The sequence below is a fragment of the Aricia agestis genome, chromosome 5, assembly GCF_905147365.1.
Source record: "Aricia agestis chromosome 5, ilAriAges1.1, whole genome shotgun sequence".
NCBI classification, from domain to species: Eukaryota; Metazoa; Arthropoda; class Insecta; order Lepidoptera; family Lycaenidae; genus Aricia; species Aricia agestis.
This window is the reverse complement of record NC_056410.1, coordinates 6,249,752-6,371,647: the sequence shown is the minus strand read 5'-3', so window position 1 is coordinate 6,371,647 and position 121,896 is coordinate 6,249,752. Positions and strand designations below refer to the sequence as shown.

The 121,896-nt window shown below is 35.0% G+C and overlaps 3 protein-coding genes, 3 long non-coding RNA genes and 1 other non-coding gene across 7 annotated transcripts; 4 read left to right on the top strand and 3 right to left on the bottom strand.

Moving 5' to 3' along the window:
- Positions 1–837: 837 nt before the first annotated feature.
- LOC121727060 (sodium channel protein Nach-like) lies at positions 838–8,566 on the top strand. The gene is made up of 11 exons (XM_042114736.1): positions 838–1,021; positions 3,942–4,167; positions 4,370–4,567; positions 4,949–5,215; positions 5,344–5,461; positions 5,694–5,818; positions 6,076–6,227; positions 6,315–6,368; positions 6,564–6,658; positions 7,702–7,807; positions 8,348–8,566. Exons 1-11 carry the CDS (start codon positions 838–840, stop codon positions 8,470–8,472), a joined length of 1,650 nt encoding a protein of 549 aa, XP_041970670.1. The 3' UTR covers positions 8,473–8,566.
- Positions 6,826–7,273, bottom strand: LOC121726919. Its single transcript, XR_006035590.1, has 2 exons — positions 7,182–7,273; positions 6,826–7,003 (listed from the first exon to the last, which is right to left on the bottom strand). It is a non-coding gene; the product is annotated as an uncharacterized LOC121726919 (long non-coding RNA).
- Positions 8,567–8,904: 338 nt separating the features above from the next.
- Positions 8,905–14,277, top strand: LOC121726918 (sodium channel protein Nach-like). Its single transcript, XM_042114565.1, has 10 exons — positions 8,905–9,315; positions 10,057–10,254; positions 10,735–11,001; positions 11,324–11,438; positions 11,661–11,785; positions 12,073–12,224; positions 12,456–12,509; positions 12,601–12,695; positions 13,092–13,197; positions 14,028–14,277. The coding sequence occupies exons 1-10, from the start codon at positions 9,107–9,109 to the stop codon at positions 14,141–14,143; spliced, it is 1,437 nt and encodes a 478-aa protein (XP_041970499.1). The 5' UTR covers positions 8,905–9,106; the 3' UTR covers positions 14,144–14,277.
- Positions 14,278–18,798: 4,521 nt separating this feature from the next.
- Positions 18,799–39,364, bottom strand: LOC121726944. The gene is made up of 3 exons (XR_006035597.1): positions 39,288–39,364; positions 29,786–29,791; positions 18,799–18,809 (listed from the first exon to the last, which is right to left on the bottom strand). It is a non-coding gene; the product is annotated as an uncharacterized LOC121726944 (long non-coding RNA).
- LOC121726943 lies at positions 20,658–21,529 on the top strand. The gene is made up of 2 exons (XR_006035596.1): positions 20,658–20,833; positions 21,394–21,529. It is a non-coding gene; the product is annotated as an uncharacterized LOC121726943 (long non-coding RNA).
- Positions 39,365–71,099: 31,735 nt separating the features above from the next.
- Trnar-ccu lies at positions 71,100–71,172 on the bottom strand. Its single transcript has one exon. It is a non-coding gene; the product is annotated as a tRNA-Arg (tRNA).
- Positions 71,173–110,543: 39,371 nt separating this feature from the next.
- Positions 110,544–111,196, top strand: LOC121727298. The gene has a single exon (XM_042115035.1). The coding sequence runs from the start codon at positions 110,652–110,654 to the stop codon at positions 111,057–111,059; it is 408 nt and encodes a 135-aa protein (XP_041970969.1). The 5' UTR covers positions 110,544–110,651; the 3' UTR covers positions 111,060–111,196.
- Positions 111,197–121,896: the final 10,700 nt, after the last annotated feature.

Below are 121,896 nucleotides of genomic sequence, written 5' to 3'. Positions count from 1 at the left end.
AAAGATCGGAACGGTATCTTCAGTTTATCTCCACAGTTTTTCTACACTATCGCATTTCTACTGTGGCCATACTGCGCTGCAGGTTATATTATTTTATCATAACTTGTAATTATTATAATGACTGATGATAGTTAACAATGTCTGTTCTCGTATTTTTAAAAACCATGTATGCCATAATTATTCTATGTATTCCTAAAGAATAAAAATTCCAAAGTAGTTTCAAGTTTAAGTTAAACTAGTTATTGATTGGAATATTTATATTTACAATATTTCTACCAATTTACTTTGCAAGAAAAAAAAAAAAAACAAATAACTAAATCACAAAAAATACAAAAAGATCTTACTTATAAGTTATACCAGTTTAAACCTGTTTAGAAATTAAAAGCGCACTCCATACAACCACACCTTCCAAGATTTCCACGTAGCGTTCCCGCTCGCAATATTTACCCGTTACTTTCTGTAAATATTCGCGGAACATCTCGAATATAACTCGTACAAGAAAATTAAAGCCAGCGTAATTGCGTACCTCGTGTGTACACACCCTAGATGCGATTTTACTTACCTTGTTTCACTTTGTTTGGTCCCGCCTTTATAATACATCCCTGCGACTTCGTTCGAAAGAAGAACCGTGTATTTTGCCTCAATTAAAAATGGTTTATGGACTTAGTACTTACCCATGGCCATTGTTATAATTATGTTTCAGTTAAATTGTTCTTCAGTGTCTAGTAATTGCTAGTAAAGAAATTATAGAGGCAACAGCTAATCATGATGCAGTCAGGTGGATAGTCAAAAATAGACAGACACAGACACAGCCTCACCTCTTTCATACTCAAAACGATGGAGAAGGTGGTCAACCTACACATAAGGGACACCTATCTCACTAAAAAGCCTCAGCATGAAAGACAACATGCCTACCAAAAAGGCAAATCTACTGAAACGGCACTAATGGACCTAGTAGATCGCATTGATAGAGCTATTGAAGATAAAGAGATTGCGCTCTGTGTCTTCCTAGACATTGAAGGTGCATTCGACAACACTTTAACATCAAAATATAAAGGCTTACGATTACAACAATCGAATACATAATTACGGGCAAGCAGTAAGTAATTTGTTTGTATTATTGTGTAATAAATAATACTTACTTATATAAGAACGAAACAAACTTGAAATCGTCTGCTAACTACTAAAAGATGGTAATGAGGCGCCACTCACCTTATTCCTTCCGTCTCTGTCGCTCATATGAAGTTTCGCATACAATTATCTCCCTCCCTCCCTGTCAGGAGCAGGGCCGATCCAGACGGTGACAAGAAATTAATTAGGGGAAGCTCAGGAAAATAATGGTTTGCTGTGATTTTTAAATGAAATTTATTTTCTTCACTTCATTTAATTCTTGGCGACATGACACTTTGGAAATTATTAGACTTTGTTGAGGCTTACGGGGTTTCGTGTTTATTTTTAGATAAAAAAAAACGTAAAACCAATTTAATTTTTTTCTCCTTAACATTAATTCGAAGTTGATATTGAATGTGATTCGTTTTCCGTTTGAATTGGGACTGCCTTGCTTTGTTGATTTGCATTTATTTTCAGGTAAACATTCACGCTACAGATTGAAATTATATTCTTTTGATTGCCAAGGCTCAAGAAGAAAACGATATTTATGTTTAATTATCGAGTTTCATACAGTTTCTCCTTACAGCTCGGCAAGGCTTTAAATGAACGTGGCGAAAAGGAACTAACGCTGCCATCGTACAAAAACGTCATTTTTGACAGTTCAGAGTTCTCCTTTACCAGCAGCGCTCCCGCCCACGTTCATTTAAAGCCTTCACGCACTGTAACCGCGTTACAGCATGACGACCATATTAAAATCGAGTTTAGTTACGCAAGTTTATTTTGAGTAATTTAATTAAATTAAAAACTAATGCATGTATAACATGTTGAACATAAACAAACCTAAAATGTTTAAAAAACCCAACCACTTAATAATAAAAAGTTATGGAAAATATAGCCTTAGCTAGGTACCACCGGCTAGGTACCACCGGCGGTATCATTACTAATTTATTGACACCATATTTTGTTAAAACTGACTAACAAAGCCGCTACGAGGTTACATAGATACATACATGGCGGCCAAAATCGTTAAAGCCCTAGCCTCATAGTATAAGAACTTACTTATCTACTCTTTATTTGCTAAAAATACACGCTTGTCAAAGGACAATAGCTACCTATATAAAATATCGTAAAGTTTGTCTATTTAGGGTCGTGTTATTAATCATAATGACTTGTTTGAACGTTCAAAGTGATCTGAAAAACTGAAAGTGTTGGTAGACCGTCACAACACTGACATGGATCATTTTTTCTCGCGCCACAAAGTTACAGCTAGATATCTTGTGACCTTTATTACAATGGATTTAGGTTAACTTTTTCTAAATACACGTTTGACGCATGGTTGTTTTTTAAATTATTTTCGTAATAGTGTTTGTGTTGGATTTATTTTGAACGATATTTTAAGGATAATGTTCCGAGTTGTTAATAGTGATAAATGTTCCGTAGGTACCATATCAGAGAAGATCTTTTTTTTTTTAAATAAGGGGGCAAACGAGCAAACGGGTCACCTGATAGAAAGCAACTTCCGTCGCCCATGGACACTCGCAGCATCAGAAGAGCTGCAGGTGCGTTGCCGGCCTTTTAAGAGGGAAATAGTGGAGGGTAGGGATGGGAAGGGAATAGGGGAGGGTAGGGAAGGGAATAAGGTTGGGGATTGGGCCTCCGGTAAACTCACTCACTCGGTGAAATACAGCGCAAGCGCTGTTTCACGCCGGTTTTCTGTGAGAACGTGGTATTTCTCCGGTCGAACCAGCCCATTCGTGCCGAAGCATGACTCTCCCACGTCTAAAAGTGGGAGTCCTTATAAGTTTTCAGTAGATATAAAAGGTATGTTTAAAGGTATGCCTATCGGATTGTCTCTTACATTTGGATGGAGACCTTCCAAATGTAATAATGAAGTTATAGGAAGCTTGACACAGGTATGACATAATTTGAGGCAAGCAATCGTTTCCTATGTACGTGACTCATTACAAAACGTTTATAAAAAACTAACAAAAAGAAATAATGAACTTAAATGAAAGTGGAAATTATAACAATCGAAATAATTTTAGTGCCTGAAAGATTTAATCTGTAACACATTGGTGGACACTCAATTATTGATAAACATGACAGAATGAAATAATTATAGCTATAAACATTGATGTATTGTAATAGATCCTACCAAAAACATAAATGTAAAAAAGGAGAGTCAAGTTCAATATAAAAGTTATGCCTGGCTGTGGGCTTTGGCTACCGCGCGTCTAGATCCGTTGGACATGAAACTAAAATTGGGAATAATTTTGGATTATTACCGACGTTCCGGGATAACTAAGTCTCCCTAGGTGATACATACTCCTATTATAGCTGAGGCAACGAAGTAAAATAGATTTTTTTTATTTGTTGTGTTCCGAAAATAATTCTTGAAATTTTTGAAAGTAGCTGCTTTACCGTATAATGCTTTTAAGTTAATTAAACTTTTAACTATTACTATAGTGTGAGAGTAAAATCATGAGAGGTCGCTATAATACTTTAATCATAACGAAATAAAACCAAGTTATAATTATTCATAATTTATTAATTTCTCATAGAAATTATCTTCATGTAAAATAAAAAAAAATTAAAAAAATATTTCATGTCGACTTATATTATGTAACGGCGTAATGAGCTAATATCACGACACACTATCATTACGTACTTTTTGTTTCAAAGTGGAAAAATATAGTTTGAAAACTGTTTCGTGTTGAAAGTTATAAGTGTTGATAATTACCAGAAAAAATGTTTGAGGGTATGTTTGAAGAAAAAAACTTCAATTTTTTAAATACATAAACATCTGATAAAATCACATATATTTTTTACAGGAGTAAAAACTAGAAAGTTTCTTCAGTTTGACCAAAAATCTTACCCAGTAAAAAATTTAAAAGATTTTCGTCGAACATCAAAACTGAAACTTATATCTGCTCAGAAAAGGCAGTCGAAAGATTCATTCTTCAAAAGAGCTAAAGATTATTTTGTGCTGTTTCTGGAAACCTCATCTATTCATGGACTTAATCATTTGGTGGCTGTTGGAAGACATCCATTTGAAGTGTAAGTTTAATCAATGAATGATGTATAATTACATCTCCAAACGAGAATAATGGTTTAAAAAAGTAGTTAGCACATTATACATAATAATAATTTCAAGAGGAATGAATGACTCAACGCACATCACAAATGTTAACAAGTGCAATCCAAAACCAAGAATTTTTGTCATTTCATACTTATCTTAATTCTCCTAAATCATTTTCAGTTTACTATGGTTAGTGACGGTGGCAGTATCGCTGTTTGGCACCATCTACCTCTCCCGTGCGACGTGGATCAGGTACCAGAACTCACCAACCGTCATCTCGATGGACCGAGACATGTTCGCGTGGAACACGTCCTTCCCTGCCGTGACCTTGTGTCTGGACATGAAGGTGGATTCAGACAAACTGAACCAGATGTTACGGTAAGAAAGAAATGACAGGTGAAAACTATTTTGAAGTCTCACTGTCGCTTAAACTTAGCTTTAGTAATTAGGAAACGAGGAGTAATTTTATAGTAGATAAGAAAATGTGTCCGTAGTGCACATAAGCCAACGTTTTTTCTTTCTCTTTTTTAAGATAACCTGGCAAATAATAGAATAAGCTGGAATGAATGAAAGAGAGACGCAATTTTTTGACATACCCAAACCATAGACGTAAAAACATTGTCACCAAACTAGGAAACAACATTTTCCCAACGCGCTGAATCGAACCCACGAGCTCAATGTAACTGGACCTTTTCATCTTACTTCATCTTTAGTTATTATTATTATAAAATGAGTTTTTAAAGCAGATTTCGATTTCAGAACCACCAACGAAACAGACAAGGACTTGCTTAGTAACTTCGTAAGAAGCCTAGCCAATGCAACATTTGAAAATTTTAACCAAATACCTGAATATGAGGGGATACCACCAGAGAAGTACATCGACGTTTTACTAAGCCTGACGCCGAATTTCAAACCTGTACTGACAATAGGAGCTTCGGGCATTAACTTACAAGTGATACCGACAGTCACGGAAATGGGAATATGTTACGCAATCAATTCTAAAGTCGCTATTTATAGTTCACCTGAGTAAGTATTGCTGAATTTTTAAAAAGTGAATTAATAGTGCAAGTGTGCGGAAAAATAGTTGACCGTTATATTAAGATAATGTTAATTGAGTTTACCAAGTATTTTAAATAAGACCTACCATTATTTAGATATATAAAAGCCGACAGATGGGATCCCGTGCATATCACAGATGAAGACATATTTTACGTTCATCCGTTAGACGGGGAAGTCTTTGCTCAAGTTATCAAAATCCCAAGTGCATACGACGTAAGTTCCTCTACAGTCCTATTTTATTATCACTATTACTAATATCTCTTATTACTAATATTTTATAACCACAACATACTACTAATATTTTATAATATTTTATTTTTTTAATTATATTTTAACCGATTTCCAAAAAGGAGGAGATTAATATTATGTTCGGCTGTGTTTTTTTATTATTTTATTTTGTATGTTTAACGATTACTCCGCCGTTTGTAAACCTATTTTCATACAGGCTTACATTCATGGACCCCTAGAAGTTCCCGACATCTCAACAAGATTTCAGTATTCAGAAGAAGAATTTTATTTAAAGCTCTATGTCACAGCAGTGGCAGTTTATACAACGCCAGAGGCAGCAAGGTACTATGGTGCTCTTTTACATTGTTTGCTTTAAGTAATGAAGTTTAATCTGTCCACTAACCATCTCTTCATTGCAAATTTCGCGATCTCTTTACTTATCTTTTAACTATTTTTTTAGACTAGTTCTATAATCTGAAACTATAATTCTTCTATTTAGAAATCTTTCGTGATCAAACTTGCATATCTAACAAGGAAAGGATTGAAACATGTTATCACAAGATTCAGGAATTTTCGCACTTAACGCTATAAGTTTGTAGGTTAACAGTTGGTCAGCGTCGCTGCCGCTTCATCCACGAGAACAACCTGCCGCACTTCTCCGTGTACACCTACACCATGTGCCGCATGGAGTGCAGGATCCGACTGTGTTTGCAGTACTGTCAGTGCATACCCTTCTTCTATAGAAAGAGAGGTAGAATCATATCCTATGTTATCTTATACGATCTCCTCCTCTCTCTTCCACGCATTTTTTTAACATTCTTTGGATATTTTTTTGCAGAGGATGAAAAAACTTGCGATGTGAAAGGCATGCATTGCTTAGCAAAATACAAAGGTTATCTTATTTGTTAATAGATACATAATAGCAATTATTGAATCCCTCTTAAAGAGTTAAGTTTGGAATCTTGGAATTTGTAAATTTATGAATCTCCATGTTTTGTTTAAGTATGTTCTGGGTCATACAATATACTAGTACCATGAAAATTTGACTGACTAAATAATTATTTCCTTCTTGATTACGTGTTTTTAGATGAGCTAAAAAATTTGAGGGATAATGCTGGAAAAAAGTTAGATTGTGACTGCTTTCCAATATGTGATGATGTAAACTACGTTATTCAATTAAATGTAAGTAACTTTGAATATAGTGCTTTAGATAATCTCTTCAGCATAAAAATTAAACATCATACAAATCCAACAAAAAAGGAAAGATTATTCTGCTTGATCAGATGAAATGTTTAAAAATAATAAAAATTTAAAGATAAGATACTTACGTAAAATAGAAAAAGATTATAAGGTTTAAACAGACCTTTTATTACTTCATATTATTGTTATATTAACCCGGCATACACCAGCATTTTTCGTAAAAGCAAAGAACATTGATTATGTTAGTTGTTGTACGTAGACATACCGCATTGCAATCAGGGCTGTCAACACAGGGGTATCCGCCTGCTTTCACGTTAGTATAGAATGCTGAAATAAAATATAAATGTAGTATTAATAAATATCCACAATAATTCATACTTTAATTTTGTAAGACTGCTATTCTAGCACTAAATTAAAAAGTTAGAGAAAAATTCAAATGCAAATAACTCGAAAAGAACTACAAATGTCTAGGAACAGTAATACAGAAAATCCTAAAGTGACTTACCAGACACACTGCATGTTATGGACATTATTGCAACCAGTAATAAAATCGAAGTGAACCGCTTCATTTTGGTTGTGAAATAATATACTAAAATTTATTTTTTTGCCTATTTATAGGAAAATAAAATATGAATCATTAGTAATGGTAGAAATCAATTTACCATCATCGCTAATTGAATGATCATTATTGCAGAACAAATTGTATTTATATTTTCTCACATTAGTAATTTAATTACTTTTCCAATAACATTAATATTTAAATTAATATACATAAGCTGGCAAATATAAAATAATTACAAATGCTCACGCACAAAGTGGTGGTTTTTGGAGTCATGTTGTTTTCAAAAACAAAATGTGTTATATTTTAAACAATAGCATTAACATTAATGAAAGTGACATTTGGTCACATTCTTGAAGTAATTAAATAATAAGAATAGTTAAAACATTAGTTCGTCTAGATTTGCGTTAGTAAGTCTAGCGGTCTTTTCATGAACCCTATTTTATTACATATACTGTCTTTGCAGCCTTTGCAAGAGTGGTTCATGGGTACTAACTTCCAGTGGGGAATGTCAACGTACCCTAGATTACGATATCGACGAGACATCATTTTTGGATTCACTGATGTATTAGGTAAGAGTTTTTTTTTTCTATCAACCACGCAAACTGTACCCAATAGAAATTTCAAATTTGATAAGATATAAAATTGCATATTAGGTCGTGTTGATGAACAAAATTTTTATGATAGGTATCTCCTATTTAGAATGATGACTAGAATCCATTCTTTTTGAACCAACCCGCTTCGATCACTGGTCTACTCTTCTTCTACTTCGCTTATACTAAGAAGGCATGTATGTAAAGCATGCTACATGTGTGTCTGTCTGTCTGTCTATCTTTCTGTTACCTCTTCACGCCCAAACCGCGGAACCGATTTTGCTAAAATTTAGCATAGATATACTTTGAGTCCCGGGAAAGGACATAGGATATTTTTGTCCCGGAAAAATGTACGGTTCCCGCGAAATAAACGAATTTTGGCGCAACGGAGTTGCAGGCGTAAAATATTTTATACTTACAGTAGACTGTATTAAATATTTTATTGTTTTATGATAATATTGTTATTTTACCTACTACCTTAACCACAGAATACCCTTATCTAAACAATTTTGTTTGCAGTTGCTGTTGGTGGAATGGCGGGCCTGTTTCTTGGTTGCAGTGTTCTTAGTTTCTTGGAGATTGTCTACTTTTTGACTCTACATTTATTTTTTCATTCTTTTACAAAGTATAAAGGTCGTAATTAAGACGAACACTTATTAGATTTTATAAGCAAGTGTGTTTTAACTGCACAAAATGAAGTATTTAAAATCATAATAATAGTCCATGCATTAATATGTCTTTTAGTGTTTACTTATTTTATTACCTTTACTATTTTCTCATTTTCTATAAAAAATTATTACTCTATCACATCTGTATAGCTCATAAGTAAATAATAAGGTACATAATGAATTTTGATTATGGCCTAGAATTAGATATACCTAATTATGTGGTTGTCGGGGAAATCCATTAAATTAAACAATATTATTTATTTCCCATGTTTGCAATAAACTATTGTAAATGTTTTCAAGACAAACTTAGAACAAATATTTGTATCAATATAATTTTCTACATATTGCTACGTATTGCTGTTGCTATTATATTTTTTCAGGCGTTAATAACAATGAGTGCCATAATATCAGATTTTAAACGATAGAGTAGTTTTGAACTGTTGTTCTAAGTATCTTTTAATGATATTATAATTACAAGCTATGTCAGTTTATAAAATTCCAATAGAACATTAGAAGTGTGACCACATAGAGCTCTACATTTAGGCGGTAAGCTGCAATATTTCTGTAAGTGGGTATAAATATAAATCTTGTTTTAAATAAAAATAAAAAAATGTCTCACGATAATGATTACGGATTAAAAAATTACCTTCAAGAAAATAATGTAAAGAAAAATAAAAGAAAAGTGCGTAAATGGAATCTGAGACTTTCGCCGAAATATTTCGCTGAAAGAGCAAAGAGTTACCTCTTACTGTTTCTAAATACATCCACAATTCATGGCCTCAAACATCTCGTAGTTGCTGGAAGACATCCATTGGAAGTGTACGTAAAGATAATTATTTTAAAAGCATACTAAGTGAATATTATAATTTTAAATGATTATAATTATAATTTTAAATGAATACGTGGGAGAGCCATGCTATACGTGGGAGAGCCACGCTTCGGCACGAATGGGTCGGCTCGACCGGAGAAATAAGTACCACGTTCTCACGGAAATCCAGCGTGAAACAGCGCTTGCGCTGTGTTTCGCCGAGTGAGTGAGTTTACCGGAGGCCCAATCCCCTACCCTATTCCCTTCCCTACCATCCCCTATTCCCTTCCCTACCCTCCCCTATTACCCTATTCCCTCTTAAAAGGCCGGCAACGCACTTGTAGCTCTACTGATGCTGCGAGTGTCCATGGGCGACGGAAGTTACTTTCCATCAGGTGACCCGTTTGCTCGTTTACCCCCTTATTTCATAAAAAAAAATAAAAAAAATGAGCTGACGTAGCACTTCGTAGGTAGCTGCCCATAGGCACATTCAACTCGTTTTGTTCAACAGAAGAATTGCAAGTACTTTCCCTTTCTGACATTTTTAGAGTTTAGATTTTTACTAAAAAAACATTTAAGGACAATAGGAAAATCTGTTATTTTTTAATTTAATTGTTTCCTGCTTCACATTTATACATAATATTCTTATTTGACCAACTTCAAAATTGTGTGTTATAAATTAAACACCTTTTTTGTTTTCTTTTTTTTCGTTTTCTGTTTCCTTTCCAGTTTATCTCATAATTTATTTGCAGCATACTCTGGCTGTTGATAGTGGCGATATCTTTATTCGGCAGCGTGTTCCTTGCGTGGACGACATGGATCAGATACCAGAACTCCCCTACTGTCATATCAATGGATCGCGACATGTTCTCTTGGAACACATCATTCCCTGCTGTTACTATTTGCTTGGAGACGAAATTAGACATGGATAAGTTGAATAATTATATAGGGTAATTATTTATCATTGTAATGAACTACCAACAAGATTCAATCTTGGAAAAAGTGATTACGCGTAATATTATGTACCATAGCATCCAACACAATCCTGATTTTTTTAATGTCTATTGCATACTTAGACATTATTTTACAGATCACTCCTTAAATACCAACTAGCACACTCACTCACGCACACCTAAACACACACACACACACACACACACACACACAAAAGATTTTGTTACTGCCAGAATAATGCAATTGGTTTTTGGAAAAGTATATGTTAAGTATGTAATTAAAATTGTGAGGATGAGGAGCCTGGTGACCTGAAACACAGGCCTTGCCTAGCTTGGGCATCAGCCTTGTACAATATAATATTTAGGAATAAGAATGTACTTAATTACTAAGGACAAGAATGTACTGTTAAACAGCTCTATATTGTATTGTACTGGGAAATAAATATTTATATTATCTTATCTTAATGTTTTTTCCAGGAAAAGCAACGAAACTGACAAAGATTTACTAGAACGATTCCTTAGAACCTTATCAAATGCTACTTTCAATAACTTTGACCAAATACCTGAGTACCAGGGTATACCTCCAGAGAAGTATTTAGATGTTCTAGTTGCCCTCATGACGAAGTTCAACCCCATGATATCTATAGGGGTTACTGGAGTCAGCCTACAAGTTGTAACAACTGTCACAGAAATGGGAATATGCAACGCCATTAACTCTAACGTAGCCGTTTACAGTTCACCGAAGTAAGTGAATTTAATTTTATTTATTGCTTTTTTATACAAAAAAACAATAAATATTTAAAAATTGTAATTTCATAATCACAACAACATAATATGCGATCTCTCCAAGTTAATCTAAGACAATTTAAGACAAGGGAATCAACGTCCATGATTGCCATGGGTAGAATAGATTCTGCATGCTATGAACAAAATTACAGTCTTGGTGGCAGTAATTATGGTTAGACACATAAAGTTAATATTAACTTTATGGTTAGACATCAAGGCCTCACGTAGCAGGAACTCTCATATAAAAGGTAAGTATCGCTTTTTAAATTATTGGTTTTAGGTATATAGCTGCCAAAAGATGGGACATAGTTGATTCAAAAGATAAAGTTTTTTACATTCATCCTTTAGACGGAGAGGTTTTAGCTCAGGTTGTTAAAATAAATGGAGCTTATAATGTAAGTAGGCATTTAACTTAATTTACCAAGTATGTTAACATAATATTATACAGCAGTGCGGTCCAAAGTAAGATATATAAATTGAACTGAAAATGCTTCATAATTTTTGAGCTATCAATATTAAGTTATCAAGACGTATCCACATTGCATGTTTTCATAGATATATTCATTATTCATTGGACACCATAGATATAGATATTGGACACCTTCTATTTTTGGCAGGCTTATGTCCATGGGACGTTTGAGGTGCCGGATATCTCAAAGAAGTTCTACCATGCGGAAGAAAATTATTACTGCAAAGTGCATGTGACTGCAACTTCTATCTACACCTCACCAGAAGCTGCGAAGTGAGTATCCTGAAAACCTTAAGATTAAAGTCATACAGATGTATATTATACACCTTATGACTGAAATATGATTTTAAGTTAAAGATACAAACCAAAAAAAAGTGTATATGACTTGAACACCTTACTTTGAAAGTATGACAGCTAAACTGAAACACTATATAAAGTCTTTGATATAAGGATGGATCATGGAAGTACTCCAACGTGATATACGTTGGTAACCTAAAACGACAACGTTATGTGACAGCTATTATTACTAAGTCCTACAGTACTACTCATTTTTTGTGCAGACTGACAGTTGGTCAGCGTCGCTGCCGCTTCATCCACGAGAACAACCTGCCGCACTTCTCCGTGTACACCTACACCATGTGCCGCATGGAGTGCAGGATCCGCCTGTGTCTGCACTACTGTCAGTGCATACCCTTCTTCTATAGACCAATAGGTATCGTCAGAAAAAATGTTACATAGCGAATCTACGGTATTTGGACGGGCTATGACAAGTGATGAATCATTGTTGATCAGGATGCCTACTAGTTTTTATTATTCGTAGCTGCCTACGAATCAATTTTCTCTCTACTATATTAATATTGTTACATTGTTCATTTATTACGATTATATCAAATTTTCACATCGGTACAATACAACGTTATTAAGAATTTCCTTTATTTTTCAGGCAACGAAAAAATATGCGACGTAAAGGGGATGCATTGCTTAGCCAAATATAAGGGTAAGAACTAAAGAATTACAGAATGTTTTGCGCCTTCTAACATTATTATTTCACTATTTTAATATTATGCTTTTTTCTTTTTGTTATTTAGATGAGCTCTATGATTTGCGAGATAGCAAAGGAAAGAAGATCGCCTGCGATTGCTACCCGCTCTGCGACGACGTGAATTATGTTATGCAATTTAATGTAAGAAATAATATGTATTTTATGAGATAACTCAGAACACGTGCAGATCACCTGTCAGTATGCGGTAGCTGCTGCCCTAGGAGACTCACAACAGAAAAAGAATATCGCGTGTTACTCACGTAGTTTTGCAAGTAGGCATGTGCCTAGTTAATTTAAAATTATTACCTCTATAATTATACCTCCCTCACAAGTTACAACATAATGTTGCCCACTCAAGCCACAAGCGTTGTTTCACGCTGGTTTTCTGGTTGGCCGTGGAAGTAAAATTTAACATACGTCTTGTGCTTAAGGAAGGCAATAATTTGTAGTGAGTTTTCTACTAAGCTTTAAACGTTATCACTTAATTCATTAAATAATTAATAAATTAATCAGCAGTAACTCTATTATTCTTTGCAGTCATTGCAAAAATGGACTATCGACACAAATTTCCAGTGGGGCATGGTGACCTTCCCGAGGCTACGGTACAGACGAGACATCATTTTCCGATTCACTGATGTTTTAGGTGAGCAAAATATTACGTGTACGATAAAAGTACGTACGATAAAGGGCTACAAATTAGTCTGGCTTCTTTAGTACGATACGTTTAATATTAACCGGTTTTACCGATACGTTTAAAATTAACCGGTGGTAGGCGTCAGGTAGACATTCTGAAAAAATTTGATTCAAATTTACTCAGAAATAAAACATTTTTTATTTTTTTATTTATTTTTTTATTAAGGAATTTTTTTTATAATGTTGGGCCATCATGGCCAAATACAGGCGATTTCGAACGTGTGTAGAGTTCATTCGTCAAATACATTTTTAAGATATTTGGATTGCAATAGCAAACTATACTAATACATATTAATTATTATAAATACGAAAGTGTGTATGTCGGTTACCCCTTCACGCCCAAACCGTTGAAACGATTTGGTGGGTATGAAAATACTTTGAGACTCAGAAATGGACAAAGGATACTTTTGCTTGAGAAATGCATGGTTCCCACGCTGTAAATTATTTTTTGCGCAACGAAGTATGTCTTGAGAATCTTGGATCTCGAGAATATTAATGAGAGCTAGCCCTAAATGATCCAGGGCGAATGTGCATACTGTAGCTGCATGTATATATAGCTTTTTACCATGGCGCAACCTGAATATTAGATACGTAACATTAATTTCGTTGCGGGTCCCAAGACAGATTTAGCATGTCCCTCGGGCATCCCTGAGATCATATCAAAGGGTTTTCGTTACCACTGTTGATCCTGGCGACACAGGAGTTGCAGTGGTGGGAATGTGTGGTGGGCCTTGCCCGTCTTGTATAAGTAACATGGGATACTTATTTCATATTTTTCAGTGGCAATTGGAGGGATGGGAGGTTTGTTCCTTGGCTGCAGTGTTCTTAGTTTCCTGGAGATTTTGTACTTTCTGATACTGTGGATATTCAAAGTTACAACTCGAGTCAACCCGTAATAGGAAATAGATTATAATTATTCACGAAATTAAATCTTTGCACTGAAAGCATTAATTAATATAATCAAAGTATCGTCAAAGGCTTGGTAGATATCATAAAGTTAATATACCTAGCGGAATAGAGAAACAAAGGCCTGAGCAAGAGAGATGTCACTATCAGTAACACTGCGTGGTAGAAAGAGACGTGTGATACATGACAGCAGCACTCTTTTTTTGACGTCCAGTCGGCACGTGCCGCACGTTGACAATTTAATCTCATAGAAATCATGTTCAATCATGTTTGTGTAAGTGTATACGTACACATATTTTTCACACAGATGAAAACCAATTTTGGTTACGTTTGTCAGCTCGAGATTGTTGCTCTATTCCGCTAGGTATATTAACTTTATGGTAGATATAGGTCTACCAGAATCTGATGGCAAAAACTGAGACAGTAAATTGACTCTAGCAATACCGGGGTAATTGGAATAAAACATTTTGATTCTTTTTTTTCTATATAGCGGCTGATTCTGTGTGTGAAACATGCAAATATACAGGGTGTAACAAAAATAAGTGATAATACTTTAGGGTGTGTACGTGTTCCTTGTAGAGAGTTCACTATGAAAGTAGCAGCGCTGAAAGACCAAATTTTTTTTTCACTTTTGTATGGGGAAACTCGTGACGCTCGGGCCCTTGCCCATACAAAAGCGAAAAAAATTTTTCGTCTTTCAGCGCTGCTACTTTCACAGTGAACTCTCTACAAGGAACACGTACACACCCTAAAGTATTATCACTTATTTTTGTTACACACTGTATATCCAATGATCAAGGATATTTTTTGAAAATCTGCTGTCAAAATTTGCCATCAGATTCTGGTAGACCTATACTTTAATAATAATAAAGTACGAAATGTGATGTTTGTCTATTGTCTGTGTTACCATGTTATGTTACCCCTTTACGCTTAAACTAATACGCTAATTAAGTATGGAGATATTTTGACTACCAGGAAAAGACATTCCTAATAATATTATAAGTTTTGCCTTGGAAAAATGTACATTTCTCGCAAAAAGGTTCGGTGCAACGATATTGCGGGCAATCTAATTATCTAGTGAGTAGATAATTAAATGTAAATGTAATATCAGCTAGTAATATCCATCAAAACTCGTATTAACATCAATAATCTATTGTTAACAATGCTTATTCAGCTAATTTACAGCATCTGAAACCATTACGATATTGTAATTCCGGACCAATTTCGGTCGAACGGTTCCAACCCGCAGGTAAATTTAACTTAGGTTAGGGTAATTGTCACCATCGGCCCATATTAACACATCGTAAATTCAACCCGTAAGCACCTTGCTAATAATTAAGATCTTCGGACCCTTGGGATTGTTTAGGCAATTACCCCGTTCGCTGCGGCGGGTTATCAGCTCGGGTTCAATTGCTAAATAGCCAACATATTCAATTGGATTGAATTTACATTTGTATCAAATGGATTTTGTTATTAGGTATGGACTATGGAGTATTTGGGTTCTATGGATTATAATTATTACCATGAACAACGAACATGTTCAGACTAAATTTTAGAATTTCTGAAAATGAATAAAATAATGAAACCATAAGAAAATAATTTTCTTACTTACTCTATTCACACGAGTGACCCAAAAACTTTTGCATACGCCTTGGTAATCAACGTTCTTGTAAATCGTTAATTTCGTTATCAGTACAATACACCTCTGCGAAGAATCTCGTTATGTCTTATCTCTAGTAGGCAAGACAACTTATATGGCGGCAACAGCTTTAGTAAATTAAGCGAGTACCACGGACACAAGCGGAGCGTTTAAGCGTTTTTAAAATTGTCATAAGTTCTTTTTTGGCTGTTGTCCTTTTTTTCACATGTAAACTTAATTTTAGAACACTGTCTTAGGGTAGGTTGCGCCAACTAACTTTAACTATAACTTTAATTTTAACTACAGTGCAAAATGTCAAATCTTTGGTTAAAGTTAAAAATGGACGCCATCAAGACGCCATATTTAACCATAAACATAGCGCTCGATAAGGCTTTAAATGCACGTGGCGAAAAAAGGAACTAACGCTGTCATCATACAAAAACGCCATTTGTGACAGTTCTCCTTTACCAGCAGCGCCCCCGCCCACGTTCTTATAAAGCCTTGTCGGACCAGCAACGTCTTCTGTCAAATTCTGTGGTCAAAGTTAAGGTTAAAGTTAAATTGGCCTTAACTATAACCATAACCTTGACCATAACTTTAACTTTAATCACGCCTCTGGTGCAACCCAACCTTAATTTTTTTTTGTTAAATTGAAAGAAGATAAAAAACTGTGATTAATTTTTGTTACACGTTTTAAATACTGGCTAAACAAAATACCCTATCAAAGTTACAAAATGTACTTTTTATTTCTTAAAAATCAAAGACTAGAAAATGACAAAGATCATTAATCTTGATAAAGTAATTAATCGAAATTAAAATATTATTACAACAAAATATTTACAGAGTTTGTTATTGTAAGAAAGCCTACAGATTTTAATATGGCACAGCCCTAAACTAACCCTTAGGATTCGACAGTATAAGTGGCAGGGTTAAAGGAAGTGTTAAAGATTATTGTTTGGAGTTAGCGAGGTGTAATTTAATTCAAAGATATTCTACCTCTCATAACGATTCTGGGACTAGGGATGTACCGGAGACACATCGTATTAATATCGAAATAAAAGAAACAGTTTATAATAATTAATTCAACGTTCTGAAAATATTTGATTCAAATTTATTCAGAAATAAAACAATTTTTATTTTATTATATTTTTTTAATAATTATGGATTTTCTTAAATATCCTTATAGGAACTTTTTAATGTTACACCGGAGCCTTTGTTTGTCCAAAATATTATAAGTACATTACCTAAGTCTTCACATAAGACATCAGTCGACGTTACATAAGACTTCACTAACATCCAATTTTCATCACATTAATAATAAAATGTCCTAAAACAACAGGCACTGCACTTTTCTCTGTAGTTGAATCGACTATTTTAATCAGATTCTATCAAACAGCAAAAATGTATTCTCATAATATTATACGTAAAGCAAACGTCTAGCGATAGTTTTTTTTTATTTTGACTAATCAGACGTCTTGAATAATTATGGTTTCACACTACACCAAGACTGCATGGACAGTGGACACCAATATTAAAGCTTTATTAAGACGATTTAGCGGAAACAACTTATCGATATCTGAGCATATTTAATATTTATCGATACTACTCCCATACATCACTACAAGGTGGTGTTTATGAAGTGTATATGTTAAGATTTTAATTGCGGGCATCAAGTGGCTTGAACGAGGGGTTGTCTTTGTTTTATCTGCGCGTGTGGTAATGAGTGGAGTGGGGACTTTCGTATGGAAATTTTGAGACATTAATTAATATGCTGGAGGCTAGTGGACTATTTGTAAGACTTGGGTTTTAAGGTCGGTTTATATAGCTACTACTAAATTAAACTATATAATATTTGTAATACAGCTTCACTTTTAGTTCCACGGATTTTATCAATAGGTAAGTGTAATCGACACAAATCAAAATATTTTCGGAGAAAACCATGAAAAACTTGGCGCGTAAAACTATCAAGAGATTTAATGGCTCCCTATCAACACCCTATAAACCATTAATAAAGGAAGCCATAAAAACCTCCCAGCACCGATACACCTTGGAACCCTATTTACCCAGCTCACCTTAAAGATTGCCAGATAAAAAATAAAATGATTTATGGGCTATTTTTCCCCTGATAAATAGTTGTCTTAGAGGCCTAAAGGGCGGTCTCCACTCATTTTTTCGAAGGCACCTTTTTGCTGATAAAGAAATGACGAATGGAGAGGTGCTGTTATTTTATGGTACGTGAGCGGATTTGTTTGATTTATCCCCTGTTTTTCTGTATTGATGTGAAAATGACTTAATAAAAAAGATTTAGATGGTTTCCAATAGTACTGTGTCATTAACGTAAAATATCGCTTCCAGTGTGAATTTGAAATGTCGGTGTGGTTGGTTGGTCTGTGAACGCCTTATTAAGAAAAATACGCTGTGAATACAGACGTTATAGTTATTTAGTAGTTATTTAGTAGTTTATACAGATTTTTGAAGCTATGAATATAATAAAATATAAAAATACAAAAGTGACTTATAATACGTGATAACATTAATTAGTGTACTTAGACAAAACATTTTAGTCAGTCTTTGAAGACTTAGATAATAAAAAAGATTTAAAAAGAAGGAAACGAAAAGTCATAGATAAATTATTTTAACTTAACTCCCCCTAAAAAGCATGTATAGTGTAAAAATTATTCCTTAATAAACCTTTGTTAATTTTGCCTACATTACATTATAATCAGCTCTAAATATAACAGTAAGTATAATTACAGCCCTTCAGTCGTTTGATGAAGCACGTGACAGGGGGGGAGCGAACAATGATTCGGAGACAAAACACGCTTACTTTGGCTTACCTAGTCATGTACAGGGTGTATCGTACTAATAATATAAAAGCTATAGTGTGTCTGTCTGTCTGGGCTGGGAAAGGACATAATAATGCAAATTTTTCATTTATTTCATTTTTAGGGTTCCGTACCCAAAGGATGAAAACGGGACCCTATTCATGAGACTTCGATGTCTGTCTGTCCGTCTGTCTGTCCATCTGTCTGTCTCCAGGCTGTATCTCAAGAACCGCTATAGTTAGAGTTCTGAAATTTTCACAGATTGTGTATATCTGTTGCCGCTATAACAACAAAATACTAAAAATAAAATTAATATTTAAAGGGGCTCCCATACAACAAACGCGATTTTTTTGGCCTTTTTTGCTCGATATCAATAATGGCAATTATAGGTAGGCATTTGATATTTTCACAAAGGCCTTAATTATAATATTATGTCTACTTCAATATTTAAGAATAATATTAAAATAAAATAAAAAATTAAGGGGGTCCCATACAAAAACACAATTTTTCGCCTATTTTTCCTCTATAACGGTACGGAACCCTTCGTGCGCGAGTCCAACTCGCACTTGGCCGATTATTATTTTTTTCCTACATTCTTCAAGTTGGGCCTGGATGGATAACCATTGCACAATCTTCGTTCATCATGGGCGATATTATTAGACCAACGTGTGCCCCTCTACATGTTTGTGATTGCGATCACAAACATGTAGGGGCACTTGCGTTTGTCATTGCCAACGTGAATACGTCGCATTGTATGATCGTCTACATTTGAATGCAAATAGATACTAATACAAATAAAAATTCTCAATCATCATACATTTAAACGTATGACAATAAAAGAAAACAAACAAGTTTTAAACTGTTATTGCCAATCTTATAACTGAAAATCATTGACAATTGCTAAAATAGTAAATTATTTTACTAAACAAATAATTATATTTGTGTGTGATTAGTGATTACACCCTGTACAGAAGAGGTGTACCTTCGCATTGTGTCAGTCTCTCACAGACGTCGGAGCCGCATAACTTTTTAACGAGCACCCTTTACACCGCTATTGAAATTTGCTTTATAATCGTTGTCATATTTGGCTTAAGGCAAGATACAATTATTTAATTGTAACCGTAAGAAAATATTAAAAAAGTGTTAGTTTAGATTTAATTTTTTAATAATTTAGTAACGTAGTCTGACAACACAAAATATCTACAAAACCCTCTAAAGTCTAAACTGTGTCCTGTAGGCTAGCATGGCCACAGTAGAAATACGAAAGTATAAATAAACTGTGGAGATAAACTGAAGGTGCCGTTCCGATCTTTACGCGGCTAACCGCGACCGACAAAAAATCAAATATAATGCCACTTTATGACATAGACTATATAATATATTCCTAAAAATTCAAATAAAATACTATTTTATGACATATAATTGAATTTTTGTCGATCGCGACCAGCCGCGGTAAAATCTCAAACGGAACCTTCTGTTTATCTCCACTGTTTATCTACACTTTTGTATTTATATTGAGGCCATGCTAGGGCTACTGATACGCTCTCGGTTAAACTGTGTTTACCTCATCAGTAGCTTAGTTAGCAGGCAATGTAGATGGCGCTTTATGTAGCCGTAGGTAATTACGACTAAATACACTAAAATAAAAATATAACTACATTGCAGATGCAACAACTGGTACTAAATATACACATTAAAGGCTCCCAAAACAAATAATGATTTTTTTACTGTTTATGTTTGATGTACAACAATATTCACAAAGTGTTTACTTGAGGCTCCGTGTGAGAGTCCTAGCACTTACCCGAAATTGTATGTGTAACTATGGGAAAATTTTGACCATAATATGCTAAGAAACGAAAAGAAAGGTATTCACAAACTCTACCCCCGTTTGATTGAGAAAACGGACTTATTCATGGTAGATGGTAGCAATGACTACAAATTAACCATGAATTTAGTAGTGTAAGTAAATCAAACAAAGTAAAATACGCAATAATTAAATACATACGTGTTACACAAGCTGTATTTAATATCAATCTCATTATGGACGGGTGGAAAATCGATTTCCATTAATCGAATTCATGTGATATAAATATGAGGTTTCATGTTATGTTCTACATAAGAGCCATTCACCATGAAGTTTGTGTTCTTCCTGATTTCGTTGTTGGTGGCCGCAGTCTTCAGCGTTGGCTATGCCAGCCCACAGGACCATGACCATGGTAAGTTTTTTTTGAACACGCTTTTTGGGCTGTGTGTATGTTACGGGATCTTTGCGCACGATTTTTACCTATCTCCAGTCGTCTAATTATTTCGAAACTTTGTATACGTATTAGGAGCCAATGATAATGCAATAATTTGTAAAAATAAAAAAAAATGAATTCGAAAAAAAACGTGTTTTTTTTAGTTTTTTACAACTATTGTAAAAGCCATCTGCACAAGCCATGCAAGGCTTTCAATACGTTGACAACATAAAAACCATAATAAATTGATACTTAATAAAAAAATACCTACTTAAATCCGTAGGTATAATTTTTTTTTAATAAACTGAATATAATTAAACGCAGATTAAAGCTTACAGTATAACAAATCTATAAATAATAATTTTCCACCTTTTAGCAAGTCAATTCTTACGCCGGTTTTCCTCGCCAGGTTAGTTCCCGAACCGGTGGCAGCCGGTAACATAGTAAACTTGACGTTAATTTTTTTTATTTATAGTGTATTATTTTATGGCAACTTTAAGTAAAAAGTATTGAGTATTGAATAGTCTGATCATCCCCAGATAACGTACCAATACCACACGGGCGTTCGAACCCGCTGGATGGCGATGGTGTGAAGGGCAAGCGTCACGCGCACTGCCCCAACTGCCGCGGCTGAACCGACACTACGACCAACCCATGAATAAACTCTATGAGTAACGATTTTTTTATTTATCAGGGCGATTGAAGCGAGCCCTAGTATAGTACATCCCACAACCTGTACATTTTGTGGTACACCTTACGGAAAAACTATGACGCCTATTGATTTGTGCTTTAACATATTAATTTGTATTTATATATAGATGTGTTATCACCAGTCAGTTAAGGTTTTTTATGTGTAGATGTGTCATCATCAGACAGTCAAAGTGTGACGATGCGAGCCCTCACAAAGCTCGGCTTTTAGCTAGTTTATTTGTGTGTTCCTCATAGTAATTAGTAAAGTGTACATTTTATTCTACTGTGCGCCACTACGCAAATGTGGCCTAATAAGACAGAACCATATTTTAGTATACCCGAATTATACAATTTTAATCTAACATTAGTATAGCTTCAAACCAACATAAAACAGCCATAAGACAACTTTAGACAGGTTTGACGTTTATTCTACCCATAGACTTAATATATACTGAGGTTTATGATTCTACCGGTGCTGCACCGGAACTATACTAATTAAATTAAATAAGTTGGATCAAAATTGTAGAATCAGGGTACTCACTACTTACGTAGTCACTTTTAATTTGGAGATGGCTCTTCAAATTCCTGAGAAATAGGATGCATACTACTGTGTTCGAAAAATCCAACATTAAAAGTTTTAATAATTAAGGCCTCGTGCGTTTACAATTAAAAAGACACGCGGTTTTAATACCGTTTTCTTTCATCCGGCCTCCGATCGAATGGAACCGCAAATATCCGCGAGATCCGGGAATCGCTCACGGTCCGGTGCCCCCGTACAAATAAACGCTTGATTTGATCACTCGCTTTTGTACCGAAAAAGTGCAATGAATCCGTTGCGGCTGAAACGGAGGTTAATGCTATTAAAAATTGCTTGTGAAATCGCGTGCGAAATAAGGAAAAGGAATTTACAGCAGCGTTTTATTGGATTTTTTGGAAACATGTAAATTCGTTGTTAAAGCTGCTGGAAGCATTGTATCTGTACTGAGGGGGGCTAAAGAAATCAGATTAACCATTAATGGCTATTACTTTGATATTAAATACTACTTTTGAGATTGTAACCAATTTTAGAAAATGCACAATCATCCAAAACATAAGAGTCGACTAGATTTAGAATAACACATAATAGTGATAATTGTAAGATAACCATGACGTCATGATGCTTTAGAAATTACTGTGTATGATAGTATAATTCATACTTTATCCCTGCACATCGTAGAGTGTCCAGACGAATGTCAACTTTTCCTAGAATCATTGGTTTCGTAACCTTCGTAATCACGTCATGCAATTATTATAAGCCAGGTTTAACCAATAGCTTTAGTAATCCACTTGTTAACCGTAATCTCAGGTGATGAGGTCGCGTCAATAGTGTAGCCGGCGAACCCGCGGTATTGACAAAGCGGTGTTTGTACGCAATGAGCTCAGTAATTAGCGGCGAATGGGAGCTCGCCCACTGCCAATCTATCTGAACGTGCTATCGTCACAGGGTACATGAAGTGGTAGGGCAAATTTTTAATTAATTTGTTGGGGAGTCTTATAGAGCAAGGCTGGGAAGGATTTATATTTTATAGAAATCTTTTCTATGTACACCGAGACAGTTCTCTCACTTCTCGTTATTCTTCGTCAAGGCATTCCACGGGAAATCAGGAGCTCCCACCGTGGTTATCTAGGACTCGCTGCGTCAGAATCGATGCAGTACTGCTAAGCGCGCGTTCAGATGTGCGAGTTTTCTGCGCGTTTTCTGCTCGCGCGGATTCATCATTCAGCGCGCGTCGCGTGTTTTTCCAAACGCTATAGCAATTTCATATGTGCTGAATTCGCGAGCAAAAAACGCGCAGAAAACGCGCACGTCTGGACGCGTGCTAAGGCCGCAAAGTTTTAAGGATACCTCTGGTACCTCTAAAACTTGGCGGTACTCCATCAGTGCTGACCTTGCAGAAGGATTTTTGGAAATCATATTTTCACCGTGATAAGCGGGCTACGCCAAGTAAGAATGAAATAATTAACGCAACTAAAAGTAGAAAAGTAAAAAAAAAAAAAAAATATTAATTTTTTTTTTTGCAATAAATTATTTGTCATATATTGAAAGTTAGTATTAAATCCATACTTGAAGAAAACAACAAATAAAACTGGCACCAGTTTTTAATCACTACAAAAAAACTAATGGCAAAAAATTCAAATGACCTACTGCAAATTTCACCTACGTTCCCAGTCAGTTTGTTAAATCGCAACGCAATCAAATTGGTAGCACATGTATTTTGTATCAACGCTAGTGTTAATCCCATCTCATTTATTTGATAGGTGTTGAATTTTATTCGACCCCACCAGTATACAATTTAAACGTGTTTGCCAATTTAAATTCGCATTTAAAATGCCTAAAATACATTGCCAGTTTTCAGCTACATAATGTAAAATTACTGAAGGTTGTACGCATTTAAAATGATGTTAACAGCTGTAGTCTGTAGGCTCTTTATTAACATTAATTAATTTTTATTATATAAATAAAAACGAATCTTGAATTTTGTTAGTCTCGCTAAAACTCGACAATGGCTGAACCGATTCGGCTAATTTCAGTTTTAAAATATTCGTCCAGAGTCATAAGTCCAGAAAGTATGTTAGGAGGAAAATGTTACGAAGTTCACCGGATCAAATAGTAAATAAGTAAGTATTATATATTACATAATTTTGTTTTAGCTAGATTTTAGATTTTAGACCAAATCCATAAGAAGTAAGAACACTATAAATTATAGTATTATCATTAACTAGAGTAAAGAGTTAAAAAAGCGTATAGAAGCATTAACGTATTCGCTAACATTTTGCGTAATACCTAGGTTTTATTCAAAAAAATATGCCAAGGTGACTTGATCGATAAAGTTTGTTATATTAAACATTTGATTGATTATTTTATTGATATCGGAAACGAAAGGTAAACTAAACTGTGTACATAATATCCGCAAACATAAATCTTTCAATTTTATTATTCTGTAAAAAATACGTTGGAAATGTATTATATATTCGTGGCCAGCACGGTGGAAAATGCAAGAGAAACACTGACAGATTTAGGGAAAGCTAGTCAAATTTCCTTTGCTAATTTATCATTAAGTCTTTTCTACTGCGCTATTAAAATTCATAATCCCGTAATGTTATTTCGTATTAGCTCTATGGTAATTTAACTAAATTCTAAGTCTCCAAAACAAAGCTTGCAAAATAAAAACAAACTTTACACGTCTCCAACCCCTGAAAATCGTCTTGGCTCGGACGAGTGTCCGAAAAGTTCATTTCTTAAGTGTTTCATATTTTATACCTGTTCATACTTTAAACGGTCCTTTTCACCTCCATTATTTCTCGTAAGCGGTGCAATTTCTAACATTTTATGGACTGGGCCGTAATGATCAGTGAGTGGTTTCGCATGTACCACCTCGTGAGGGGGTCTTAAGCCCCTTTCTTTAGTTTTTTACGTCGACTGCTAGGTGAGAGTACATTGTATTGCTTTCATTGTAGTCGGCTTAACTTGCAATTCCCAGTTACTTCTGAAAATTTATTTTCAGTTGTCTTGTCCTTTTATTTATATTTTTAATCTTAACGAATATGAATATCAGACGAATTTGAAAAATGTTATATTTTTATATTTCCTATTGAAAACAGATAAGTATGTAAAGTATTGAAAGAAAAAACCGACCTGAATATTAATCGGCCATATTTTATTAATACTACCAAATTATATCGTGAAAATACTGTTAAAAAGTGGTCAGTGGTGAACCAATACTTGTGTAGTATTGTGGTCAAATGAAAAGAGTTCCAACAGTATTTAAGCGGTGCGGTCAGTGGTTAGTCAGTGGTCGTGTAGTTATTACAACGGACATAATCTTAACAGTTAACCATAATAACTACTTACTTAACTCAAGATTAGGGAAAAATCAAAATGAAAAAAATATAGGATAATAATATTTCAATTTACCAACATAATGTACGCGTACCTACTTGATTCCGTATTTATATGTTTAAACTTTTATAAGCACATTACCTAAGAAACATTTGAAGTACGTAAATGATTTCTCAGCATATTTCTTTAGGACAGTAATTAGTAATTGTCCAAAAAATGATGTTCTAAATGTTCTTGCATACCTGAACGAAAGTCCTCTATCAAACACTCTACGTGGCTAATCACGACACAAGATGAAAGCTGAAATGTGTGACGAATGGCGTCATAAAAGAAACCAGGTTAACGTTTTTGATATGTAGTTTTAGATTTTTATTGTAATTAGGCAACTTTTAATAAAGAGAGTTCTAAAATTTACTTAGATCTACCCACTTAGTCATTATTTTTGTCGTCCTAGATTCTAAATATGTGACATGAAAATATAGTCGTCTTAATTATTATTATTGCTTAAGTCAAGATTCAAGAACTAAAATATTTTATTCGAATGTTTGCAGCAGATAATTTTGTGTTAATTTTTTATTTATTTAAATATTTCTAACGAAACAATGAATTACATTAACAAACCTAGCCTTATTCTGTTATTCAGAGTCTACATTTTTAAGTTCTTAAAATTACAATGTAGAGTCTGAGACTTTGACACAAAAATCTCTTGGGGTTTTTAGTAAAACTAGAGATCGCCCAATGGTCGAAATTCGACCTAACTTGCAACGACATCAGGACTTTATACCCATAGACATAATATATACTAGCATTATATTATGTCTATGTTTATACCTATATTTTGTAAAAAAATATTGACTTCATCATGGTTTTTTTTTCAATTCTTGTCTTTGGGACTCAGCTGATCTCAGACTGGCCGTTTAAGCATTGTCTAACAGTAAATATCTAAAATCAATAGGTAATCCATTTTCAATTTGTCAACTTGTTGTCAAGAGACTTCAACCATAAATAAAAGAGTATAATTCGTATGTATAGGCTTGTCACTCAAAAACGTGCGTGTAACGGTGTAACGTTTTATTTGTTAAAAATATATATGATAAAGCATAATTTTAAAATGATATTGTCTCGATGCACTCCTTCACCATATAAACTATAACCGTGCGAAATTTCATGCACCTACGTTTTCCCATTTTTCGTAAAAAGGGTTACAATTTTTTTGGCTCACGTATTAACATGGGCGTACCGAGGGCTGGGGGGGGGTGCAGCTGAAAATTATTCCTAGCTAGATCGATTTATCGCCCCCGAAACCCCCTATATACTATAAATCGTTGGAGCCGATTCCGAGATTCCAATTAATATAAGATATTTGAACATCTCAACTAACTGCCAATTTAAATATGCGTTATGCGCCAGTATGTTATGTTTTTGACCATAAACTACATTTAAAGCAATGATGAAGTATGTAATATTCTTCTCCGTCCGAAAAGTCCGTATCGTAGTCCACATGGGAACAATTTTGTTTACATGCCTTGGTGATTTAGAAGTTGGTTATAAATATTATGTACATAGTATTTAAGAAGTACATAGTATTATAATATTTTAAGAGTTAAGTAAGAATGGATAATATAGTTAAATATGAACAATTTTTTTCTGTTGCGGGCGATTCATGTTTTAAAAATTTTATAGAGGCATAGAAAAAAATATTCTAGCTAACATTGAATAGCTCACTAGTTTAAAAAGTTGCTTCAGGTGGCTTCAGCAGTTTCCCGAACACAAGACAAGACAGTCGATACACCATTAACTTTTATTTGATCTTCCAACGTTAACGGTAAAAATAAATTCTGCAATTTGTTTGTCTAATGAGCCGGCCATCACAATATTATGGGACAGCAATATATCAGTTTTATACGGGGCGATATAAAAAATAGATCAAATACACACATTAGTGTAATTTATAGTATTGTAGACGTATTTTAATAGGGACTGAATAAATACATAATTGCCTTTTCTTAAAATCTTTGCCTTCACCTTGTTATAGTCTAATCGACAAGTACCTAATTATTGTGTTTTTTTCATAAACCTATAATGCTATTTTTTTACTTCTAATTGACAGTATAATATAGTGTATTGTCCTAGAGGATAGAATTAATTTTAAATGAGAATGAATATAATGCCAGTCTACTAAGCTAGCTTGTTGTAAAAGTTCTTTGCAACTTTCGAATGTTCAGGTTTTGAGATCTTGTCATCCTGCCAGTTTTATATCCATGAGATATTATGTAAGAACCTACTAGTACTAGATGACGCCTGCAACTCCGTTGCGCCAAAATTCGTTTATCGCGGGAGAACCGTACATTTTTCCGAGATAAAAAGTACATATCCCATGTCCTTTCCCGAGACTCGAAAGTATTTCCATACCAAATTTCAACAAAATCGTTTCACCAGTCGTGAAACGATTTTGTTGAAAAGGCATGAAGAGGTGACGGATGGTTTCGCATTTAAAATATTATATTAGTATAGTATAATAATAATAATACTCCCCACACCGATTTCGGTGACGGTGGCCAGTTTCATTGAAACCAGGCCAGGTACGCAGGAGTAATTTTATAGTGCTCAAGTGTGTGCGCAGTACACAAGAGCACTCTCTATTCATTCACTCTCATAACCCAGTGGGACGGAAGACCGACACGACTGGCGAGAGATCAGGCGCAGGACCGACTTTTTACATGCCCATCTGACGCATGGATCATCTTACTTGTCAGACAATCAGTTGACCAGCCTGCATTGTCCTAACCAAACTTGGAAATAACATGTTTCCAACGCGGGAATCGAACCTACGACCTCCGAGTCGAGAGCCACGCTCTTAACCACTAGGCCACGGAGGCGTTCAAATTCATCTATAGCAGTCTATAGTATGGATGGTATAGTAAGGTACGGATGTTGTAAGATGTAGTCAAAGTCACGTCCAAGACACGGAAAAACATTAGATTTTTGTTTTCCCGCATCTCAAAGTAATTCATACAATACGAGTATTAAAACAATATTAGGGATGTATGTTTGTGGGTAACGGGGAACCCATCCGCATTGCGTTTATTGTTGCAGGCTGTTATTACGTGCGAATGCTCATAATGGTAGACGGAAGGTACACACTTTATGTCACTCGTTTCTACGAGCTACATATAAGTAAACTAATATGTATTCTGTGATAAGAGTAAATTAGATAGGTAGAGGTTAAATACTTCTTATGTTTACGCGATTTTTTTATCGCTGACGAATTTGGTCGCGAGTCCTACTACTGTGACCACGCTGCTGGTAAGTTAAGCTGTAAGTAGCTGGTTCCTCCGGGATCCAATATATTCTATGTACTTTTCTAAAAATTAAAGTAAGTATCTCCTAGCTAAGAGGGCATCGTGTAAACTCTAAAGCGTTAAGAGGGCAATAGGCAGACCACGCTATAAGTTATAACACTTTCGAATTTTAAAATATTCTATAAGTACCGCGCACTGTAAAACTCTGGAACGAAGTGTCACCAGCAGTATTTCCGGACCTATACGACCTGCAAGCCTTCAAGAAGAGAGCGTATTCCCTCTTAAAAGGCCGGCCGGCAGCTCTTCTGATGTTGCGAGTGTCCATGGGCGACGGTAATTGTTTACCATCAAGTGACCCGTTTGCTCGTTTGCCCCCTTATTTAATAAAAAAAGTACGGATTATTTATGATACCACGTTAGTAGTCAATTTTCCTTCAGTTTATTTCAGATTCTGTACCTGTTAGTTCGTTTCTCATTCTAATTCACACAAATAATGGCCCAACTTAAACCACACTAAATATAACCGTACATTAGCACCTGCTTCGCATCTCAGTCGGAAAACGTGTTAATTCGATACAGTAATTTGTATCGTGACAAGCACTAAGCCGTAGCATCACTATTAGTAACTATTAGTGCGGAGCCGATCTAAGCTCGCCTAATGAAGACTAATCGACAATTAATTTAACAGGTTATATTGCGTCGATATTTAAATCGCGGTGACGTCATGCGGAATCAAACAAAGATATCAACCGAGGGAATATTCTTTAGGGCCTGTTTACCACTTAAACTCAAACTCAAATTTTTTTATTTAGAATAAATTTTTGCAAATGTTCTCTGAACGTCGGGTCTACACTGGTGCCTACCACCGGTTCGGGAACTAACCCGGCGAGAAGAACCGGCGTAAGAAACTCGCATAGGCTTTGGCACACAAACGTTCTTTGACTACATTTTTAAATTTATTAATGGAAAGATTTTGAACGATTTCTGGGATTTTATTGTAAGCCTTTAAAAGATTTAATAACTTTACTAAGTCTGATCACCGGTATTCCTAGTTTGTACTTATTTCTATAGTGTTTCTTCCGTGAATGTCACTTTTGGTTGTAAATTTACTAAGATTCTTTCTAACATATAATACATTATCCAAAATGTATTGAGAAGCAACAGTTTCACAACTTTTTTGACAGATTCTCCATACTTGAACTGTCAAGTTGATTGGTGGATAGCCCTTTCGTCACTAAAAAATAAGATACTTATCATACTGTAATGATAAATAAGAGTTACAGAGTAATATTAAACAGGCTTAATTCATTATCTATGTTCCAAAGCATATAATTTTTCGAGCTGTGTATATGAAAACATTGTTTGCGGAAGTTTGAAGGAAATCTCATAAGTCTTTCATGTTCTTAAGAAACCTCGTACACTTAGCGGGAAATTACAAACATACCTCAGAAATAATAAACCGAAGCTTGTCACCTCAAGATAAAAGGGATTAACTCAGTCGTGAGATTGTCTGCTACATTCCCATGTTATATGATTCTGAATCTTATGTGTGAAAAGCTAAGGTTTAAATCGTTGTGCTACGCGAAGATAATGCGTTTGTAAAGAAAATTAACAGTGTGTTATTGCAAGTGTGAAGGTGGATCTTTGTATAATTTTACTTTGTAATGAGCTTAGTGATGTTCTAAAGGATGTCGATAAAATTTGGTAGAATTCATTAATATTTACATTCCTTTACTAACATTAGCTGAAGGAAGAAATATAAAAGCTTAAAAATATCGATTAGTGCAGAAAATCGCACGTATAAAGACATCCAAATGAAAAATTAAACCAAACAAAAGATTATGACGCTTAGGGCGTATTAATATATAGAATATATTAATACGTGAGCCAAAAACTTTGTATCCCTTTTGACGAAAAATGAGGAAAGGTAGGCGAATGAAATTTTGCACAGTTATAGTTTATACGTTGAAGGAGTGCATCGAGCTAATATTATTTTGAAAGTATGCTTTTATCATACATTTTTTTAACATGTAAAACATTACACACACTACAAGATACACACTAGGAAAAATTACATATTTTTGAGTGACAAGAATACGAATTTTACACTTTTATTTATGGTTGAAGTCTGTACTCTGTTGACAACAAGGTGACAAATTGAAAACGGATTATATTTTTTTTTATTGAATTTGAGATACTATTACTGCTTATGCTTATTATGCTTTCACGGCCAGTCTGAGATCAGCTGAGTCCCAGAGACAAGAGTTGAAAAAAATATGATAAAGTCAATATTTTTTTACAAAATATAGGTAGTATGGCATCCTAATGGCGTTGAAACTAAGGTCGAATTTCGACCATTGGGCGATCTCTAGTTCTTATGATTACTTAACTAATCATTTAATTTCCTTCAAATGATAACTTTGACAGAAAATGATAACTTTTAAATACCTGCACTATGAATGTCGCGAAGTGCAAGAGCTCTCTCTCATTTTTATGATGATTTCCAAAAGCCTATGTACAAATCTGTATTTAACTATGACGCTGAGCCAGCTGTAATGTAGGTGAGTGCGTAATAAAATGTAAAACGTCGGTAATACCCGAGTAATCTAAACAGTATAAGCGTTAAACGTTTTTAAAATGGAATAAAAATACCTCCACAGGTAATGGCGATTGCGGCGCGCGCGCACCGACACGAAACACATGGCTCCTTGTTTATACAGGGACTTACTAGTCTTGATGATAATATGCTAATTTAAATTAAATGTTAAATTTTTCATTTGATGCCTTACTATAAAAGTTCTAGAGCATTTTCATGGCTTTATAGAGCACGACATTATAATATTATGGGACCGGCATACACCTTTGTGATAACCAAACTTAATTTTTATAGGGAATAAAATATAACGGTACTTGCTCGTGAAATAGTAAAATAATCTAAGTTATAATACTTAAAATTTACCCGTCATATTATTTCAACACTATCAGGCGGCAGGCCAGTGCACAGTGGAACTGTGGATGAGTAGCAAGCTTTGAAGGTAAATGAAAATTATGTCATGTCTGCATCAAGTGTGAATCAAGAAAAAAAATCAATGAACTCTTTTCTGTTGAAAAGTTACTGTGATTACTGGTCCCCTGGATAATAGCTAATGTAAATAAAATATCATCTATCACTATTATAAAAAAAATACTTTTCTGTGGCACGTCCCATTATTTTTAGAAATATAGCATTGTGTATTAGGCTAACACAAAGCTGCCCAGCCCAGCCCAGGGCCACCATATTGTGGTCTTTTATTTTTTTCTTGAAATTTATATTATGTTATTAATGCGCTTGTTCTGAGAGTAACTGAAGTAGGAATTTTAAGTGGCCCATCGGTAATGACCAAATCTACACTTTGGACCGACTCTTCAAAAGGTTTGGCAACATTGAAGCCGCCTTCAATTGAACTTTTTTTTTCAATTGACACATGAAAATATCTATCTGCTTAGATTGTAACAAATAACTTTAGATTTTTCAGAAAGCACCAAGTATCTAAATTAGCTTTACCATGTACATGATGTCGATCGAGCGCAAACGCATCAAACATCTCGGTAAAACCAACAGGTAATTCCCCGCGCCGGACGTGCCACGTTTATTTTTATTCTAAATCTATTTGTTTTACTTTCCGTTGGGAATGGGAGCACTGATTAGATTTTATTATTTAAGGCCTCGCACAGACTATGCGGTAATGGAATTTGCTTTTGGTAACAAGGTTATACTTTGGTTATAACTTATGATACAAATTATTACCATATTTCAAGATTTAACGAGAACTTTTGTTATTTGTGTGTATTTTTTACAAAGCCGTTGTACATTTTTTTCAACTAAACTTTTCTAACTAAAACTTTTTTACGTCAACCTTTAATGCACCAAAGATTATTTTAATAAAATAGGCATTATTTCGTAATAGAAGCACACATCATTATGAAACTCATTCCCAAGTAGATTGTGTGTGCGGACCCTTAGCATGTTTGTTTAATTTTCTGACGGGAATGGTTGCGTTGATCACTTTTTATTTCACCGATGAGGTTTTATTTATTTCTCGAGGTTTTTCCACCTGTGTTTAAAAATGTTTATACGAGCACGAGCTAAAGAAAACAAATTGTTTTGTCAGAACACTTATCGACACCATTCCTGTTGATTTAAGAATTTAAGCACTTTTAGACGAGAGAAATAATTTTATCAGATTCTTCTCACTTATGAAAGAAGTAGTCTGTGTGTAATTATTTAAAATATTTCATTCAGAGAATGTCAAAGTAATAAGTACAAAATATATTATTGATTTACAATTAAGATTTTAAACACAATAAGATGAAAGAAATCATTGGGTTCTTGATTAAATTGTAGCAGTAAGTCGTAGTAAGTAATAATATGCTTGATATATTTTTAATATTTCGTAGACATTACGAACGTTGTAATTATCTACTCAATGAGCGATCTAATTCAGTGTTCACCTTTATAAAACTATTGCTAATAAATCGTTTGCATGTCGCTGTCGTCAATGGCTCCCGACTGGGCTATCAAAATTCCCATTGCGTACCATTTGCGTACCGATTGCGTACCGATTGCGTACCGGTGCGTACCGTTTGCGTGCTTGGTGCGTGCGAGGTGCGTTCACGTCGCGTTCCGGTCGCGTAATCGTCGCGGCGCCGAGCTTGGCATGCCAGAGTCCCAGACTTCATATAACGAGCTGTTAATGATTGCCGTCTAATTGCACTTTATATTCGTAGACAAATAGCTGGTCGCAAATACTAATAATATTATGTATGACAATATGAAAGAGCTATGAAAATTTTTGCTATTGATATCGGGGCTTACTGAAATCTAATTTGGTCTCCTCGAGTTCACCCATGATTTTCCTTACAAGCGATTACAAATGAAAAGCCTCATCGGTAGCTATTGAAAATTACGAAACTATTATAGTTTCTAACCAACTTGCAAATAAAACATTTTTTATAACCTTTCATTTCTCTGAGAGCTTTTCAGAAGAGCGGAAATGAACATTCATTTTGAAATGCGTCAGTAGTATAAACGTATTAACAGCGCAAATCGTAGTAATAGTATGAATCTGTTTGCACCTCTCCTATCACACCGAACACCGCTACGCCGCGGTATCAACAGCTGCACGATATAATTTCCAAATTATTGTGTTTACGATTCGCGATATTTTTGCATGGGGTTTGAAATTATGCTTTAATATCGCTCAAACCGTGTATAGGGTAATCGAATCTTATATGTTTTGTCAGCATATCCGAATAAGAAACGTAAAGATGTTTTTAATCACTCGATTAAGCTTGAGCTTCAAAATACATACATAAATATAAAAACATTTCAAACAAAATTGTATGAAAATCAAATGGAAAATAATCACTTTAAAATTAAAAACATCACGTACAAAGCTGAAGAGAAAGTGAAGTTACAAAATTATAATTACGTGCCCCCAGTGGCCCGATGCAATTACAGCGGGCTCGCTCTTATCTCAGGACTTTAACCGCACCTAACTTCACGTTTATCAGGTAAAACTTTTCCAAGAGCAAATTGAAAATTTTACGAGGCGAATCTCTCGGAATTAATTGTGTTATCAAATATTAATGTGCTATCTTTGCCTCACTTAATTGCCGTGGAGTTTTGTGAATTTGTGAGTTACGCTCCTGTGACCGGTGTATCGAAATTTAAATTATTATTCCCTGATAATTGAGAAAAGTTTTCGTTTAATCTTGGAAGCAAGATTGTGATAATGTTTGTTTACTAATCTACTTATAGGCTGCGTAGGCATAAAAATCAAAACAAAGCTGTAAGAAAGTGTTAATTGAAGATCTAACTATCATTACTTATATTATATCATAGCTTTACAACTAATTTAATTAAAAAAAATAACTTCTCAGAATCTTTTAGGATCAATTTCTTGAAAACCAAATGTTGTAACCCTTACCGGATGAAACAATATGTAGGTCCAAGTTAACAAGCGTGCTAAAAATTTCCAAGTATATTTTTAAAGGCACATTTCCGCTCGTGGGCCAGGTGTAACCGACTCCGGGAACCCATAACCTCTTAAAACAATATTGTACATAAATAAGTCGTGTTATTTTAAAATTTGCCAATTAGGGGAGTTCGCAAACGCACAATCGCACACACAAATAAAGATGTTAAATTTAGTGTGCGGTTCGCACACCTGGCGTGTGCTGGCGTTCTGTTATCGACTGTACCTAAATATTTGCGGAGTTGGCAATTTCGTATTATTGTTATGAAGCGAATTATTTGTTTAATAATTGTCTATGTTGTGCTTACTTCACACATTTCAGATCTTCAGAATAAATACGGGATGTCTCTACCATGCATATTGTCTTGATTATTATTAGGGATTGATTATTGTTTTTGAATGATCTTTGTTTTTATATTAGATTCTTTTTTGTTTTTTATCTCAATGGAAAATAAAAAAATTGGTTCGTAGTCTCAGATGTTCTTTAGTTTTGAGTCTTATGCTCTTAAAAATGTATCAATAGATGGTAATTAATATTGTCGTCTTATTTTAGCTTATTTACACCTCGTTGATAGAGCTTTAAATCACGAGTTATCTCTTCCATAAAATTCTCGGAAATTCAATAAATTCGGTAAGTTTATTCGACGTCTTTTATCTAAAAATACACGAGTAGTAAACACTAATTAATGTGTGAATTAGATATTATAGTTTATGAGTGAGTGGACGGATTTCATTGCGGGTAGTTTATAGTCGAGTGTTATAGTTTAATCGTAAAATGTACCTATATCTTATCATGAAGATTTGATCAAAGGTGGTTTATTTTTAGAGGGCATCAAATCTATCAGAAAATATTATGGTTCTTCTATCAAAAATATTCTAGGGAAGCGACTCAACTTTTTATAACGTTAGTTTTTATAAAAAAGTCCGTAAAATATAGCTTATTTAATGTACTTAAACTATAATACTCATTTTGAGCTGTATAATTTTTATTTAGCTCAAATCTAGGCTAGGTACAAAATCTAAAATTTAAAATAATATTACGAAATTTTTTGGCTCACCTCGTAGTTTGTACAGCTCTAAGGTAGAGTGGCCAACATTTTGTTCAATCTTTTAATGTCAGTAAAAAGTAAGCAAAAGAATTGTATGAAATAATGTTTAAAATAAAGTAATATCTAACAAAAAACAATAAATTTTAAGGCAATGCACAGATGCAGTGATATCTGTATACCTGGGCAGCGCTGGCGTGCGGCCAAAGCCTAATAAAACCAGATATTGCATATAAATAGGTGCTAAATCACACGATATGGAACATACGAGGAGATTTAGATTATCATATTAAAAAAACTCAATTTTGTATTTTTGGTGGGTTGAAGCTTTATTTGCTTGTGCTTAAAAGTAAGATTTCCTTAGACCTTGATGCTTTGATGGTCAAGAGTCATCGTATGCACGAACGATTCAGTTCCAAAGAGTCACAGGCATAATTTAGCCTCTTACTTAGTTTCTGACTGACTCTTAACAGGAATTGTAAATTATAGATACAATGAAAACCTTTGCAGACTGAGCTATCTATTTTAGTCCTTGAGATCCGTTACGATCTATACAACATATTTCTTATTTTCATCGAAGTAGTCTGCAAAAATCTAAGCTTAGTGAAGTCAATTTTATATCTCCATTCTCAGCCACACAATATAATCTGACTCACCTAATCTGACTGACTTGTAAGTTGTAACACGAGTGACATTAGATTTCCATTTTACGGTGCACATGTGTATTCAATATCTCACCTCCTCGCAGAATCCAATCAGCATAAATTGTGAGCGGCCACGGGCGACAGATGCCGTGTAATTGTTCCTGTGACAATTTTTTCAGTTCAACCCCCTAATGTTATAGCACAGTGATCGAATCTGTTTAAAACCGGCTCGCGCAATGTGGAGAAGGAGTTTTATTTTTCATTCCAGTATTATAATTTTTTTGGTAATCATTATGCCATTGGTCTTTTTGTTTGGTGCAATGTAATTGTATCAGCTAACTTAAATAGTTAATGTAACTGTATCTAGTTATAAGTATTCTCAAACGTATAGGTTATAGTAGGAAACGTTCCATTTAAAATAAAATATAATATATGTATTTATATTAACAATTTAAAATTAGTGAGCATGACCAACAGGCTCTACAGAATGTAAAAAATCAAAATGATAATACTTTAGGGTGTGTATGTGTCTATTTTGTAGAGTTGGTTCCCTGTAGAAGTAGCAGCGCTGAAAAACCTACTTTTTGTGATTTATATGGGCAAGTGCAGTAGCGCGCGTTTGATTTTTCCCATACAAGAGTATTTCTATATGGGTATTGGGTATAACACCTACCAATATATACACACCCTAAAGTATTATCACTCTGTTTTGATACATCCTGTGTATTGTACAGATGCTATGGATTTTCCATACAGTAATGCCTAGATTTTTTTTTTATGAAATAAGGGGGCAAACGAGCAAACGGGTCACCGAGTCGAGTAATAGAGGAGGGTAGGGAAGGGAAGGGAATAGGGGAGGGTAGGAAAGGGAATAGGGTAGGGGATTGGGCCTCCGGTAAACTCACTCACTCGGCGAAACACAGCGCAAGCGCTGTTTCACGCCGGTTTTCTGTTAGAACGTGGTATTTATCCGGTCGAGCCGGCCCATTCGTGCCGAAGCATGGCTCTCTCACGTATAAAAAGATCTATGTAATTTAAGTATAATGACAGAAATGTTTTCCATACTTCCTTATCATTCGCCCTCACGCACGCTGTCAGGGGTGCAGTGTACTCAGGTGTCGAATCGCGATCCTGCGTACCTACGTTATGCACCGGCCCTTCTATTATACGTACGGCAGAGTAGGGTGCATTGCTTGATCGTTTTAGAGCTGTTTCATGGTAAACATCTATGTTTCTTAATCTGACAAAAATCACGTCTAGACTTACCGAACAGTTCGGGCAAGTAGAGTAAAGTTCGGCTTTAGGAGTCTATAAATTTTTATAGTGAAATCTCAACCAAAGCCAGTAATAATAATAATATGATCTCGCCGAGTATCGCTGGTATCACTTTGAATACATGAACAAGATAATATATTTATTATGACGGTGGTAGGCACCAGTGTAGCCCTGACGTTCAGAGAATATTTGAAAAAAATATTCTGAATAAAAAAAATTGAGTTTGAGTTTTGAGTTTGATTGGTCATACCTGCGCGCAGGTGCGCGTGCGATGTATTTAATCAGTATGTAAGCGTTCACTTACATTAATACTGTAACGATATAAGCAATAAAATAGTGAAAATAAAAGCAGTTACACTTGTCATATCATTATTTTCATTTTCTACTAATTCAGCAACGCCAAAATGCGCCTCATCTACTATGGTTTCCGCGAACTCCCCTTGGACAACCTTGACTATTCCGTGCACCCATATCCATCGTATACCCTATAGCATTACGAAGGGGACTGTCCGAGAGGGGATGCACCCTCAGCCCCCGAACTCTTTGATGTGGCCGGTCGCCGCGACCGTGAATGTGCCGCGTCGAGTCGCGCGCGATGCAATTATCGCATTTGTAATTACGATCGCATTTATCTCTTTTTAGAGCACGCGAGACGGAAAATTACTTTTATTGGCGCAAGTCAACAGGTCCGTGACGATTTCCTGGGATTGAAATTGACCGCAATACGTGAAGTCAAATAAAAAAGTTTCGGGAACACGATAGTAGAGAGAAGAAAGTATTTTTTAACAGCCTTCAATTTAATAGTAAAGGAGAAGTTAGTTTCATATTAGAATTATTGTAATTTGTAATTCCACTGAACTGATTTCATAAAAAGAATAATACCATATCTGTTACAGATTAAAGACCATACCTGCTTTCTCATGCATTATACAGTGTGTTAGTGTAAACACCGTTATCCTTGAAACCATCAAATGAGCCCGTCAAAATGAACAACTTTTTCTATGAGAACAATGCTGGAAACTAAAAAAATGCCGTCTTCATACCCATACGGATGCCCGGATCGGCAATTTGTATGGGTATGAAAACGGATTTTTTTGATACACTAACATCTTGTATGCCAAGATCTAACAATCAATTTTCAAAATTATCTGCGATAGCGTTTGCTCTGTAGACATGTTTTTAATATTATGATCCTAAACCCTTGACACAAAAAAGCAGCCACAGTTATATTCTCACGGCAGCATCGATTCTTCGGATAACGTACCCCAACAACACATAAGTCACGAGTATGCGATTTTATTGCAAGATTAGTGAACACCGAAAAAAATATTATTTATAATGTAAGTTTCCGTAACAAAACAAGTGTTTTTCCTTAATTTTACTGCGCTTTAATAGGTAAGTAATAGATACATGAAATTGTTACTATTTTCTAAATAACAAAACGTGTCTTAATGAAAAAACAAATGCAAAAGAGAAAAGTAAGCTGTAGGGGATAAAGAGAATAATATAATAATTTGATAGGGGAATAAAATAAGAGTTTAAACTCTAATTTGCTACTGCTAACTGCCTAAGCAAGTACATTAAGGGGCCGGGTACTATCGAAATTCTCATACATACGTAATACCAAAATCATTTTCTCATACGAAAATATTTAACATGTTTGAGTTATTTTTCAGCTTAAAATAGTAACTACCTAGTTTCCTGCGTAAAAATTTACTACAAACTATTCAAACTTTAAAAAATATTTTTAGTACGTAAATATTTAAAGTTTAAATAGTTTGTAGTAAATTTTTACACAGGAATCTAGGTAGTTACTATTTTAAGCTGGAAAATAACTCAAACATGTTAAACATTTTCGTATACAAAAATGACTTTGGTATTACGTATGTATGAGAATAATTTCGATGGTACCCGGCCTCTTAAAGGCCGATGAACAAAAGACACCCAGTTAGAACTGGTTCAGAGCGATAAATTATAACTTAAACACTTAGCTGCGATAAATCATCTGATGACATAACGCACACGACGACCACGATTAAAACAATAGCGGAATGCACAGTAACTAATCGGCCGAGCCCGTATTGTACTAATTATCCTAACAGATCTCGTCTTAAATTAATAGCACTAGCAACAATACCTAGGCATCCCTTCCAAGAAATCCCCGTTTGAAGATATTCTAATATTTGCATGACGCAGTGTCGCATATCGGGTGCATAACTGAGTCAAATGTCCACTATGTTACTCTAGTGACGACATTACTCATACATTATTGGAAGCTTTTGATAATTCAGGGCATGTTTCACCACTTCCTGATAAGTGCCGAATAGGCTATTCACCACTTAACTTGACAGATCAAGTACCGTATTGAGAATTTGTCAAAAAAGTCGTGAATAGCCTATTCGGCACTTTATCAGAAAGTGGTGAAACAGGCCCTTAGTTATTGACTTTTATCTGCCACATAATTTTAGAACTAGGAATTTCAAAACGTAACTTTGACTTTAACTGTAACGTCATTAGCTCATTAAAAATTAAAAAAAAAACTGTCAACCAGAAAAAAACATTCCATCCGCCAATATTTTCTACCGTTCCATCTAAATATTTGAATTTGGAAACACTTTTCAAGATGGCGGATCGCTAACAAATTAACCAAAAGTGGCGTAATTCTTGTGAGACGCGTGGACTCGTAGATTACCGCGACACATTCCTCCAGGGCCTAATTAACGTCCAGCACTTGCGCTTGATTAATGTGCCACTAATTACAACATATATGTGGTCAACACATCTGCGGTTTTGCATGCACTTTTCTACAATGTAACTGAAATGCCTAAGCTAAGCCTAAACTTTGTTATATATTATTATCTTTTGACTTTTATTGATATTATTGTCTTCTGGTTTACGCAATATGAGGATAGAGTAAGGCCAAAGTCTAAAGAAGATAATATTTTTAATTTTTTTAGATTTTTTTTTTGGAAAATTCTATTAACTTTTTCTTTAAAATCACCAAAGTTACTTTATTATTCTAGATGACCTGGTGAACTTTGTATCACTTCCCTGATCCCTCCTTATATAAACTCTTCCTGAACTTTCAGAAATCTTGAAATATTCAAGGCTAGAAATCGCCAAATAAAAAAAGCCAAATCGGTTTAGCCGTTCTCGAGTTTTATCGAGACTAAGAAAATTGAAAATTAATATTAATTTATAATATAGTTATTAGTTATAGATAAATAAACAAACCATTAATGATTAATATAAGGTCGAGAATCGCACGTTTTTTATCTGTCCCATTTGGTTCTCATCAATCAAGTTGGACTTTGATGGAGGCGGTGTAATCCAGTTTGCCGACGTGTCCATACCTTCTAACACCTACTAATTCGAGATCAGGTGCTCCGAAGCGTGATTAATGAGGAAATTTGTAGGAAAGTAATATGAACAAGTTGAATGAGTAATTTATGAATAGGTGTTTTGAGCCGTTAGGAGATATTTTGGATTATCAACGTGATAATAGACGAAATCAAAATAGACGAAACTATAACTAGGGTTGTACTTACATTGTCATTATTGTTACACGGCTTTAGTTACACGGCTACACGCGCTAACGCACACAACATGCCTTACAACTACGCCATTTATCTGAGTGGCCGTGTTTTAAAACCTTGTTTTTATTCACAGGCAATGAAAGTCCTGCCTCACTTTGTTGTTTAAAGAAATCTGCCTATACTTTTTATTTGTTCCGAGTATTAGATTTAGGTGAAAATGTAGCATCTAGATACTACACCTACTTGTTAAATTCTATGTGTGTACAGTACACACATAGAATTTAACAAGTAGGTGTAGTATCTAGATCCGGATCCGGATCGGAATCCGATCATAAAAAAATCTAGAGTGCGAACACCTAAGTGTTCCCTAAGTTTCGCCTAAGCTACAAAATATTTATTGATTTTTTTATATTTTCTCAAATTGCTAAATGTAGTAAGTATGTATGTACTATAACATATTTACCTACTAACGTTCTGCCTTGATAAACATCTGCCATTACAATTAAAATACGAGTCGTTCCCGAATCGGATAATTAAAAATTCAAGTGGCCAAATAATATGCGATTTCCAAACAAAAAACTATTATAAAGGTCCTAGTACATCTGTCGGTCAGACTTTGCCCCGCGGCAGAGATTGCCCCTGCGCCCGGGGCAATCATATCGAGTACCATTGTTGGAGATAAAAAGGTAAAAAATGGGGCGCTATAATATTGCCTTTCACTTTTTGGATGTGGCATTTTAACGCAGTAAGTAGACGTTTTAGTTATATCTTAAATTTAATATACTATAATTATTTACATTAGGACCGTGCTGCTTAAGTACTTCAACAATCGTCATATTTCTTAAATTTTTAACCGCCTTCCAAAAAGTAGGAGGTTTCTCTGTTTAATCGCATATGTTATGTTATTTTATTATGTATAAAAAATAATAAATATTAAATTCAATTAAGCGCTGAATTTTGTTTTTACCACGGTTAAAATGCTTAGGAGGAATTGCCGATTTACGCTACCATATACCGTAATAAGCTGTAGTTAGAGATTGCAACATGCCGAATTATCGGCCAAGTGCGAGTCGGACTCGCGCACGAAGGGTTCCGTATCGTTAAGCGGTACGGAACCCTAAAAATGATAATAATCGGATTATACTAAGTTCAACAAAAGTAGCATCAATAATTTAATAATTTTAAAACGCTGAACGTAAAACTCGAAATGCTACATTTTCGTAGCTCAATGTTCATGGTATAAATACACTTCCCCAGGCTTTTGAACACGAGTAGCACACTTGGAGTAGGTGTGCTGATGCCGGTATTGTAATAGATCTTTTAGGAATTTCATCTCTATTCTCCGTTTAAAAAAATAGGAATTCTATGTTTTTTTTAGTTTGGAGAGTAGAAATGGTCCTTAATTTATTTATTTTATGAAATAAGGGGGCAATCGAGCAAACGGGTCACCTGATGGAAAGCAACTTCTGTCGCCCATGGACACTCGCAGCATCAGAAGAAGGAATAGGGTAATAAAGGAGGGTAGGGATGGAAGGGAAGGGAAGGGAAGGGAAGGGAATAGGGGAGGGTAGGGAAGGGAATAGGGTAGTGGATTGGGCCTCCGGTAAACTCACTCACTCGGCGAAACACAGCGCAGGCGCTGTTTCACACCGGTTTTCTGTGAGAACGTGGTATTTCTCCGGTCGAGCCGGCCCATTCGTGCCGAAGCATGACTCTCCCACGTATAAAATGTTTTTTCCATAAGATAATGTTGTAATAAGAGAAAATGTATCAATTTATTCATTTTAAATGATGTTATTATTAATCGCAGATGCTATATATGCGTTAATAATAACATCATAATAACATTAATAATAACATTAATTATTTAACATGATGTCTATCTCTACAAATCGTTACTTTGACATAAGGTAAATGACTAGTAGATTGGACAGTACCAGTCATTGGAAAAAGCACAAAAACACCATATTTATTAATATTGCTTTAAAAATTTCCTGTTTTTAAAGCAAGTTGTCAGTTTTCAAGGCAACAGTAATAAATATGGTGTTTTTGTGCTTTTTCCAATGACTAGTACTGCCCAATCTACTAGTCATTTACTCTAGTAAATTGTACATAAAACCTCTATTCCACTTCAATGACACAAAACAAAAATAATTGAAATTATAATTAAATACATTCGACTTTTCCAAAAATTAAATCAAGTAGAGGTGAAAGGTTGGATTTAAGCGTGTCACAGACAGAGCAGGTAATGTATATTAATGTACATTACATCCCGGGATGTATATCTTTACCTTATATTAATCTATCACACACACAACAGGTAATGTAATGTATCTTTCGCTACATTTCAATGGTAGCCGCCCCGCTTGACGCACATTTCAGCTTCTAAAGTGTTATACAGACTGTTCTTATTTTTAATGTTGTAATACTATGGCCTTTCGAGTTACTTGCTATAAGATTCACTAGATAGTTCATTAGAAGATGATTCGGATTATAATTTTGATGCGCGCATTGTTACATATTGTTTCAAAAACAGAACGATGTGGTGTGAAGATATTTGATTGAAAATATAGGCTCTGGGGAACAGACTGCCTGCAGTACCTGCTGTGAAGTGCTGTGCTAAGGTGGCAAGTGGCAACACTGTGTGTATATGTCTATCACACACATATAATATAATCACAGAAATTTTTGAACACCCTATGAAGAGAAGAGATATATCGTAATATACAGAAATATATTGAGATGTATTGAGATGTATTTAGATGTATCAAAATATAAATGTATATTTTCATATAGCTCGGTATCTTAAGATACGAAGATGTAAAATATACATTATAGCTGCTGTGTGTGGTCTCCTGACGATTTCTATAGAAAGATGTATTGAGATGTATCGAGATGTATCGTGCTATAATATACATCTTTACATTACCTGCTCTGTGTGTGACAAGCTTTAATTGGAAAACGATCACAAAGGTTTGTCCAACGAAATACAAAATTACTAAACCTGACTCAGTCCTTGTCGACGGCTTGACTTTTACGTGTATTTGTAATTGAATATGGTTAATGGAACTTTCTGTAATTTTAAATAATATTATCAATGGACTTCATGAAATGGCCACAATATGGTCACACATACTTGCTTAGTATTTTTCGAGTATTCTATATTGAAAATTTGTTAGAAGTATCAAAACTAATGCATGTATTAGATTTCATTTTTTTAGAAATAGTTCTATCATATAAATGCCTGCACACCTGCGTCCTGCACGTAGGCAGTAAGAATTTAACGATTATGCTAGCAATAATTCGTTTGAGCTTTGAGCAAGGTCAAAGACAAGTTGGCACTTAAGGACTCACAAACGTTTAATGCTCTCGCTCCCTGGAGTTTCCCCGAAATGCATTAATTTCGCCACCAGCACCTTATCTTAGAGCGCAACTACGTCCAAGTGCATTTAAATTTAAATCTGAGGCCACCTTCGTACCAACTTTCGAGTAATTTACGACTGAATATTAAGCATCACCTACCAGGGGAGCAGAACACGCCGGGGGTGGAGTTTTGTGTGTTTTACTAATTACTAAAAGATGGTAATCAGGTACAGGAGTGTTTCCGTCTCGCTCTGATGCAAACAAAAACGTATCTTCCGTCGCACCGGCTGTCTAGTCCGTAGATAACTCAAATGCCGAAGCAAAAACCATGACAAGGAATTAATTAGACTCAAGGTAAATAATGAAGATTGTCGCTCGTTCTAATGAGTTTTCAGCGAAAGTCGTTTCCTAAAATAATTATGAAGCAGGTAATTAAGAAGTTAGGAGGTAGCTGTGATTGAGCGCCATTCCGCGGGATTGATAAACTTTGCCCCATCTCTGGCCGTTGTATTTTTATTGTATCTGCCTCAAACTTTAGAAATTTTCATTGATCTATTCTAAAGTGGAGCAGAACCTTCTTTTTATACGTTGCAGCAGAAATTCTCTGGTATTTTAGGATGCCTGATACTTAGCTATTATTTATGACAGTCGTACAATATGGTCAAACTGATTGCTGACCTATCTGATTAGACAGATTTGGTGTATGAATCCGTTTCCTAGATTTTCAACCGTTCAAATAAATCGATATAAAGTTTTTATAACAGTTTGATGGAATCTACATTAGATTTTAAATCTATTAAAACCACATAAATAGCCAATAAAACAACAAGCACGAGCCTAAATGCATCAAAAATCTAAATGCACACAAAGTTAATATTATGTACCAGCACACAGTCCGCACTTTTCCACGTGTTTATTCCTTCCGCGTCCTTTGATGACGTTATTATGCGAGATATGCCCTTGTTTATAAAAAACAAATTACAAGTGAAAATGTTTGAATAAGTGTGTGATTGCGGCCAGGGGCGACGCAGAATAAAACCAAGTGGACGGACCGTGGCTTTTCATTTGAACAACTCCTCGTGGTTACAAAGGATTCAAATAAAATGAAGGGTACACGAAAATGAAACGTGCCGTACTGTATTAAAAAGTATCGCAGCTTTGATATAGCATGCTCCAAACACGAAATTAGGGGTTAGTTTTGGTAGAAAATAACATTTAATAAGATTACTAGGACTATTCCATATTATGCAAAGTATTAGCAGCGGCGAAGTCTAGTCTTCGAAGTCCATCTTGAGAGGGAAGTGTAAGTGAGGAAGAAAAAGAGAAGTTGCACGTGTACGTAATTAGAATGATAGGCAATATTTAGGAATAAATATGAAACAAAAGAAGATACAGTTAAATGACCTTTCAGAAAGTAAGTTCCACGTGCTTTGTAAAAACCGCTATAATATACTCCGTTAGTGGGCTACGAACTAACCTTAGAAGTACCTACCAGCTGGGTGGACACATAAAAATATCAACAATCCATAAATAAAGAGAAGCGAAACTATCAAAGTTTTCACATTGGCTCATTTTGAGTGGGTCGGGTATTTTTCATTGGAAACTGCTTGTAACAAACAGGCCTGGGTTATGACGCGTGTCGGCCGATCGTTCTGTTGCTGCCCGCTTCCTTGGTCATCCCTTGCCATTACGTATCAGAACAGAGAAGGCGTGGAGTGTCTTTATTATTTTATATTTTTTGAATATAATGTCTCATCCTTGAATCCTCATGTCTCATCCTCAAATAACTTTAATGCGACGAGTAAAATGATATATAATTAATAGTTTAATTAAAAATAGTATAAACTTACGTAACTTAATAGGGTGTTCATTTATGTTACTTTTCAAAACAATTACTTACAATAGTGGTAAAAGTACCTATACAATAGTAAACACAATATTATGTGACCTGATTTTTTCTTCTTATCACAAACAATGTACCTTCTAATATGCATTTCAAAAGAAAATAGAGTAAATAATATATAAAATACTTGAAGACATAGTGTGCAAAATATTTGAACATCAATACAGGAATAAATATGAGTTTCTGTTTGTGCATTTCAGTGTCCAGTCGGGGCCGGGGGACAGGATATTATTATGTAAGAACATGGCCGTCCTTTATGATCACCTAGCCTTTCACGGTGGCCGCACAGCCTCGCGAACTCTAGGGCTGATAGTTTGCATACATTATTAAAGTATATTCGTGTATAAAATACGCATATTTTGTTTATGTCATTGTCAAAGATGATTCTTAGAACATCGGTATTCTCTACAATTTACGGGCTAAGAAAATAATGGCTGAATGTAAGTATACGCAAAATCTTTCGGAAGTCTTGAGTCTAGTGGAAGACAAGTATCCTATAAAAAGATACTTAATAGGTAATATCTAGCTCCGTATAATTACGCCCTATGCTTTACCTTAAGGTTATTGAAAGATATTGATGTTAATGTTATTGCACGAAGGAAAGTGTAAGTATGTTTATTAAATTATTTTAATAAGTTACACGGTATACCATTTGTACACACGTAGATTGAATACAATAAATAATTGTTTATTACATTTATTACCCTATCCTCTTAAAAGGTCGGCAACGCACCTGCAGCTCTTCTGATGCTGCGAGTGTCCATGGGCGACGGAAGTTGCTTTCCATCAGGTGACCCGTTTGCTCGTTTGCCCCCTTTATTTCATAAAAAAATACAAAATAATTAATAATGTAAATCTTTCAATTCCTTTTATTTCTTTAATACAAGTAAAAATTTACAATTTTTTTTTACCCTAGTGACAACCCTATATGCACGGAAGTTAGTCTGCGGATTCTTTATATTTATATCCACCTTGTCGCTCGTCCGGCAGATTTATTCACTTCTTTAGAGCGCGCGCACTGACCGTGCCGGCCCGACCCTACGCTCCACCTTACAATTATTCACACACGACACACAAAAACGCAGGGAAACGCGGCGTTTTTGATGTCGCACCGGTGAAAAATGCGTGGGTCCATTTCTGTTTGTCGCTTCAGTGCTGGAGACTGAATAATATTTCTGGATCACGTTTGAAATATTATCAAACATTTTAAAATCTCTACTCAAAATATGTTGCTTAAAGACTTTCCAACTTATCTGAGCCCAGGAAAGAGCCTACGGAATACCTTACAAGAATTCTAATTTTTCATTATTTTCAGTCTACTTTTCAGTATAAAAAACAGTAGCGCATTTGGTATCTTTAACTATAATATTTAATTTCTTGTATCAAAACAATTGAAAGGAAAATTTGTTGCGTTTTATTCCGTTGTGTGTAGACTGTAGAATAACCTCCTTTCTATGATATGTGTTGCGGAAAATTTTGTTTTTCAACCCTAGTCCAGGGTACTGACAAATGTTGCCAGTTTATTACGTTCAGGATATAGGAGTACAACTTTGATACTGTGTTTATGTGTAAACAAATACATTTTATTTTATGAACGTATACAATAATTTTTGCATACCTTCCTTAGCAGCTGCTCATGCTACGAGTTTTTAAACGTATGTACGTATATGTGTTTTATTTTAATTTTTATGTTATGATGTTAAGAGGAACGGTTAGTTGGATGCTCAGGTTCAATGGGAGTTTATTTTTAAAACTGAAATATTAAGCGACAAACTAATACTTATGTTTTATTCAATCTTTGGGCTGGTGTGACTTTCCAAGTTTGCATCATTTTGCGCTATTAAATATTTTTTATTCACTACTAACGACCCGCACCGGGGTCGCACGGGTATAAAATATATAGCCACTGAAAAATGATTAAAATCGATAGCCTCTGATCCTTCACGTAGTCTACTTCTTATCTGTGCCAAATAATATAAAAATTGCTGCAGTAGTTCGCGAGATAAGCCCTTTCAAATAATTTCCCCCGTTTTTTCCACATTCTCCTATTAGTCTTAGCGTGATAAAATATAGCTTAAAGCTTTTCTCAATAAATGGGCTATCTAACACTGAAATAATTTTTCAAATCGGACCAGTAGTTCCTGAGATTAGCGCGTTCAAGTTAGCCCTTTCAAATAATTTTCCCCGTTTTTTCAACATTTTCCTCTATTTCTTCGCTCCCATTAGTCTTAGTGTGATAAAATATAGCCTATAACCTTCCTCAATAAATTGGCCATCTAACACTGAAAGAATCATCAAAATCCGTTGCGTAGTTTTAAAGATTAAAGGGAACAAAGTGACATGAGGGAAAAAAGCGACTTTGTTTTATAATATGTATAGATATAGAAGATTCACTAAGCTATAAAGCTCAATCAAATTGGCAATCGTCTGAATGAAGTCATATAGGGTCGCTGTTAAGCATTAGTGTCCTAACCCACAATTTTTTTTGTTGATAAATTTTGAATGCAGTCTTGTTCTAAATCATCTAAAGAACATAATTGCATTCATAACTCAATATGTAATTTTTATGTGGGTTAGTACACAAATGCTTAATAGCGACCAATTATAAGCCGGCTAAACCAGGTAGGTACCTACTTCATAATCAATAGTTTGGGCAGCAGCAGTGTGTTGGGGACTATAAGACATAATATTATATTAAGTCTTAGTCCCATTGCCATTCGCAATAATTTTACTTCTACTTTCTTCATTATTTCCTCCTCAATCCTCTTGTAGATTCTGTTCAAGGTAGAACAACAATGAGATAGCTGTAGCAGTTGGACAAAATGTTATGATAAAATGGTCTCAGCCGTATCCATGAAATTGGTTTCATGGACACGACTGAGTTTAGACCAGCACTACATAGATACAAGTTTCTATATAAAATTAAATAACAAATAAGCAAACGACTCACCCGATGGAAAACAATCATCGTCGTCCATGGGCACTCGCAACATCAGAAGAGATGCGCGTTGCCGGATTTTAATTTTTATATAAATACGTACTGTATCGATCTGATACATAAAGTCAGAAATTACTATCCGATATAATATGATGACAATAATAACTCCCACACCAATCTCGGTGACGGTGGCCGGTTTTATTGAAACCAGGCCAGTTACGCAGGAGTTATTTTATAGTGCCCAAGTGTGTGCGCAGTACACAAGAGCACTCTCTATTTCTTTACTCTCATAACCCAGTGGGATGGAAGACCGACACGACTGGCGAGAGATCAGGCACAGGACCGACATTTTTTACATGCACATCCAACGTATGGATCGTCTTACTTGTCAGACAATCAGCATGCATTGTCCTAACCAAACTTGGAAATAACATGTCTCCAACGCGGGAATCGAACCCTCGACCTCCGAGTCAATCTCTACTATAATCCACTGGACCACGGAGGCGTTATGACGACAATGAAGGTCTACTGTATGCTACTTATATTGTGGCAGTACCGGGCAGTGTGCGGGGCAAGCGCGCGTGCAAATCCCGTTAGTGCCCAAACGCACAAATGCCCAGGTATTCACGGAGGATTACAACGATGCGGGCAGATTACTATAATGGCGTTTGTACTATCAATAGCGTTTTTGTGTGGATGGATTGTGGTTTTAATATGATGGCATGTGGAAAGGGTAAGTAAAACTTTTTATAGTGGTTTTAAAGTCTGCTTTAAGTTACTGCACTTGAAATGCAAGGAGCAAGTCTGCATGCTGCTGTCGATCTAGTTAAATTGTATTTTTTCTGCATCTAACAAACTGTAGGTATCTTTAAGGCGCTGTGGTTGTTGCAATTACGTAAAATGAGTATTTTAAATAATGTTTTTGTAAAGAAAATGTCATTATTTAAGTATAAAAAAGTACCGTTTTAAAATTGAGAAAATTTCCTATACTTACGCAAAGGTATATCAGTACACAATTTGAAAAATTTTGCTCGATACAAAAAAATCTCAAAGATGACTGATATAACGCTGTTTTTCATAATTAAATCATTTTATGGCTAAATTACACACTTTCTAGTAAAAAATGTAGTACATTTGTCGTAACCTAACCTAAACGATTTGATATATTTGATTTGTGTAATACTAAAAACAAAAGGTTTTTTTCTCCTATTTCCATATCAAGGCACGCGGCGAGCGCGTAACCGCCATTGTACAAAGCGCGCTGATATGAATGTTATTTTAATGTCCTTTACGTCGATATTAGTACTGACAGACATCGACCTGCTTATTTTAGGGACCACTGCCCCCGTAGACAAGTGGCAAAACGCTAACGCTAGCGCTACAAAATGTATGCATTTGACATTAGTATTCGCTAGCGAAGCGATGACTTATATCAAATCGCATACATTTTGTAGCGCCTTGCGTTAACGTTAGCGTTAGCGCTTTGCCACTTGTCTACATGCCCTGGTCCTTAAACAAGCTACATATTATTACTAGATGACGTCCACAACGACGTTGCACCAAAACGATCATTTTTCCGGGACAAAATCCTATGTATCTTCCTGACGCTCAAAGTATCTCCATGCCAAATTTCAGCAAAATCGGTTCAGCGGTTTGGACGTGAATAGGTAACAGACAGACAGACAGACACACTTTCGCATTTATAATAATAAATTAGTATGGATAGTATGTAACTCGTACATTTAAATTTAACCCTCAAGTAAGCCGACGCTCATCAAACCCTCAAGTGATTAAAAATCAAACTAAGGCCAGGTATTCATTAGATCGCACGTCAAATATTTGTGCACATGGCCTGATTATCTGCACCCTCCGCGCCCCGGGCTGCCCCACTTCAACTTTTCATTACCCACCTTCACATATTTATATTGGGCACAAATACTATTGAATTAAAATGCCCCCGGGACGTAACGGTCATTGAAATAGGTATTATTCTGTTTAGGGAGTGTAATACATAGGTGCGTGTATGGGAAGATCATTTTAAAAAGTAATGGAAAATAGAATAGTTATGTAAAGTGATTTTTATGTACAGGTGAAACTGGTAATTATAAATTTTAGGATGAAATTGCAGATAATATATTAATATTGCGACCATCCTACTAAATTAATCGGTTTTGCTCCATTTTTTCCCTCATTTTATAAAAATAAGATTAATGCCGAGAACCACATCATCATCACATTATTATTATTTAATTAAGGATGTACACGCGACAATAAGAATATTATTAAAACCGTATTCTTATAGCCCGTCACAGACTTAGCTATAATATATATTAACATATTTATAGCTCGGCATATTAATATATATTTTCTATACTAATTTCGCGTGACCACACACTCAGCTATAATATATATTTCTGTGGCATGTGGATTTAGTATAGAAAACATGTCTAGCTATAAATATATTAATTAGCTTAAGTCTGTGACGGGCTTAATGATACCACAAATGATTTCTCCTTCACCACGTGTTTTCACGTCAACCGAGCTTCCAGTATTACGTCAGTGTTGATACTATGGTGTCGTAAAAATGTTTTTCGTCCCCAACCTAGATATGAACCACAAAGTTGCCGCTACTCGCCGCAGCGCGCGCTTGTGTCGCCGCCCCCGCCGCCCGCACACTGAATGAAAATGCGCTATTGGCCGACTTCCATCAACGTAACTTCCTACTACATTATTCAGAAATTAATGCTAAATGCATACGTCAAAAATATTATGTGCGCATTAAGCGCGCTTTACACAGTTTTTAGTGATTTTCGCAATATTTTCCAGCAGTAGATACTTAAATCAATATTCAAGCAACAGTAATAATTATAGTTAGGCCAAGCCTTAAAATATTACCTATATTATAAAGGTTTTCGTGAATAAGCTTATAGTTTCAAGTGTGTAAAAAAAAGTATAAAATCATTATTATAGTGTACTCGTATTAAATAATGTAATATCCTGTAATATCATAATTACTGCAAAACTTTACCATTATGAAGAATTACCTTTAATTTTGACTTGCAAACTATTTAATACAGAAACAAGTTACTCTACGAGATGATTTCTCGATTTCGTCGCGTCAACCCTCTGTTTATTTTAATAAAGACCATAATAGCTTGACGGTGTTCAAAATCATTATTTTACAATGTTGTCAGAAATTACAGCGGGCGGCGATATATTGGTCATATTTCACGGCGTTTCCGGGCTATTATGTGCCTAGCCGCTTTGTGAATATGGGTGTTTTTCGCGTGCAATATTTAAGCTGTGTGGACGTCCACAGGCAGTCGTTAGTTGACACAGATAATCAATTAATTCGCTCAGTCTCGGTAATTAGTAGCTCGTCTCACCTCGCTGGGAATGATTAAGATGAATCTTCAGGAGTTGATTATGGTGGAGTGAAGGATTCTATTATCGTTATTAGATCCAAATGTACTATGAATGTTACGTCTTAGCGTGTGGAGAATTGAGATCCATCCCGCGGAACTCTCCATATTCTTAACTCAAATATTTTTTTGTCATAGTGTAAAAACCAATTATTGATTATTACGTTTTTGCGCCCATGTAACCTTTTTGTACTCATTATTCATATTGCATTTTGTTAATTAAGTATGTGACGAGCACATAATATCATTTAATTTATAATGTTTTAATATGCGCCGAATAGGTAAATACAATACTCGTAATTATGATAAATGGTAAAAAAAAAAACAATGTTTAAGTGATCTAAGAAAATTATAATAGAGTACGGTATAACAATATTAATTAATTATTATTATCCCTCTACTTTCATAGAACTAGAAATTTGAGTTGCGTCTTATATCAATGTAGAAAATACCCCCTTAAATATTTAATTTATTTTGTTTTAGTATTGGTTCTTATAGCGGCAACAGATATAAAAAATTAAAACTTCAGAAATCTAGCTAAAGCAGTTCTTGAGATACAGCCTAGAGACAGACAGACGGACAGACAGACATCAAAGCCTCAGTAATAGGCTCCCGTTTTTACCCTTTGGGTACAGAACACTAAAAATAGTAATTTTGTTCGGCATAATAAATAGATTTAGTACCTATTTATTAAGTCTTTGAAATTAAATTATAACAGTTTTTATGACACTAATATTATAGAAAATCAAAGCCGAGGGGTAAAAAGTTACGCGTAGAGTCACGTAAACCCGATGATGACTACAACGTGATGTAACAGAGTATTCAGTCTCGTTACGGTGGGGAACTGAGAATCCCACAAAGGGAACTTGTTTACCTCTAATTAATATCCGTAGTAGGTATGAGACGAATGGAGTTGCTATTTTATGTTCTCGATTTTTTTTATTTCTGTTATTAGAAAAACAGTTTTGATTACAATCCTGTAAATACTTTGTTTTTTGGTTTTACATTTTCTTACATACTAGGGAGTATGCAAGAAAATGTAGGGAGTAGTAGTTTTTAAATGAAAAAAAAGGTTAATTCTAGTGTTAAAAAGATTAATTTTATTATGTACTTGATTTATTCTAATAATTCTAATACAGTAAAGCATGTTAATGAAACTGTTCATGTTGTTGTGGTAATTAGTTATTTTCTAATGTTAACGCACGTATCCATTTAAAACAATAAAGTAAAAAAAAAAAAAACAGATGAATACTCGAAGTACTCTAAATAAGCATTGGTCAGCAAAAATATTGCATAAAAACACATGAACATACACCTGTTTCCTTTTTTTAATTTAAAAAAAATACAAATAGCGACTCTATGTATCTCAAACTCTACATAACACAGAACGACATCCAAGCCATTAGCGGCGGAGCGCCCTTGGTGCAGGCGCCATCTCACGATTGTCTCTACACTATCATCTCTATTTTTAAGCATCCCAGATTAGGCGCATGTAGAGTTTGTTTTCTTCACAAATAATCGATCTCGCGAGCGCTTTACACAACTGTACAGAAATAGATTAACTTCGACTTCTTGAATCGTTTCAGATTTGCAAGTTTATATTAATAAAGAAGTAAATTATTGTTCAGGTTACCCATGGAGTCTGTTGAAAATACATTTGTATATAAATTGTAAATATTATAATTTAAAAATTGTGTATTGAAAATAATCGTTACTTCCTTACTAATATAAAAAATGCGAAAGTCTGTATGTCTGTCTATTACCTCTATATTCTTAGGCTGATTTAGATCATGTTATGTTGTATTTAATTTGAATTTATTATATTTAATTACCTCATGTAAAGTGATAATTTAAAATCAATCAAGGATATCATCGATAAATCCCGGGCCCCGCGGAATCCCCAAAAATCCCGACACGGACCGTTTATTAAGATCCCGGGGAGTAAAATATTCATTAATTGATTCCGCCCTGAGATACCCCTCATTACTTTAGGGTTGATTGAGTAACACAACCTGAACCCAGCCTTAATAATCTCAATATCGGCGGTTTAGTGAACTTTTATTGACTATTTTATTATCGCGCTTTTCGCATTTTAAGTTCGGTCTTTGGGGGTTTTTCCGGTTTGATCCGCGCGAACAAGCGGTTTGGCCGCTACACCCCGAGATCACAAGTAAAATATGTATCATGTATGTAACGATTTATTTAAATAACGGCACAGCGGCGCTGTCATTTAGGGCTTCACTTTGATTAGTGCGAGTGCCGGTGATCAGTGCAGGTGATTAATAATTAGGAGAAAATAAAGAACTTGCACTAATCGGTCGATGTCCACACTTGCTTTCTCCTGATTACTAGTCACCTGCACTTATCACCAATTAAAGTGAATACAGGCCTTAACATACATTTAACAACGACAACAACAAACGCGCGTTCAGGCGGATTTATATAAATCCAGCCTTGGATTGAACCTTATTGTTAATTTGAAAAGTGACGTATGACTGCTTTCGTAAAGACGTAGAATATTCTAGGAATTCAACTTTATTATTAAAATTCTAAAATTGTAATTAAAGTTTACTGCAATATTTCAAATTGAATATCTTATTTATGATTTCACTTTTTGCAATAATAGATACCTCTCAAGTAAATAAAGATTTTTTCTAAATACTTTTTAAATTCTTAATTACTGTGGTGCAAGAATCAGAGGTATCGGGGTCGGCTGGAAGGCTTATAATAAGTCTAAAGTTAAGGCCATTTTAATGAACAACCTAAGCGGACGGTTCGGCGGTAATCTTTATAAATTGCTTTCATTTTCCAGCTTTAAGCTTTTCTTGAGGTTAAACTTTCCTTTTGTTTTGACCTGGCATATTTGGTATCGAGAAGCATAATTATATAATATATGTTATAAATCAACAGTTTAATAACTTAAATGACCTTTTTTTATTAATTTCAATTACTATTTAAAGATTTTTATCGATTTCAGTGATATTAAGTTTGCAAATTGTAGATATGCACGCCATAACTCATGAATCATTCTAAAAGGAGTGTCTAAAGAATATTAGATTCTTAAATCGACATACGATATAATATTATCATTTTCTTACTTTTAGACAGGCCGAATCGGGCGCGTGCTCTTGAAGTAACCAAGCAATACAGGATAACGCTGTTAGCTGTAGGTCTCATGGGCGTAGCCAGGCTTGGGCTCAGGGTGGGGCAGCAGTCAACCTACCAAAGCGGCGGGAGAGCTGCTGGTAAAGGAGGTCTTTAAAAGATGACGTTTTTGTATGATGGCAGCGTTAATTCCCTTTTTTCGTCACGTTCATTTAAAGCCTTGTCGAGCTGTACGGATATTATGATTGTAGTTAGTAGAAAACATTTTTTTTTTTGTTTAGTTAGGCACCTTATAGGTCAGAGCCAGGGTGGGGCAAGCGCCCCAGCTTGCCCCAGTGTGGCTACGCCCATGGTAGGTCCAAAACTTATCTCTGTAGTAATGGCGAGTTTGAGTTTCAGACTAGACACACAAAAAGTGTTCTCTAAAATTCAATTTTTAAATAAAAACATTTTGATATTCGTTTTGCTCATTACATAAAGCAAGCACGAGTTTAAAAGCTTCAAGCTAATATTATTTGGTGCGCCTATTATGCATTTTACTGAGGCAATCAAATTTTTTATAGCAATTATGTGATGGATATACAATTATTGGCCTCCCCCTGACCACATGAGTCCACTGACCACCTGCTAAGCCTTTCTATTCCAACTTCAATCCTTTTAGCTAAGCTTTATTGTATAATCTTCCATTATTGTATTGTTTTTTAAAATACTAATTAAGTTAAGTTGAAAAACAATAGATTTTTTTTAATTTTAAGGCATAACGTTGTAAGAAAGCAGCCGGATTGGAAAGGTGTTCGACGATAAATCCGTAAGTGTAATAATATTATTTTTATTATAACAAACGCCTTAGCCTAATAAATCATTAGATCATCTATTTATGCCTATTATCTAAACTATTTTAACAAATTATAAGGATGAGCATAGTACAAGTTTTTGATTAAATTCGAACAAAGCATAACCAAATTTTAATACCAAAACGTATGCAAACGTATAATATATTTTAAAAACTATAATTTCAAGCAACAACGTCCGGTATACTTTCATGTGTGTCCATATTTCTGGCCGCAGGGGGTAGTAAAGTCCGCTTGGCTAACTGCCCTGCCAGTATTTTATTAACCTCATCTTAGTTATCATACGATTTTATTATTTAATATTGTATTCACTGATATTAATACGTTTATTTTACGACTTTGGTACGGTAAACCTATTTTGCTAATGCGTTTAAAATTACGTTTTGGTAAGGCCATGGGAAGTTTGAATGAAAATATGTATAAAAATATTATGTATAATGCTGTAAAACATGAATTTTCACTAAAAAGTTCCAGTATATTCAATATCACACAAGCTGGTCAATATAAGTGGTAGACCGTGGATAGACCAAAACCGACAGCCTAAATTTTTGGCTTCATAATTGTCAAATTAAAATAATGATTGATCATGAATAGCAAAATTGTTCACGTGTACGACGAAATAAATGAAAAATTCTATTGGATTTTTAAATCAAGTATGATTAAAAGAAATTGGCATGTATTGTGTTAGGGCCAGGCCACAACACTGCGTTGCGGCGTCGCATCGTAAAAATCTACGACGCCGCAGAACGCATCGTGGAAATTTCCGATGCGACATACAGTGACTATTTCCAATGAAATTTTGCGCTCTGACATCGCATTGCATTTCTGTGCGATGTTGTTTTTGCGATACGACGCCGCAACGCAATGTTGTAGCCTAGCCCAATAGTCCGTCCTAGTTTTGTTTGTTTAACAATTTTGTGGTTTTCCATACTATCAACGCAACTCATTCGAAGCTATTTTGCATCTGGAAGACTTTTATGCCGATGACATAAGGATCATTATAAAATAAACTGAGGTATAAATTAACACTTAACGGACTGTAAAACCACTAGAGATAAAAAGCCCATGGTCAAGGTAAGTTTAGGCAATAAAACATCTTACGATCATCAAAATAACTGTAGTTTAGTTTGATTATAATCGAATTATAAGGAATAATTATAGATTAAAATTCAACATTCAATGAAATTCATTTCATTGAATCAAATAAAATCAACGAAAACCATCTGCTAAATTAATGACTAAAGTTTGGATGTAATTTATTATTGATTTTGGTATTTTTAACCCTCGACAAAAAAGAGGGGTGTTATAAGTTTGACGTGTCTGTCTGTCGGTCTGTCTGTCTGTCTGTCTGTGGCATCGTAGCATCCAAACGGGTAGACCGATTTTGATCTAGTTTTTTTTGTTTGAAAGCTGACTTAATTGAGAGTGTTCTTAGCTATAGTTCATCATAATCAGCCTGCTCCGTGCTGAAAAATCGCGGTTCATCTGGTTCGTGAAGGGCCGATAAGCAACTTGCAATCGTTTGGTGGGCTTTATTGCATTCTAGTTTGTGACTTTTTGTTTTTGTTTCGTGACGTGTTCGTGACGTGTGATTAATGGAAAGTTGACCTGGTGCTGCAGCATCACCTGGTAATCAATAGGATACCCAACTCCTCACCAACTTAGAGCAATGGTTTCGTGTTTGGGCTCATTTTAATTGCGACAACTAGTAAGACGTAGATAACCAATAAATTTTTGCATGCTGCTGCTGCAGCATCACCTGGATTCTATAGGAGCCGAGCTCTGTATGAACCCAAAGTGGAGGTTTCATGTTTGGACTCATATTGACGGACTCATCCAAAAGGACATTCCTAGATGGTGTTCATTGGGATATAATATTATGATCCTGTTGATAGAAATTATTATAACCAACACAAGTTTAAAAAGCATGAAATAAAATAAAATTAAGAAATTTAAAAAACCCCGCCAAGCAACTTTAAAAAGTAATGAAATAATATATTTTACTGACTTTAAGTTTAAATAATTCCTGAGTGTAAAGTGATATTTTAGTCCATAATTGTTGTCAAGGTGTGTCGGGGGACCGCTAATGTAGATGTTTGATTTAACATAACATTATAGTTTAGAGGTCAGTTTTCAGCGAACCAAATCGAGACAATCAGTGACATGGCGATACAAAATGCAAAAGACACTGTTGGCGGTCCCCCGACACACTGTGACAACAATTATGGACTAAAATATCACTTTACACTTAGGAATTATTTAAACTTAAAGTCAGTAAAATATATTATTTCATTACTTTTTAAAGTTGTTTGGCGGGGGTTTTTTTTAATTTCTTAATTTAATTTTGTTAATTCAGTATATTTAATCAGATTCAAAAATGTTAATTAGGAGTATATAAAAAAATCAAACGTTATAGAATATGAACGAATACGCCGAAGACTTGTTCTTCTTAAAGGGTATCCTTATTATATTATCAGTATTATTATTTAAGCCCGTTTTAATTTTTTTTAATAGCTTAGGATTCGAATTAGAATCAACAATTAGTAGTATAAGAGCTTTTAGAAATCTAAAGCACCCAAGGATTTGGACTCTGCAAGACTCCAACGAAGTCCCATACTACTAATATGAATAGTATACTATATAGTACCTACATAAATTATTAATTGTATAACAAAGTTTATATTATAGATTTTATTATAAACACAACTACCGGTCTAAATAAACATTACAATGTACAGGCAGGTGTTGATATTCGTCAACAATGTAATGAGTCCAGATTTATGCTTTACCTATTAATACCTAGTTACATTGATTGATGCGTGACCTGCATTGTTATTACTGGGTTAGACTTTGAGACAGCATCGACGTAATAATATGGTAAAGAGAAGTATGCTTTCTTCTTCTTTTTTATATGTTTTAACCGACTACGCTAAAGGGAGAGTTTTTTTTTAGTAGGTAAAACAAGCAGTTCTCGTATATTATATATGTATATAATTAGAACCTCGGAATCGGCTCCAACGATTTTCAAGCAATTTAGTATATAGGGGGTTTCGGAGGCAATAAATCGATCTAGCTAGGAATCATTTTTAGAAAATGTCATTTTATTCGTGTTTTATCGAATGCCGAGCAAAGCTCGGTCAAATAGCTAGTGTATATTTACTTATCACACTCACGGCTAAACAGCTTGAATTTGTGCTTGAGAGATACTATTACAATCATCTTGGTTACGGCACACATAAGACTTTTCTTATCCAAAAAATATGACTGTTATTTTTTTGTATTTGAAGGCCTGAAAGAAATTTAAGTCGGTTTCTTAGATGTTTCGCTTCATAAATATTGATAGTAAATTGAACTTCGCGCATATTTCAGGTAAATATTTCAAAAAGCTTTTATTATGTTTACGTTGCTTTATTCACACCTAACTAATCCACTTTCAGTATACAACATCAAACGCATCCATCAGTGGTCGATGTTTCCTCACCTCAGTCGGCGCCGACGCAGGCCAAACAATGAGCACTTACAAGTTATAGCTTATGTTTGGTGATCCTTGGTATTAATAACAAACAATTTGTATCTATGGAGATCTAATAAAGACAAGGCAAATCTATAGCAGACGCGAACTTAACAACTAAGTATTTCTTCGAGTTTCTTAGGAGAAACTTATAGAAGGAAAATAGTTGTCATTTTTACTAGCACGTGATTGCTTTGTCGTTACCACGATTTCGTGTAAATGGGGAAACAAATAGGGATAATGGACGAATTTCTTCCTATTCTTTTTTTAAATTTAATTTGGGACCGTCTATGGGCTATTTCTACATATTCGGTGACCGATAAGCAATCGTCGTTGAAGTTCTAACACCACGTAAGTCAAAAATAGCAACTTTTCAGGACAGAGAAAAATTGTTTGAATTTTTTATAGACATCATACTTTAGTGTAGATTTACTATTTACTTTTGTAATAGTTTTTGTTGGCCGGCACGTGTTCCTTTGGCTAAAATGATGCGATTTTCTAGCGAATTGCATCAAAATGTCGAAATAGGCATAGTGACACGTGGTGTTAGGAATTCAATGACGCAATGCTACCAATGATTATAATTTATTGCTTGTATTATAGTATTTGGGATTTGGGAATACCAAAGCCAAATCCAAGTAACACGTGCCCAGTCACTAATTACTAAACAAAAAAATATATACTTACCTATCTTTTCATAAGTCTAAATAACATAGCTGCAAACGCTACCAAAATATTTTATGATACTTGTTTGACCATTATAAACAATACGACTATATTGTAAAATCATAAAACTTTCAAACTGCCTATAAATAAGAAATCCACGCGATATGTGGAGCGTTATGTAAATTTTATTAGTTCAAATGCTCATGTTTTCAACCTGTGCCGTCCAAAACCAACATCGTGAAAAAATGCAAACAAGCGTGGGCGAAAAGATTAGGCATCGTTGCGAATACGCTATGGAAGGCTTATGATATTGCTATAAGCGAAACCCTTTGGATTCGGAAACTTTATTATAAGTACTTAAGGCCTGATTTTTAATAGAAGTTACGCCTTATAATATTATTATCGCGCGGACGCCGGACGCATATTATAGGTATTATGCGCAAATGAGCGGTTTAGCCGCTTGGAGAAAAGCTGTCAGAATTTAGAGTTTCACTATATTGTAGAATGTAGATTTTCCAAACATCAAGTAATTTTAAAAATAAAAATGAGAAAAGTTCTATTCATTAAGGCCATCCCCTGAGCAAACGACCTTGACCGTACTTTTGCCGCGTTGCATTGCATTGCAAAATCCTATTTTTTTTACTTATCTTTTTTTGATTTGACCTAAAAAAAATTCAGACGGCGAATATCTAGTTAATGAAATTGTCGATCTATTGGCGTGTGTTTTAATGCGTAATTTGTAAATACTAGGAAGATACTGAATGTATGCTTGAATTTAAATAAATTGGTATTTCTTTGGAAGGAGATATCATGAGTACCTATAATAAACAAAAATACGAAATTAATAACAGTGAAACGAACCGTAAAATTTTCGGAATAAAAAGTAACCTTCGTCCCGGGACCCAAAGTATAGCCATACAATTGTTTTCAATTAATTTCTTTTCTCCAGCTATGCAACATTGTGTAAGCGTAAAATAGTGCCAATTTCCAGGTGGCGTGGTGCAAATATTTGTAATAGCTGTGCGGTATATTTATTGCTTTCCAAATCTCCCGTACGTGCGTTGGACCGAGAGGGACTGGATTTAATAAATAGCTGCGGCTTATACTGACATGATTATGATGAGACTTTGAACTATAATAGTTAGGAATTTAGCACAATTAATGCACAACCTGCTGTTTTATAAATCACCTAGAATCAACACTTTGTTTGAAGATAATTGCTAATAACAGAACACGTTTAAAGATTCAAAGAGATCTTAATTTCAAATGCTTCACATCAGAATCTATCTGGCCTCGTGGTTTATCCAATTCAAAATCAAACATTTTAATTCTGAGATCCGAAAATAACCAAGTCAGCTGGGCACGGAATACACCAAAGTACAAAAATACCCATTTTTTATGATGAAATGTGTATAATGTAAGTCGCGCTGAAAGGCGGAAACAGCGGAAGTCAGTCAGGTGTCGGTCGGACCGGCGCGCGGCGCGGTAAACAGTCCGGTAATGCGAATACGGCAATGGTTACGTGGGCACGTTCATTATGAACGTTACTGAAACGTTGTTTTTTTTTTCTCTTTTGGAAAGGTAAAGGCGGTTAATTAATCAACATCCGGCTTCGTATTTGCGTTACCGAAGTTTTCTGAATTTGAAGTATGAGGTCTTCCTTTGCTGCTCTACAATATTTTTTTCTTTTCCGGAAAGGTAATGGCGGATTTATCAGCTGTACGCTTCGGGATTGCGCGAAGTTTTCTGAATTTGAAGATTTGAAGTTTGCATGGCTCTTTGGGTGTATTTTTATTGCTTTACCGAGGAAACTCTTCTCTTAAGAATTTTTGTCTGTGTATAGTCCAGCTACGACAGTTTTACTTATTCTGAAGTAATTGGGAATTAATTATGTCTAAGATCCACCTTTAATGCTATTAAAGCCACAATCGAAAACAAATATTTTTTTCTCGTAAATCAAGCGACGCGACATTTGCATGCGTTTCGCTAAGCAGTCATAACCTGGATCAAATCTATAAATATTCCAGTGTGTACGCGTCCGAACATCCGGACATTAAAAACTCCGGACAGCTGAGTGACGTGACAGCTGTTTACCTCCGCTACCGGGCCTTTTGTGCCGGGATATTAATTAGCACATATCGTTTTCTCTTTTTAATGATTTCGATTTTCGAATGTGAAAATTCTACATTTGAAATGATTTTCATTTTGCATCGTAGAATGAGTTACCTTGTAAAATGTGATTTTGTGATGCCATTATACACGCGATTTCTAGAAAGTAAAATCGTCTTTATTAATGCCATGTTGCACGCGATTTCTTCAAAGTAAAATCATCTTTATTTTATGGGATGAATCTAAATATTGATCGTGTCAGAATATGTGACGATCCAAAATTAGTAAGATGCGGCGTAGGAGAGTCTGTTATACCCCGCTGTAAAAATAATAGAATATGCTTGTTCTTATGATTTCTTTTAATTTCACTCCCTTCTGACGCTAGGTACTTCCGTAGTGCAAGCCGTTATTTTTGTGTTAGGTCTTATGAGCGGTGGAGGTGTCTGCTAAGAGTGCTAAGACATTTGTAAAAATCTAATTACAATCGTCTTTCTGAAACTCAGGGTACCCTTTATGTCTGCATTAAAATGTAACTAATATCTTGAAAGATGTAGAATGTAGAGTGTAGATCCATAAAAAGTGTCGCAACAGCTCAATTCTGAGAATCATAAGCCCGCGATAAATTGAACAGTTTTGAAGACATAAACCAGATAAGCGGGTACGTGAAGTCGGTTTACGAGACAGGTGTCGCTGAGGTGAGCCGTAAAAGCTCGCACATAAACATGGAATTGGCAACTGACACTATCGAGCCGGGGTTTCGTAATTTAAAGTTGGCTGAACATGTCTTTTTCATAAACGCTACGGATAGAAATGAACGCGTATCGTATATTTCTTAATTTATATTTATAGGGTTTTAGGAGGAAAATAAATAATTTCTTAACGCTATTTTTCAATGGTAAATAATGATTTTAAAATATTTCTTGGTAAACAGTCTAACAAACGTAATTTTTTTTTAAATGTTGTATTTAAAATATGTTCTATTGTACTTTCGTTTGCTAGTTCTCACTTCTCTTTCCAGACTTTGATTTTATCTCAATATTTATCTACTTGATAATAGATGGCGTAGCAAGTATTTTTTTTTCCTATTGACAATCAACTAGAATATTAGAATGTTGTGCGAAATTTCGTATGTTTTGTGGCTGTTGTAAACTATTAAATTATTAATATTTTATATTATGTTATTGTATTGTATATTGTAGAAAAATAAATACAATTTTCTGAAATGTTGAAATACTTTAAGCAGGTTGTTAATTTTTGCAACTTGCAGCTTGATCCCGCATGAAGCTTGTAAGATTCAACAACTTTTCTATCACTTTCACACCCCTTTCATGACCAGTAAAAATATGTTTAGTAAAAAAGTTATAAAATTAGCGTTAAATTGTCAAAAAATCTTGATACACCTATTTATAAGTATGTACCTCAATAAAATTGTCAAGTTGACGTTTATAGTCCGAGAGCCGATTATAGTCGGGGAGGCGGTAAATAATAATCGGCGGGTAAACGGCAGTCGGCGCGTGCATTGTTACAGGAATAGAAGTCAGGTGGTGATAAATCCTGCGCGGACGTGTCTCACCGCCGCGTATATATAGCGTACAAAAAATAAAACCACTTCTTTGTAACTGAGTGGGGACTGGGGATTGGCGAGTCACAGAGTTGTGGCTAAGAAGAAAAGTAAAATTGAGCCACTAGCGCAGCGGTACTCAGCCTTCTTATTATACGGGCCGCAAACATGTTTTAGTGTTGATGTCGCAAACAGCAACTATAAGTAGGTATTTAGGTGTTATTCAAAGTGATCAATTCATGCGGGCAGCGGGCCACTGACAAAGTCCCGGCAAGCCGCAGTTTAAGAGGATATTATACCAAAGGTTAGAGAAATAAAAAAAAGTACTTGTAATATCTATTGCTTTCTCCCTTACCTCCAGCCTCCCCTCGCAGAGCGCAATAGAGACAACTGCAGAATATCAACGATTGGTTGTCCCCTGGTTTCTTCTCCAAAACTTAACCGATTTAAGTACTTTTTCATTTAAAAATTAAAACAAGGCTTGAGCTGTGTTCCTATGTTTGATTTTTTTTGTATAATGTAACCAAATTTGTTTCTGGATGTTTGAACAATCACCTGTCCTGCCTCAATCTCCCCATCTATCTGAGCAATATTCAAGCATAAACAGTTACAAACATAACGGAATACACAAAATATAATTCAGCGTTAATTTGGCAATATTAGAAGTTGGTGGTTTTTGACAAAGTTTTTCGAATTTCTCTAAAGTTCATGACGTTGGGGGCACCTCTAAATTTATTATGATGTAAATAAAATTTTGTACGTATATTTGTGAACAGTAACAACAACTTTTTATAGGCCGTATATATATGCCGAAACGAATATCAAAAAAAAAAAATTCGCTCCACCCTATTTTATAATCAGGTTTGACCATTGAGTAAGAGAAAGGGAGTTAAAACTCCTATGCATGTACCCACAACACAAAATCGGCGAAATTAATAAGTTTTGGGAAAACACAACCGGTAATAATAAAGTACATTGAAATAGTGAGGAGGAGGAGCATAAATTTCGTCATCGCGGTAGATTTACGATGCGATATTTAGAGCTGCACGATATTTAGTTTAGGTACGTACAGTGTACACCAATAACATAATATTTTATACGTACAATTGCCAAAATTTTAAGTTTCTAGCTCTAAGGGCCTAATTACACCTACCGAGTAAAGTGGCGAGTGCCCTCGGCCGAGCACATTCATACAAAAAATACCGCGGGCGGCGCAGTACTGGGCCGAGAGCATAGTCTCACTACTCTACTTGACAAGTATGATCAAGGTAGGTATAATATTAGGGTTTACCCAGTCCGTTAATTTATCAGTTTTGCCTTTTATAGCTGATATAGATTTAGGAACATCATGCCTCCCAACAAATCATATTATTATTGAGGCCATCCCTTGAGCTAACGACTTTGACCATAGTATATTTGCCGCGTTGCCGAGATCGCACCAAAATCCTATTTTAGGGTTCCGTACCCAAAGGGTAAAATCGGGAACCTATTACTGAGACTTCGATGTCTGTCCGTCTGTCTCCAGCCTGTAACTCAAGAACGGTAATAGCTAGAGAGTTTAAATTTTCACAGATTATGTATTTCTGTTGCCGCTATAACAAAAAATACTAAAAACAAAATAAATTAAATATTTAGGGGGGCTCCCATACAAGAAACGTGATTTTTTAAATATTTTTTGCTTGCTATTAATGATGACAACAGATAGGCACCTGAAATTTTCACAAAATACTTAGCTATATTTATACTTTAATAATTATTAATTAATAATAAAACTTAAATAAAATAAATGATGAAGGCCGTTGATTCCCATACAAAAAATACATTTTTTTTACTATTTTTGCCCTATAACGGTACGGAACCAGCCAATTTTTTTTTTACTTATCTTAGCTTACGTAAACAATTCAAACGGCAAATATTATGTAGTTAATGAAATTGTCGATCTATTGAAGTGTGTTTCAAATAAACGTAATTTGTAAATACTAAGGAGATACTGAATGTATGCTTGAATTTAAATAGTTTGGTAATACTTTGCAAGCTGATAATATCATGAGTATAATAAACAAAAATAGAAAAATTAATAACGGAGAAAGGAATTTTCATAATACGTAAGTTTTGTAGCTTTCAAATTATGCGTTAATAAGTCTCTAAAAATCGGCCAAGTGCGAGTTAAACTCGCGCACGAAGGGTTCCGTACCTCAATCGAGCAAAAATAGGCTGAAAATTGTGTTTTTTTTTTGTATGGGAGCCCCCCTTCATTATTTACTTTATTTAAATTTTATTATTGATTATTAAAGTACTGAGTATTTAGTCAATATTTCAAGTGCCTATGTGTTGCAGTTATTGATATTGAGCAAAAAATAGCAAAAAAATCACGTTTGTTGTATGGGAGCCCCCGTTAAATATTAATTTTATTTTGTTTTTAGTATTTGTTGTTATAGCAGCAACAGATATACACAATCTGTGAAATTTTCAGATATCTAGCTATAGCGGTTCTTGAGTTACAGCCTGGAGACACACATACAGACAGACGGAAAGACGGACAGACATTGAAGTCTTAGTAATAGGGTCCCGTTTTTACCCTTTGGGTACGGAACCCTGAAAATGGTAAATTACGGCATCTCCGTAGGGGAACGTCAAGTGCATTTGTCTGCTCTTTACGCTTACCTTGCTGAACTGATTTTTTTGTGGTTTAGTTAAAGTTAATCACATAAAAATTAGACATATCTGGGTATCCCCAAAATACCCCTATGCAAGTAAATTAAATTCTATTCAACAAAAGATTGTTCAAAATTTCTTCAAATCTGGACTTTTAGATGTCCGACCTATCTAAGCCTAACATAAGTACCTACCTAAAAAGAATACGATTTTATAACCTTGAATTAAGCTGATATATGTAATACCTGATAAGAACTTTACTAGAATTAGTTCACTTCACGAACAGAAACTGATAGCAGGTTGATGGACAAAGATCTTGTTAAGATGGCGGGCTAAGATTGGGCCTTGTGTTACACCGAAGAAGAACTCGGTTTGAAATATACGCATTTGGAAGAAAAATCTTTTTCTGGACAAAGATATTTTTTTTTCGTATTGGCATTTGGCTGTAAATCGTAAAATCTCTAATAAGATAACAATTAAGATCTATAATAAAATTGCCATAAAACTTTTTACGCCATAGCTTAGAATTCTCATCTATAGATTTATTATGAGTTAAAAGTACTATAAAGGTAGAAAATATTTAACAAACGGTTTTAAAATACATTGTTTACACTTGAACTTTTTGTAAGAAACCTGCGGTAGAGCTGCGAAAATTTCATCTCATCACTAACACTTACTCTTCCAATAGATCCCTAAAATTTTGGCAAATGTTCAATATTTAGTATTTACTAACACATCTGTTACACAAAAATGCTTATAAAATAAACAGATTATATATCTACATAATATTGTGTTTCCAAGTGTTTATTATAACTATAATATTATAATTTGTACTATAAGTAATATGAAGCAAATAATTAGTAGAGTAGGGAACTATCATTTTTATAGATTGTACCTATTAAACTTTCAAAATAAATATAGGTAGCACTCAAAGTTATACTTTAATTTAATAAAAATACAACCAAGTTATCTAATCTCAGTAGTTAAATAAGTCAAAATTAGTATATCTTAATATGCCCGGTTTTTGAGTTCCTTTGTCACACGTTTACTCTACCTTATTATTATTTTGATTGTTTATCAATTACTAGATGAATTTTGGTGTAACGGAGCGAGAACTGTACATTTTTCCGGGATAAAAAGTATCCTATGTCCTTTCTCGGGTCTCAAAGTATTCCCATACCAAATTTCATGTAAATCGGTTCAGCGGTTTGGGCGTGAAGAGGTAGGACAGACATACTTTCGAATGTATAATATCAGTATGGATTATCATCAAACACTTGCCAATGTCAACTAAAAATGACTACAACGACAATATAGTAATATGCGAAAGTGTGTCTGTCTGTCTATTACCTCTTCAATAAACAGCATAACTGATTTTGCTATTTGGTATAGACTATTATATAGTATCCTATGTCCTATATACATACTTTGAGACCCGGGAAAGGAGATACGTGGGAGAGCCATGCTTCGGCACGAATGGGCTTGCTCGACTGGAGAAATACCACGTTCTCACAGAAAACCGGCGCGAAACAGCACTTGCGCTGTGTTTCGCCGAGTGAGTGAGTTTACCGGAGGCCCAATTCCCTACCCTATTCCCTTCCCTACCCTCCCCCATTACCTTCCCTTCCCATCCCTATCCTCCTATATTACCCTATTCCCTCTTAAAAGGCCGGCAACGCACCTGCAGTTCTTCTGATGCTGCGAGTGTCCATGGGCGACGGAAGTTGCTTTCCATCAGGTGACCCGTTTGTTCGTTTGCCCCCTTATTTCATAAAAAAAAAAAATCTTTTTATCCGAACGAATTTTGGCGCAATTGAGTTGTGGGCGTCATCTATTAAGTAAACTACTAAAAGCATAAACTAGCAAATTGTTGAAACTGTTTTTGAACCGGTTTTTGAGGGTAAACAGAAGTTCAACCTCTAAAGCCATGCTACTGATGATAGACCACATCTACAAACAAAAACCTAAGGGATAGATCTATTTCGGCGCTCACACCTCCGCGAGCTATATCCGGCGCATCTCCACCTGTCGGGCCGCGCAATTAACAATACGTTTAACTGCCGTTTTCAAGCCGTACGGCAGTTAGATTTCACTTGACCGTCTCGGTAATGGACGTTAGATGCAAATAGTACTTACAAAGCTGTAGTAATAATTATTATTTACTAATGTTCTTTCTAATCAGAAAGGATATTAATATGTTTTTGTTATTAAGTTTTTGTGACTACCCGACTAAAATAGATGACCCGATATTCGGTAAACGTCGTGTCAATTCCCTCCTTATATAAATCTCCCCAGGACTTCCAAATATTTCAAGACTACGCCGTTGGTTCAGCAGTAGTTCTCGAGTTTTTTAGAGAGACTAACAAAATACTTTTGTACCTACTTTTGCGAATAATTTAGTTATTACAAGTAAGCAATGATTCGCTAAAGTAAAATACAATTACTTATAGTATGTTTCACTAAAAGTGTTTTCTACGCACAGCACGCCATCAAAAGAAACGCTACAGTGACCATTGACCACGAAAATCACGGAAAGGTTCCGCAATTTAAAGCCGATATGTTTTAATGAGCCATAATGTCATACAGGAGCTAAACATGGCGTGACAGTCTGTGCCCGGCCTAAATTGCAATTGTGCGTGAATTACAGCAGTGATTACAACGTTTATGAGGGAAATAGTCAGACGCACGTGTGCTAGCATATTGATTCCGAATTATAAGCAAATAGCGAGAGAACTTGGCCGCGCGCCAGCGTTCTTGCCAAGCGTATGAGCACCATCATTTCGATTGGATAATGTTTATAATTAATTACTGTCATTTTTATAAAACTCATAATTAGAAAAAAATATGCGTTGTGTATGCAGATTATAGGTATACTATTCTTGTACGTACTGTAGTCTAGTAATGGTACCATATTATGGTCAAGAGTAAAACGTCTGTACCTCTATATTATGGTAAAACCTTTTTTAGTAGCAAAAAGCTTCATCCAAAAAATTACTTTTTAAATGGCATGACATAAGTAAAAACAGATAACTAGCTGTGTGGAAGATTTCGAAAAATACTATTGTAAGTAGAAACATCCATTAATTGGTTCGGTGTACATTGTACGTTATATATTTACAGTAGTATTTTTCTACTTAAAATAGCCACAATTAAATACCTATGATTAGGTATCCAATTTCATTCCTCAAATAACCCTGCTTATTAAACATAATATTTTAATAAGCGTTTATTTATCTTCTAAAATAGCAACCATGGTCACCCTAGCGAAACGTAAAGCGGTACAGTTTGGTGGAGGCCATAATTCACAGGTAATATTATGATTGTTGTATATTATGCCCCGTTTAACATACACTCCCGTATTAACTCCTAAACTGTGGTTATCCATCATAACTAATACTGACTTTATCTCTGATTTCCGATGTTTTTGTTCAAAAGTTTTGGGAATACCATTTTAAGCTCTTCTAGTACATTTAAAATGATTGTAAGGTGCAGTGTTATGAAAATTATAAGCAGGAAACATTTTTGCTTTTACAGTAGGCTGTGGCCTGTGCCTTACCTTGGATATTAAGAGATTTAATTTGGAAATTTAAGTACATAATATTTACTTTTCATGTAACTCATTTATCGTGTACTTTATCACAAATCTTTTATTTGATTATTTTTTTCTGTATACAACATCATAAAACACTATAAAAAAATTACTTGTATTGCACAAAATAATATTCATTCACAATTATAATTAACATGCTACCAAAAATTGAGCATCCAATGTACCCCTGGTGGGACTCGAACCCACAATCCCCGGCTTAGGAGGCCGATGCCTTATCCATTAGGCCACAGGGGCTCCGGTGACAGTGTCAAAATTAAGTAACAAGTATAAAATACGTCCTTCAGAGTACATGCAATATGAAAAAAGTTAAAGAAATAAAACAACTGTTATTATTCAACTTCACAGTGTAGAAAAATTACCACATGTTTGTACTATACTAATATAATATATTCTGTGCCACAAGGCACAAAGTAATAAAAAAACTAACGCTGTTTCATTGTTATGGTTGGTTAGCTGATTTAGCTATAACCATTGCTGTAATAAAATTATTTAAAAAAATGTTTTTTTGGAAAAGGCAGTACAAAACTAAGAAAGACTGTTTCGAATATTAGCTTTGACCACACTGTGCCTTTTTCTGTTCGTCAAGGGCATGCGTTATAGCGCAGTCAACAGCGAATGTGAGGCATGCCCGCGACGCATGTCGTCTGACCGTATCCAAAAAACAAAAATGACAATGTTGTCGTTGCTTTCGTTGACGTACTCAATTATTGAATGCGCCAAAACGAAAGTTGAATGAAAGAAGATGACAAAAATTGAAGACGAAAGCGCATAGTGTGGACTGGTGTGGACATAGCTTGTGTTGTTATATTATTGACATTTGTCAGGCAAGCGCTTAGTCTGAAATATTATTATGATGACACATATTAATATCTACTAGGTACAATCTACAAGTTTGCCTGTGTACACCTATCCGACGACAATATTTGTTCACATGATCGTTACGCCGTACTTACAGTTTTACGACCAAAGCCTCGATTTGTTCCCGATGTGTTGACATTGAATGTTTGGGGTTATACAAGGTAATCATGTATCACCACAGAATATGCCTTGTAGATTTTATACATGAGGAAATTAATTGCTGGTTCGTATAGTATTGAAAGTTCAAAATCACAAAAAGTTGTGATGAAGGAGAACTATAGGAGGAGGAGTAGAGCGATATACTCTCTAGGTCCAGTCTACCCACTAAAAGCCTTGATAATTTGGCTGCAGCAATATCGATTTTTCTCAACAATGACTAAAGCTAAGAAATTAAAGTTCAATCAAAGGCAAATCTCCCAGGTTCTGGGCCAGAGGGGGGCAAATCAGATTTTTCATAAGCTATGTGTTCATAAAGAATAAAAAATTTATAATTTTTAGTTGTAAAAATATTGTATTGCAAACAAATGGCAAAAATTCGTTCTTAATTTTTATAGATAAAAGTACTAGATAATATACTTAGTAGGAATGTCAACATGATCCAGGGGGGGCAGCTGCCCCCCCTGCCCCCCCCTCGGTACTCCCATGGTTTAGCCTAATGGTAATGCAGTAGACTTAGCACCATAGTAAAGTATGTCTGCCTCTGCTCATTCGTATTTACTTTTGCTGGCACTTTCAGAGTGCAACCAGTTGTTTTAATTTACTTGTTGCTGTATATTGTTTTTATGTTAATAAATATTACCTGTTTAACACTTTCATTCATTTCTTTTCCTGCCTTCCTTGTATTTATTACTGTCATTTGACAGTATCTAGTCACCACAGGGCACAGATTAAGCCATTGATTTATGCAATAAGCAAAAAGACAGGAGCTGTAAGACATAAATGAGGGTGATTCATAAGCGTTGGTGGTCCGGTTTTACAACCAATTAATGGTAGTAAAGTTTAGTGCGCAGGCGCAGGCGATGTATTGATACAATTTGTTACGACCATGCCGATTGCGTGCATTTACATCCTTATAGACATGTACGTAATGGCGTCTTAGCCAAATTGCATTCCATATTTTCGACGGTAAAGTTGCAAATAAAAAATGTATTGTTATTGGATATGGGAAGCGTCTTCTTCTTGTGAGACTCAGCGACGCATTATGTCAAATCCTACGCATTTTTAATTTATTATACTGTAATAATCGAATGAAAGTTGTCTAAATATCAAGTACTTCCCTAGACACTGCAGTCTGCAATACTTAGCCAGGAATAATAAAACCTGCCAGCGATCATGACAAAATTGTGTACATATTAAGAACTCCACCTACTGAGAAGCCCCTAATAAATTTTTCAGAGGATGAGTATACCTTCACTGAAGTCATGCATATTGCATAGTGCAAAAACAAAACAGTATTGCAAATAAAGCATTCCGATGTCACAGTATAAATTAAACAATTTAACTTCAAATATTTTGATCTTGCGGATGACTTTCAGTGAATCACTGCTAAGAGATCCAAACCTGAAGACTCGTTTCTTTGTCTTGGCTCCTTTGTGATTATTTCTGATGGCAGGTACTGAATGTGACACGTTTAGGCGTCTGGGTACAACATGCTTTGTATGCAAACTCCACCTGGTGATGTAGGCGATCGAAAGTGAACTTTATCTCAGCTTTTTACAGTCCTAATTCGTTCACAATTAATAAATCACTGTATTATACAAATGAATTACAACGGAATATGGTGAAACGAAATGCAACTTTGGCTCTATTGGATTAAAGTTGCAATTCGGGTATCGCTCAATGATCTTCTGATTCATGGGATATTTTAAACAAGTTGCCGAGTTAGGTGTGAAATTTCTTTGTCTTTTTAATGTTTGTCAATTTGGAGTCAGCTGATTTCTTTGTGTTAGTTAACTGTGACAGATTTGTGGCGCTCGTAGTAGATAGGAATCTGCTCTGGATGAGGTGTTCGTTCTATAATATGCATAGATGGATTGAACATTTCAAATATCTTGAGATCTTGAACTATATTCCTGTAGACATAAATATTAATAGCTTTAGTTTTGCATCGGTTATTTTAATTATATACAATTAGTGATGCTAATGAAATAATATATTATGTATTTTATATCTGTAAATAATCTTTATACCTGTGTATAAATAAATACATACTTATTTCAATCACTATAATATCACAAACGAGAGGATGTGCGACACATAAAATCTCAAAAGTTAAATATTTTTTTCCGAAAATTAGTATTTTTGAAGATGTTACATACAAGAACATTGCTTCAAGTGCGCTTGAATTTATTACGTGCATATTAACACTTTAAATAATTGGATTATTCATTTGATCTTGTCTCACGCCATCTTGTGTGACGGGTACAGCACAGGTCCATTTAATTGTCACAATAAATCCTTCTTTAAAATTTGTGTGAACGCGAATAAAAGTTGCAACAAGTTAAGAGTTTCAGCACGAAGACATTTTGGAGTGTGAAGTAATTAAGTATGAATAAATAGTTTTTTTAGAAAGGAAAGGGGACATGGGAACAGGGACAGGGACGGACACGGACATAACTACGGACACGGACATGACTACGGACACGGACATGACTACGGACCCGGCTTTTTGTTTTAGGAGAACACTTGCAATGGTGCAAACGTGGTGCAAACAGATATAATTATATTTAGCGTGACAGTTATTATTAATAACTTTACTTAATAACTTACTTTCCGGCTTTTGTTTTATAATAATACTAGCTGTTGCCCGCGACTTCGTCTGCGTGGACTTTAGTTTATAGCGCGCGGTGTCAACAAAATTTGTCAAATTTAAAAACTTTTTAAAACCCTGGCAAGTGGTACCCCTCTTAGGGCCGCGCTACACCGGAATGGCAGCGCTGAAAGTGCTCGCCTCGCCGCTGCTATTCCGGTGTAGCGCGGCCCTTAATTAATCAAAATACCCAAAAACAGCTGTGCAGTGTGCACATAATCTATACTAATATTATAAATGCGAACGTATCTCTGTCTGTCTGTCAGTCTCGCTTTCACGCCAAACGCCAAAAGTATCTCTGTCTGTCTGTCTGTCAGTCTCGCTTTCACGCCAAACGCCAAAACTTCCGAACCGATTGTAATGAAATTTTGTATACAGATAGTCTAAAGCCTGAGAAAGGACATAGGCTACTTTTTTTACTGGAAAAAAGGGTTGTAAGGGGGTGAAAATGCGTAAATTTGTTCAAATTAAGTTAGTTCCAAAAATTCATAATAGATGGCGCCGTGAGTCTTCTACATCGCGCTGACGCTTGCTCAAAAGTCTTTCTATAAGACGTGGTATCATCTTACATTTAAGTTTCGATTTTTTTCGATTGTTATATCTATTCTACGGTATTAAATAACTCAGTACTTTATCTGTGTGTGACGTAACCTTAAATCTATCAATGATAAATAGTTTATGGGTAAAATTGTGTAATTGGAGGGCTAAATAAGCTTTAAAATTTGGCATAAAATATAAAGTTTAATATAAAAAAATGAAATACTTATTGTGTGCACACTGCACAGCTCTATTGATTTAAGGGGTACCAGGGTTTTTTTATAAAAGCTTTTGACACCAATTTTGTTGACATCGCGCGCTATAAACTGAAGTCCACGCGGACGAAGTCGCGGGCAACAGCTAGTAATATTATACATAAAATATGTTTAAGATTTTGAAATTTTATTTTAATACACATCCAAGACCCAGGAACATTGAAAACTTTTTGTTCCGCCTGCGGGACTCGAACCCAGGACCCCCGGGATGAGCGCTGGCCACGCGCAATGCGAATTCATTTTCATCGATATTTTCATGGAAATAAGATATTTTCCCACATCAAAATGTAGCCTATGTCCTTTCTCAGACTCTAGAATAACTGTGTACAAAATTTCATTGCAATCGGTTCAGTAGTTTTGGCGTGAAAGCAAGACAGACAGACAGACAGACAGAGATACTTTCGCATTTATAATATTAGTATGGATAAGAAAAGACGCATATTTTAAATTACTGATTATAATTAATAATTATTATAATATATTATAAGCAACGTCTGAATGAAACACATTATCATAACGGTAGCGTTGGGAGCGGCGTGGATTTAAACCACATTACTTACTCCTCCCCTGAGGAACCAAACAAAAATAATGACGTTGATACAAAATCCTCAAGCGTGTCTAGCCTTAATGGCATTTAAATGAGGTTTTTAACTTTACCTTAAGAACGGTGCCTTATTGCTTCGTTATGTTGCGTTGGGTCGCCGCAGCGTCAACGCATGATTTCTTTTGACCCTAGTTGATGGCCACAACTCCGTTACGCGGAAATGCATTTATCGCTCGGGAACCTATATTTTTTTAAATATTATATTAAGTATCCTATGCCCTTTTCCGGAACTTAAAGTATCTCCATAACAAAGATTAAAATTGGCTCAGCGGTTTAAGCGTGAAGAGGTAACAGACACATTTTCGCATTTAAAATATTAGTACGGAAATTAGGTACGTTGCATTTACGTTGGACGAGATATTTTGACGGACGAGAATAAAATAAATTTTGAGGGTAAAAGACACGCTGTCACCTTCTTGTATTGTTGCGTCGTCGCAACACAGATGTAAACAATGCTTACGTTGCGGCGACACAACGCATTACGCAATGGAGCAGTGTGGCTTGAGGCTTCGCTCTCATTTTAGACTTAAGGTAAGACCGCACTAGGCGTAACTGAACTGCAGCGGAACTGCGCGACACGACGCGTCAAAATATTCTTTGTGTGAAATTATATGACACAACACGCACTACGCGGCAACTGAACTGCACTGCAACTGAACTGCGCGGCAAAGTTGATCAACTGACCAAAAGTGTCGCGACTTGTCGCGACGTGTAGTTCCGTTGCCGCGCAGTGCGGTTTGACAAACTTCATTTTCATAGTCAGTCAGCTGGTTGGAAGCGCTATAATCAGTTAAAATGTCCATGGACGAGGAAAAATTAATTGTAATAGGCTACTTGACCTATATTCAATTTCATTGAACAAATACATATTTCTAGTAGAACTTGGCCTAGGAAACCGTATTTCACCCTTATCATGAAATAAAAGCTTATGATTGATAAATAAAGTCGATTTGAAAATATGATTTTATGAAAATAGGATTTGTACTGACTAAAACGCTTTTGCGGTACTTCCGATGTGGATGTGACGTCATCGTACTCGTAATTTAATATCTTTTATTTATCGCGCTCGTTATATGTAAGTTTATTTGTACATAAATAATAAGAATAAGCCTAGAAAGATTTGTAAAATATATTTTCTTGAATAATTAAAATAAAATATCAGTTTTATTTATTATCTCCATTTATTGTAGACGGGAAATGAAATGGCCAAAACTTTTCTCCAAAAATTTTTCAACATTACAAATGATTTCTAATTTCTCAGATTGCTCAGAGCAGAGGTTGCCTAGATACTGAATATATCTTTGTAGCGCCGCTGCAGTTCAATTGCGGTATACCCAAAAATGACGCGTCGTGTCGCGCAGTTCCGCTGCAGTTCAGTTACGCCTAGTGCGGTCTTACCTTTAAGCCGCAACTCGCTTCTGTCGCAACAAACCATGCTTCAATTTAGAAAACTATTAATAAGACTATTCTAATTTTGGCAATTGTTTACTAAAAGTTAATATTGCTTTAGTAATTACCACGAATTCTCTTACGAAAGAGACTCAGTTTCAACTTTATCGATGTTTCTAAAATTGTCAATTGTCAATTTGTTACTAAGATTGAAGATGTCTTATTAAAGGAAACCGCTTTCTCCAATGATTAGGCTTAACGTATATTGTGGTCGGACCGTTAGTAGAAAATATATCACCTCAGCCATCAGCATAAAATATATAAAATATCGACGGACCGCCGAGTTAAATTTAGATGCCAAAGAGTTGAGATACAGAGGTGTTCGTAACTATGTATTTTCACTATTTTAATATAATAATAGATAATATAGCTATTGTTTATATTATTATGATTATTTGACTTACTGTACCTGTTTGACGCAAATAAATTGCGTAAACGGAAACTCATCTATTGTAATTTGTTTATATTTTACTAGCTGTCCCGGCATGCGTTGTTTTGCCATATAAAGTATTTCGCCCATAATATTATTTTATTGTTGTGACATGTAAGTGACTAAATAAGTACCTATACGACACCATGGCAACGTTCATCGCTATCTCGTCGCACAAACAATAGACGCCGTCAGTCTCGAGTTGTAATAATTTACTATTTTTATTCAACAAAGGCACTTATCAAAAAATAAATAACACTTGTTAAAGCACAAAGGAACGCAAAAGCACGAAAAGCTAAGAAATCTGTGCTTCTTAAAAATGTATTTAAAAACTCATGTTTCACATCAAATTCTGTTATTTACAGTGTCTCATAGATGCAACCCAGTTTTAGGCATAAAACCATCGCTCACGTTTCCGGCGCAGTCTCAGCCACACGCGGGCGGAAGTGTTACATTTCAAAGCATTCTTGTTACCTGTGCACCAAATATAACGCTGTGATTAGACACGCCCTGCCCGTCGGCTTTGATGTGAGAGGTGTTCCCGGTGTTTCACGTGAAACGGTTTGTTGCTCTTTGACGGTTTTACCGAGAAAACTTTTTGCTTGATTCTGGAGGTAACCCAATTAACCGTTTGTAAATTAGACGCAGCTTTGCGGTATTTAGGTTTATCTCAAATTATCTAAACTAGTTGTTTATTGTGAATTGTTGATCTGTGGTGGTTGGTTTATGATTCATGATATAATTTGAAAAAGCGTAAGACACTACTAGTACTTGAGTAAAGTGTACTTATATGAAATTGTAATTTTACTTAGCAGTCAATTATACAATTTACAGTCATAGTCAGTAATGTTTTTTTGTGGTAACACGTTGTATTTACGTTCCATTTACATAATGTGAAACAAAACAACCGAAATTTGCGTATAAGCATGAGGTGTGCGGGCGTCAGGAGCGGAAATATTGCGCCCAAGGCGGCCACTTCCGGTGGATAAGTGGCCCTCTGACCCAATTTCCGGCCGCCATATTTCATAGATCTCAATGATAGCCAGAGGTGTGAGTTTCGATTACGTAGATAAAGTGGCATTTGACGGTTTAACTGCTGATGGTGTGAGGGAACTGTTTTATATTCGTCCTCGTCGACTTCTTGTGGTTTTTGCTATAAGCCTTTTTTATACACATAATATTATACTGTACAATGTATATTTATATATGTAATGGGTAATACAAAACGGATTGTTTGTTATAGGTACATCTCGCTAAAAGTTGAGGACGGCTGGACCAATTTTGCTAATTATAGTTTTAAGAAACTGGTTTAGAAAAAACTTAACGCTATAATTTTTTTTTAAAATTCGAGAGAAAATATTATAAATTAATTTTATTATAGATGCACCAGAACAAGGTATTTTAGTGTTAATTACATGGACATGAACGCGGAAAATTGCAAATCATTTTTAGTAAATATCAATTTTCCTAACATAGTACATATACTATGTATTATAATATCAATTTTCCTAACATAGTACATATACTATGTCAGGAAAATTGATATTTACTAAAAATGTTTTGCAATTTTCCGCGTTCATGTCCATGTAGTTAACACTAAAATACCTTCGCAATCAATTCGTGCAGAACATACAGAGTGTAAACAGCTCATGCTTCCGGGAGATCGCTCTTAGCGGTCATAAACACAGCATCTGCTGTATAGAGGATATAGAGTATAGACCATTATAGAGTACAGAGGATGTTGCTAAAAGTTGCATGGAACTTTGATTCTATGCAATAAATTACCAAAGTCAATGAAAAATGTGAATTCAAATGATTCGGAATCATTAGGGAGAACAGAGACAGTTGATGGCTTATATTGTGGTTAAAAATAACTTGCCTTTAAGTATTTTGTCATTTCAATGTTTATAGATTAGATTATTTAAAATTTTATCACTGAAATAAAATAACGACACTGGAAAGGAAAAGTCGCTAACCTCCATATAGGGAACTTTAGGAGAGAGCGTTTTAAAGTTTTAATTTTTGGAAAAAAATTCATATCTTTACAATCTATTGACCGATTTTGGAAATTCCAAAACCTATTGGATGGATGATTTTGTGTTCATTTTTTGAAGCTAATACCCAATGTAATATCGCATTAGTTTGGAAGATAAGTGGCGCTTCAGCGAATATCAGTACTAACTTTAAAAATTTAGAGCCTGGAAAAGTCGCTAACCTCCAAAAAAGAAAAGTTCATTTTTGCTGAACTACCATCAATTCATATATTTTTAACAATGATTTTTGCTTACCATCCATTATTGTCTCTTATCAGCTGGTACTTTATTCTTAACGTCCAAAATGAACCAACATGACCTGGTTAAATTAGCTAAAGTGTTTTAAGATATTTTAAAATGTAGTAATCGAATACTTAAGTACAAGCAATTGAATTAAATGACTGTTTCTTTTCTTAGCGACCTGATAACAAATGAAATTTTTGACGTATAATATATATGTATATTAAACGTCAAATGATTCGTTAACAGTGTTTTTCGTAATATGCTTAGGTGGCGATGGTTTTGAAGGGGTAAATGATTTATTAACAGATGTTTCCGGTGACACAAATCTCGTCAATTGACTCTTCATAGGCAGGTAGACATTTACTTATCCTTGTAGGTAAAGATGGTTTAGAAGAAGTACTTGATTCCTTCTCTGTTATCTCCAAGATCGTATTTTCTTTTGGTACATGTCTCTGTCATTTGGTAACTTTTCTCTTAAAAAAGTAAAAATAATCGGCCAAGTGCGAGTCGGACTCGCGCACGAAGGGTTGTAGTAAAAAATATACCAAAAATTGTGTTATTTGTATGGGAGCCCCCCTTAAATTTTTATTTTATTTAAATATTAGTATAAATTATTAAAGTACACATATGTGTACTTTAATAATTTATACTAATATTTAAGGGGGGCTCCCATACAATAAACGTGATTTTTCAAACATTTTTTGCTCGGTATCAATGATGACAACAGTAGTCTGTTAAAATTTTCACAAAAGCCTTAATTATATAATTAGCCCCCCTTAAATATTCAATTTATTATTTTTTTAGTATTTGTTGGTATAAAGGCAACAGAAATACATAATCTGTGAAAATTTCAACTCTCTAGCTATTACTTTTCTTGAGTTACAGCCTGGATACAGACGGACAGACATCGAAGTCTCAGTAATAGGGTCCCGTTTTTACCCTTTGGGTACGGAACCCTAAAAACACGTGGTTATACCTTATATATTTATTAAGTCATATTATACTTTTAAAGTCAAAGAAAAATTATAGTCAAAGAAATTTTTTAATTGAAAGTTAACTGCATAATTATTAAATAAATCTTAAACTTTAATTATTTTTGTTTCTTTGACTTAGCTTTATTTTGTTGAACATGTTTATAATTTTACCTATGAGGTATGAGTGGAACCTTCTGAAACAAAGCTTGCGAGAAGGCTCCAGTTGTAATAGTTTAGAAAACTTTTATATTTAGTTAATAAAATTAGTTTAATTTTTTATCTATCATTTTACATATACTCGTATTAAGATATTTAATTAACCATTTTTAAGCAATTTATTAAAAAAACTAACCTTCAGTCGCAGTGTCACCCGCAAAAGATAAATTTTCCCTTAGGAAAAGCTATTTTCTGGCGGTAAAAAGTAGTCTTTGTTACTCAGGGATAATGAAGCAATCTAATAGTGAAATAACTTTAAAGTCGTTTTTGTAATTTTTGAGTTTATTCGTTAACAAAAATAAAGACACAAAAATACAAAGGCTTCCTCTATTTTTTATGTTATTTGTATAGAGTATATACTAGAGGATGCCCGCAACTCCGTTGCGCCAAAATTTGTTTATCGTGCCGGAACCGTACATTTTTCCAGGATAAAAACTATACTATGTTCTTTCCTGGGACTCAAGGTAGATACCTGAACCGATTTTGCTAAAATTTGGCATGGAGATCCATGCCAAATTTTAGCAAAATCGGTTCAGAGGCTTAAGCGTGAAGAGGTAACAGACAGACACATTTATGAAATGTATTAACAAGTTAGTAAGTTTAACAATATTTGTAAAAAAATCTCTTTTGATCCTTATACATTGCGGAAAAAGAATGCGAGAGATAAACTCAACCTTGACTTCTTGATTTGTAAATCTTATATTTTCATAAGCATCATGCGCTTTGTTTTAACCTTAACTTCCTCGAAAAATTTGGTTTATATCGATAGTTAAGTTTTAAATTACACAGATTTTTGTTTGTAAGTGTTAAAAAAATCACGTTTGCTTGTTAGACCTATCATTGGCTTTTTGTTTTTTGTATTCTTTAGCAATTTAAGCAAAATACTAAGCTGTTGGTTTTTTTAATATTAAATCAATAAATAAATAAAAAGTATTTCGCACGTCATATTATACGTGCATACATGTTTGAACGGCAAACGCGTAATTATTTCCGGTGAAGTAGGTATATTGTGTTTTACATCTCAATTTTTGTTCGCCCATTGAAGACGTTGTATTTACTTAGTTGTGTTTAAAAATTATAGTAGTCCTAACAGCATTTAAAATGGTCGTGAAGGTGCGATAATTTTTTCAAAGCTTCACGAAGAATACTTTGGACACTTATAGTTTTCAAGAAACCTTTATATAGAAATTAAGACTATAACAGCTTTCGAGTGCCCACAATAATACCAATTAGTACACTTACTCTGGGAAAAAACCATTGATTAGAACTAATTCACTTATAATTGGCACATATTAAGATGACTTATACACCACTATAAGTTCAAGTAACAAGGTAAAATGGTACTAAGTGCATTTCGTTCTATACAATACTATTACTGGTGTATGACCTTATAGCGGATTTATAATTACTCCTTGTAGTCTATTACAAGTGTAACTTACTGGAGCAAGTTCTTTCAAGTATATTTACACATTTAAAACACTTGTATAGGCCATCTTAGCCTATACTGCGCCTATAATCTCGTTCTATACACGACCATAAGTCAACTTATAAGAACGTCTTAGTAGACGTCAAACCCAAACGAACTTCGTGTAACGTGTAAGCTTGGTAGTAAAACCTGGAACCACTAAGAGAGAGTTACTAGTGCTCCAAGCCTATAAAATGTGCATGTGTGTGTGTTTTATGACATAAAGGGGTAAACGAGCCAACGGGTCACCTGATGGAAAGCAACTTCCATCGCCCATGGACACTCGCAGTCCATGGACGTCGGAAGAAAATTGCCGACTATCTTTTTTATGAAAGGCAAGGGTAAGGATGGGAAGGGAAGGGTATAGGGGAGGATAGGGAAGAGAAGAGGGTAGGGGCTACGGCCTCTGATAAACTCACTCACTCGGCGAAACACAGCGCAAGCGCTGTTTCACGCCGGTTTTCTGTGAGAACGTGGTATTTCTCCGATTAGTTCCTGAACCGGTGGTAGGCCTCATATAGACGCGACGTTCTAAAAGTGTTAACTTTGTTAACCTACTTAGAAATCAATATTTTTCATTTCATTTCATCGAGCCGGCTCATTCGTGCCGAAACATGGCTCTCCACGTCAAAGGAATATAGGAGAACTTTGTTACTTGGGTGATACAGTAATCAATGTCTGAAGTCCATTTATATTTTCGCTATTGTCACTTCGCTATTGTTGACATTTTCGCTATTGTCACTTCGATTAATGCTATCTATATTCGATTAAAATATCTGACATCACAGAAGCTAAAAAAATATACAGGTAAAAATGATTAAAACGCAGCATTTTTCTCTTATCAGTAGACACTTTTGACTTAACAATATCTTTATTGAAATAACCAGAGGACCTTTTCGCTTAACCGCCATAGCTTAACTTTTGAGAGAAAGCAAAAATTGCTGATGCGCCATAGTAAGCAATACGAGCTAGTGGAATAATCGCTTAAGTGTTATTCATGCTCCAAATAAGTAATGGAAAAATAACTTAAGCTACATAGGTGTAAAAAAGACCGTTTTGAGCGTCGTTCAGTGAAAAGATTTATAAAATAATGCCAATTTTCATTTTGCTAACTGACCACAAAATTACTGTGATTGCTTTGAAACCCCGACCATTCGACGCAGAAAAATCTGCTGATTCCAAATATATATATATAACTCTATATGACCAAAATGGCGCTTCAGCGACTTTTCCTTTCCAGTGTCGATAAAGTTTTGAGCTAACTATATTTCATAATAGTAGAAGACATGAGTTGAAGAACACGATAACTAACATTTTGTAACATACGGACATTTACTTACTCATTTTTCCCTTATAGTTTGAACAAACTTTGTAAGTTGTAACTTATACACTTCATCACCTGGCTAATATATCTGGCTACACAAAAAATGCAGTTTTTTTATTTAAAATAATTTTTCCGCCGCCAAAGCCTCAATCATCCAAAAAAAGGCAATAATTTTTATGTTACTTATTGTGATCTTCCACTCACGTCTTCAATAATATTCTATCGTCATAAAAACAGAGCTATTTTAACAAAACGTCTCAAAAAATATTATTAAAGCGGTTTCAGACCGTTTTAAACTATCCACTTAGACTGGCATCGGTATGAGCATAGTTTACATAACTATGTACTTGGGTTTTACTGCGTTTCCCACCAGATCAGAGGTTGTGTAAACAAATTAAACGCCGTTTGATCTGACCGGATATTGTGACAAACATGTCCACTACCGCCCTGTTTACATCATAAATTGTAAATATTGCTATTACGTCAATATCTGGATTAAAATTTGAGGTGTCTTTAGAAGATTCACAACGTTATTTGGAACCTTATAAATATTTTTTGGTAGAGTTTAGCCGCGAATTGAAAACGCAGCATTTTTTTTAATTTTATTGAACTTTAGTCATAAGTACTAGAAAAAAAGGCTTAGTATTAAAAGTAAAGGCAACTGGGAGTATATACCTAGTAGCCGTGATTGTAATAAAACAATAACTTTGTCCACACTGTGCCTTTTTCTGTTCGTCAAGAGCATGCGTTATAGCGCAGTCAACAGCGAACGTGAGGCATTCCCGCGACGCATGCCATCTGATCGTATCCAAAACTTTCGCTATGTTATTAAAAATGACAGTTGGCGTTGCGTTCGCTAAGGCATTCAACTATTGAATGCGCCAAAACGAAAGTTGAATGAAAGAAGATGACTAAAATTGAAGACGAAAGCGCATAGTGTGGACATAGTTATTAAATATTAAGACTTGAAATAACAAAGCGCTAGAAACGTAAAATACCAAAATTATGACTCGAGAAGCACCTTCCTTAGACATAAATTATAGTGAACATCAGAACAATATTAATACGGCACAGTAATCAATATTAAGGGGCAATTACATGGAGCGCGACACATATTTATGCGGAACACAAATATTACCAAGTGGCAACTTGAAATATAATTAGTCGTTAACTCCGAGATAATTAACAGACGAACGTACGCGGTTTTCAAATGGACGTCACGTAGAAATACACGCAAATTATTTACAAATATCCTAACGATGCTCGTTAAACATTCAGGTGTATTAACCTTCTGCAGATGTATTTTCGAATATAGATTCGTAGACTGAAATTTCACAATATTATGTTATATTCTCATAATGTAGTAGAGCCATGCTTCAGCACGAATGGGCTGGCTCGACCGGAGAAATGCCACGGCTCACAGAAAACCGGCGTGAAACAGCGCTTGCACTGTATTTCGCCGAGTGAGTTTACCGGAGGCCCAATCACCTACCCTATTCCCTTCCCTACCCTTCCCTATTCCCTTCCTTACCCTTTCCTATTCCCTCTTAAAAGGCCGGCAACGCACCTGCAGCTCTTTTGATGTTGAAAGTGTCCATGGGCGACGGAAGTTGCTTTCCATCAGGTGACCCGTTTGCTCGTTTGTCCCCTTATTACATAAAAAATCGTATCATTAACACTTAGCTAGATTAAAAATACTTCGAATGAAAGTATCCTACAATAATATGGGTACCTCATATTTACTCTTAGCACAGAATATAATATATTAGTAGTACCAACTCTTAGTTTGCTCCAAACATGAAAAAAGCAGACCAATGATTATAAAGGAGGTGCAAACAAAAGAAAGTATTTTCACGCCGTAATCATTTTTTAGAAGCCCAACAAAAGATTACAGAGAGCCCCTACAAAGAGGAAAGGTGATTTTTTGCCACTCAGAACCCTAAAATGAAAAGACCAGCGTGATTAAAAAATGAAAAAGGTGTTAAAACAATAGGTGTCCGCGGGCGCTTGACACCTCAATCTGTCATGGCCGCCGGGCTGTCATCTGTCAGTTGTCACGGCGCGGGGAGCGTGACAGGTGGCAGGTGACACTTTACCTGGTCGGAATTAAAACACGCTGTAGATTTTTTTGCGCCATGTATATTTAGATACTTTTATTTACGTATGTTTCAGTTTTTAAACACTAGTATCTTCTTTACTTATATTATATGACAGGTTTAAAACCTTATTGAAAACAATTTGATCCATTTTATTTGTGATTATTATAATAATGACTATACACCTAATTATTTTGTTAAATATATAAAATTCTCGTGTCAGAATGTTTGTTACCGTACTCCTCTGAAACGGCTTTACTAATTTCTACCAAATTTTATATGCATAATATTCAGTAGGTCTGAGAATCGGCCACTGACTACTTTTTATATTGATAAGTGCATTTGTTCAATAAATACTAGTAAATTATTACAACTCGAGACTGACGGCGACCATTGTTTGTGCGACGGGATAGCGATGGACGTTGCAAAGGTGTCATACTTATTACTTATTTAGTCACTTCAATAAAATAATATGGGCGAAAAACTTTATTTACTTTTTTTTTTTTTAATAATTTTATGGCAAAACAACATTTGCCGGGACAGCTGGTATTTTATAAATTTTCGAATAAGAACTACTCTACTTTTGCAATAGTAAAGCTTTTGTTGTTATTTTTTAAAACATTATAACTGTTTTTGTTATTAATTGCAGAAAATGCTTGAACAATAATATAGGAACACTGTGATGCATGGTGTAAAAAGCTTATTTTAATACCGGAAAATAGTTTTAATTCATAATGTCTGTTTATTTCTTTCATTGTGATTTGTGACACGCTTTGTAGGTCGGATGCAGGTAGGGTTATTACTTACGTTTCTTTTATTATCACTTATCAAAATGTTTTAAACATTTTGTTATTACTTATAAGTTTTAATTTAGAATGTACATACCTGACCCATTTTGTCAGATATGTACATTCTAAATTAAAATTTTGAACTAAGATAAGTAAAAAAATAGGATTATTGTGCGATCTCGGCAACGCGTCAAATGTATGATCAAGGTAGTTTGCTCGGGGGATGGCCTTAAATATTTTGTAAGCAAGTGATAAACTCTTTAGGTCAAAAATCTAATGATAAAGTTTAATGTCCAAAATACAGCTATAAAAAATTCCATTCAATTAAAAGCTTTCAAAAATAACTGTGACTCTAAACTGTTTGCGTGTAAATAAAATATAACAAAAGTATAATATTGTGAGTGTCACGCGAAGTGGCAGCCCTGTTTTATCATCATCTTTTGACGCACGGCGCACTCTATTTGTGTGAATGAACTATATACACCTTGGTCTTCCTTGCCAGACATTTTTTGGCAAGCTGCCCCATTTTCACTTTTTTCAGTTCGGAACAAGCAATATTTCTCAGGTAATCTGTCGTTCTTGACGAGAAAGAAGGCAGCTGTTTAACATTTGAGAATTTATATGTGACGTTTTTATAATGCAACGCTAGAGTCGGATGGAGTCTGTTTAAATCACCTGTTCTTTAATCTTCCTGCCTAATTATATCTGGATGTTTGTATCAAAGGAGTATATCAAACTAATTAATGATTGCAATTAGACAAATTAAAAATAAAGACACATATTAATTAATGGTGATATTATATCCTTTATTTTCTGCATTGAGTTTTTTTTCATGAAATAAGGGGGCAAACGAGCAAACGGGTCACCTGATGAAAAGCAACTTCCGTCGCCCATGAACACTCGCAGCATCAGAAGAGCTGCAGGTGCGTTGCTGGCCTTTTAAGAGGGAATAGGGTAATAGGGATGGGAAGGGAATAGAAGGGAACAGGGGAGGGTAGAGAAGGGAATAGGGTAGGGGATAGGGCGTCCGGTAAACTTACTCACTTGGCGAAACTTTTTTCTGTGAGAACGTGGTATTTCTCCGGTCGAGCCGGCCCATTCGTGCCGAAGCATGGCTCTCCCACGTTAAACTTGTACGTTGTACTGCATTGCTCTTTTCAAAATCTGATATACTTAATTCTCGTGTCGTGATGATTGTTGTTAAACTCCTTTGAAACGGCTAGACCGATTTTGATTAAATTTTGTGTGTTTATCAGATATATATATTACGATCTAAAAACAAATTATAATGTCATCTGAAAATTAACACAATAGTTCAAAATGTCGTAATAAGCTTTGTCGAATAATCTCTACATTTTTTTGTCTTTTATTCCAAAGCAAAACCAACAATATGTATGTATGGATGTGTGTATGACATAAAGATCGCGTGACGATATCTAAGCCGCCGTATCACCGGCCCGGGGCGCCGGGTATTTAACAGGGGGATTAAGGCGAAGCCTACCTTATACGAAGCACGATACCTGAAATGAAAAGTTGAGATTAAAGTGATTTAAAACTATTGTTTATAAATTATTACTTTAGAATTCAAATTTTGAAGCACAGTATTAAAATATAATAGAGGTGTAACAAAACTAAGTGATAATACATTAGGGGTTGTATGTTTCCCATAAATAGAGTTCACTGCGAAAGTAGCAGCGCTGAAAAAAGCAACGTTTTTCGTGATTTGTATCGGCAAGCGCCCATACGTGAAAATAAGCAACTCTTCAGCACTGCTACTTTCACAGCGAACTCTATGTAGGAAATCTATACATACCCCAAAAGTATTATCACTTACTTTTGTTACAATCTGTATAGTATATTATATTTTCATCGTTATTGCACGTAGACAAAGTGAATTCAGACAGCTTTTAATATCAAAATAATGCAGAATGACGTAGACGTTTAACGTATTTCTTTGGGCGAGTTAAAAAAATATTATCTAAATATCAAACCAAAAATCATCACCCGAGTAACCTATTTGTTTAGAGCGAGCGTCGCCTTAAAAGCATCAACTACCTTAGCCTCCTGGGCGTGATATTTTTTTATCCCCCAATTTCGGCGGTAAATTGCAATCCGATAGCCGCGTCCCGCCCGCCCTAGCGTGGGGCAATTATACACAGACGGCTTTTTATGCTCATTTATGTTTATTTATTTCATAAAATATGATTTTTTATCATAAAATATCTTCTGTAATTAAATTGAAGTTTTATTAGGCATAACCCTCTAATTTATGAATTTTTTAAGCAATTTCTGTTTTGATTTCTAAAGAAATGCTTTACTTTTGCAATAGTAAAGCACAGCAAAAGTAATATAACAATAATAATGGGTCACCGGGAACGTCACATAGGTGTCTTTATTTTAATAATAGTAATATTTCATTCGTAGATTCCATTACACAGATTTTCCAAGGACATTGTCAATAAAATGAAGGTGCTATTCAGTGGAAATGGAGAAGCGAATCCAACTTATTTCCAATAGAAAGTTCAATTCTGACGTCATTTCGAGCTTGAAACGTTTCATCAAACCTATTTTATTCTGTGTCATTTTATGCATGTTGCAAGCTGTAACTGATTGATACCTTCTTTCAAACAATGAGGTAAGTAGGATCAATATTATTTATAGTCTATTCATATAAGCACGACATTATAGACAATTACAATAAAGGAAAAGATGACTAACTAACTAAAAATTTTTTTTCTTAAGGCTTCTTTGTCATTTATCTATACATATAATAAAATCGTAGGAAAGTCAATTCTGTACATTGAAAATTTTTGAAAAATAATACTTGCGACGTGATCTACTATGCTGACGCGGACGAAGTCGCGGGCACCAGCTAGTTAGATATAAGACGGTGGCCGCAACTCTGTTGCGCCTATATTCTTCCAGGATAAAAAGTATCCTATGTCCTTTCCCGGGACTCAAAGTATCTCCATACCAAATTTCAACAAAATCGATTTAATGGTTTGGGCGTGAAGAGGTTACAGATAGACAGGCATTAGTGTGGATTTTTATACATTACTATCTCAATCGAAAACAGACTAGGTATAGCTACTCGTTTATTTTTTCATAATTCACATTTTTAAATAAAAACATTTGTTTTAACTCCACAATCTGATATTAACGTGTTACGTAACAATATATGCCGAGTCTAAAAACACCCGCAGTTTAGTTTCACGTCAAGGTGTTCACGACGTGTCGCTGTCACGCATTTTTTATTACCTCCACGTTTGTTTTGGCAAACTTCGTCACTTACTAGACATGGGCTTACTTGATATCGATATTATTATCTTATGAGAAAACATAGAACCTTTAGGGTCAATTCAGACCGCAACGCGACGCGTAGATACATTTCTAAATTTGTATGGATTTGACAGATTTCAATTGCATGAGACGTCTTGCAAATCTGTCAAATCCATACAAATTTAAAAATGCGTCTAAGCGTCACGTTGCGGTCTGATTAAACCCTTACTTAGTGGAACTTTGTAATTCTTAGCTAAGAAAAATCTAATATAACTTAAGCTCATAATATTATTATGCTAGTGTTTGGGACTCTAGCTAGAGCGTTCCAAGGCATGCCTCATACATATAACAATATAGTAGTCCTCCTGAAGTTATGCAATAATTCTAGTTTCATAAGAGAAAATAACAAATAAGGAAGGGTCGCAATACGTCCAGTATTTTGTAATATCATTCGATAAAGTAGACCTCGTCATGGTAATTTAGCCATGACGTGGTCTACACCAAATATTACCAAAATCAACCCAGTAGTTTTGTTGTCTTTTGCAAATAAAAGGAACTTTCTTGTATATACCAAGAGAGCATCGACATATCATCCCATCTCTACCCGCTAACGACCGTCCAGGTGAGCCGTCCACACTTCATTACGACGCGGATGTCCGCCGCGCTGCCGCTCAAACACCGTGTAATAACAGATAACACTTGGCACGCGACGCGGCGCCGCTGATGCCTAGAAAAAATCTAGTTTACTAGGTAAAAATAGTGCCGCTATTTTAAGAAGTATTTGGGACAATTTTGTCTGGTTTTTATTGACTGGCTTTTGAGTTGACTCTCAGCTCACTGCAATGCAATAATTAATAGGCTGATTAGTATTATTATTACTTTATAAGTGTTCCCTTTTTAGGGTTCCGAAACCAAAGGGTAAAAACGGGACCCTATTACTAAGACTTCGTTGTCTGTCCGTCGCCAGGCTGTATCTCAAGAATCGCTATAGCTATACTTCTGAAATTTTCACAGATTGTGTATATCTGTTGCCGATATAATAACAAATACTAAAAACAAAATAATAAAAATATTTAAGGGGAGCTCCCACAAAAGTGATTTTTTTGGCCTTTTTTGCTCGTAATCAAAAATGATAAAAGGTAGACACTTGAAATTTTCACCAAGGCCTTATATATATGTGTACATTAATAATTAATAATAATATTTTTAAATAAAATAAATAATTAATAGATCCCATACAAACACACAATTATTGGCCTATTTTTTCTCTATGACGGTACGGAACACTTCGTGCGCGAGTCCGACTCATACTTGGCCGATTATTAATCTTGCGATCAAAACTTGGCAATATCTATATATTTTATAATGCGGTTACCTGTAGGCTGTATGTCTTTTATGCGCTGAGCCTATTTCGATATGTATAGAGGTACTTTGATACCCCGGGAGTCGGGACATAAGATAGTTACCTCTCTATCAGACCGTGTACCGATTCAAGTCAAGCGATTTAAGCCGAATAATGGTTCTCACACACGCAACTAAACATAAGTTGTCCAGTGTTCCTTACACTGGATATTAACAACTTGCAAGTTTTCTCTTCAAACAGGTGAGCTCCGCCCTCTATCGACCGCGCAGGTGAGAGACCTCCTATTGGCTGAGCCCTGAGGTGCGCCAGGTACCACGTAATGTTAAACCAATCACAAATAACATATTTTAGATTCGTCGCGCTATCTACGTTTTGATGTTTGATAACGAATAGAAAGAGTTGAGGTCAGGTACTTTGTATGTAGAAAATCATTCAGCAAACAGAATGTAGGTAAGTGATATATAAGTAACAAATATGACGTGGGAGAGCCATACCTCGGCACGAATGGGCCGGCTCGACCGGAGAAATACCACGAGGTCACAGAAAACCGGCGTGAAACAGCGCTTGTGCTGTGTTTCGCCGAGTGAGTGAGTTTACCGGAGGCCCAATCCCCTACCCTTTTTCCTTCCATACGCTCTCCTATTCCCTTCCCTACCCTCCCCTATTACCCTATTCCCTCTTAAAAGGCCGGCAACGCACCTGGAGCTCTTCTGATGCTGCGAGTGTTTGCTCGTTTGCCCCCTTATTTTATAAAAAAAAAGTATTATGGAGACGCAATTATTGATTTTAACGTACTCAAACGTTTTGGTTAATCAATAAAACTTTATATTTTATACGCACCTAAATCTAGCTACGTCGTATAATAAAAATGTATAGGTAATTTATGAAAAATTCCTGATGTTCTTGTAAAATTGTAACACATAAATTTTGGAATAGCTATTACCACAACAAGTAACATAAATAAACTTTTAGATATTATATTGAGACTGCGCATAGAGAGGAGCGGAGCGCGTAGCGTGGCGTAGCGGGGTTACGGAGGCTGAGCGGTTCCAGGTTTTAGTTGATTTGTTTAGATATTTTTACTAACTTTTATGCTAAAATTATATTTTTAGACCTTTAAAAGCTTATTGATACTAAAAATGTGAAGAAAAATAAAAAGTTTTTAAGAAAAAAACGCGATTAGATTTAGAATAAATTTTTTTATTCGTTCGTAATAATTTAGGTATTTTTGGGCTCACAACAAGTTCGAAACCGGCAAAGGATATATGAATGTAATGGATCAAATAATATGAAGGTATTTCTTTGAATATATTGATTCAAAGTTTACCTTGAAATATATTTTATGCAACAAAAACGAAAACGCTCCGTCACTCTCTATCTCAGCCGAACACCTTAACATGCATTTGAGATTAGTGAAAGCATTTATGTGAAAGGAAGAACAGGTGTCTTCTGCCAAGCTAAAATGATATTGTTCGCCTCTAAAATATACGATAGCTATTTTCGGCTACGGATTTTCTGAGAATAGGTGTCACCGCGACGCGGGATTATATACAGACGTGTTTATTTATTTCTGAATTTTACCTGTAATAAACTATTTCGATAATATTATATGCTGATATTATTAAGTAGAAAGTTATTTGGAAAAAAATATTATGCCGAGAGTAGTAGCAATTAAGGAAAACTCTGTTTGAAATTTCTAAACCAGATTTTCCGATGAACTTCGTATTCTTTTCCTCTTAATGTATTACCTTCCCCAGACTTCCATGAATATTTCAAGACTAAATTAGCCAAATCGGTTAAGCCTGTCTCGAGTTTTAGCGAAACTGACAAAAATTTAAAACATTTTTTTATAAAGATTAACAATACTTAATTAAAAAGAAAAATAATAACCTTTAAAGCGTCGAGTAAAATATTAAACAAGTGCCCACAACGACACGAGTTCTCGATCCAGTAATTTCGTACATAAATCATTTCCGCGCTTATTAACCTAGTAATAAAAACTATTTTCCTGTGAACGCATTAATGCAATATTTGTGTACAGTGTATAGCTGTAAATTTAAGATTTTGAGATCCGGTGCTCTTCGCGGAATCATTAAACGAAGTACAGTGAACTAATTCCGTGGGCCGTGGGCCATCCGTCTGGTTTCACTAAATAAAACTATACAGCAGTTGCACCTTTTCAATTAATTGGTTTCTTTTGAATTATTAGATACAAATTCTCGATCTCATTGATTACAAAAAAAAAAAAAACAAATAACGCTTCGGGAGTGCCGGCATGAGTAAAGACCTTTTTAGGGTTCCGTAGCTAAATGGCAAAGAACGGAACCCTTAATGTCGTCATGTCTGTCTGTCCGTCCGTAAGTCACAGCCACTTTTCTCCGAAACTATCAGAGCTATACTATTGCAACTTGCTAAGTAGATTAGATGTAGTCTGTAAACCGCATTAAGATTTTGATAAAAAAATGGAAAAAATACTAAAAATTTTAGCGGTTCCCATAGGTATTACAACTGAAACAAAAAAAAATCATCTAACTTATGCGTGTGGGGAATCTATGGATAGGTCTTTAAAAATCATATTGAGGTTTCTAACATCATTTTTTTCTAACCTGAATAGTTTGAGAGAGAGACTTCCAAAGTGGTAAAATGTGTCCCCCCCCCTCCCCCCTCTAACTTCTAAAGTAGGGGCATGATCAGTCTAAAGAAAATATATTAAGATGTACATTACTATACCATACCATACCATATAAAAACTACCAACGAAAATTGGTTTGAACGAGATCTAACAAGTAGTTTTTTTTTTATACGTCATACCTGAATTTAACTTTCATTAAATCAACTTAAATATATAAATAAATCAAAAACCTTTTAAATTCATAAAAATAAACCTTATTGCTGCTGCGGAACCCTTCATGGGCGAGTCCAACTCGCACTTAGCCGGTTTATTAATTTTTGTACTACCTATCCTGCGCCATGCCAACGACGGTATACTCTTTCTGCGTCCTACGAATTCCAAAATAGTGCATAGCACCACCAAAGAAGCTTCCACTTTAAAAAATAATATTAAACAGTCTATTCAAAATTACCTATATTATAGCAATATTTTTAGTTCCCATCTTGATGAATACCTAATAGCCTCTTCGGGTGACATTTAAAAACAAATATTTGATTAAAATGCCGTAAAATACCGCCCACACGCAATCCACTACGTTAAAAAGTCATGCTAATACGCGAATTACGACATAAAAATTTCTCTTGTCACCCTAAATTAGTTTAATAAAGTGCCTAGAGAGATATATTGAGTGGTGAGTCTTGCTCCTGGTCAGGCACAGGTGAAACAAATGGCACATTAAACGTGCCAAGAGGAAATCGCAAATTAAAGTCATACTAAATCTTAAAATCCCACGTACACTTAAATTTGGTTCGCTGTACCCAAAACTTTTTACTGTTTCTTTTAATATTTTCGTTTTTTTATTGCAGTTGAATGTGGGGTCCTAAATGTATCCTATAACATCGCAGTAACATCTTGTAGACGATAATATTCAATGTATAATTACTTATTACTTAGGCTACCTAATTTAACAAAATACAGAAAAAAGTAGATGATACATTTTATGTCTTATTTTGAATAGGTTAGAACTTACACTTTCGACATTCCTACCTATCCTACATGATGCCTACTACCGCTTCTATTGGCGAGCTATACTTTTACTAAGATATTATAAATAACGAAGTTAATATGCAGAATATATACGAAACATCTGATATCAACAAGCCAAAGAGGAGTAGTTTTTTTAAGCATGTGTAATAGTCCCTCACCGTTATCTAACGAATATAAGTACTGACTTAATATAAAAATCAATAGTACAACCACCAATGCCTGGTCACTTCATCTCTACCATACTAATATTATAAATGCGAAGGTATGTCTGTCTGTCTGTCTGTTATCTCTTGGCTCTTCAGGCTCAAACCACTGAAGCAATTTTGCTGAAATTTGGTTTGGAAATACTTTAAGTCCTTTTGGATATAGGATAGCTTTTATTCCAGAAAAATGTACGATTCCCGTGCGATAAACGAGTTTTGGGGCAACGGAGTTTCGGGCGTCATCTAGTTAGCAACAAGCCAAAAAGATGTAGTTTTTGACCAACTGTATATCATTATACAGTTGGTCACATCATTGTGAAAAGTTGATCAGAAAACTAATACTTAGTTTTCCGATCAACTTTAATAAGTCTTCCACCTCTATCCGACGAAAGCTAATCTAATATATAAAAATAAGTCGGGTTTTCCTTCCTGACGCTCTAACTCCAGAACGCACGAACCGACTTCCACGGTATTTTTGGACATTCGTTGGAAAGATCTCGGGCTCCGTGAAATTTATAGAAAAAAAATCAGAAAAAACTTCAAGATAAAAGCAGGAAAACAGGGAAAATCATTTTATGGCAAAACAACATTTGCCGGGACAGCTAGTTTAATATAAAATCAATAGTAAAGTACCTACCAATGACTAGTAACTTCATTTCATCTACAAATACATTTTACGCGAGATGTCCATTGTCACAATACTTCGCACGTAAAGTCACCGAGGGCGACTAGTTTTCAGCCAATTAACTGCTCCATGAATGTCATGTCAGTAGACGCTCAGATTTTAATGGAGCCGACACACATAAAACTTTTAGAGCTCTTTGAAGTTATATAACACCTAGCTATTAGTTTATAACAATACTATATACTATGTTGTAAAAATAGTCCTTTGGCCTTGTGATATGACATTTTGGTGGCGAAAATTAATTTGTTAGTTTGAAAGCACTGCGCATCTGTTGTTAGTTTTGATGCTATCGTATCAGAGTTTATACTTTAATGCTGGTATTTATAGGCTTATAATTAGCTGACCACCAGAAATAGTAACATTTCACAAAAAAAAAACTAAACAATCACCAAAATACAGACCACCATTTTAATGTAAAATGATAACCAAAGATTTAATATCTCGCTATACTTATGCAAAATGACTCCAAATAAAATACGAGTATTATAATTGATAAATCAAAAGTAGTAAATGATCACCAAAATTAGTAATTGATCACCAACATTATTAAAGCTAGCATTTTAATGTAAAATTATAAACAAAGTTTTTTCATCTTGCTATCCTATTAAAGCAAAATGATCCAAAAAAATAGTTGCTAACCGAAAAAATATATTAAATAAATACCAAATTTTAACTACATTTTTATTTAAAATGAGAAACGAAAGAATTACATCTCGTTATTAGATTAAAGTAAATAACTCTCATCATTCATATTAATATTTTAAATTGGAAAGGGTGGAAGGTGTCTGTCTGTTACCACTTTACGTCGAAACTGCTGAATCGATTTTAAACGTGTACTTGCGTGTCCGGGGCCAGGGAATCCTCGGCGCTTGCGGTGCGGTGGGAGGAGACTGCAGGCCATAGACAATAAAAAAATAAGGAATTATAATACTTTTTTTGTTAATATGCTTACATTTTTTGCCGATCGTAGTACTATTTCGACAGAAAAATCGCATTGATTAGCGAGCAGCTAGGATTTGGTGATCATTTACTGCATTAATTGGCGTTCGATTACAATTTGAGGTGTAGTCGTGACAAAAATTCTGAATTCTATGACTCCACTTCCACCTGAATGCCTTATAACTTCTACTGATATTATTCACAAGGTATTCCCTATTCGTTTATTATTCTATCAATATAGTCCCCCATCGAAACAATGAAACACGTGTCAATCAAATTGACTTCCATTGGTTAAATCAGTATTGTATCTTACGCTCCACAGAGCACTGAAGGAATAGAGCTTTCGTATTTTCGCGCAAACACGGATTCTTCATATATTTTCAAGATGACTGCAATTTTTGTATAATTATCATGATCGTTATATGTTTTCTTTTTAATTGATACACTTAAATGCGATATAAAATCCATACTTGCATAATATTACAAATCAGAAAGTGTGTACAAACACTGTACTTATTTTTTTCTTGAACAGGTAACAGCAGAGAGTTTGCGCCCAAACCGCTGAACCGATTTTGCTAAAATTTATTATGGTGACACTTTGAGCTCCAGGAAAGGACATAGAATACTTTCTAACTCGAAAAAGTGTACGGTTCCCGCGCAACAAACGAGTTTTGGCCCGGTGTCATATAGTATAAGAATGAATAAATACTGGGTAGGTACCTACACTATGAATCACATGAACCACATGATCGTAAAGACTCATAAACAATAAATCCCCATTTTCATAAAAGTTAGGTAAGCCTTTAACTTCGAGCATATTCTATACGATTATTTCCATTTAATTTATCTCACAGTTTGCCACCAACCCACATTTATACTACCATTCCGATAATCAACGGCTTCATGGAGGAAGGATCATTAAGTGTACTCGTATAGGCTCTGCTGGTTTCTAGCCTGGATCGTCAAAGGCGCATTTAATAGGTTTACGATTGGGTTTTTATTTACCTATTCGCCGCAAGTGGTTCGCATTTATATGTTAATCAGACGGTGAGCGGCGTCTAGGGACACTTGGTGCCGGCCCCTTTTTATTCTGTTAATGTATTTCGAATAAGGGAATTACTCCATTTTAAGGTATTTGAAAAAACTTCTCCTTTTTACAGATGGAAAAATTGCTTTCGTTTATACAGGTTCTCCGAGCAACAAAACTGTAGAAATGTGCTAAAATTTAAGTACCAACTTCATATTATGTTATGGCAATCCTTACTAGCATATAATTATAATCTATGTTAGATGAAATTTTGAACGGAAATACTTTCACAGACGGGACAGTTCACAGGATATTTTTTGTTGCATAAAGGATGAAATTAAGGCCTTGTTTTTATGAAACTAAGGGTGGGTTGCACCAAAGGCGTGGTTAAAGCTAAAGTTATAGTCAAAGTTATGGTTATAGTTAAGGCTAATTTAACTTTAACCTTAACTTTGACCATAGACTTTGACAGAAGACGTTGCTGGTCCGACAAGGCTTTATAAGAACGTGGGCGGGGGCGCTGCTGGTAAAGGAGAACTGTCAAAAATTGCGTTTTTGTATGATGACAGCGTTAGTTCCTTTTTTCGCTACGTGCATTAAAAGCCTTGTCGAGCTCTATGGTTATGGTTAAATATGGTGTCTCCATTTTTAACTGTAACCAAAGATTTGACATTTTGCATTGTAGTTAAAGTTACAGTTATAGTTAAAGTAAGTTGGTGCTCCCACTCCTATTAATTTATACTCTTACGAAAACTAAATTTTCAAACAAAAAATATTATAAATATTCTACAACCAATTGTTATTAGATAAAATATGTTATTAATTCGTTACACTTGACCCTGTGTTTGCATGTGTAACGGAATGTGTTTAATATAGACTTTTATATTTATGACAATTTATTTTCGTGTGCCACCGTTCGATCTCCTGCGTAGAATAATTAATAGTTTCATTCCATTTCCAGATGTGCTATTGTTAACGAATATTTTAATGCAGGATCTATTTTTGTCGCCATATTTTCGTACATTGACTTCTTTTCGGTAACATTCATAAAGCTTTACATATTTTTCAACAAGTTTGTTGTAAGTTTCAACAAACTTAAATTCTAGTTTTGTCAATTTAAAAGATAACTAAATTTAAAAACCAATCATAGATAGTCATTTTTAGGGTTCCGTCCCCAAAGGGTAAAAACGGATCCCTATTACTAAGACTCCGTTGTCTGTCCGTCTATCTGTCTCCAGGCTGTATCTCAAGAACCGCTATAGTTAGAGTTATGAATTTTTCACAGATTGTGTAAAGTGCAGTAAACGAGTATTTGTTGCCGCTATAACAACAAATACTGAAAACTAAATAAAATTAATATTTAATGGGGGCTTCCAACGTGATTTTTCTGGCCTTTTTTTGCTCGATATCAATAATGACAACAGGCAGGCAGTTAAAATTTTTAACAAAATCCGCAATTATATTATGTGTACTTTAATAATAATGATATTAAAATAGAATGAAAATTTAAAGAGGGCTCTCATACAAAAATTTACCTATTTTTTCTCTATAACGGTACGGAACTCTTCGTGCGCGAGTCCGACTAGCAATTGGTCGATTTTATTAACATTTACTGGGCCTCTATCATGAGCTCTTAAATCCATTCACTTTACGTCCTTATACTTACTGTATAAGGACGTAAAGTGAATGGATTTAAGAGCTCATGATAGAGGCCCTGTACCTTGTAAAAAGCTTTTTGAATCTAAAATATTATACCTTGCTACCAAGCATAAAATTATGATGTTTATTTGTCATCATCATCGTCACTCTTCGGACATAATCAGGTGATAATTTGACAAACGTGGGCTGAGTGTACCCAATAAAAACTATTTGGAAGAAATATGAGCAGCTTTCATTCGACTAATATGCTTTTTATGCATTTTATATAATCTTCCGTGTAGAATATTCTGAAGACTATTTTAAATTTTACTCTTTTCTAGTAAATTAATTAATTGCTAGATAGTATGTTTAAGAATTTATTGCAAATACCGCGCTTAGAGAGCGCTTAGGATTTTATTTTACTTAGGATTACCTTATTAATTTAACTGTACAAAGTTAAAGAATGTGTTTGTAACAATTTTTTAAGATAATTTTTCGACGGAATTGCATACATCCAGTAGCAATAAATATTTACCTGTACAAAAATATTTCAAGGTGACACAAAATATTATAAAACGAGAAAATTGAAAATTCCAAGACAACAGTTATAGATAGCGTTTTGACAACACGTACATTATTTTGTGGGTAATTTTTTTGTCACTCAACGTTATTTAATGTGGTGTCTCGAGATATTTCTTTTTTTATATAATAAAATAAATAAAACAGTTTTGACTACGTTTTTATGGATGTTGTTTGTCACACTCTACGTTTTAGAAACTATTTAAAACACTATAATATTTTATTTTAGCACCGATTAAGACCTAAAAATAGTTGAAACTGTTATACTTGTCAGTAAATTTAACAAAGTCAATGTCAAATGTCGTTATTACAAATGATTTCGCAGCTCATTTATGAAAAAGTATTATGATTTGATGAATCTAACATACACACAAACTTTCAAAATTATTATACCTTCTTTAACTTAACTAATTAGGTATGAATAGACTGAATTGGATACCTTTTTGATCGGCAAAATAAGTACAATTTATTCCATAGGAAAATTGTTACATTTTGTCCCCAATTTAGATTTCCCTATAGTTAATATTAGTACTAAAAGGGTTTTAAGCAATGTTAATTGAGTAAACTCAAGAAAGGGTTTTAAAATAAAACATTGGTTTTATTCGGCATGTTTTGACGTCTCTACTTATTGACTGATAGTGATTCGATAGAAATACTTCGGTACGGAATTTGAAGGGTCTTAACTGTACCCATCTTCAATTTTAATAGATCGGTTTCCTTTACAGTTTCCAAAATTAGAACGTACGTTTTAAAGTAATGTGGCTTCTATTGCTGGATTTTAAAGATCATAATCGTTTGCCCGTATGAAATACAGTCGTTGCCTGTACGATGGCTTAAAAAATCTGGAGCATAACACCGCATTAAGAGAATTACCTCTTTAACGGAGAATTATGATCCGGAAAACGTATCGACGATAGAGCACGGCCCCGTGTGGGCTCATCAAATCCCGACTGATTTGTTTGTTTGCATCGAGGAATTCCGTTATTTTTAGGCTAATACATATTTTTGCACAGTGTCAAGAAATGATGCCTGAATTTTTCACCATGAAATGATGACAAACGATTTTCACTTTCAATTGTGAACGTGATGGTGGAATTACGATTTTTGTTTGTGAAACGATGGTACACCAAAAACATAATCTAGAACATACGAATTTAGATCCAAACGGACGAGCACAAGCAGTTGTGAGCGCAAATAGCGGCGGACGTTTAATCAAGGTGAGGGAGACAGAGGGAGCAATTAAAGTGCAGGTTGACAGTTGACAAATCGGCCGCCTGACAGCCGCCTGACAGCCGTATAACTGAACACTTTCCTGGAGACGGGAGTCGGGAAGTCATGCTTCATAATGGTGATACACGTAGAGTTGAATTGTTTGTATAACTATAATTATTTTATTCCTACTAAAAAGAATGTAATTTTAGGTCTGTTACCTTTTTACCCATATATAATTATTAGTTTTTATCACCGAAAACGCGAACACTCTTACGAAATAATATGCAAAAGCTACGTCGCGCCTTTCGTACTGATTGATCTACAATGTCAGGCCTATGGTCTTTTTTTATGAAATAAGGGGGCAAACGAGCAAACGAGTCACCTGATGGAAAGCAACTTCCGTCGCCCATGGACACTCGCAGCATCAGAAGAGCTGCAGGTATGTTGCCGGCCTTTTAAGAGGGAATAGGGTAATGGGGGGGAGGGGGAAGGGAAGGGAATAGGTGAGGGTAGGGAAGTGAAAAGGGTAGGGGATTGTGCCTCCAGTAAACTCACTCACTCGGCGAAACACAGCGCAAGCGCTGTTTCACGCCGGTTTTCTGTGAGAACGTGGTATTTCTCCGGTCGAGCCGGCCCCTTCGTGCCGAAGCATGGCTCTCCCACCTATAAATGCAATGCATACTGCAGAATAAATTAAGCGTTACAAAATATGTTGACTTATGGCCTATCGACTAGGATATATCCAGCGGAATCAATCAGTAAGAACATTAGCCGGCATTCAAATAGGACGACCGGCCACTACAATGTTGCAGTCACGGTAGGTTACAATATTTGCAAACGACGCCACAAGTGTCCATTTATAATCTAAATGAGGTTTAAAGTTGTATTGATTAATAACTAAAGCACACTTTATACTTCCCCATTATAATAAAAATATTGCAATGCATACGTCGTACATAATATTATGTTTTTCTCCTTCTTTGGGACGTTAGAAACTAATAGTTATTTGTGAACAAATAATTTTTGGTGTTATATTAAAACTAGATTTTTTATCTTTACCACTTTTATATACCGAAACCGAAAATAGTTTATTAGGTAGTTTCTACCACTCTATAAAAACTTTCATTACAAGGTGAGCTCACCGGATTCTCAAAAACGCAATTCCGTCTTTCCGAGTACGACTATAAAGTCGTCCATTATTACCTGATCAAGGAAAATAGGAGGATCTTTCAACGGTTCCTCTTCGTCCTCTCCGTTCACTTAAAGTGTCCGTATAATTTATTATGCTCGTAAACCTATGTCCGCTTTTATCCGTGTATGAAATAATATAGGTCTGACGTACGCAAGTTAACACTGAATACTACGGTAGTAGGGTTACCATGAATTGAAGTAATGTAAGACCAAATTACTACCTGGTTTAAAGTCTGTCTTTATCTGTTACGTGATATTTAGTGTGGTAGATAATTACAAAGGGCTTTGTTGAAATTTTCACGGTGTAAATATTTTATTGGGAACTTGGGAAAATAACGTTAAGATTTTAACGTTGCCGAGAGGTATTTCGTTAGATTTATGATAGTATGTGTCTCTACAAAGGTTCAGCCTTTTAAAAAGTTAACAGAATACGGTGCAAGCATTTCACACATCGTTCCTGTATTTGTAGTAGCCGTTGGTAACCAGACTTATCATTTTGACTGTGTCCATTGTATAGTTACAATATCTTAAACATTCCGTGATAATTGTGATACATGGATCCAGTAGTTCTGAGTGAGTATCAGTGAGTATATCGAGATCAAAGGCGTGTCGCTTCACCGCCTGTAGACGATTGTTTATTTTGACGACTTTGTTGCAATAGACGAGGTACTTCGTTTTACCTCACACTTAACGTAATGTTGTACGACATGAAACTGTAATGCATAATACAAGCAATCAAATATGTATTCATGGAAAAACTAAAATCTAACATGCATACCCGAGGAAATTGCTTCATATGCAGTTGATAGACCTACGTCGTTAGGTCGGCTTATGTTAATTCAATGTATTGTGATCGGTCGGATGAGTTTGACGTAATGCGACCAAATCACTAAGGTCGGCACTGCCTGAGAATCAACTTCTCTGATAGTACAATTTAAAAGTTTAGGGCCTGTTTCACCGATAAAGTTAATATGACACATGACAGCAGCACTCTTTTTTTGACGTCCAGTCGGCACGTGCCGCACGTTGACAATTTTATCTGATAGAATTCATGTTCAATCATGCTTGTGTAAGTGTACACGTACACATATTTTTCACACAGATGAAAACCAATTTTGGTTTCGTTTGACAGCTCGAGATTGTTGCTCTATTCCGCTAGGTATATTAACTTTATGGTTTCACCACTTTCTGATAAAGTGCCTTATAGGCTTTTCACAACTTTTTGACAGATTCTCCATACTTGATCTGTCAAATTAATTGATGGATAACCTTATCAAGAAGTGGTGAAACAGGCCCTTAATCTAAATAACCAGCGCAAAAGATGATGATGATGATGAAGATGATCCAGATTAAATATCAATTGAAACCAGCAAGCTTTTTCAACATTTAGTTTTACAGTAGCAACATTATACTCAGGAACATTCGTACGTATACTCTGCTAATTATCAAGATCCATATTAAACATGAAAAGATCTAATATAGGTCTAAATTCTTCAGCAACACCATGAATATATTAAGCTATAAAGTAACCTGTCGCCCTAAACAAGGCTTAGAGTGACTGATAGCGGTGTGCAAGAGTTTCTGAGAAGCACCTTGCGCGCACCGAATTTATGAACTGCATTTAGGCCGCAGCGTTTGAACTGGACTTACCGCTGTGTTTTACTACTTAGCTTTCGACCGGAACGGTATCCCAAAGAAAAGGTTCAATATTAATCCAAGATGTGCTTACCTTAATAAACATTGATATAATGTGTTGCAAGTTTTTTAACTGTCTATTAAAAAATAGGTATCTCTAAATTTTGTACCGATCATAGAACCGCTGAACCCAGAATGTAATTTGGCTTGTATTTTGAATCCTTAGAAAGAAAAATAGAAGACATTTTTATTGACAAAATAGTTCGCACAATACGTGAAAAAATTGCCGGACACTCCGAAATATTTAAATCCAAAACCTGAACGTTTTTATGAGATATGAAGTGAGACTTAGTCAAAATGAAAGTCCAACAATAGGATAAAGTTCAATGAGATCCCTCAAATCAAATCTGCGGACAAGTATACGGCGTGTGACGGAGATTGTCAGAATAACAATGGCGGGGGATCGGACAATGCGCGCCGAAACAACCACTGTTGGGAAATACTCCCAAAGATTATTTGGTCAGCAATTTTATAGGGAACTTAACCTAATTGTTGGTTTGGTATATTTTCCGGTATAAGTAATGTTTTTATAAAATTTTACCCTTAGTCTCACAGAATCTGCTGGATCCATCTGATGGATGGACCCCCCATACTAAGAAATTGCCGTCGCTCAAAGATGCTCACGTAACACTAGACTTTGTTGTTACGAGCATCTTTGGGCTCTAGTGGCCAGAGAAGTCGCAAAACCATGAAACATTCCCAATTCTCGAATTCCTTCCGTCTCTCCTTTCTTTCTATCCTTAAAGAATTTAAGAAGGAAAAATATAAATTAAATAGGAGGTGTAAGAAATTAAAATATTCTTACACCTCCTTTTTAATTTATATTCTTCCTTTCTCTCTTTTCTGTCTCACTTACTTTTAAGGAGAACATGTTTGAAAAAGGGAAAGCAATAGCACAAATGAACTGAGTTATAATTATAATCACAATTCGATCTGATGAATCAAACATTTCATTATTATATATTTGAGACTTTATTTTTATAAAATTAATTATCATAATTGCGCGGTAGCATCTCCAGATAATATAAAATTAATATAAAAAAAACCGCTCTACGCAGCTTACTCTATGACGACGCGGCTCGGAGGAAAGGTGGCAACGCGGATGAAACATACCTTCCTCGGACAATGCCACCGCTTTAATACCGCGATTTACCCGTAGACGTTATTGTCTAGAACTGAATAAATTGTATTATAACACTACAATTAATTTTGTTGTAGACTTGTTTTTGCACCTCTACAATTTGAAACAACACGTCTAAATACTTTTTTGGAATTTTAACAGTCAGCGTGATGTTCTGCCAAATAAATAAAGGCTGTTGCTAGCCGTCCGGTAATCGGATGAATAAAATAAATCATAGTCGTCCGATTACCGGATGATTAAAAAAAATAATTCATCCGTTTACCGGACGACATCGGACGACTAAAATTTATTTTATTCATCCGGTAATCGGACGACTAGACACTTCGATTAATAAAATGAAGGACCCAAGAGGATTTGCTTTGTTGGTATAATTAATATACAACTTGGTACATCATTACATTGTGTCATTACTACATCTATTTGCGAATCATCTTTGTTAACAAAGTAGTTCTCACCGTCTGTCTCTACATTATAATATCATTATAGCATTAGAGGTTACCAACAGATTGATGCACTTTTTAAATATGATAGTGATTCAAAATAAAGATTTGTTCTTAAATATAATTTGAGACGTCATGTTCACTCACACAAAGCTGCACGGTTTAGCTAGTTTTCCGTAAAAATGAAATCATAAACTCAGCAATCGATTGTAAATTGTAATGAAAAATGTTTGGAACGTTTATTCTAGTTATAATTCGATCCAATAATAAACAAACCGCAGCACGTCTGTTTATTTTTACGGGAAATTTTATACGCCACGTGCATTTTGTATCGCAAATATCAAAACATAGTTTTGATTATAATTTTACATGATATCACAATCTGTACTATACTGTGGCAAAAAATATTTTCATAGTAAGAGCCTAGGAGGCCCATTTTTTCTTTAAATTGTTATAAAATGGTAAACATTTAGAATGTTAGGCAGATGACTGAATAAATTATGGCCATATTATTCGCAAAAAGTTTTTATCGCCGTGTCGTACTATATTCTTTGTACGAAAAAAAGCTTAACTTGCATCAAGACACTTAACCTGATCGAAAATTCGTAATATGGAGTGAGGGACCGCCGCGGCGTAGGAAAGATCAAATAAGTAACTTTACTTCTTTCCTAGTCTTCCCCGGCTACTACGTTACGGAGTAACTGTCGTTACTCCCGGAGTGAAATAATATTATTTTACTAGATGACTCCGTTGCGCAAAAACTCGTTTATAACCGGAACGGAACGGAAAACGGAACCATACATTTTTTTCGGGATAAAAAGTATCCTACGTATATACATCCCGGGACTTTAAGTATTTACAAACCAAAATTTTACGAAATCGGTTCAGCGATTTAGGCGTGGAGAGGTAACAGACACAGACATACTTTTGAATTTATAATATTAGTGTGGATAACATTTTTAAAAACACTTGTGTACGCGAGTGTACCGGTGAGAATAGAAAGCTCGCTGGGGAGAGGCAGAGGGGCTCCGGCAAATTGACGCTGATTGTCGACAATTGCGGGCAATCGAGCTTGTGTCGAGGTAACGGCTTGTTTGTATTGAGTATGACTTATACGTATGTACAGATACATGGTGTTCGACTTTTTAAAATAATATCGTTTTGAGAAATTTTAAAACTCGTGATAAGATGTAATTTGACGTAGAGGAATCACTAATTGACTAAATACAATTAAAATAGTCTTCTTAAATGATTACAGTATTATGAAGACCACGATTAGGTAGAAGTAGCGTAGGACGCTCTGTGGCTTCATGGACTGACGAAGACGACGAATGATTTGAAGAAGGTGGCGGACAGAGGATGGATGAGGGCTGCTAAAGATACCCGAAATGGTTGCCACTCGTTAGGCTACGTTTCACAGTGGACGGCAATTATTATAGAAGATAGATGATGATGATTCTTAAAACATTTATTAAGTTAATTTTAGGAAATGGGCTTATCGTAACAAAAATGGCAAAAACAAACCGAAGGTGTCAAAGGCTATCGCGCATGTAGGTTACACGTTAGATATTTAAAGAATTAACTACAAAACGTTAAATTCGTTTTAATTTTATAATTTTCTGAGACTTTTTTACTAAAGTTTCTTTTGGCTAACGTCTGAACATCAGTCAATCAACAACGATCTCGAATAAACGATGTTAAAAAAACCTTAGAGTTGTAGGTAGAAAAATAGTCGATATTACCCTTTTTTCAATAAAGTCAGATAAAAATAAAAATAAAACATTGAACCAGGAACGCATGATAACCCACCTTTATCTGACGGGTCATGGACCTGGGCGGATGTGATCAATTGTGACTGCAATAGGTGCGTTTACCTCGCGACCCGCCTTGAACTTACCAGCTCCTTCAATATACTAGCCTTGATCAATAGCTCTTGGTCACAGTATTGTTACTTTCTTTCTATTTTTAGGTAAATCCGACTGCGTTATAAAGCTAAAAAATACTAAGTGCACTGGACTAAATTTATCTATGATGTAAGCAACGAGTAAAATTTAAGTTAAATACATCATAAAGAAAATAGTATTTATTAAAACAGTTAAAATGGTATGATATAAAAAATGAAATTCCTTAAATACTACTTCTAATTATGCTGAGACATGCCATATAAAGTAGGGAGATAAAAAATATGGAGAGGTAATGCTAATTGCTAACAGAGGCTTACAATAGTTATGTCCACACTATGCACTTTCATCTTCAATTTTCGTCATCAACTTTCATAATATTGGCGCATTCAATAATTGAATGCATCAAGGTCATCAAGGAACGCAACGCCAATATTGTCATTTTTGAAGTTTTGGTTACGGTCAGAGGGCATGCGTCGCTGGCATGCCTCACGTTCGCTGTTGACTGCGCTATAACGCATGCCCTTGACGAACAGAAAAAGGCACAGTGTGGACAAAGCTATTGAACTACCTGAGTAGCAGACGAAAGTAAAGAAACGATGAAGCTAACGCTGGGAGAATATTACCTAAAATACATTTTCATTCTACATAAGAGGAGATGTTGTTAAATTATGAGAAACGCATATTGCAGATTTTACATCGATTGAATAAATTCAGATGAAGTAAAATATAAAATACTTAAAATGTAGCTTTTAACTAGTTGTAGGATTTCGCGTGATCATCTAAATTAAATTATAAAATTGCATTTTATTGTTTATAAAAATATCATGCGTTTGTTATTGTTAATTATACGCTACATAATATTGATACAAGGTTAATGCTTTCAATAATTATTCTATTATTCTGATTTGATGTAAATATTTAATTAAATAAAAATGATATTGAGTCAACTATAAAAGCAAGAATCACTGTTAAGTTTCACATTATTTTCTATTGAAAACTCTAAACAGTAAGCATGCTGTGCAGAGTTGTTTTAATTCTGTCGGTTCTACTTCCGTTAGTACTTGGAGAATGTTGTTATAAGACTAAAATTAACTATCACCTGAAACCGTTCAGCGAAGCTGGTGACTCTCCGTGGACGTGCAGTGCTTATGAAGGTGGGAAAGCAAATTTACGAAGAGGATTTGGAGCGATATCAGACTCTATAACTGGACGTTGTACTACCTCAGTTTGTGGTGATGGAAGAAAGCATAAAGGCACCTACTGTGGACATGGCAGCTGTAACATATTCGGATGTAACTGTGACGGTGGATGTATACAGGGCGATGCTGTTGAAGAATTTAAAAAACTATACGGCAAAGATGTAAGATTCATTCATCATGATAAAATAGATGAGATAGAAGATGATATACTGAATGGCTAATGTTATAACTATTACAATGTTTTAAATTTCATACTAAAAATTATGTAACGTTTATGATGTGTTACGTTGACTCTCTAGAGGTAGACAATCAATATATTTTTAATCTAGCAAAAATATCTTATTATTAATTGAAAATGACGATGTTCTTGAGAAATTGAAGTAGACAGCATACGTATGTAAGTATATTGATTAAAATATTCAGATGATGAGATGGCAGACAAAATATTAAATTATCAAATAAATTGTCGTTTATTTTAGACGTGTGTTAATAGTGATAGTTATATAAATTTCCTACTGTACAATACTGATATGAATGAGGTTAAAGTTTTCAATTATTATCACATACTCTGATAATTTAATAAAAATAATCTTGAACTAAGTATATAAGTACGATTTTTTATCCGCTTTCTCATCATTTGCTGTAATAGATCTCAACTATGTTGTACAGAATTATTGTAGTTCTTTCGGTTATACTAGCATTAGTACTGGGAGAATGTTGTTATAAGACCCAGGTGAACTATCACTTGAAGCCGTTTCACAAAGCCGGTAACTCCCCTTGGAAGTGCAATGCCTATGAAGGGGGAAAAGCAAATTTACGAAGAGGATTTGGAGCATTATCAGACGCGATAACTGGACGCTGCACTACCTCAGTATGTGGTGATGGAAGAAAACCCAAGGGCACATACTGTGGACACGGTCGCTGTAATGTATTTGGCTGCAACTGTGACGGTGGATGTATATCAGGCGATGCTGTCGCATCCTTCAAAGAACTTTACGGTAATGATGTCAGATTCATCAATCAGGACCCATTAGATGAAATTTATAGTAAAATACTCAATGGTTAACTTGTTTTATATCCCGCTTAGATATCAGAATTAAGTTTAATTTTAACTTTAAAAATATAATAGTATATTCACGATTATTTATAAGCAAAACATTCAATTTGTGTTAAATATTTTTAAAATTGTTCCTCAAAGAAACAAGACGACATACTTTATTAATAATTATTGATCAATTATTAATTTTTCCACTTTATTTATCAGCTATTTTCCGCTTGTCAAGTAAACAATTACTTATACTAAGTATATAAATTGTCGTCACTAAGCGGATAAATCATTATGTCTTTATTACCACTCTGATAAAGTTTTATTACTCTCTTTGACCCTAAAGTTATCTCACGTAAACTATATAACCGGTAGTCCTTGTTGGTACACCTATTTGCATTTCCAAGCTCAAGTATGCTGTACAGAAGTATTTTGATTCTCGCGATCCTCCTTCCAATCGTTCTTGGAGAATGCTGTTACAAGACCAAAGTGAACTACCATTTGAAACACTACAGCGACGCTGGAGACTCGCCATGGTACTGTAAGGCTTACGAGGGTGGCAGGCCCGACCTTCGCAGAGGATTTGGCGCGTTAACAGATGCGATCACAGGCCGCTGCACCGTCACCTTGTGTGGTGATGGCCACAAACCCAAGGGCACTTACTGTGGTGTCGGCAGCTGCAACATTTTCGGCTGCAACTGTGATGGGGGTTGCATACCAGGGAACGCTGTAGAGGAATTCAAGAAACGATATGGAAATGACGTGAGATTTATTCACCAATACAAATTAGATGAGATAGAAGATGAAATACTGAACGGTTAATACGGAATATGGGGTTGATCTTTTTAATTGTTTACTTTCAGCTTCTAATATTTCAATGACTTTTCATAAACTTAAAAATTATTATTTTTGCAATGTGTGCTCGTTATTTTCATTTATATAACATTTTTCCACTATTTTATTAACTAAGCATATTTCCGAGTAAAAATGAATGATATTGTATCCACGTAGCGTAAATAAAAAAAATCTGTAAAATAAATTATTTTCATAGCTATCCTTTTATTTTTAAATCACTTTTTAAACTTAATAATGGTACATAGGTTGATCCTATGTAGATAAGCTTTAGAGTTCGAAAAGCTTTTATTTAATACAAGTGCTTTATTTTTTTTAGGGACGAGCTTTAAATTATTTTCTAGACTAAGGTGTGATTTCACCAAACACACATAAAACTTAGTTTTATAAAACTAATTAGTTCTCATTGAACGCGTTCATGCTGCGACGTAAATCTCGTTTTTGTTTCGATTGGATTTCACAAACATCTTTTGATCGCGATTATTAAATCTAAGTTTACGCGACGTCACGCGACTACTTTACATGTTTTCATCATTTTAAAGCCTTTTCACGTTAATTTAACTACAAATAGCAAAAAACAACACATAAACTAACAAACGCATGTGTCAAAACTGTCATCTTGACATTTCTTTTGTCTATGTTTTTCGTTCCGCCATGACAGGGCTTGAACGGGTTTTATGACGTTAAACTTTTGGACTTTGGGCGTTCAGAAGATAAAACTCGGATTTGCTGTGAACGCGTTCAATTTATGCTGGTGAAATGCATTTCGATGTTATAATCGCGTTAATTTATACGTTTTGAACCGGTTCAGAGTGCTTTGATCGCGTTCCATTTCTTTGGTGAAATCGCCCCTAAGACTTTAAAGTTTAAACCAAGTTTCATATAGGAAGAATTTCCTTTAAAAATATCAGTTTCAATAAGTTGTTCTTAAAAAAACGATAATTTGAAGTGTTGGCCAACCCTACAGACATAACAATAAAAATTACATACCTTCAAAATGTATTAAAAACAAAACAATAAAATGTAAACATAAAAAAGTTAATGTCGTTGTATTTTTGTCCGCGACTGTACCAATCAACAAGGCAGGTCTACCTTTTATTGTCGCTTTCATATCTCCCGGTGTCCGGTTGCCATCCGCGGCGCAATTAGCAGCCAGCTCCAGAAGAGCTGAACGGCATCCTCTGATATACACAACACTAGATCTTCTACTATTAGCATAAGAACTAGTTTCACGTGTACCGTGCGAGAGAGCCAGACACATGGAGTAATTACTATATGGTTCTATCAATTTAGCCAAGGTATTTTATTATGCTCTTGAACGCTTATGTTTTCTATAATATGTGTTGACTGTTGACATATCTAGTAGGTAGCAGTGATAACGTAAAATTAATCTTATATCTTTAAACGAGCAAGTCTTGTATATATATATATATATATATATATACAAACAGCTAGTATAAAGTAATCTATAGTCTCTAAGGTAGGTAATACTCGAGGATTGACGACCTCTATGGTTAAGAGTGTGTGACAGCTCAAGCCGGGGGTCGCGGGTTCGAATCCCGCCGACGGAACAGTTTTCAATGTTCCTGGGTGTGTATGATAGAATAAAAATCTCAAATACTTGTATAGTATAAAAGTATTAAATATATTTCCGTTGTTTGTTACCCGTAACACAAGTCCTTCAGGTACTTACCACGGGGCCACACTGACGTGGTGCGAAGTGTCCATAGATATATTATTATTATATTATATTAGGTAATAAGGTCGATTGGTATAATTATAGCTATATATATATATACAGACGTAGAGTAACATTCTACACTTTTTCGCTACATTTTAGGAAAAGAGACAACACTAAGTTAGATGAGAGATTAACTTTTATAGGTAACATGTTTAAAAGTGCAGTAGTTATGGGATTTTTTCTGAAAATTGCAAGCAAGATTGTATTATCAATAAATTAAATTATGTATTACATAAATTACATTAAGTAATATGTTAACTAAAAATTATAATTATTACATAGCTATATTATTATAATATTATTCTTATATAGCTAAAGAGATTTAACGGTATACGTCCAGGATAAAAGTAGGCATATCTTCAGATCAGCAACCGGAAATTAAGACACGGGGGCGATCCCCCCGCTTCCGGTTCCGCTCGGACTTCACCTTGCCAGTTGCCCCCATTATCATATTTCAGCAAGATTTTATCTCCGTGACCTGTGATTTTGGATGAAAACAAGGATATTAAGTTATTTTTTATATTTTACTTTGTACAATATTGTGTTATTGTGGATATTATGATCCATATTAAACCATACCAATGTTAATAATGAGAAAGCTTCTGTCTTAACTCTTTGCGATCAAACCGCTGAACCAATGTTCACTTAATTTAGTTTAGATATAGACCTGGGTTTGACAGGTACCACTTTCTATAAAAATATATATATTCTCTACAATATGAAAAATAAAGAATTCCTTTAATTTAGAACATGTCTCGTACCTTTACAAATGGCAACATCATTTCATATAAAACAGAGACAGAGGTCATACATTGCGGCCATCTTGCCGAGATCACCTTATATTTCCTCGAGAGGCTATCTGACCCCCCGCCACCCCCCAAGCACCTCCCGGCACCCCCGGGGGGAGGGGGGATATTGGAATATTTTTCATACAAACACATCGGTAGGTGGACGTCTCATTTCTCGTGCAATATTGCTATGCATGAGGTGGGTTTGTATCACGAACTAATATGAAAATGTTTTGCATCTCTGAACCTTTGAGTCGGAGAATGTTATTTTGTTGAGTAAGGTTGTGACTAGTAGAAGATGTATGCTATACTAACAACTGTAAAATTTATTGTTCTATATTTTATAGTCATACTTTCATGATATGATATTAAACACCAAACTCCTAACTGAATCAGAAAAGCACCTAAATCGAATTAAAGTGTTGTATGTAAGGTTCAAGCTTGTCCAGAAACATAAACCTTATGAATGGGAGATTCCGTCCAACGCACAACCGCCTATAACAACTACAAAAAAAAAGAATCAAGATACTTGAAAATGTATTTTAGTAAAATTCATACGAAAAATAAGCACAGTTTCAGTAATTTATAATTTTATCAGGTCGTACATGATGAGATAAATTTTTGAAATAGTAAGTTACTAATTATTCTGATCACCAACTGTTTAAAATTATGATTACCCTGTAAGTATATATCTAGTATTCATCAAAACTCAACACAGGTCCCTGTATAAAAAGCTAATATAATAAGGGCCTGTCCATCCCCTGCAGCGGGTGTCCTCTTTACGACGGGGCCCTAATCTCAGAACACCTTGCGTTTAATAAAGGCATCACACGGGCGACTCGTAAAACTGACCCAATGATAGCCCGTATCTGTTTTTCTTATGAAACTATTGATCCGGACACTGGTTATCATTTTATGCCAGGCGTTATGATTAAAAAAGGTCGCTATACCACAGTTTAATATATAATAAAGATAGACGTGGCAGAGCCATGCTTCGGCACGAATGGGCCGGCTCGACCGGAGAAATACCACGTTCTCACAGAAAACCGGCGTGAAACAGCGCTTGCGCTGTGTTTCGCCGAGTGAGTGAGTTTACCGCAGGTCCAATCCCCTACTCTATTCCCTTCCCTCCCCTCCCCTATTCCCTTCCCTTCCCATCCCTACTAGGGGAGTATACTATAGGGGAGGCCTATTACCCTATTCCCTCTTAAAAGGTCGGCAACGCACCTGCAGCTCTTCTGATGCTGCGAGTGTCCATGTGCGACGGAAGTTGATTTCCATCAGGTGACCCGTTCGCTCGTTTTCCCCCTTATTTCATAAAAAAAATATGTTCTTAACCAATGGGTGACTTTATAAGTTTATCTTCCATATATTGATGACGCGACGCTATGAAAATGAGATAACAACAGCTGATGTAACAAATTGCTATAATGCCAAAACAATTTGCTGTTCACAAGAAATATAATCTGCTTCTCAAAGTTACTACAGTCTACAATTAGGTATCTTTCCATGCCTACATGCATACAGAATTATACTACTTATAAATCGTCTATCGAATATCCAAAAACTTAAAACAATTTTGCCATTTTTCGGATTGAGAAATAAAACAGCAAAGAGCACCGCAGTCCGAAAGTAAATATGCAATCAAACGAAGGTGGGCCAAGTGTAGTCCAATAAAAGCAATAAAAGTGCCGGCCCGGCGACATGTGGCCGGCTACTTGAATTTTTTTTTAATAAAATTTGCATTTGGGCACCGGACATTCGGTCGTGACGGTGTTTTAAAAAGTTTCGTCCGCATCTAAACGTTCGTTTTAAATTTGATTTACGTGGAATACTTTCAAGTAATTTGTTTACAGAATACTAAAAAAGTAGGCTTTTTAGATTTATTATAAGGTACATCATCATACCTATTAAGTATGTGATTAAATATCAATTTTTGTGTTGTGTTTTATTGAGCTCCCAACTTTATAATAATAATTTTATCATCCTTCTAACTATTCAAACAAAGCTGCACGATGTTTTGACTTTGTATGCTCCTTTGGAAAAGACGATTAAAGATGGACAAAACGATGTAAACCGATCACTATTCTAAAGAATTCCCTACGATCAAGCTGAAATAACCTTCAAAGGAGATGACATACTTAAATTCAATCTCCGTTACAAATGAACCTCTTCTAATGAAGCTATATTAATGTGAGAGGGCCCCTCGATCTGGAGCCCTCCTGTGAAAGCGCCGCCGCAGCTTTCACACGTCTGTCACTCGCCACTTTCGTCCCATCGCTCTTGAAAGCTCACATGTATTTATATCAATACGTGAAACGTTTTATGCCTGTAGGTTTAATCATAGTTAGTTTGTCGGTTTTGTTCGTGAAATCGATAATCGTATTGTCTTTATAAAACTATCCTGTCGTTTCCCGCTCTATCATTTTATTTTTATATCTAACTAGTGGTCCCCCCCGGCTCCGCCCGTGGTACATACATTATTATTATTACAAGTAGCCTATAGCACATAGGGACATCAGACATTGGTGAAAGATTTTTTTGAAATCGGTCCAGTACTTCCTGAGATTGTCCCGTTCAAACAAACAAACTCTTCAGCTTTATAATATTAAGTATAGATTATTGTCTAATTATTGTGCGAATTGCGACATATTTATTAATTGTGATAGTGCTAGAAAGATATTTAGAATAAGACATTTCGATTGCACTTTTTTTTATCGTTAGTATAGTCGTACGTCGCATAACACATTATTTATTTATTTAAAAGTTTACATCCTGAGAATTGGGACTCTGCTGCGTTATGCAACGTTACTCACAAAAGTTGTGGTGCTCCAGAGTTTAGTAAATTGTATACGACTAAAAATCAAAACACCTAGTGAGGTTTCCGTAGTTGAAGAACAAAGTAATTTAAAGATATTAATTATAATATTATAACAATTTTAAAAACCTAAATCATCAGTATAAGACACTGAAAAATAGTGAACAACTAACATTCTAGCAGTCACGAATACACGAGTATTTTTACTGGCGCACCTCGACTCCTACGCACCCCCCTCGGCGTTCACATAAGCTATATTAATCGACCTAAGTGCCAGTGTATCATTCACCTCACACTTTTTATGAAATATATAAAAAACATGTTTCTTCGTTCGTGGTTTTATTCTAATTCACAGGCGGCTCACACGTGGTAGTACAGTGACAATAATTAATGATGAAACTCGGATACATTCCAACCGTATTGTGTAATTCGGAATGCTTCGTGAGTTACGACTTTACGAGAGTAGTTTTATAATAAAGTAAGAAATATTATTTTAAACTAGATGATGCCCGCAACTCCGTTCCGTCGAAAATTTCGCGAAAATCACACATTTTTGCTACAAAAAATATCCTATGTCCTTTCCCGTCTCTCCATACCCAGATTTCTTTGCTCCTATTAGTCTTAGCGTGATAAAATATAGTCTTTCTCGATAAATGGCATAATATAAAATTAAAAACAACACGTACCTAACAGTAAATTAAAATATTTCGAAACTATTAACTATTTCGAAATGTTTTATTAGTCTAGTTGATGCAATTAAAATGAAACTACAGCAAATACGGCAAATAGCCAAACAGCGGGACATCAATAAAACATGTCATTTCGACAATATCCGACAAAAGTCAATATGCATGGTAGCTCTACATAACCGTTACTAGCATTTGAATTCTTATAGATCGGTAATAAAGGCTACTATCGTTTGGTGATGGGGATTAAAAATTGTTATATTCATACCCGTAAAATGAACATGTAGAGTATTAAACACGTTTCACATGATCTTGAAAACACCTGGACATTTCCAATCTTATTTCTGTTCTCAGACTCATGTGGACTTTAACGCGAAGTAAAAAGATACTAACTGTGGGCAGTACTTTTTAAAATGTTCATCAAGGGCATGCGTCATAGCGCAGTCAGCGTCGCGGGCATGCCTCACGTTCGCTGTTGACTGCGCTATATTGCATGCCCTTGATGAACAAAAAAGGCACAGTGTGGACAAAGCAAGCCAGTATCAATAAAACGTTTACTTAAATACTTATCCTATGCCTCTATTTTTAACCACCGCACTTAGAAACGAACATTATTTACAGAACAGCGGAGCTTAAATGGTCACATTTAGCAATTCCTCTCATTCAATTCAGCAAATGAATTGTCAAAACTGTCAAACTGGTACGAATATCAAATTAGTACGAATTACTAGACATGAATTGCAAGTAGAGTGATCATTTTGCGATTAAAAAAATGAATCATAAAAAACTGGTCAGGAAGGCATTACAATATTATGCTTCTCCAAAGCGACCATTTTAGCCCTGCTGTAATTAAGTAAAGACTTTGAAATAAGCCTCATATTATTATATTATATTATTATCTGTCAAAATCTCCATATATTTAAGGTTTATTCATCATTAAAATATGTCTCCGAGTGCCGCCGTAAGAGGCTTAAAAGTTTATTGAAAATTAATATTCAATTAATTTCTTACGCATAGTTGCAATAATATTATAAATAATGATTCAAAATTTAGCAAAGCATTTGCAATTTAGTGTTTATTATCTGACAATAACTCATAGCTGGGTTAAATTTATTATTAATTCTGGATATACGTTATTTTTCTCACGTTTATTATCCGCAATAAAATTACTTCTAGCTTAATTTTATTGCGATATAATTCAGAGCTTTAATAAAAATTTAGACATAAAAATATCAACCCACTTTTATTAACAGTTGACAAATGTGCTGGCTTTATTAAAAAGTTAATTGTTTTTCCTAGAAATCAATTGTATGTAAAAATAAATAAAACAATTCACTAGCTTATCTTAAATATAAAAAGGCAAATAGGAATAATGAATAATAGGAAAGCAAATAAGAAAATATTATGGGGTTTTAGCTACGAATATAGTTTTTATTATTCGTAGGGTTTTGGCAAATTTTCATATTTTTCTAAGTGTAAGGTTTTGCGACTCGCCAATGCAAGTTGTTAAGGCTATAACACCTTTCAAAAGTATTTAATAAATCTTTTATATTACAAAGTTTACAGATGCCGTTATTTGTTACGCCTTTCTTTACCTTTCATTTCAATATTGACATACCGTAGCTAATGTTCTTTCTTTCGGCACTTTATACTTAATTTTATATTTTATATTTATTTTGCGAACTAATAGTGATGTTTCCAAAGTCATTAGCGCCGTGTCGTCGCATGGCGTCGCGCTTGACAAAACTCGTGATTAATTACTGATGCACGGACAGACAGAATCACTACATATTATATTTCACGATTCATATGACGAACCTTCAGTTTAGATGTATTCACTGTGAAATACTGAACATTTAGTTTAGTTTATTTTTATATTTATTTAGTACACTGGTACTAATTTTTCGAAATATTATAATTTACTAGCTATCCCGGTGAACTTTGTGCCACCTTAAAACCTTCCCTGGACTTCTACGAATATTTTAAGACTAAAACCAGCCCAATCCGTTCAGCCATTTTCGAGTTTTAGCACGACTAACACATTTGAAAATCCATTTTTATATTAATTTACAAAGAATCCAGGCCCTCAAGGTAACTATCGTTAATTTAGATTTCAGCAAAATCTGTAACAGTTTTTATGTGTTTTGATATTTGCGTAAAGTAGTAAAATTACTAACACACATTTTTACTTACAAACTCTCGTATTTATATAATAACATCAGTGTGATGTGAATTGTGATAGAGTCCACTCATAGAGTATATTAAGGGCCTGTTTCACCACTTTCTGATAAAGTGCCCAATAGGCTATTCACAACTTTTTGGACAGATTCTCCATACTTGATCTGTCAAATTAAGTGGTAAATAGCCTATTCGGCACTTATCAGGAAGTGGTGAAACATGCCCTTAGAGTAACGGTGAATCTATCAGTCACATAAAACCATGTTAGACTCTACTGTTTCGATTCAGCTCCTAGCCCTGGAATAGATTTCAGAACTTCCTTGAACTTTAAAATCCAGAGTTCATGATTATGATAAATTAGAGAACTTATCCAAAAATGTACTGGAAAGCGGCTATATTTCACGCGTCATACGTTGTCATCACAAATAGTTTGCGTATAGATCACTCACATTAGCATTTTTCACGTGAAAAGAGGTTCATTTTTAATGCTAGAGCTCTCCAAGCGGTCGGGACGTGGACTAATGTCGCATTTACAAGGAACACGGGGCGCGGACACACCTGTTGTTTTTGCTGTTGTCTCTACAGATGTGCTATAAATGCTAGATGTTGCTTTGCTAGCTCCGTTTTCCCATTCAAAATAAGTATTAAAATATTGTCCAAAAAGCATTAACTAAATGTTACTTCATGCATTTTTAAGAATTTTTATTCCTTTAAACGTTTTAATTAATTCACTACGTAGGTAAAAACTCATATAGCTACCATAATAGAGGTCCGCATCATATTCTGCGTAAAAATCGTACCGTGTTTTCTTTTGTGACACCAGTGCCATACATATTGTTAATTCTTCGAGCTGTTTCTGCAGCACTCGTGCCACGGCAGAACTCATATTCGTAAATAAAGCGATATTTTAATTTTTCCATTGTGCGATATAATATGAACGACTCCAAAGAAAAAATAATCAAGAAAAAACAAATGAATGACTGTTTTGGAAACTCAAATGTAACAAATAAATGAATATATACATTTGAATTTGGAATTATGAACCAAAGAGGAGATATTTGAGATCAAAATGGCCTATACAACAAAACGCAAATTTCATATTATTATGTAAGGACCTAATATCTAGGCACATATTTAACATCGCTGGCCCGTCACGGTTTCAGTGGAAACAAATACGTGTGCGTTTATTTTTCACGTGGTGCAATCGTCTGGACAAGTCTGTGGTGGGCCGCCATGGCTTATTCTAGGTTATTAATAAAAATTAGCATTTATCATCGGACGTGTAGGAGGATTTGATAAGGTCAGTTTAAAGTGGTTACAGCGGCCGTCTGACAATGATATACCAAACGTCAGACAATTATAAAAACATTCTGTTAGAAAAAAAAACATTTTGAAATTAAAATTGTAAATGCGTAGCGCCTCGCTGTTCGAACGACAACGAATTAACATGAACACGAAAATTTTCCGGAAAATTCCACAGGTTATTAATTATACCACGCATGAGAGGTTACTACAGAAATCCTCTAATATTAATGGGATAGTTCCCGAGGTGGTGTGTATATTACTATCTTTATAATTTTTACATCTTCAGCTGAATACTTAGATATTATAGGGTTCTGTAATCAACAAAACTTGGTTGACTACTGAACCCTAAAACGGAACCCTAACAAGCTGATTTTTTTGTAAATTGATAGGTTAATAGTTATATAATTTATGGGTAACACTGTCCTGCAAATAGAACAATCCATATTTTAGGACCATCAAAATATCAAAGTTTGAAATCCTCTCTATTTCTGTTAGCTACCACTTTCAAGATTTTTAGCAGATAAAAATGTTGTTCGTCTTATCAAAATGAAGCTACTCACAAAAATTAGTCTGATAGTGATAAAAAAAATATTCTAGGGCTCCCGTACTGTAATGGTTGAGGTGGAAAAAACTTCTCACTGCCAGAGTTACGCTTAAATTCAAAATGTAGTAGACGAACGAGTTTTTTATAATGAGAGGAAAGTTAGAGACCATAACATTAGCAACAAGCCGCATAATCCTGATTCCTGATCCTGATACTTATATTACAAGTAGGTACAACTCCTGAAATGACGTTTGAAACTTTTCACTAGGTCTGTAGATATTTATTTAAGTCCCCACAACGTATATGGCAAAACAACATATTTTGCCGAATATCCTAATGTAGCTTGAAAATAACTTTTATCAAACTCGGTACGGAATATGAAAAAATATTGTAAACACGTACGAAATTAACCACATCGGTATTAGTTATCGCGAATCGATCGCCCTATACATAGTATTAATAAACAGAAAACTCAAATATTTCACTCCGTAGATTGATTGTTTTCCTAACACCAGTTATTAAAAGTTCCCGTCCATCCTAGAAGTGGTAGCCAACCAGTTGGTCCATCTTTTTTTAACTATATGCAAAGTTTAAATATCCCTAACGGTAATTTAAACACAAACGAAATAAAATGCTCACAATTATAAAATTAAATACAATTATCTTATTTAATGAAGAGTTCAAATCTTCTTAGTTTTATATTGTGTAATAAAATGTAAAAAATTAAAACTGTTTACTTATAAAATG

What these genes read in the sequence shown, in the direction of transcription:
- LOC121727298 (XM_042115035.1), top strand. Translation starts at nt 110,652, where the DNA reads ATGCTGTACAGAAGTATTTTGATTCTCGCGATCCTCCTTCCAATCGTT.
- LOC121727060 (XM_042114736.1), top strand. Translation starts at nt 838, where the DNA reads ATGGAGAAGGTGGTCAACCTACACATAAGGGACACCTATCTCACTAAA. An exon ending in TGTCTTCCTAGACATTGAAG is followed by an intron (nt 1,022 to 3,941) that starts GTGCATTCGACA and finishes TATTTTTTACAG; the next exon opens with GAGTAAAAACTAGAAAGTTT. An exon ending in TTGCTTAGCAAAATACAAAG is followed by an intron (nt 6,369 to 6,563) that starts GTTATCTTATTT and finishes ACGTGTTTTTAG; the next exon opens with ATGAGCTAAAAAATTTGAGG.
- LOC121726918 (XM_042114565.1), top strand. Translation starts at nt 9,107, where the DNA reads ATGTCTCACGATAATGATTACGGATTAAAAAATTACCTTCAAGAAAAT. An exon ending in AAGTTGAATAATTATATAGG is followed by an intron (nt 10,255 to 10,734) that starts GTAATTATTTAT and finishes TGTTTTTTCCAG; the next exon opens with GAAAAGCAACGAAACTGACA. An exon ending in CTTCTTCTATAGACCAATAG is followed by an intron (nt 12,225 to 12,455) that starts GTATCGTCAGAA and finishes TTTATTTTTCAG; the next exon opens with GCAACGAAAAAATATGCGAC.